The following is a 144,179-nucleotide window of genomic DNA, read 5'->3' as shown; positions in this document are numbered from 1 at the left end:
TGGTCTAACAAACTTTGTAGTTTTTTCACATGCTGTTGCAGCAACTAGTAACGTTAGAAAAACTACAACACCACTCCGGATGTAGCTAGACCGGAAACAAAACATCAGGCACGCTGCGGCTGCCCACACTTGTTTGGGCCATTAAAAGAGTAGACGTGGATGGCAAGCGTGAGACGCCGAAATGAGAAACGTATTATGCCATGGTTTAACTCAGGGGTCTTCAACTAAAAGTGCTTGTCTTGAGCGCTGCTTTCTGCTCTGATGGTGCATTCACACCGGACGCGAATGAAGCGTTTTGCGCGAGTGATTTAAGTCAATGCAAAGACGCAAATAGACATTCTGCGGCGCGAATTAAGCGGCGTGCATGTCGCGTCATTCGCGTCCGGTGTACCTGCATGCTTGACCGCGCGTCTGGGTCTGAACGCAACAGTGAGCATTGCAACGTTAACTGTTTCATTAGCCTACGTCAAAAGGCTTCGCGGTCCGGATTTGGACCGGAGTCCGCTAGTTGGCGACCCCTGGTTTAACTGCACTATAGGCGGAGTCCTAGTTTACCTTGCATGTGCACTTTGTAATTTTATTTTGTATCACCCTGTTTTGATCCCTTAGAAAGGGCTGTTGAAGGGGCTGTTTGTGCAACAAAGTATTTTTTTTCACCCTTTTATTGATGGACAGTGTTACATTGTGTGAGCGATTATTTGCTCCAAGTGTGAATGACTGCTTCAAGTGAGAATGTTGGTGTGAAATCGAACACTAAAGTATGCCAATGTTGTTTTCAATAAAACAAACATTTGAACAAAGCAAGCCGATCCACTTTTCTATGTTGATAAGAGCATTAAAATAAGAAAAAATAATGGGACAAAAAGAAATCAAGGGACATTTAGAATAAATAAAAATGTGCGATTAATTGTGAGTTAACTATGGCATTAATGCGATTAATCGCGATTAAATATTTTAATCGTTTGACAGCACTAATAAATAGTCCAAATATAATTCGCTGTAATACAACTACAAATGAGATCAACATGCAGCTTATATTGCAGCCAATCAGCTTTCGTGTTATTGGAGTCTCTTTCAGATTGTACCACAGACACAAAAAACAGATTTTATTCTTCAGCTAATAGTCCTCCAGTTTTTCGTGTTTCTGCGATTACTAAATATAATGAAAAATCAACATGCTTTTTTTTTGAGATCCTGCATTATTTGTAAACCAAAATGAACAAGATTTATGTATTTAGTTTTTTATTATATTGTCATGTGTGGCTGTTGTGCATTTTGCAGAATATGGTAAATGAGGTGTCCTAATTATGAAAAAAAATGCAAACGTCTGGAAATTACCACCACAAAATCATTAAATTCATTTTTATCTCAAATATCGCCAAAAAAAAGTCTCAAAATCTTGGTGGAATTGAGTTATGAGGAAGTGCAAGTTTATTGATTTGTTCAATTTGAATAAATTAATTTACTTTGCAAGTAAATTTGTGACTGCATTTCCTTTTATAGGTCTTAAATTTCATTCATAATGGTCTTAAAAAGGTCTCAAAAAGTCTTAAATTTGACTTGGTGAAACCTGCAGAAACCCTGTACGTCGTCTTCTGAACATCCGACTTTGAATGGAAGCAGCAAAAAGACAACAGCTCTGTTCCAAAGCCTACAGTTCACCCACACAGACTGCATCCTAACGGAAACCACCTCATCCGTGACGCATCTGGAGCTTTCCACATAGACATTAGACGAATGTGATTTCACCAAGATCCTGGAACAACATTCCAATCTGAGGGACAAGTTTACAGTTTATATAATCTCACAACCAGGGTCAGGTGCTTCTACATCAGAGTCATTCACCTCACTTCCCTCTGATTTTACGGATAAGGACAAGAATGTAGTTCCAGGATCAACAAAATATGTTGAATGTGTCTTGGCAAAGTCATGGTGACTGTAAACATGCACAGCCCTGGGTGGCTGAACGATTCGAGGGAAAATAAAAAATGCATAGAACACACACATTACAAAAAATAGTTATATTTAGAATCTCATCCACTGTCTTGGAAGATTTTTTTTTTTTTCATACAGTAGAGCTCATTCGCAATGCATTCTGGGAATGCAAAGGGGAACATGCTTTTATGTCCTTATGTTGCGTTCGAGTTATGATGGAAAGATCGTATTTACGAGTTGAGCGCACATGAGTGCATTCACAATGTCAAAGCGTCGCAGATACAGTCGTTTTGGTATCATGCCATCAAATTTGATGATCCGGTATATATGAAAACGGTTTTGTCTATTGAAACAAAATTCATAACTTTTTTGCCGGCATGGTCTGAAGATGATAGGATTCGATTTTAGTGACTTTTGACCACAAGGTGGTGCTGCCCTGAAACTTTGAGCACCTTCAGGTCATGGCGCCCGAGATACAAACTGATTTACGTAACGATACACCAATGTGTTCGTAAAATATAGCATTTTACGACAAAATTAAAAATGGCCGACGCCCAAAATGGCCAAAATGGGGTATCGTTTGACTCGGCATTCTGCACCGAATCTAAAAAGACCAGTTTTGTGATTCTATGGTGTGTTCAAGTTATGATGGAAAGATCGTTTTTTTTACGAGTTGTTTTGGTATCATGCCATCAAATTTGTTGATGCGGTATAAATGAAAATATTATATATGGAAAAAAAAAATTCTATTGACACAAAAAACAGAACTTTTTGCTGGCATGGTCTGAAGATTATTTGATTCGATTTTAGTGAAAATCGGACAATCTGTCTAGGAGGAGTTACAAAACAGTAGGTTTTCAAAGAACATTAAAATGGGGGACAGGAAGTTCGGCCGAAATTGGTATCTATGTTCTCGGCATGACCCAAGGAATCTATCAAGACCAGTTTTGTTTACAATAGACTAATATAATAAAAAGTTATTAACATTTTTTTAATTTCATTATAACTTTTGACCACAAGGTGGTGCTGCCCTGAAACTTTGAGCACCTTCAGGTCATGGCGCCGAAGACACATACTGGTTTTCCTAACGATATGCCAATGTGCTCATAAAATATAGCATTTTACGACTAAATTCAAAATGGCCGACGCCCAAAATTGGGTATCGTTTGACTCGGCATAGAGCACCGAATCTAAAATATAATATATGAAAAGGGTTTTGTCTATTGACAAAAAATCCGAACCTTTTTGCTGGCATGGTCTGAAGATTATTTGATTCGATTTTAGTGAAAATCTGACAAACTGTCTAGGAGGAGTTACAAAAAAGTAGGTTTTTAAAGAAATCACAATGGGGGACAGGAAGTGCGGCCAACTCTGGCTAAATTGGTATCTATGTTCTTGGCATGACCCAAGGAATCTATTAAGACCTTTACCTTTTGGTAGACCTTTTAGTTTCTTTACAATAGACTAATTTAATCAAAAGTTATTAGCATTTTTAAAATTTCATTATAACTTTTGATCACAAGGTGGTGCTGCCCTGAAACTTTGAGCGCATTCAGGTCATGGTGCCGAAGACACATACTGATTTTCGTAATGATACACCAATGCCCTCGTACAATATAGCATTTTACGACAAAATTCAAAATGGCCGACGCCCAAAATGGGGTATCGTTTGACTCGGCATACAGCACCGAATCTAAAAAGACCAGTTTTGTGATTCTATGATGTGTTCAAGTTATGACGGAAAGATCGGCCATCTTGCTCTGACGAAAGTGACTTGAACCTCCTGACATAGTAAACACGACTTCCCAGGAGGACTTGAACACACCACCGAGCGTGAAGTATATTCCCGTTTTACATTTGAGCACCGCCGAACGCACAACCTTTCAAAGTATACGCAACTAAAAACGTCCCTATTTCTCAAGGTTTTGACCAATGAAAATGTCCTTGTAATCGGTCTGTTGTCGTCATCTCCAGTAGTTTGTTCTTTTTATCCCTTTCTTTTTGACAGGGAAACAACGGGCCAGGTCAGTGTCGCCACTGTCCTTGTGGAAAAACTAATTAGTGCAAAGAAATTCAAGGAGCTTGTGTGCGTACAGTACGTATTTACAACGCTGTTATGACATCCATGTCATGTAAACTGTGCGTATGATCACTTTCAGGCTTTAACATTCTGTCTATGTAGGCATCTAACTAGGTTTTGGAACAAAGCTGACTGTTTTTCTACCTCAGTATGAAACAGAAGATGATTTTAATGGATCTATTTCCTTAAAACAATGGACAATAAGAAAGTCATCATTAAATAATTATATGGCTATATCAAGCATATGGCTAAGAACCCTTATTCTCTCTCTCTCTGACCTGGTGACAAATTCAGATAAAATCATCAATACCATAAGATAACATAAAAGTCCAACTCATCTCCACTGAAGGATCCTGCTCAGACAGGAAGCGTGAAACCTAAGGCAAGTGCTCTTCCTGCGGTTGAGTCAGTCAGAATTTAAAGTGACAACAAATCCTCAAAGTTACTGTCAGTCTGTAGATAGAGAATGATGGAAAACCGCCGACACTAGAAGGTCTATCAAAGCTGCTGTAATGTGAGTTGTGTGTGTTGGGGGGGTTATTGTATATTGCAGGAGGAGCAGCACGGGTCGTCTTTATCCGGCTGGGCCGCGTAGTCCATCTGCCGTACGATCTCTGCAAAGAGTTCGTCCACCATGGTCTTGCTCTTGGCGGAAGTCTCGATGAACGGACAGCCCCACTCCTCCGCCAGCGCCTGCCCTTCCCTCACGGACACCTCCCGCTCGCTCTCCAGATCCACCTTATTCCCCACCAGGATCACCGGGACCTTCTCATACCTGCACACACACACACACACACACACACACACAGCCTCATCAGACCCTCAGACAGCAAACAAGCGGACACAAACCCTGGGAAATTCAGCACAGAATAATTTCTCTAAAACATGACAAAAGTGATCTGAAATGTGCTTTAAAATGAAACTTTTAATTTGACAAAAGTGCACTTGAGTGTGTTAACTCGGCCATGCTGAAGTACACAATGTATTCCCAGCTATGACACAAAACCCTTGGGCTGCGTTTAACTCCGCTTTTAGACATACACTTGTGAACTTCCCTTGGCACTTCCCCTCGGGGGAATCCCCGCCGCTATTTTGAAGCTCGTTCAAGTTTATATGCACAGACCCTCGACTTTGACAGAGGGAGCGAGTCTACTTAATATGTACACATCAGGCAGATCCATAGACTACAACACAACACCATTGGGACGTCACAGCAGGTCACGCTTAATTAAAACTCTATTTTATGAAATTGAAGTTACTTTGACATTTAATCACAAAATACTTGTAGCCACCTTAAGCTGACTGTTATAGTTTATTGTAATGTTATCATTTTCGTTTGTGTACATTTATTTTTCCCAACAGCCCAAGCACACATACATAGCATAATATTTTCATTTAAATGTTTTCCTATAGATAAAGTATGTTTGCTGTATGCTGACAAAATTAATTCAAATTAAATCCATGAAATGATCCCATGATGGGAACCCATAAAATGTTCGTTATATGACAAGGTTCACTTGTTCCATTTATAAAAGTGTCACTCCCAGTCACAGGATATTTGTTATTAATTTGTTTTACTCACAAATAACAATTTCTACCTGGTAAAATATTATTGAGGTTGACAAAATTCATAAATTTGTGTCTTTTCGACAATGGGCAAGGCCAAAAAAATAAATGCCTTAGCCTTTTATTATTTTCCATGACTTTTCCAGACCTATAAAAAAAAAAAAAAAAAAACACTTGAAATATACAGCATATCCAGGTCATTCAAGATCACGGGAACCCTGGTTCTTAAATAGAATTGACAGTTGTTAAGGGAACAAATTAAATATGAAGATGTGTTTTGGTCGATCGGATCACAAGTAGACGAGAGAGACACATTCCCGTTTACAGCTGGTGTTTTAATCTGTCTCTTGTCCACTTTCAACCACTTCTGTCCTGATTTCTTCAAGGGGAGGGTCTATGGGCTTTTTCAGAAACAAGGAGAGCATTAGCTTTAGTTTCTGCTCTGACAGCCACAAGACCAGCCGAACGCTGTGAGTGTGTGTGTTGGAAATCAGGAATGGAGAGAGAACATTGTGCTTGGGACGTTTTTCATCCTCAAACCAAACTTGGGCCTCCAGCCAACAAAAGTTTAAATCCCGTCTGGCTAGCGCGCGTCCCATAATGTTAGTGCTAGGTCAGTAGACGGTCTTTTGAAAACAATTCGGTCAAATATGTGTTCAAATACCTCTAGAAGTGGTCGAAAGTGAACAAGCTCAAAACGCTTTACACCCCGTTTACACCTGTATTTAGCGTCGCCCACTACGATCAACAAAAATGCATCTTAATACCAGGTGTAAACAGGGCCTTAGCTGATTTTAAAACACGTTTTGCATTACTTTAAATCATTTTATGGAGGGATGGGCATTTACCAAAAATATCGTATTCAAATATTCAGCCTCATAAAAAAAACGAATATTCAATGATTAGTTTATTTAAATTAAGTTTAATGAGAAAGACGTTTGTTGTTTATCATACCATATTAAGTAGGGGTGCACCGATCCGACTTTTTCAGTCCCGATACCGATGCCTGGGCTTTGTGTATCTGTCGATACCCGATACCGATCCGATATATTGTTGAATTAATAATAAACTGTATATCTTCCACCTTATACCTTCCTTGAAGAGACTAAAGGCACCAGACTTTACTAACTAAACATAACTAAGACAAAATAACAGATGTATGTAAGGTGTTGAATTCTTATTTATTTAAAAAACAATTGTGCATTCAAATCTAAAATAGAATGTAATCTAACTTCTTTAAATAAATAAAATGTAGCAGTGGAAACAAAAAACAGTGTATTGGTCAAACATACAATAGTAATCTGACAGTTACCAAACATTTTTACACTACAGATAATTGTTTTGGTATATAATCATATCAATATTAAAAAGTAGCATTACAAATTAACAAATAGTCTAATTTTCAACCATATGCAATTTAATAAAAATGTTCAGCTAGCTAATAACAACTTTGTTCTGGTTTCACCTCAGTCCTGTCTAAATGATTGTAGGCTAGGCCTATTTATTTTACTACACATTGTCAACAGAAATAAGATGAAATACTGTTGATAATTAAAAATAATTCTTACTACCCACTCTTGCTAAAATGGGTAAGCACACTTGTGTTCTCATTTCAGATGCGTTCTGAGTAAATTAATAAACTGATTCGTGAGTTCAGTGTTGGACAGATCAGTTGTTCTGGCCAGTCGTTAAAATGATTCGGTTCAAAGGAGTCATTAGGTCACGAATCGGACATTAGCAGACGCGTTGTGTACGAATCCCGTCTGTTAGAACTAGGGCTGTAATCAACCAAAGAAAATCTTGGTCGACTGAAGTCCTGAAATTTTCGACTAAAAATCGACTAAAAATGACGTTAGGAAAAAAAAAGTTAAATTAATTAGCTGCGCACTGTGCGCAGTACTTGGTAGCCTTGTTGTCTGCATAAATGAATTATAAATAAACATAAAAAACTAGTAGGCTATTTGCAGTATATTAAATAGTTTTTGAGCTGATTATTTTGCACTGAAATGAGTCTGACACACGAGTCTGTCAGCTCTGACAGCGTTGCATCACATGCACCTGCGCAATATCATAGCCTATGATTTCCCAAAATATAGTACTATTGTCAACTAAATATCATCACAAGAACTTTTGAGGAATATGCAACATAATTTAGACAATTGTTTTTGTCATATGTATTATAATAACTGACAGACAGTATAATATCAGCCGCTCTGTGCAGCTCGAACAGGATCAGCTGAGCTCAGCTTCGCGGCTGAGAAACGAATAGACTATTAACTTAAAGCTTTTACTCTTAAACACAAAAGGCACGTCCACTTTAATAAAAAATGAATATTTATTAAACAAGCCAGATCAAGAGCAGAAAAAACGCTCTCACAATTAAATAAATAATATAAGTTACAGAAAACTAGCCTTCTTCAATCTGTCTCTTCTCCAGTGGGTTGGGCTAATCCAAAAGTGAAAACAATGGGGGTGTTTTGAAGACAGACTGATACCTGTGAAACAGGGGTGCTCTGAAAACACCCCCATTAGCAATTAGTGCTTTCCACCTGATGAAATGAACGCGGCGCGGCAAAACTGATGAAATGAACGCGGCAAAACTGATGAAATGAACGCGGCAAAACGGACAGTACAGATCCACTTTTGCGGCACGACTGAAGCGTGGTGTTGTGACGCTTCCCCTCATGTGTATGTTGATGGGCGTTCCTCAAGTTTACCGCTATGGGTGTGCGTTTGAGCCAGCGGGGAATGAAAAAAAAGGACCGGCGAGAGACTTCTCTTCGCCAGTTGGTTGGGCTAATCCAAAAGAAGTGAAAACAATGGGGGTGTTCTGAAGGCAGACTGAGACCTGTGAAACAGGGGTGCTCTGAAAACACCCCCATTAGCAATTAGTGCTTTCCACCTGATGAAATGAACGCGGCGCAGCAAAACTGATTAAATGAACGCGGCAAAAACTAATTAAATGAACGCTGCAAAAAATCGACCAATCAAAATTTTGGTCGAGCCAGAACGTATCGACCAATAATCGACTAATCGACTGGGAGATTACAGCCCTAGTTAGAACATCGCGAAAGATGTCAACACACAGAAAACACTTCATAACTGGATATAATTTGTCTCCCGCTTATTGAAAGTATGCTTTATGTCAGCTGGTCAGAGAAGAGTCAATGTTTTTTGAGCGCAATTCACACCCAGTGATGTGTCACGTGCAACATGGTTTCGGTCTTCCGAGCTTTTGATTTGGATTAATATGTGAAATATGAGAGCGAACACTGATTATTTTGAAGACCCAGAGAGCGCGCGCGGGGGAGGAGCTCTCAGATCGGTCTCTCTGTCACTCAGTCACAAGCGCAGCATCTGTTCTACATCACTCGTAAATCACAATAACTCATCAAATTAGGCTTTGGCCGTCAAAAAAATATAAATGCAGGAAAGACCCTGACTTTGCAGTAATACCCTCGAAACAGCGACGAACTAGTTGGCGTGGCAAGCGTGAAATATCTCCTCCACACAGCCGACTCTCTGGCTTGCTCAGTTCTAGCATGCGACACACGTGAAGCTGACGAATGACGTCGGTTCTGCTGCGACGGAAAAAAACACCTGGATCGGCTTGTGGATCTGTTAATTTTTCCGATCCCCGATCCAGCTATTTTGTCAGTATCGCGGCCGATATCCGATCCTAATATCGGATCGGTGCACCCCTAATATTAAGTTAATACAATCACACTCCACCCAATGCATTTAGATTTAATTTGCATGCTTTATCATGGATTCACTGCATTTATGGCCAGCAAAGTAGCTAGGACTGTGTATCGGCAAGAATCTGGCGATACGATACGCATCACGATACGATATATTGCGATACAGTAAGCAAGGCGATATATTGGGATATTTCTTATTTTAGTTATAGGATACACTTTTAGGAAAGCTGTCATAAAGAACACACCACCATATGCCAAAAAAATTTAATTGAAGCGGAACACGCATTTGTGTTAATTAGTCCCTGTAACATTCAATATGATTGAGACCCTTGTTTTGTGCACTGCAAAAAATGCTCATCTTACTAAGTAATTTAGTCTCGTTTCTAATCTACATATCAAAAAATTCTTAAATCAAGATGCATTTACTAGATAAGTAAAATGACATAAGATATTTTTTCTTGTTTTCTTGAAAATAAAATGAGTTTTTTTGCTTAAAACAAGCAAAATTATCTACCAGTGGGGGGAGAAAAATAATCTTGTTTCTGATTGAAATCTTGTTTCAGTCCCAATCAGAAAAAAGATATTGTTACCTGGAGGTAATGTTTCTCTGCATCAGTGCCTTATGACAAAGCATCTAAACGGTAACCGTTACAAAGAAATAACGGAGGCACTGCACCTTAATGTTAAGAGATAATTAAGTGTTCATTGTGATTTTAGACTTTTCCATGGTTGTGTTGACATTTCTGCCTTTATAACTGAGGGGATTGTAATCAGAGGAAGGTTATGTTTAAAATAAAAATGTTTAAATATAAAATATTTTTCTCCTGGTCCTTATTTTAAATGGGTCATAAAAATATCAATAATGATCGATATCGACCGATATGAAACAATTATTTCGTGATGCAGTTTTCAGCCATATCGCCCAGCCCTACATTCAACAACAACAACAACATCATTGCACAGTACTTTCCAGTTTTGGTTTGCAATCCAATCAAGTGTTTACATGTCCTATCAAACGGATTAGAAAAGGTTTAAACCATGCTTTACAATCCAAATTAAATTTCAATCAGATTGGGCCAATTCATTCTGACTGGCGTGGTTGCAGGTGACTTTTCTTCTGACTATGCTACTAGTCTGATTAAAAACAGATTATTAGGGTCCATGTAAACGCAGCTAATGACACTGCTTCATAAAATACTGTTTTAATGCAAATTTGTGTCTAATATTATTACAACATAGCCATCGTTTAATAGACGTGCAATGCCAAACTGTATATTAATTAGGGCTGTCAAAAGATTAATCGCGATTAATCGCATCCAAAATAAAAGTTTGTGTTTACATAATATATGTGTGTACTCTGTTAATTATTATTTATATATAAATACACACACATTCATGTATATATTTAAGAAATATTTGCATGTATATACTATATATACATTTATATAATCTATAATATATATAAATATAAATGTTTTATATATAAAAATAATATTTTTTTCTTAAATATATACATGCTTGTGTGTGTATTTATATATAAATAATAATTTACAGAGTACACACACATATATTATGTAAACACAAACTTTTATTTTGGATGCGATTAATCGCGATTAATCTTTTGACAGCCCTAATATTACTATATAGTACTTCTGCTTAGTTCTCAACTCTGAATCTATCATTATGATTATGCTGCGTTCACACCAAACGCAAATAGAGCGTCAGGAGCGAGTGATTTCAATGTTAAGTCAATGGAAAGGCGAGTTGATGCGCGTCTGGAGGTCCCGTGGCGCAATGGACGCGATTCCGCCTCGTTCGTGCGAATTGGATGCGCATTGAGCGTCTTACGCGAATGGTGCTTTTGGCCATTCACGCGGTTGAAGCGAATTCGCATCTGACGCCCGAGTTGAAAAATTTGAACTTTGGCGTCAATTCGCGGCGCATTAACCAATCAGGAGCCTGCTCACTGCTGTCACGTGGTAAATTGACATGATGAGAAACCCTGCATAATTTAAAAATACTACTATTGTGTCACAAAATGAGGTTTTACGACTTTTTCAGGTCAGAATGTAGTTGTTTAAAGCTCAAATCTGTGGTTTATTTATAAAGAGAGCGCCTATTTAAAAAAAAAAAAAAAGATCTTGTGTTTGTGGAGTTGTGAGATCCGGGCGATCAGCGGCGCTCAGCGCTCATTAACCCCAGCGAGAGCAGCCTTTCCTCAGCCAGTTCTTCTGCCGTCTGCCGCTGCTCTGATGGCCTGTAGTGGCTCATCTTGTGTGGATCTAACGGCCGATCTTTGCTCTCATGAATCTATCATTTGTTGTCTGCAAAATCGTTTTGACTGAGGGCAAAGAGAAGTTTCATAACTTTATTTTTTTTAGGATATTTAAATACACATGCAGTGAAGATAATGTAGGAGTTACCTGGACCACATTTGTGTTTAATACATATTTTTAATGAAAATGATTTATACGAGCGTCCAATTCGCTGTGGACGCGCGAATGGATTCAAAATGTTCAAGCGTCCAACTAGAGGCGGTAGACGCAATTTTGATGCTCCATTCTCATTTGGTGTGAACGCAGCATTAGGCTGTTTCTGCTCAGGGCAGACATTATGAAATAACTCCCTTTCAGACTCGCGTCCGAACTCTTGCAGTGCATTGTTCAGCTTTGCCCTCAAGGCAAAAGAATGTCTTTACCCACAACCACTAACCAGAGCTTGAGGAGGGTGGGGTTACTGAAGCCACACCCCTCACAAACCTGTTATTAGCAAACCACTAGTGATGTCACAGTTTAAAAGTGCTTCCAGAATGATAGCCTATACTGGCCTTATTCTCACCATTTGTGGGTCTTGACCAAAAAAAAAAAACTCTGTACGGATGGGCTAAACATGTTGAGAACCATTTTTACATTTTCTGATTGCGTGACTGTGCACATCCGTCCACCGCAACACTTGGGTATTGTGGGCGGTATATACAAGGACCAATCTCCACAATATTATGGTCTGTAGTCTTAGTATCATGCTGTTTTATCATCTAGCAAGCAAATTCAAGTTGCTTCTCGTCTACACGCTGCGTTATCTGAAGTTTGTGCGAGTCTGTGCTTGAGGTGTTCACCTCCACGTATGGGCAATAACATTTGCACTTGCTCTGTAGAATCATTTGTTCGAGTCGCTTATTTCTATATTTAAATGGCAGTAAAGCCTCTCGTTCTGTACTCTCACTCATCCTTGAAGAACAAGCAGCGCTGGGACAGACGTCTCTCACTCCCACCATCTCTCCCTCATTATGCATCGCTTTTACTGTGTGAAACATTTATGCCACTCAATTATTCAATGTTTTCTGAGCGGCGTCTGCGTGCGAGTGCAGATCTCTATTATTTGCGTGGGAATGTGTGCTGGAGATGATGATGTTTGCAGGTCTGTATAAATGTATTTCTGGATCAGGACTGTGAGACTGTGGGAGTGTGAGTTACAGGAGCGTTCTTCTCTTCACTGACTGTTCCTGAGTAATGTTGCTGTTGTTAATGGATTGCTTCTGGATTGTTTTAAATTGGGAAGCAAACCTAAAGAATACTAATAGAATAGATCAGGATGTAATAGGACAATTCCTGTTTCTTCAGTGGGATCTTAATTGTTCCTTATGGAATTCTTAAAAGAGTCCATTAATTTCAAATTATGACACAATTTCATTATCAATCCTTTAGCACATCTGGGCTCACGTGTGTGTGTTTGTAACAGTGTGCAGTTTGCTCTTATGTCTATACGCAGGGCCTAAAATGAACACTTGCAAGCGCCAAATGTGGGTAAAATTTGGTGTTGGCGAGTAAATGAAACCGTCACTCGCTATTTGGCTGGTAACATTTTTATTAGGGATGCACCGATAGGATTTTTTGGGGCCGATACAGATTTTAAACAATTATTGGCCGATTCCGATACTGATATTTGTCACTTGCCTTCTTATTTGAAATGTTGTCATTAAAATGAATAGTGTTTTGATAATGTTTTAAATCAGCACAGTTTTAAAAAAAAACATACATTAACTTATAGCCTGCTAGCTAGTTTATTGCTGCATTATCAAATCATTTTTAATGAACCTATGTAAAAGGACTGGATCCTTTTAACATTCAGCAGGCCAACATAAATACAACAGAACAAGATACATATGAAATGTGCTTTTTAAGTAGGTTTAATGTTAAATAATACTGCATATTCTTCACTGTATACATTAAATGCATATATTATTATTACATTAGCTAATTGTACATCATTAATCCTGTCAAAATTACTTTGTTAAACTGAACTTTTATTTTGACGGGTTGCCGTGAAGACCTTCAAGTTCCTGTGTGTGTGTTTCTGATATGACGATAGATTTTGTCGAATGAAACGGTGAAATGCTGAAATGCGGCAGAGGCTGAAAAACACTGAGTTTCAGTGCGTGTGTGTGTGTGTGTGTTAGTTAAATGAAACCGCGCGTCTGCGCCATTCATTCACACAGAAACATGCAGGATTCAGTCTTTTTGCGGCTTAATATTCACAGACACGAGTATATATCGCGCTTTGATTTAAGTGTAGCCTATTGACCTACGTTTTATTTACTCATCAAAACTTTGACAAATTTCGTGGCATTCTGCGTTATGAAGTAAATTCCGTTTTATGACTGGATTCCATCTGTGTTTTCCGCATTGTGGAAATTAATCCTTATGAAAGTTACAGAAGTTATTTAGTCACCAAGAGTAGTGAGTGATTTTCTTTGTTGGTCTTTTGTTGTCTGATGAACATTAAAACAGACAGTAGAGCAGCAGGAATATTACAGAATAATCTTGGATTATGCAGCAGACATTACACAGCTCAGTGCCTTCACGCAGTTCATTAATAAACCATTGGTTTGTTATATCTGCCTTTTTCATGCTATAGCCGATATGCCGATGGTTGTAAATTGATCAAAAATCGGCCTAATTTTTATGAATTCTAACAATGTATGAACATAAACAAGAACAAACTTGCACAATGCTCGGGACGGGCCAGCGCTGCATTGTCATGAAAGTATAAACCTTGACAATTTAAATAAGCACAAGACGACGCTAAATGAAGCTCATTTTGTGACGCGGGTTTCTTGGCGCGAGTAACAAAATGAGCTTCTTGTGCTTATTTAAATTGTCAAGGTTTAAACAAGGTCTAAAAGCTCTTTTATGTCTTCTACCACAGATTCACACAAAATTGTCCAAAAAATAGCGAGTATCCAAAACACCGGTTTTGTCTCTCGCCCAGACAGTCAAAGACAAACGCGTGTGTATCAGTATATTAGGTCTGTGCATTTGCTCTTAAAGTGACAGCAGCCTAATATTCCTGCTGCTGTCTGTTTTAATGTTAATCAAACACAGGACAAAGAAGAAAAAAAATCACTCACTGCTTAATAACTTTTGTAACTTGAATAAGTATTAAAAAAAGAGGTTTCATTTATACAGTGAAGACTATGTAGTGATATTTTACATTTGCTTTATTACATTTCTGTACCTGAAAACTACTGTTAGACCAACCTGAAAAACCTGAAAGGCACTGCATTTCATTTGTATCTTTGGTATTTGTCTATATACATGTACTTTTGCTTGTAATTTGATTATTAGTTAGACTAGTGGTTTTAGCTGTGATTTTGAAATTAGAATGGAGAATTGCAAAAATTCATTGCCGATAAAAAAAAATGTATGGCTGGTAAATGTACATTTAAATGTTAAATGTAAATGTCACTGGCCATAGGCAGGTGTGGTAAACAGTTAGTATTAAGCCCCGTCTGTATGCATGTATGTACCCCTGCTGCCACTCAATAGACTGAGAACTTGTTGTTTCTCACATTTTACTGCCTCTCACTGGCACCGAATGTCACCAACCAAACTGATCAAGCCCTTATTGTTTGTGTAGTCACATATTCTGCATTTACTCAAGAGATCTTGAATAACAATTGTTTTTCAGAAGTAGTTACAACTGCTGCAATACATCCCAACCAGGGTTTGACATTAACACCCGCCAACCTGCCAAATGTGTGCATTTCAGCAGTGGTGTGTGTGTCACAGTCACTCCTATCAGACACTCTGGCAGGTTGAATTTCATATATTTATACATGTTGTATGCTGTTACAGGGCTGGAATTTTGTGCATAATTTGACTCATATCTGCATATTTTGTGCTCAGGCCCAAAGTGCGGCACATAAAGCTGCCTCTCAGCACTAAAATTTGTTGTTTTTCACTGCTTATTGCGCTTAAACAGTCAAATACACACAATATAATGCCAAAACGCCGGTCTTAGTGAGTATTCCCCTGAACACAGTCAGTTCTGGTTTAAGTGAATGTAAACAGTTGAGAAAGAAAACGCAAGTGTAACAGTGTAATGATCCGTCAGCTCTTAAAGTGACAGCAGCCTAATAAACCTGCTGACAAATTATGAGATAATATTACAAATATCTACATTCACTATGGTCCGGGACGTGCTCGAGCTGCCGGACTGATCTGAAGCGCGCACACGCCTTTCTCTCAGACAGATCACGACGCCAGTTTCGCGGATTATTGGGTTTGAATGGTAAAAAATATATGTAAAAATGCGAGTGTTCAGGTAAACACAGTCGGATGTCTTTAGTGAACGTATACAGAGTTGAATGAGAAATCAGGTGTTACAATGAGTTTGGTCCGTGCAGCTCTTAAAGGGTAACTAAACCCTAAACCAACTTTTTTTAGTTGATGATCTGTAATACTGGGGCTTTATTAATGCTGTTCATTGATTCGAGTAAATGTTTTGACATTTGAGTATAAAGTGTTTTAATTCTATAAAATATGGTGTAAAACCGCCAAAGTGCTGCCCTCTTAAGGTTGAACGGTGTCTACTGCAGTTGAGTTTTCCTATTGGACGTTGTGGGTCATCGTGATGTAGGATGGTACCTCCAACGGCTCACTATCCGCGCCCCTAGCACGAGCTCACCACGCCCTCAGAAATGTTTCCCCCAATCACATGAGGAGAACGGCTTCACTCCAGTATGAACTGTCATGTTACATGAAGTGGAAACATTATGAATGAAACTGACTTGACACTTGCTTTAACATTGTATTGAAGAAAATACGGTTAAATAATGCAGTTGTCAGTACACGTCAGGCTTTTCTTGCGATATTATTGCCGCCCGTCATGTGTACAGATCATGTTCATACATGAGACGCGCTTTCAAACCCTGACACGCAAGTGGTTGCCTCGGTAACGGACATCAATACCGTAACGCACTGTCTAACTTATTTGAGGAAATCTGTTTCTAATAGGCTTTTAGGTCTTAACTTATTGGTCCTGCGCTGCTTATTGATTCAGTTCATTTGAATGAAAATCGTATGTATATCAGATATCTGATCTATTTTTAGTGGCATTCAGTGTAAGGATTTGACTGTTCATAGATTAGGTCAGTTCTCTTGCGCGGCTGCTTCACTAGCATCGTCTGCATCGGGAGTTAACGCAGTTTGAGCAGCGGCTCGCATTGATAAGGCTCTGGGTCTGTGTCTACAGACAATCCACCCTCCTCCACTTCAGGTGAAGGTAGGAGAAATGACCGCTCTGTTGCAAAGCTACTGGCGTCACTCCAGTCTTTCTCCATCTCTGCGACTCGCGAGTCAGACAGCTGTCAATCAATCCGTCACTGCGGGTCTCAGGTGCACGCCCTCCGCTCAGCTCCGCCCTCGGTTCATCCCCTCTGTCTCCGCTGGGCTCTGCCCACTTTTCCAGCATTTTTTTTTAATTACCAGTGGGTGGAGTTAAGCTCTGAGCAGGGGTTTAGTTACCCTTTAAAAGGCCAGACCTCATATTCTGTGTGAAGCAGGGCAGGAACAAGCCGGACAAGGGAGTTTTTAGGGTTTTTTGACCCTAAAACAATGATAAAACAATGAATAGTAAGGTCTGTCATATTATTCATTACTTTTACAGTTGTTTGCCATGGTATGGATTCAGTATCGGTATTGAGGAATTTTAGTCTGGCATCGTATCGAAGTCATAATTTTCGTATTGTGACAACACTGTTCTAGAGGCTATAAAATGTATTTGCTGATATTCTCTTTTTTTGTTATGTTGGTTTACAAATTTGCACCTTTTTTACATTTTTACTCTTTTAGTTTTCAAGGGCTTGTTTACATTTATACTTATAGTGCACTACTGAAGGCCAACGTTGCAAGTCAAATTAAATGTTTTTAAGTAAAATTGTTGAAAATTGTGATAAATTAGTCGATAGATTAATCGATTAACCAATAAATTAATCGATATAAAAATAGTCGTTAGTGGCAGCCCTAGTTGCAATTATGTCTAAATTATGTTGCATATTCCTCAAAAGTTCTTGTGATGATATCACTAGTTGACAACATAGTACTATATTTTGGGAAATCACAGGCTATGATATTGCGCAGGTGCACGTGATGCAACGCTGTCAGAGCTGACAGACTCGTGTGTCAGACTCATTTCAGTCCAAAATAATCAGCTCAAAAACTATTTAATATACTGCAAATAGCCTACTAGTTTATTATGTTTATTTATAATTAACTTAGGCAGACAACAAGGCTACCAAGTACTGCGCACAGTGTGCAACTAATTCATTTAACGTTTTTTTCCTAACGTAATTTTTAGTAGATTTTTAGATTCTTATTTTTATTCTTAGAGTTGATTTATGATACTTTGCTGTGCCACAAATAGGATTTTGGATGATGTCATAGGCATGAACCAATCACTGAATAGATGTCCTTATTTAGGAAAATATTCTCAGATAAATTCATATTGAATGGTGGAATTAAGGGGAGTTTGCATTCAACACACAATACATTTTTTTCAAGAGAATACATTATGATATTCACATTGGAAATGAAAGATAAACACTTTTTCCACCATGTCTTACAAATTACATTTTTTTAAACCAATGTGCTGTTAACTCACCCGCCTATATATAGGCTAGATTTTATGATATAATCCAAAATAATACAGAATTGGTGGGAGGAAGAAGCGCTACTTTTTGCCGATTCATTCGAACAGCGGAATCTTTTTTTTTTATATAAATGGCAACATTAACCAGCGCTGAAAAAGATGATGCTTGCTCAGTCCAAACCGCTCGTCGTCAAATATTTCAACAACATTTTTCCTTCCTCTCCTGAAAGATTTGCACACGTCTGTCTCCTCAGTGCCATCACAAACTCCTACTGGCAACTCCTAACCACTTGAGAGACCTCTCAATCGGTCTTAAATAACTGGGAGAGTAAGAGTGATTCTTAGCTTTAAGAAATTTGATAACTTGCTTTTATACTTAAATTTGAAAGTAGGAGTACATTTCATGAATTCTCAGCACTTAAGACTAAAATAGCACTTTGAGAAGCTTGATAAATACGGGACATTAAGCCAGTTCACGTGCTTGTCCTTCGTTTGTATTAGTGTCATGTTCAGTCGTGATGGTATTCAGGAAAACAGCACTCTTGTTTGTGTGATGTTGCTTAACTGTATCATATGTTATAAATGTAAAAACACAATTTGTAATTTTAACCGTGTGTGTTAACTGAGTTTCTCTGTGTGAGAGGCGCTCATTTGTTTTCGATTTTCTCCTCGAGAGGCTGCATGAGCCTCAACAGCTCAGTACATTATACATTATATCCAACATCGATCGCCACTTACACTACTGAATGCAGAATCATTTAGGTGATTGCCTAGTTATTTTTTGTTATTGACGTTTTAATCAGGATACTAGTCTGTCGGGCAAGTAAAATTCTTTCACTTGTCCCTTCAAAAACTTCACTTGCCCACTTCATGTGCACTTTCGGTCTTGTGGATTTACAATGGCCGCTGTGTGCGTGTGTCCGTTAAGTCCACGAGACCGCAGGGCGTCCCGTTTATCATTTTAGGTCTCAGAAGTGTGCTCGCGAGCGCCCCCTTTGAGGTCGATATGCGCCCTCGATTCGCACTTCTGCCGGTTACACAGCGGACTTCTTCCCGGGAGTCAAAGCGGCATTACATCATCAAAAGTACGGACTCAGAGGAAGACCGCAAGGGTTTAGGGTAGGGCTGTAACCATTTGACCAAAAATAAAAACCTCGATTAATTGAACATTTGACCTCGATTACGATTAATGAACAAATTTTTTTTTTTTTTGCCCTCATAAGGTTTTTGAGTAAGTTCACTGATAAATATTTTCTACTATTCAAGGTGAATTTTTTTTTCTAATGAAAAAGTGCATTTCTTTGTGATTTTAAAATACTTGAAGGAAACTTTCAGCAGTTATTGTCAATGGGGCAGATTTCGGTTTGTTGTACATCAGATACATTAACACATAGGCCTACATTACATTTATCTGAATGCATTAATGAGAGAGTGATTGTGTGTGAATTACTCATACCGTCTCTATTCATTATTAAGCTGTGGTTTGTACTTCCTTCAAAGGTATTAAAATGTATGACTATAACGGTTGAGTTTCTAAGCTACTTTAGTGACTTTAGTCGCAGGATGGCGTTGACACTGCGTTTCTGCTGCTCTCTGTGCGCGATCTTCACGTGATGTGCGAGATTCTGTCTGAGTGTTCGTTTGTCACAATATATCAGGCATTAGTTCAACATAATACACTTTAATGTTCAAACTGGCAGGGGTTCAAACGCATACAAATGACAAGCTTTGTGAGGACGCAGGTGAAAGAATCTGCCTTCCGGGTGTGTGTTGCCAGAGACGCGACACGGCTCTCTGTGTCACAGAAAGAAGCACTGAACGGATACATTGTCCATATTGTTGTTTTTGAATAGTTCACAATCGCTTTAAATGTTGAAACTGGCAAGCCTTTAAACGCATACTTGACAAACTTTATGAGCACGAAAGTGGCTTCTGGGCTTGCGCGCGCCGTGTGTGTGTGTGTGTGTGTGCGCGCGCATGCGTCAGCGGTAGGCTATATGAAGAACGGCAATTAACTGACCTGTATAAACTGTGTAAAACATGCCATTACCATAGTAATTCTGAGCATCTATAAACACAGATAACCGCTCCTGCATCTCTGTGTGTGCCTGCAAACTGCACTTGATGTGACTGACGGGGCGGAGTCACGTGAAAACCGAAATAACCGACATGGGAAAAATACGGTGGTTAGAGGTTCTGAATGTCGGTTTCGGTTATTTTTCGATTAATCGTACAGCCCTAGTTTAGGGTGCCATCTGGGACAGGGCCTTCATCTCACCAGTTATCTTGAAGCCCTTAATATAAAGTGTGCGTCATGTTTTGGACAAATTGGATTGTGCACTCTGCGTCCTCCACTATTTTTCATATGCGCTCGTATAAAACTACTGTATATCGATATAAATGGTATTGCCTCAATCCATACCGTCTCGAAAAAATATATCGTACAAACTCGATATACCGCCCACCACATTAAACTTTCCCTACACAGGCCAATGACAAAAGCAAGATGAATGCATTTGATCTTTTATCTTTATGCATTTGTATTATTAGTTATTAGATAACATTCCATGAATAAAACAACATTTGGCGTTTTTTAATATACCCACAGCAATGTCTACTTTCAGTCAAATATACATTTATTCTGACTCATGCAAGTTCGGTGTGATTAGAGGAGGGGTTTTCTCACTGTAGAAGGCGTCTGATTGGGCAAACAAAGACTCCGCCCCTGAGTGCAAGATGAGTCATCAGTATTTTAGCCTGTTTTCCCAGAAGTGAAAGACCTAATATTGTCAACTCTGAGCACACGTGCATTCCTCGAACACTTTCTAAAGCCTCATAAACTCTGATTTGTTTGCGTATTCATCACTAAATCACTCTAATGTGTGTTAAACACTCATGCTCCTCTAGTGCATCACTTCTGCATGAATCTTTCATGCTGACAGATCCAACACTTGGATGCGGCACATCAAGGCTCGAGCAACAGGCCTGTAAAGGCCCAACAACACTACACACACACACACACACACACACACACACCATTACACATGCATGCAACCGTTTTAATATGACATGCAGTTTGTGGCATGTGTGGGAAAGCACAGGTCTGAGATCTGACCTCTTGACTCGGATGATCTGGTCCCTCATGGGCTTGATGTCCTGGAAGCTCTGCTGGTTGACCAGACTGTAGACCAGGATGAAGCCCTGGCCGTTTTTGATGTACAGGTCCCGCATGGACGCGAACTGCTCCGTGCCCGCCGTGTCCAGGATCTCCAGCACCGACGGCGACGAGTCCACCTCGATCTCCTTACGGTAGAAATCCTCGATGGTCGGGTCGTACTTCTCAATAAACGTCCCGGTGACGAACTGCACGGTGAGGGCGGATTTACCGACCCCGCCGCTCCCGAGGACCACCACTTTATACTCACGCATCTCTCCGGTCTGAACGGGTCGAACAATCAAAATAAACTCACACGGCGGCACTGGTGTTCATGTTTCGGGCGTTTAAACGAGGCTGTCCGCGGACAAAGACAAGCTTCCAGCAGCAGCAGCGCTTCATGACCACGGAGCACCGGCGGCCCGCCCGCGCCTATAATTCACAACGGGAGACGGTTGAATAGAGGCGGTCAGCAATAACTTGTGCTTTTCATCTGCTCAGCTCACCATCCTATAGAAGTAAACGAAGACTGCGTGGAGAAACCCAGCGGACGGCCTCCGGTATCGGCGGATAGAAACACAGTCCGTTAAAATCGGATCATTTGGGGCGCATATTCGTGTTTCCCGTCTGTGTCTGCTCTCTCCGGTCTTCATTAATACTCTAACACACCGCCATGCTCACGGGTGGGGATCCTCCGCTCTTGTGAAGTCCGACTCGTTTCGGCGAACCGGTTATTTAGAACAGTTCGTTCGAAGGAACCGGTTAAAGAACGACTCATTGATTCTTTTACACAAAAAAAATGCGCATTTTTAATTCACAACAATACATTTCTCAACACTATGCCTAGATTTGATGTACATAAGAAATAAATAATAACGCATAACTTATATTAGTTAAATATTTTAGCTATATTATTTAAATATTAGTTATTATAATTACCCATACATTTTAAGAATTACCTCATTTCTTAAAATCTATGATTTTATCGTTCTCTTAGATTTAGGGTTTCTTTGTTTACCTCTTTGTACTTTTCTTTGCATTATAAATGCAGTGATGCTTCTTCTTTGCAATATATATATATATATATATATATATATATATATATATATATATATATATATATATATATATATATATATATATATATATATATATATATATATATATATATTAGCCACTGCATAATATTGCTAGTTTCCATATATCTTAATTGTATATATTATTGTAAAACATTTTTTTTGACAATATACACTGGAAAAGACCATGGTTGCTCCCTGAAATATGATATCTACATTTTAAAGGTGCAGTGTGTAATATTTATTTATTATCTATTGACAGAAATGCAATATAATATGCATATTTCCAGTGTTGTATAAAGACCTTACATGATGAACCGTTATGTTTTTATTACCTTAGAATGAGCCGTTTCTATCTACACACACCGCGGGTCCCTTACAGTGAAGCCGCTGCCATGTTTCTACAGTGGCCCTAAAGGGACAAACTTCTCAACAGAGCGCTAGTCACTCTCTGCTGTCTCAGACGACCACATCTTTGTCCTGTGTGGGCCACCGTAGCTTCGCCAAAATTCCCACACTGCACCTTTAAGATATTTATCCAACAATCTTCCAAATGGCTACTTTTGCTACTCAGTGCAAACTTATCAATGCGATCAAATCTATATCCTTTCATAAAATATAATTTAAAGTTTTCTCTGTTGGCTATTTATCTTTCTGACAGTAATGCTGTTGAACTTATTGCTAATAATGTCTTTGTTTTGCATCGCCATTTTTATTTACAATTACTCAACACTTTGACTAGATTTTATGTATTTCTTGCTGAAAATTCCCATACTGTAAATCTCTTAAACTAATAAATAGGAAAAATAACGCATTTCTTAAGGACTATGACCTTAGTTTACTGATTGCGGTTTCCTTTTTACCTTAATATAGCCTAGCCACTTTATACCTTCCCTTTTCTTTTTTTGTATATTAAATGCAGTGCTGTTTTTTATTTGCAGCAAAGAATGAAAGAAACTCTCACACACACACACACACACACACACACGCACACACGCACACACACACACACACACACACAATTTGTGAAGGATTCTTCAGACCGGTTGTGAATCGGTTTAAATGATTCATTTAAATGATCCGACTCAATAAGACTATTCGCTCACGAAGCAGGCATTTTTACGCCTCTTCCAGCTCGGCTTCCGTACAGACGGCGCAGCCAGACCCTCTCGTCGGTTAACGGATCCGTGAGGTGCCCAATAGCCGCGCGGCTGCCTGAAACCGCGCCCACAACACCGCACAGACCAAAGCTGAGTTTCCGCTTGAGTCAAAACTAACCGGTTGTCACTGACGTAAGGAAAAACTGGGCGAAGTAGACCCAAAAAAGTGCCGGCTGCGCGCGCACTCTACCAATAGTTGGGAGAGAGTTGTTGCTATGGAAACTCGCAGTATACAATCATGTACTCGTAGGTGTTTATTAAACCGTTTATATATGGGTTAAACTCGCTAACAACAGGTTTCACTGACAGCGGCTGGTAGTAAATGATTATGTAATCTGATGGATTCTGTAATCAGATTACAAATTAAGTACTTGTAATTAGATTATATTAAATTTTAAATGCTCATAATCAGATTACAGTTACTTTTTATTAATTACATACTTACATATTATTCACACAATGGCAGGTAATTAGTCGTGAATCATTGAATCTCCCTAATTCTAATTTTCCTGTGAGTTGTTTGTGCTCTACAAATGTACACTAATGTACTTGTGATGTTGTGATAAAATGAGAAATAACAACCCCAAATATTGTGTTTTATTTATCTTTGTACTTTTTAATCACAAAATAATCATATTCAAGTCTGTGTGATAAATGAGTTAGGACAAAAGTGATCTAAAGGTAACAGGCTACATTACTCAAAATGTGTAATCGAATAGATTACGTTACTAACTACAATTTTCCTCGAGTAATTTGTTATCAGTAGCGGACTCCAATTTTAAAGCAGCACAGCTAATATAGTGACTCGGCTAGTGCTGTAGTTTTTTTTCAGGACATATGATAGATTTATCTTTATATAAAATAGAAATGTCATTATGTGCAGCATTGTGAACCATTTCAGGGTTTTTTTATTGAGTGAGTCACATTATACATCCTAGAAAATAAAACGAACAGGGTATTCAAACTGACAGAGCAAACACATTCACACAGAACGGGTTTTTCCATCCCAATGCGCTACTTTTCCATTATTTTTCTATGTAAACCCGCGTTAGACGGAAGTGTATAACCGTGACGTCATGGTGTACAGCTGTGATTGACAGCTTCTCTGAGCGAAGTAGTCACAAATGTAGTTAAAAGTAGTTTATGGTTTTATTTGATGGCTTAGGACCATAGACTGTAAAAAATATGGATGACACCCCCTTCACTATCTTCTGTTGTAGAAAAGTGAAGCCACCAATGTCTGAATGCTGACATCTTGCGCTGTAGAAATTAAAGCTAAAGCTCCAATCTCCTCCAGAAAATCCCCAAAAATGACTAGTTCGCTCAGAAAAGCTGTCAATCATGACGTCATAGCATCAAATAACTACAACCAAACTAACTTGGTTAAAAAACGAACACTTGAACTAACGTCAGCGTGACTTCTCAAAATTCTCAAAATAACAGAAACCATCTTTGGAAAAAAATATTTGAAGTGCAATTTGATTGTTTAGTTTGTCTCCCGTCCCATTTGAATACATGGAGAGGGCGGGGTTTATGAGCTATACTGGGACGATCGAGACGCTTTGGCTTCACTTTTCTTAACTTGTAGTTCTCTGAGCAGCGGCACAGTTTTTATCAGTGCGATTATTTTCTTTTTCCAATGTCAAAAATAATAGCTATGTATTCTGCTGTTTGGCTATTTTTGTTATTTCCGTTATTGCATCATGTCTCAAAAGCGCATCTCGAGACATTTTAGATGTAAAGACGCGTTCTGTGTGAACAGCCTTTTGCACAGAATGTGTTTTTCCATTCCACTGGCTACTTTTTCCATTGTTTTTCAATGTAAACACAAGCGAGACGGCCGTTTTTAGTGCTCGTTCACACAGAATGTGCTTTTGCTCTGAAAAGCGCGAGACGCAGACAGTGGAATGGATGACAGCCGCTTCCAGCGCTACTTGAGGATGACGGGTGCCCAGTTTGATAACCTGTCAAACCGGACGTGTCAATAAGCTCTTCACTGATTGGCTTGCGCGGCAACGCGTCATGTGAATTTTCCACTCAAGTTAAAATTTTCCAACTTGCGCGGAAGACGCGTTTGTAATAATAATAATAATAATAAACTTTCTTTTCTATAGCGCCTTTAAAGTTACATCTCAAAGCGCTTCACATAAACATTATGGACAGTATAGAATACAATAAAACAATATAAAATACATTAAAAAATATACACTTAAACAAGGCCTTATAGGTGAGCATAATAATTTTAAAATTGATACGAAACCTGACAGGAAGCCAGTGCAAGGACTCCAAGATAGGAGTGATGTGCTCACTTGTCCTGGACCGTGTCAGGATGCGGGCTGCTGAATTTTGTACATACTGTAGTTTGTTTAATGTAGATTTCGACACTCCCGCAAGTAGCGCATTACAATAATCAATGCGAGAGAAAACAAACGAATTGATCAGTTTTTCAGCAACTGAAAATGATAGCATGGGGCGCAATCGTGCAATATTTCTCAGGTGAAAAAATGAAATTTTGACCATATTCTGGACACGGGGATCGAAAGTTACATTTTCATCAATTATCACACCCAAATGTTTTTATTTAGTCCGCTTTAAGGCGGTATCCTCCACCATGAATGTGTCTGTGTTTACTTTGCCAAGTTGTTGGGGTGAGCTAATAAGCATTATCTCAGTCTTATTGCTATTTAGGCAAAGACAATTTTGAGACATCCAGATTTTTATCTCCGAGATACAATGTTCAAGGAATGCAACAGCTGTATTATCACCTGGTTTAGAATGAATGTAGATTTGGGTGTCATCTGTGTAAAAATGATATTTAAGACCCAATGATCTAAGAAGTTGTCCCAGGGGAAAAATGTACATACTAAAAAGTAATGGACTCAACGATATTCGTTTGTGGCGAATATCACACGTTCACGGCAAACGCGTCACCCTGTGCAAATTTGCGTCTTTTTATTGACTTTGTATGCAATCTACTCGCGTAAATAAATACATTTACGTTAGGTGTGAACACACCATTAGTCCCCGTACACACGGATTTTGTATCGTATCGCTGTTTCGTCCAGACGGATCTGCCGTTCTAGGAGCCTGAAACTGCAATTTTTTGAAAGCGGGTCCCAGAGTGGATAAATCTGAAAACGACACCCTTGCGTTTTCGTGTGTACATTTTGTGAAATGATGTCGTCACCCCATGTCTCATGCATGCTCCGCTTTTAGTGTATCTCTGTGGCAGAATTACAGCGCCACATGCTGGTCTGGCATGTATACTACATCTTTTTGTATGTCGGCTTCAATGTGTACGCAGATATTTCTTGAGACGATTTGATAGGGAAAGCTCTGGTATCTGTGTGGATGTGGCCTAAAAACGCAGCGCTCAAGTTAAAACGTGTCTCGAGATCTTGAGTTTGTTCGTTCCACTGTCTTGTGTTTTTAACAGCAATGCAGCAATGCAACTAATTTGTTTATGATTGTAAAATATTTCGATTGTTTTGCACTTTTTAATAAGAAAATGTTAAATAAATAGAAACTAATAAGAACTAGTAAACTCCCCACATATTTTTTAAGCCTGGCATCCTGATTATTCTAAGCAAAACATGAACTCAGTGATGTCTCACCATAGGTCAATTCTCCAAGAGAAATCTGAATTATTCTCAAATTACTGGCAATAATGTAAGGACAAAACATTGACTTAAACAACCAGACTGGAGAAAGAATAGGATAAAATTCTACACACCCACTCAAAGATACTTTAAAGCAGTCTAGAGTCACTGTTGTAGTTAGATTCCCGGTTGAATGATCAGCTGTGCCACGCTTCTGTTCGGTCTGTCCAGCGGGTGGCGCTGTTGGAGTGAGACCAAGCGTCCATGAAACACTGCAGGGATCCTGCATCACATTCAGCAGAGAGGCTGAAGCCTGAGGAGCAGGACCATCAAATAATAAAACAGCACATATAGGAGAGATTCATTATTAAAGACCCCTGTGGTGAAAATAGTTTTAATGTTGTTTATATGTTTCTAATATGCTTTAAGACAAACCATGGGTAAATTCACCAGTCAACACCATTGCTGTGTATTTTCTCCTTAAAACTCCTGTGAACCAAAGACACAAAAACAAAAACACAGTTTGAAATCGCTGGTCTTTCTGATGTCACAAACTTGTATCCAATCACGTCATGAGGAGGGCGGGCTTTAGCATATCATTATTCTCTGAAGCTGGGGCGTCTTGAGAGAAGCAGGTTATACTGATATATTTTACTGTTGATATGAAAAATCAGGTACACTTAGCAATATAGCAGATTAATTATGTATATAATGTATATTACAATGTTATGACGAGCTATAGGGTAGAGTGGGGGGAAACGCCCCCATGGGGTAAAATGCCCCCCCTGCTTTGTTTTCCTAAAATAACCTATAGAGAAAATCAAGATACGTTTTTTTGTTTTTTTGCTATGTACTACATTGAGCGATGTAGAAGTTCTCACTGTGAAGCTTTACACTGGTGACACTGGTACCTGAGAGAAAACACGATTTCACGTTAAGTGATATCATTTTTACCAGTAAGAAAAAAAGTGTTTTAAAGCTTGTCGTTTTGCAGAACATCACATTTTTATGATATGAGAAGAGCAAGGCCTGTAGGGATTACTTGTTATTTAAGAAAAATATAATTATATTTTCAGAATGACATTTTTTTTTTCAAACCTAGTCAGTGGGGTAAAATGCCCCAGGAAGCATCGCTTCCCACTATCATAAATACTGTAGTTACATCACATTCTTTGTTTTTCTATCAAATATAATCTAACTAGGTGGATGAATAAAAATATTTGGACTTTATATTTAAAAATGACCTCACATTAGCATCAGCTTGCTAGTTAGCATGCCAGGATCAGCTAACAATATTTTTCAAAAAGGTTGATTTTCTAAAAGGTTCATTATTAATATTCATATTTATCTACTGTTATTTTGGCTTGTCTTTTTAATTTTAAGGTAAAACATGCGTAAAAAAAAAATCAACCGTTATGTGTCGGCCTTGTAAATAGCTATACCTTTGTGCAGAGTTTACTACAGTAAAGTTGACCTGACTGATGAATATTCAAATGAGCCCCGCCTCCACTCATGAGTCCGCATATACTAAATGAAGCAAGGGTGTAGAGATAGGCCCTGTCCCAAATGGCAAACTTCATGTGCACTTTCGGTCTTGTGGATTTACAATGGCTGCTGTGTGCGCAGGGCGTCCCGTTTGTCATTTTAGGTCTCAGAAGTGTGCTCGCGAGCGCCCCCTTTGAGGTCGATATGCGCCCTCGATGCGCACTTCTGCCGAGCCTGCACTGGTGTGGGCGGACTTCTTCCCATCAGTCAAAGCGGCATTACGTCGTGAAAGTGCAGACTCAGAGGAAGAATTTTAGGGTGCCATCTGGGACAGGGCCTTATATTCAAGCCTTATACTGTCAATTTCGTCACGCCCCTTTTTTTAGTGGGAAATAAACTAGACTTCCCAAAGACTTCAATACAAAATAGCGCCACAAAACAACGTCCGTGCACAGTCGGCAGGCTTGAATAACTCAAGAAATCACTCAGATTAAACATGACAAGTAATTATATGTCCAGCTGTCCTGCCAAGAGCGTGACAGAGACAGCCACAAACTCCATTTGGTCCATTTAAAAACATGTCTCCTCATTCTCCCAGGGTCAAATTGGTGTAACAAGTGAATGATTTTACTTCGTTTTTGTCTTTATATTTAGAGTACTGAGTGCACTTTTCTGTCCAGCCACACAACTAGCCTGACTTAGCTTCCGATAGCATCATCCATACTTCATGATTCAAAAACGATGTAAAATCATTCACTGGCTTACCGGGTGACTCGATGAGGTACGAGTTAATGTAAGACACCTCTGGCCACTGGGTGGGGTTGTTACACCAATTTGACGCTGGGAGTGTGAGGGGACATGTTTTTAAATGGACCAAATGAAGTTTGTGGCTGTATCTTTCACTCGTATGGCAGGCAGGCTGGACATATAATTACTTGACATGTTTAATTTGAGTGATTTCTTAAGCTCTGGGACCCTTTTTAGGATTTCCGCCTGGATTTGGCCGACCCAAATTGAAAAGCTTCCCATAGCCACATACAGTGGTCTAAATACACAATTCTGGTGTCAATTTAAAGGAATTTTGTTTTGTGCTGCTATTTTGTATCGAAGTCTATGGGAAGTCTAGTTTACTCCCCTAAAAAGGGGCGGTGACGAAATGGACAGTTAAATTCCAGGATGTGCCGGTAAGTCCGTATTTTAAGGCACAAGAATTGTTTTCACAGGGAAAAAAAACTTTTAAATATGTCATTTTGGGATCAAAGATGAGTTTTAAGTGATACAATTATTGACTACTTTATATAACTGCAGTTTGTCTTTTCAAGCTTTTTAATAAAATGTATAGGTGAGGTCTAAAAGTCTGAGAAGTCTGACCCCCCTCATTTAAACCTGGAAATATACCGTTTTAGTATTTTGGAGAAAAAAATGCAAGGAAAGGGAATATTTAAATGCTGAAAGATTCTGCACATTTCTGAAAGATCATATACAGTGAGGAAAATAAGTATTTGAACACCCTGCTATTTTGCAAGTTCTCGCACTTGGAAATCATAGAGGGGTCTGAAAATGTCATCGTAGGTGCATGTCCACTGTGAGAGACATAATGTAAAAAAAAATCCAGAATCACAATATATGATTTTTTAACTATTTATTTGTATGATCCAGCTGCAAATAAGTATTTGAACACCTGTCTATCAGCTAGAATTCTGACCCTCAAAGACCTGTTAGTCTGCCTTTAAAATGTCCACCTCCACTCCATTTATTATCCTAAATTAGATGTTTGAGGTGGTTAGCTGCATAAAGACACCTGTCCACCCCATACAATCAGTAAGAATCCAACTACTAACATGGCCAAGACCAAAGAGCTGTCCAAAGACACTAGAGACAAAATTGTACACCTCCACAAGGCTGGAAAGGGCTACGGGGAAATTGCTAAGCAGCTTGGTGAAAAAAGGTCCACTGTTGGAGCAATCATTAGAAAATGGAAGAAGCTAAACATGACTGTCAATCTCCCTCGGACTGGGGCTCCATGCGAGATCTCACCTTGTGGGGTCTCAATGATCCTAAGAAAGGTGAGAAATCAGCCCAGAACTACACAGGAGGAGCTGGTCAATGACCTGAAAAGAGCTGGACCACCGTTTCCAAGGTTACTGTTGGTAATACACTAAGACGTCATGGTTTGAAATCATGCATGGCACGGAAGCTTCCCCTGCTTAAACCAGCACATGTCCAGGCCCGTCTTAAGTTTGACAATTACCATTTGGATGATCCAGAGGAGTCATGGGAGAAAGTCATGTGGTCAGATGAGACCAAAATAGAACTTTTTGGTCATAATTCCACTAAACGTGTTTGGAGGAAGAAGAATGATGAGTACCATCCCAAGAACACCATCCCTACTGTGAAGCATGGGGGTGGCAGCATCATGCTGTGGGGGTGTTTTCCTGCACATGGGACAGGGCGACTGCACTGTATTAAGGAGAGGATGACCGGGGCCATGTATTGCGAGATTTTGGGGAACAACCTCCTTCCCTCAGTTAGAGCATTGAAGATGGGTCGAGGCTGGGTCAATGACCCGAAGCACACAGCCAGGATAACCAAGGAGTGGCTCTGTAAGAAGCATATCAAGGTTCTGCCGTGGCCTAGCCAGTCTCCAGACCTAAACCCAATAGATAATCTTTGGAGGAGCTCAAACTCCGTGTTTCTCAGCGACAGGCCAGAAACCTGACTGATCTAGAGAAGATCTGTGTGGAGGAGTGGGCCAAAATCCCTCCTGCAGTGCAAACCTGCTGAAAAACTACAGGAAACGTTTGACCTCTGTAATTGCAAACAAAGGCTACTGTACCAAATATTAACATTGATTTTCTCAGGTGTTCAAATATTTATTTGCAGCTGTATCATACAAATAAATAGTTAAAAAATCATATATTATGATTCTGGATTTTTTTTTTAGATTATGTCTCTCACAGTGGACATGCACCTACGAGGACAATTTCAGACTCCTCGATGATTTCTAAGTGGGAGAACTTGCAAAATAGCAGGGTGTTCAAATACTTATTTTACTCACTGTATAAGTAAATGTGTGACATTGATGATATGACTCAAATCATGATCATCAGCATCAATTCCTCATAAGAGAATGATTTCTGGAGGATCATGTGACACTGAAGACTGGAGTAATGATGATAAATTCAACTTTGATCACAGGAATAAATTACCCTTTAACATATTCACATAGAAAATGTAATAATAAAAAATTGACTCCAAACTTTTATATTTTCATGCCATTTATATAATTCTGTATGAAATTAGAAAATAATGCAAAACAGAAGTATTTTGTTATTTAGAACCACATCATTGTTTATATCATTGAACCACATTGGATATGCCATAGAGGAAACATTGATACTGAATATTTTTGTGTATATGTATGAAATTAGCACTGTGTCCGAATTCTGTGCTTTACTTCAGGATGATCTGATAAAGAAAACAGGAAGAGAAAGATCATTTGCATAATGACATCTTCCCCCGATGCTTTAATAAAACATATTAATGATCAAAGCTAATGCATCTTCTGGAAACACAAACAAAGAGACAGGATGGGAAAATTGATTTAGACAGACTGAGAACCAATTAACTTCAAATTACAAATAATATTTGCTATTAAATCTTGTTATGTGAGATTAAAGGAACCGTGTGTGAATATGAACCGTGATCATCACATGTTTTGAGGTAAAAGAGCTTATGAAAACATATTGTAACTTTCAGAACTCAAACTATTGAGTGTCCAGTCTTCACAGCTTTTTTAGACAATTTTTGATGCAATTACAGAAATCAAGAAATTGTGTCTGAGAGGGAAACATGTTCGGACAGAACACGAACGGGGGTTTTAGGGGGGAAGTGCTTAAATGGACCGACCTGATTGGCAGCAGCAAAATAAGGGTGCTGAGCATCATGGGAACTTTATCTGCAGCAATGAACAAGCATAATGTATGGCAAAATGTGGACATGTGCATGTATGTCAATTTATTTCACTTATGTCCTCTACATGCCCACATAATTAGTGCCATTAGTCATGTAAATGCAAATGTATAAATGGACAATGGCTGACAGCGAGTGGTAATATTTTCAGCCCGGGGCTGTATGTAGTTTGTGAACAGGGTTTTGAACTGAATTGCTGCACGCTGAAGTGGTACACCGGTGAATCCGCCTCTGATGGACTGCAGCCATTAAAGGCCAAGTGCTCCAGTGCTTCAGCTCTGGACTGATTGTGCAAACAGAAACCGCGTGTAGCCACACAACATGACACCAGCAGGCCAAGAGTTTAACCTACAGCAGGTGCATCATGGGAAAAAAAGAAAAGTATTTGAGCAAAATGACACAAAATATTTAACTGAGCTTCAACATCCAATGAAAGTGTAATAAGAAACAACATATTATACTGTCATTATAATCATTTATCCATTATAACTTCTGGAGAAAAATAGCACAGACACTGGACAAATGGAGTATACTTTGAATGGCTACGCGTTCGACTGTGTGTGCTGATATACGGTAATACCAGGGCCGGCCCTGACCAATTTGCTGCCCTAGGCAAGATTTTACTTGGTGCCCCTTGTATCAAGGTTTAGCACTACATGTTTTCAGTCTAAACTTCCACTAATATGCACATTCATGTACTTGTACCATGAATTAAAGTTTGGGGAAATTTAGATATTTTAATGTGAAATTTACATAAAATGTAGCTATTTTAAATAAACCTGTATATAAATATCATTACTAATTTCGGCAAATACATTTTAAAATGTCCATATGTCCCCTTAAAACTGCACAACTGTAGAGTAAAAACATTAGGCTATTAAAAAAAGTGATATTACATGCGTTTAAAAAAAACAGATATGATTTTTTTTTTGTCTGTGGCCACTGGGGAACCCAGAACAGCTGCTTGCATATGGTTTAAGGTAAAACTGGAATTAATTAGCGTACATTAGTATTTTACTACTATGCAATTAAATAAACTGTTCATTCATTACATCACTTTACCTCTGTCTTTACACTGCAAAAAATGCTCTTCTTATTTAGTAATTTTTTGTTGTGTCCAGTCCAAACATCAACAAATTCTTAAATCAAGATGTATTTACTAGTAAAATGACATTAGATAATTTTTCCTTGTTTTCTGGGGGAAAAAATCTAAATGAAGTGAGTTCTAGCTTAAAACTAGCACAATTATCTGCCAAATGGGGTGAGAAAAATTATCTTATTTCTGTTTGGGACTGAAACAAGAAACAAGATTTCAATCAGAAACAAGATTATTTTTCTCACCCCATTGGCAGATAATTTAGCTTGTTTTAAGCATAAACTCACTTAAGAAAAAATATTATTTTACTTATCTAGTAAATGCATCTTGGTTTAAGAATTTTTAGATATTTAGACTAGAAACAAGACAAAAATACTAAATAAGAAGAGCATTTTTGCAGTGTTTCCCTTGCAGTGCCTGCATCAGAGGGCTTCTGTTTTTTAAGAAACTACAATTCGGCCATCCGTCATAAATAATCAGGCAACTTTCACCGGGTCTACACCTGGCGCGAGCGGCCAAGCACCCTAAAAAAATGAAAGCAATCCTGTCTACATTAGATGCGGCGAGAGGCGACGCGACACAACAAATTCCCAACATTAAACTGATCACGCCTTATATTGCTGACGCACTTCAGGTAGCTCGGCGGGGGAGATTGATGAGGCGGACCGGGAAGATAAGGGGGACTTAGTTACGTTTTTTTGCGCTTTATTTGGTAATATTTCAAATTAATATTAATAAAATAGTATCAGTAATACATTTTGGCGCCCCTATGGATGAGTGGCGCCCCTAGCATTTGCCTATTCCGCCTATGCCACGGGCCGGCCCTGGGTAACAATATATCACGATAATGCACATGTACTGTTATCGTGGACACTTTAAAAGTGCACATTCACTCTCTGGCTGCGTCCGAAATCGCATACTATGGGCCTCATTCATGAAACTTTCGTAAATATATGAGAAAATTGTAATTTTGAATGAGTAATTTGCACGTAAAATTGACTTTTTTACGAAAACTCTCCTCCAGATTCACAAACGCTTCGTATACCATGGATTTGGTAGTTAAACGTGTGTATGAATTCCAAACATTCGTAAATAGGACGGGCGTGCACGCTCATTCACAATTAGCATAATCCCGCCCATGAGTCACAACTGCAAATGACGTGTGCAGGAACGCTGTGGAATCTTCTGGACGTCTTTCTCAGGTTCGGCTCTAGTATTTTGCATGATTGCTAAAGAGACTAATTGGCCATATGCCTAGCAATAAATATTAAATTATCATGTGTCCCTCAAAGCATTTTAGCCAGCTAAATGCCTGGTGCTCTTCTGAAAACGGCCAGCTGGTGGCACTGAAAGTGCTTTGCAAGGACAGCGTTTTTCCATCTGATATACTTTGATTGCTATGAATATGATACAGAATATCCATGGCAGTAATGTGTTACTAGTATCTCATTTTGACGAATATTACTGAATATAAAAAATGCAGTAAAATGCAGTATTAACTTCTCCATTATTGTTGCTCAGTCGGTGTACAAGTGGGATGTTTGGTCTGTGTAGTTTTTGTCCCGCCCCTCCTCCACTGTGATTGGACAGCCGGGTAAAAAGTGACAGTGACGAGCGCTGCCTATAGTCCAAACATTGAACAGTAAAAAAAAAAAAAGACGGGGAAAATCAACTCTTGAAATATTATTAGGGTATATATCGCATCAAAATGCAATGTCGTCAGTTTGCCTAAATTAGAACACAGAACGTTCAAATGTTTTACGGACCATTTACACCGGGATAGGGAACAGGTGTAAATTTCTTTCGTACCAACTAACATTTAGAAAATACGAACATTTTCGTAAATCCGAAAATTTACATCAGAGCAGCTTTACGAACGATTCACACGCTAATTCGTTCTGCTCGAACTTTGCGGACGTTAAAAAAAGTATGTTCTATATAGTATGAATGTAAACCAGACGTACTACATTCGCCATGTTGTCATTACTCTGTTATTCGATTTCGGACGCAGCTTCTGAATGCAAATGGCCCTGGTGGAACAGCAGAAATGTAGCCGTTACCCCGGTAACCTTGTAAACAAAGCAGCTGTGCTACTTTCTGTTTCTGAACAGTATTTGAATGTTTTAAACAGCCATTCAGATTTATGTATTTCGCAATGGTGTTCATCTCAGCACCAAATAATTACATAGTTGATGCAGTAACTAACGTTAACTAATGATACCTTATTGTAAATTGTTCTTTATAGTTCTCTTGGACTTTAATCTGTTTGAAACACTTGTTTGCAATTTCATGATAATACCGTATACCACAATAAAAGCTTCAGTAATTATTGCAACATTAAAATTTGATACGTCACATGCCTAACGCAGTATACGAAGTATACTTTGGGCTTAATTTGCCAAAGCATAAAATATAAATTGCCATGAGATTGTATTTAAAGAACCAAAACCGACAAAGTCTACATCATAACTGTAAGAGCCATATTTCATATTTCATAATTTATATTTTCATATTTTTACTATGCAAATTTGATATAATAATTATTTGTGTTAATTAGTCATTTACTGTTGAATATAGTTCTTTGGTTTGTATTTGTTCTTTCCACGCATGCTCAGCGACGTCTTTTGGTAGCACATGTAAAGAGTTGGACGCACATGCAATAAGTGCAGACGCATAGTGGGAGAACACAAAGCTTTTGACCGTTTATTATAATACAGCATAAATTGGCTCACAAGTAAAGTATCTCTGCAAATAAGTTGTTGAGAAGACAGCGTTGCACAAGGATTATATGCTGTATGTAAGAAATGTGACTCTTTATCTACTTGGAGGAATAAACAGTGTTAAAGGAACTATGGACTTCGAGTTGTGAATACAAGACAAGAAAATACGCGTCAAAACTTGTGGAATAGCTAAAAGACATTCACATGTGCCTTACAATAACTTGCTCCACCCTCCCTCCGGCTCCACCTCAGCCCTCCGGGAACCTGGTTCCACCACGGGGGATGTTGCTACGGCTCCGTCGCATCCTCCGAAGCCTGTGGTGTCATTCTAGTCCAGGGGTGTCCAAAGTCCGGCCCGCGGGCCAAATGCGGCCCGGGGATGAATTTCAAACGGCCCGCAGCACGTCTATTAAAATATATTATATGTGGCCCGTCACGGATAATTTACAAATCATGCAGTTTCACGATGTCAACGCAAGGTGGCAGTACTAGATTTTAGGCCAGGGAAACAGCGCCCAAAGCGGAACGAAACAGCAATACTTGTGCTCTGCGCATCTCGCGCGAGCTCTGACTCTAAGCAAATGTGTTTACCTGCCGAGTGTCTCGATCACGCGCCCACTAAACAGCCAATGAGAAGCGTTCGAGTTCGGCACAGAGGTCTCCGGTACGAGCTGCAAATCTCTCTGTGATTGGATTTAAAGCCAGTTAAACAGCACAGCACTGACTTAACCAACAACACTAACGTGCAAATCAGGAGAAACACTGAGCCGATCCAGTTAAAATACTTTTCAAACAACAATTCACCATCATTTATCATGGGTTTACTGTGGCAACACGACCTGTAGCCGTGGTAATTTGTCAGAAATGTAGGTTAATATCTAATTTTATTTAATTTGTAATGTAGACATGTATTAAATGAGTAATAATAAAGGCCACATTTTGTCATAAACTTGCAGTTTTGTGCATTTGTATTTATATGTTTATAAACGAAATACCTTAAAGCCATTCTAGATATAGAAATATATATATTTTTACTTTTTACCTTGTGTGCACTGCAAAAAATGCTGTCATTTAGTATTTTTGTCTTGTTTCTAGTCTAAATATATCTAAAAATTCTTAAATCAAGATGTATTTACAAGAAAAGTTAAATTACATTAGATATTTTTTCATGTTTTCTGGAAAATAAAATGAAATTGAAGCAAATATATCTGCCAATGGGGTAAGAAAAATAATGTTTCTGTTTGGAATCTTGTTTCTGTCCCAAACAGAAACAAGATTATTTTTCTAATCCATTGGCAGATAATTTAGTTTGTTTCAAGCAAAAACTCAATTCATTTTGATTTTTTCCCCAGGAATCAAGAAAAAATATCTAATTTTCCTTAGTAAAAGCATCTTGATTTAAGAATTTTTAGATATTTGGACTGGAAAAAAGACAGAAATACCAAGGAAGAAAAGTATTTTTTGCAGTGTGATTTTACCTAAACAAAGCACTTATTTCAAATAGAGCACTTATTAAATTTAAATAAGAAAAGAGTTGTAACTCAGTAATAATATTTAAATGTGTATATATATATATATATATATATATATATATATATATATATATATATATATATATATATATATATATATATATATATATATACACTATATAATAGAAAAGGGACCGGCCCCCGGGTATGTCCACAACATCGAATCTGGCCCCCTTTAAAAAAAGTTTGGACACCCCTGTTCTAGTCCATCTGCTGTCTGTGCTCTGGGCTCCCTATCCATCGGTTCAGTCTCCATCTGTTTGTCCCCATGGCTTCGTTGAGGAGATCTCCACCATGGCTTCGTTGAGGAGATCTCCACCATGGCTTCGTTGAGGAGATCTCCACCATGGCTTCGTTGAGGAGATCTCCACCATGGCTTCGCTGAGGAGATCTCCACCATGGCTTCGTTGAGCAGATTTCCACCATGGCTTCGTTGAGGAGATCTCCACCATGGCTTCGCTGAGGAGATCTCCTCCACCATGGCTTCGTTGAGGAGATCTCCACCATGGCTTCGTTGAGGAGATCTCCACCATGGCTTCGCTGAGGAGATCTCCTCCACCATGGCTTCGTTGAGGAGATCTCCACCATGGCTTCGTTGAGGAGATCTCCACCATGGCTTCGTTGAGGAGATCTCCACCATGGCTTCGTTGAGCAGATCTCCACCATGGCTTCGCTGAGGAGATCTCCTCCACCATGGCTTCGTTGAGGAGATCTCCACCATGGCTTCGTTGAGGAGATCTCCACCATGGCTTCGCTGAGGAGATCTCCACCATGGCTTCGTTGAGGAGATCTCCACCATGGCTTCGCTGAGGAGATCTCCACCATGGCTTCGCTGAGGAGATCTCCTCCACCATGGCTTCGTTGAGGAGATCTCCACCATGGCTTCGTTGAGGAGATCTCCACCATGGCTTCGCTGAGGAGATCTCCACCATGGCTTCGTTGAGGAGATCTCCACCATGGCTTCGTTGAGGAGATCTCCACCATGGCTTCGCTGAGGAGATCTCCTCCACCATGGCTTCGTTGAGGAGATCTCCACCATGGCTTCGTTGAGGAGATCTCCACCATGGCTTCGCTGAGGAGATCTCCTCCACCATGGCTTCGTTGAGGAGATCTCCACCATGGCTTCGTTGAGGAGATCTCCACCATGGCTTCGTTGAGGAGATCTCCACCATGGCTTCGTTGAGCAGATCTCCACCATGGCTTCGCTGAGGAGATCTCCTCCACCATGGCTTCGTTGAGGAGATCTCCACCATGGCTTCGTTGAGGAGATCTCCACCATGGCTTCGCTGAGGAGATCTCCACCATGGCTTCGTTGAGGAGATCTCCACCATGGCTTCGCTGAGGAGATCTCCACCATGGCTTCGCTGAGGAGATCTCCACCATGGCTTCGTTGAGGAGATCTCCACCATGGCTTCGTTGAGGAGATCTCCACCATGGCTTCGTTGAGGAGATCTCCACCATGGCTTTGTTGAGGAGATCTCCACCATGGCTTCGTTGAGGAGATCTCCACCATGGCTTCGTTGAGGAGATCTCCACCATGGCTTTGTTGAGGAGATCTCCACCATGGCTCTCCACCATGGCTTCGTTGAGGAGATCTCCACCATGGCTTTGTTGAGGAGATCTCCACCATGGCTTCGTTGAGGAGATCTCCACCATGGCTTCGTTGAGGAGATCTCCACTATGGCTTCGTTGAGCAGATCTCCACCATGGCTTCGTTGAGGAGATCTCCACCATGGCTTCGTTGAGAAGATCTCCACTATGGCTTCGTTGAGCAGATCTCCACCATGGCTTCGCTGAGGAGATCTCCACCATGGCTTCGTTGAGGAGATCTCCACCATGGCTTCGTTGAGGAGATCTCCACCATGGCTTTGTTGAGGAGATCTCCACCATGGCTTCGTTGAGGAGATCTCCACCATGGCTTCGTTGAGGAGATCTCCACCATGGCTTCGTTGAGGAGATCTCCACCATGGCTTCGTTGAGCAGATCTCCACCATGGCTTCGCTGAGGAGATCTCCACCATGGCTTCGTTGAGCAGATCTCCACCATGGCTTCGTTGAGGAGATCTCCACCATGGCTTCGTTGAGCAGATCTCCACCATGGCTTCGTTGAGGAGATCTCCACCATGGCTTCGTTGAGGAGATCTCCACCATGGCTTCGTTGAGGAGATCTCCACCATGGCTTCGTTGAGGAGATCTCCACCATGGCTTCGTTGAGGAGATCTCCACCATGGCTTCGTTGAGCAGATCTCCACCATGGCTTCGCTGAGGAGATCTCCACCATGGCTTTGTTGAGGAGATCTCCACCATGGCTTCGTTGAGGAGATCTCCACCATGGCTTCGTTGAGGAGATCTCCACCATGGCTTCGTTGAGGAGATCTCCACCATGGCTTCGTTGAGGAGATCTCCACCATGGCTTCGTTGAGCAGATCTCCACCATGGCTTCGTTGAGCAGATCTCCACCATGGCTTCGTTGAGGAGATCTCCACCATGGCTTCGTTGAGCAGATCTCCACCATGGCTTCGCTGAGGAGATCTCCACCATGGCTTCGTTGAGGAGATCTCCACCATGGCTTCGCTGAGGAGATCTCCACCATGGCTTCGTTGAGGAGATCTCCACCATGGCTTCGTTGAGGAGATCTCCACCATGGCTTCGTTGAGGAGATCTCCACCATGGCTTCGTTGAGGAGATCTCCACCATGGCTTCGTTGAGCAGATCTCCACCATGGCTTCGCTGAGGAGATCTCCACCATGGCTTCGTTGAGGAGATCTCCACCATGGCTTCGCTGAGGAGATCTCCACCATGGCTTCATTGAGGAGATCTCCACCATGGCTTCATTGAGGAGATCTCCACCATGGCTTCGTTGAGCAGATCTCCACCATCGCTTCGTTGAGGAGATCTCCACCATGGCTTCGTTGAGGAGATCTCCACCATGGCTTCGTTGAGCAGATCTCCACCATGGCTTCGCTGAGGAGATCTCCACCATGGCTTCGTTGAGGAGATCTCCACCATGGCTTCGTTGAGGAGATCTCCACCATGGCTGCGCTGAGGAGATCTCCACCATGGCTTTGCTGAGGAGATCTCCACCATGGCTTCGTTGAGCAGATCTCCACCATGGCTCCTCCCTCTCTTGACTCCGCCATGGGGGATCATCCTGGCTGGACTCTGGGTTTCCACTGCACCATGGCTTCATTGAGGAGATCTCCACCATGGCTTCGTTGAGGAGATCTCCACCATGGCTTCGTTGAGGAGATCTCCACCATGGCTTCGTTGAGGAGATCTCCACCATGGCTTCGTTGAGCAGATCTCCACCATGGCTTCGCTGAGGAGATCTCCACCATGGCTTCGTTGAGCAGATCTCCACCATGGCTTCGTTGAGGAGATCTCCACCATGGCTTCGTTGAGGAGATCTCCACCATGGCTTCGTTGAGCAGATCTCCACTATGGCTTCGTTGAGGAGATCTCCACCATGGCTTCGTTGAGGAGATCTCCACCATGGCTTCGTTGAGGAGATCTCCACCATGGCTTCGTTGAGGAGATCTCCACCATGGCTTCGTTGAGCAGATCTCCACCATGGCTTCGTTGAGGAGATCTCCACCATGGCTTCGTTGAGGAGATCTCCACCATGGCTTCGTTGAGCAGATCTCCACCATGGCTTCGTTGAGGAGATCTCCACCATGGCTTCGTTGAGCAGATCTCCACCATGGCTTCGTTGAGGAGATCTCCACCATGGCTTTGTTGAGGAGATCTCCACCATGGCTTCGTTGAGGAGATCTCCACCATGGCTTCGTTGAGGAGATCTCCACCATGGCTTTGTTGAGGAGATCTCCACCATGGCTTCGTTGAGGAGATCTCCACCATGGCTTCGCTGAGGAGATCTCCACCATGGCTTCGCTGAGGAGATCTCCACCATGGCTTCGCTGAGGAGATCTCCACCATGGCTTCGTTGAGGGGATCTCCACCATGGCTTCGCTGAGGAGATCTCCACCATGGCTTCGTTGAGGAGATCTCCACCATGGCTTCGTTGAGGAGATCTCCACCATGGCTTCGTTGAGGAGATCTCCACCATGGCTCCTCCCTCTCTTGACTCCGATGCCTCAGAAACCACAGTAAGCTTTTTACGTAAATAGTCACTGATGGTGATTGTCGAGAAGATGTCAGTATAACAGATGGGACTGTCAACCCAACATATTCAACAGTGCGGATACTGCAGGGTATCAAGGAGAGTATGGAGGAAAATGTGTGTTTGTTGAAAGAATGAGGAAAAAAGCCTTGGAAACAGAAGAGCTTCTGAGCTTTAGAGCAATTATTCAAAGATAATCTGTAGGGGGAAACACAGAAGACACATCTAATCAGCTTATCGCTCGCAAAATATGAGCTTGCTGTCAACGGAGGGTCATTTCCTGTTTATACCAACCAGAAACAATTACATATTCACTTAGTAGAGACTTTGATGCAAAGTGACTTACAAATTAAGATAAGCACAAGCAGTTTATCATACAGGAGCCAACAATATTACCAGTACTGTAATATTGAATTACAAGTAAACTAATTGAAAATGAATAACATAGACATATACAGTACATGTATCACATACACACAGATATCAGTAAGCTGCTATTCTTCATGAACAGACGGCATGCCTGCACACTAGTGTATTTGGTGTTTTATTTCTTAAGCTTGACCTGTTAAGTTCACCAAACCAGCCTGGATGTCTCAGCATGGAGAGTCATTCTAGTGTAAGCACAAACCATTGAAAGCTCACCGTACTCTCTATCCTATTGTGTTGTGTATTTGTTTACTGACCTTTATGGATTTCATGGCTCATGATGCTGGTCGTTGTACCGTATGTGTGTGAATGGTGTATTTGAGAGTATATCGTTTTTGGGTTCTAATTTTCATATAAATTGTGTTATATAGCGTGTATCAACAGGTCCTTAATCCCATTAAAAACCTATATCCTCCTCATCTCACAACGCACACATTCATTTGGTGACTTTGTAGACAACTCACTAAAGTCATATCTTTTTAGAATGTAAATTTATAATAAAGTAATGCCAGTACTTCATGTATTTATTTGCATAATGTACAAATCAAATCTGATATGTTTATCACAGTCATGAATTTGCACTGCCAGATGGCTGAGGAATAACAGCCCAGTGTTTATCAGAATATTATATTACAGTATAATACAGTATATTACATTATATTATATTATATTATATTATATTATATTATACAGGACAAATATAAGTGGCACTAGACCTTAAACATCAATTATATTACGTTTATGTTAAAGGCCATAATACTGTCAAGACACTAAGGAATTACTGAGACATTAACAGAAAGGATTAATAACTAGTACTCATCCATTTAAAAAGAAAGAAAGAAAACATGTAAAACGGTTTACTTTTACATCCTTAAAATGTCACCTCTTGGCAAACGAAAGGCACTGTGTAAACCATTTTTATTGTTGTTTTTATAATTGTATTGTGCAGTAATACCAGCTACAGCCACTAGAGAGAGGCAGCTGATCACTTCATGTCACTGGACTGTTGCTCTTAAAAGACAGAAATCACTAACATATAGGTTTATTGGGATTAAAGGTAGGGTAGGCAATCATTTTCATAAACACTTTTTGTTATACTGGTTGAAACGCTCTTCAGATCCTGATAGCAATCAATAATAGACGTGGTCTAAATATTAAAACATGTACATATAGTCATGATTTATGTGTTTTATGTGTTATGGATTTATGTGTTTCTAGGGCCACATTTATTGGGTCACTTGAACTATGCAGCGTTTTGAAGGAGGCGTGGCTTTGGAGACACTCTGATGGAGGGTGGGATCTCAGGCTTTCAAAGCTAGCATGCTATTGCTAGCCACTCCAAAATTGCCTACCCTACCTATAAGCTTTAAAATTGTGTTTATGACATAATCCCTTAACTGACACCCCCCTTTTTGTGAATGCACATGAAAATGCACTATCCAAAAGGGCTGTAATTAAAGAATGCTTGAAAATATGAAAGTATGAAAAAGTTATGGAAGTTTAAATTTACTGGGAATAAAAAATACTGTACTAAATATATTTTTTATTTTTATTTAAAATATATATTTTACAAAAATGTTTTAATCTAAAAGTACTATAAAATCAAAGCCATATGTCTTTGCCAAGTTGTGTTCCAAATTTGAAGTTGATATCACAAAAATTGAAGTTCCCATGAGATTTTTGTTTAGGCGCAATACCGAAAATAGCCACCGGGTGTCATTTAAATTCCATTGATTGTTTTTTTTTTAATGCATTTTCCTGTAATTTTCTGTCCAAATGTCATTTCCATCACATAACGGTCACCAAATATGGAACCTTGAGACTCAGACCTTTCCAACGATATGTGTTTTGTCAAGATTAGAAAAGATTTTGATTATAAAGTAGTTCAAATAAATGTTGTAATATGAAACATGACACCGCCCACTAGGGGAGGAGCCTGCTAAAAGAATTTAAAGTACCATTTCCATGGTAACGCAACATCCAATTTCAAAACGGTTTTCACCGGATGAATTTTGAGTTTGTAAGCTTTCGAATGATACCTACTTTATGATAATTACTAAAATATATGATACGAAAAAAAGGCGATCAATAAAAGAGTGCCAGGTGTCCCGCCAGCAGGACAGTGACAGTTAAGAGGATGAAGAGCGATGTATTGAATGATTGCCATTTATGTGTTAAGATTAAAGTGTGTGTGTGTGTGTGTATATACACTATATTGCCAAAAGTATTGGAACACCCCTTCAAATCACTCACAGCAAATTTCAGGAGTTGAAAAATCATGAGTTAGACAAAAAAGTGTGAATGAGTTAAATTTGTTGAGTTATTTTTTTAATTTTGACTACCGTGTGTGTTATTGGATACTCCCTGGCTGTGTTGTATTTTGGCGTTCATTCATTGGTGTTCAGGAGCGTGTTTTAACACTATATCTGGAGTTACATTTTGAGAAGTGCGTCACGACACGACCCTGGTTCTGCAGCACAAATAATGGACTTTCGGCTTCGTCGTGACTGAGGTAGGTAAAAGTGTATATATACAACAACAAAAAAACTTATTTCAACATGTTCTATATTTTCTGACAAACACGTTTTGTCATAGCTGTTACGTTATATACTGTGTACTAACGTCAACGACCATGGCAACGTATGAACGTAGCCGATAACTTGTTTCAAAATTTGAATTGCCTATTTGCGCGGACTTTTTGTCGATGTAAACCAGCTAACCGTCTTTCCATTTGCTTTGCAGAGAAACCGGATAGAATGGCTTCAGCCAAGTGCAAGCAAAACTCAAGTAGGCAGGCTATCAGACGTTTCACATGGGGTTTATTATCAGCGCCATTCCCATGCACACATGGGGTAACGTTAGTTTGCAACACTTTATGGCGTTACTGAACGGAAAAATAAACCATAAAGAGCAACAGAAATATATAAAGCATACATGCAGCTCACAGCTCGTGCTCCATCTAAGGACTGCACTCAGCGAGTGAGTAAAATAAGTGCCTTCCCCATTAAAGGAGCAGCACCGAATTGTACTTGTTACACATTCACCGTGTTTCTGAAAATGAGTGTTTTGCCGTCAAATTGAAGTGGCGACTCAGCTCAAGAAACCTGTTCAGCTTCCACACTAACTTTAATGCCGACGAGGTAACGTAATTCACTCTGTTAGCTGCCATTGTGTACGGAACATGGTTAGTCTACGTTATATGTTTTGCTGTTAGATTTTACAGTATGACAGCAATTGTTTTCAAAGTGTGTCCATGCAATGAATTTCTGAACCAAATGTATGAATTTGCTCAAATAAAGGCAGTAAATCAAGAGTATGGTGTTCAGTGTAGTCATTTCCACATAAAACATATTGTGTTAAATAAATGTTAACTCTAAGAAGTGTTAAATAAAATGTGTTTCAAGTGTTAATTTCTAACACTGGTAAGGAGTTTATATTATAATCAACTACATTTCAGAGTTACAGTTACTCTCCGTAGGATTAGTATTTTAACTCCAGAAAGAGTTACATTTTAACTCTGAAAAAGTGTTAAAAATTCAACTCCCAGAGCAGAGTTATTTTAACTCTGCGCTGGAGTTTATTTGATGGTCACGCATGTACACTCAGATTGAGTTGATTTTAACTAACAGGGAGTTTATTCCAAAAACCAGAATTTGCTGTGCTGAATTCAGGTGTTCAATCACTTCAAATCAAGCTCTAGGCCTGCAGACGCTTCTACACATTAGTGAGAGAATGGGCCGCTCTCAGGACCGCGTGTGTGTGTGTGTGTGTGTGTGTGTGTGTGTTCGCTTCTACACACATCAGTGAGAGAATGGGCCGCTCTCAGGAGCTCAGAGAACTCAAGCGTGATCGGCTGACACCTGTGCAATAAGTCCATTCAGGACATTTCCTCACTACTAAATATTCCACTCTCGACTGTTAGTGGTGTTATAGCAAAGTGGAAGCGATTGGGAACAACAGCAACTCAGCCACGAAGTGAAATCACAGAGCGGGGTCAGCGCATGCTGAGGGTCACAGAGCGGGGTCAGCGCATGCTGAGGGTCACAGAGCGGGGTCAGCGCATGCTGAGGGTCACAGAGCGGGGTCAGCGCATGCTGAGGGTCACAGAGCGGGGTCAGCACATGCTGAGGGTCACAGAGCGGGGTCAGCGCATGCTGAGGGTCACAGAGCGGGGTCAGCGCATGCTGAGGGTCACAGAAGTTGACATCTTTCTGCAGAGTCAACAGCTCCAGACCTCCAAACTTCTGTGTCCTTCAGATGAGCTCAAGAACAGTGTGTAGAGCTTCATGGAATGGGTTTCCATGGCCGAGCAGCTCATCCAAGCCTTACATCACCAAGAACAATGCAAAGCGTGGGATGCAGTGGGGTAAAGTGCGCCGCCACTGGACTCTAGAGCACTGGAGACGTGTTTTCTGAGTGACCAATCACGCTTCTCTGTCTGACAATCCCATGGACGAGTCTGGGTTTGGCGGGTGCCAGGAGAGCGGGACTTGCCTGACTGCATTGTGCCAAGTGTAAAGTTTGGTGGGGGGGGAGTTATGGTGTGGGGTTGTTTTTCAGGGGTTGGGCTTGGCCCCTTAGTTCCAGTGAAAGGAACTCTTAATGCTTCACCAAGACATTTTAGACAATTTCATGCTCCCAACTTTGTGGGAACAGTTTGGGGACGGCCCCTTCCTGTCCCATCATGACTGACCAGAGCACAAAGCGTCTCCATAAAGACATGATGAGTGAGTTTGGTGTGGAGGAACTGGACTGGCCTGCACAGAGTCCTGACCTCAACCCGATAGAACAGCTTTGGGATGAATTAGAGCGGAGACTGAGAGCCAGGCCTTCTCGTCCAACATCAGTGCCTGACCTCACAAATGCGCTTCTAGAAGATTCCCCATAAACACACTCCTAAACCTTGAGGAAGATTCCCCATAAACACACTCCTAAACCTTGAGGAAGAATCCCCATAAACACACTCCTAAACCTGGAGGAAGAATCCCCATAAACACACTCCTAAACCTGGAGGAAGAATCCCCATAAACACACTCCTAAACCTTGAGGAAGATTCCCCATAAACACACTCCTAAACCTTGAGGAAAGCCTTCCCAGAAGAGCTGAAGCTGTTAGAGCTGCAGAGGGCTGACTCCATATTAAACCCTACGGATTAAGAATGGGATGTCATTAAAGTTCATGTGCATGTAAAGGCAGGCGTCCCAAAACTTTTGGCAATATAGTGTATATATATACACACATATGTCACAATCCTGGTTTTGTGTGTTGTGTTTTGTAAGGACCTGTGTTTGGTTTCCATTTCTGTGTTGTTATATTAGTTAACATAGTCACCACCATCATTAGTTCCAGCTGCTGTTAATTATCTACTCATTGCTCAGTGTATTTAAGCCCTTGGTTGTCAGTCATGCTTGGTTGAGAATATATGTTTAGGGTTTTCAGGTCTCGATGGATGTGTTTGGATATTCTTGGTTTCACCGTGCACCTTGGATTATGTTCCCATGTCACTCTTGTCTGGACTATTCACCTGCTCAAGGTTTGGATTATCTGTGACTTTTCCTTTCGTTAATAAACTGTGTGCGCATTTGGATTCACCCTTATCTCATCCTTCTACATCTGTAACTATGTATATTATACACTCACGTTATTAGATATACCTGTTCAACTGCTCGTAAACGCAAATAACTAATCAGCCAATCACATGGCAGCAATTCAATGCATTTAGGCATGTAGAAATTATCAAGATGACCTGTTGAAGTTCAAACTGAGCATCAGAATGGGGAAGAAAGTAGATGTAAATGACTTTAAACAAGGCGTTGGTATTTCAGAAACTGCTAATCTACTGGGATTTTCACACACAACCATCTCTAGGGTTTACAGAGAATGGTCCGAAAAAGAGATGATATCCAGTATGCGGCAGTTCGGTGGGAGAAAATGCCTTGAGGTCAGAGAAGAATGATCAGATTGGTTAAGATTATAGAAAGGCAACAGTAACTCAAATAACCTCTCATCTAAACCGAGGTCTGCAGAAGAGCATCTCTGAACACACAACACGTCGAAGCTTGAAGCAGATCATGAGCCACAGCAGCAGAAGACAATAAACACACGCTCACAAAAACTGGACAACAGAAGATTGGAAAAACGGTGGCTGGTCTGATGAGTCTCGATTACTGCATTCAGATGGTAGGGTTAGAATTTGGCAAAAAACAACTTGAAAACATGGATCCTTCCTGTCTTTTATTAGTTGTTCAGGCTGCTGGAGCTGTAACGGTGTGTTATATATTATTATGAACCCCTTAGTACCAATTGGGCATCTTTTAATCGCCACAGCCGACCTGAGTATTGTTGCTGGCCACATCCACCCCTCTATGCCCACAGTGGACCATCTTCTGATGGCTAATCCAACAGGATAATGTGTGGGCACAAAGCTCAAATCATCTCAAACTGGTTTCTTGAACATGACAGTGAGTTCACTAAACTCAAACGTAGGGCTGTTTTTTTTTTTGGTACCGACCGAATTTCCTCGATACTATCGAGTATCGTAAAAGGTCTTGTCGTTCGATACCAAATTTTCGATACCTAAGGGGTTAATCTCGTCAACGGCAGTGAGCCAATAAGCATGCAGCACGATTGGCTGTAGTGGAAAAACATTAGTTTACGGCGGTTACACCCAGGGACGCGGCTCGCATGTGAGGCTGTAGTGTGTAACCCGTCTGTGGCAGATTACAGATTACGACCACAGATGCAAATTAGCTATTTAGCTAACTCTGGCACAACATTTCTGTTGTGCATGGTCCCTGTTAAATAAAAAAATTACATCTCCGACACGGCCACCAGAGCTGATCGTGTCCACTCCAGCCTACTGTTTAAACCAGGGAGACAGATGAGTGGCGGGAATCTGAACAAAGAAACACGTGACAAATGAAAACTGAAAGTCCATGAACTAAACTAAACATAATGGTGACAATGCTATTGTATTGTTGTTCTGAATAAGACTTACAACAGGACAACTTTGTCCATCTTGTCGTTTTGTTAAACAGACTTGAACTACAGCCGATGGAGGATGTGCATGAAAACTTAACGCTATAAACACCAAAGCTAAAATTATTATCGGAGTGCAAGTGCAAATAGCGTGCCTTGTTGGCAAGTGCTATTCACACTAGCTCCGCCTAACAATGCCTGGTTGGACCAAACAAGATTTAAAAAAGACGCGCATATTTTAGCGTCTTTAGTGGCGTAGTCAGTAGAGCGTAAAGGCCCGGACACGTAACGGAAAAGCGAAGCGGAAAAGCAAATATTTTGAGTGCGAATAGTACGCGTCAAAACCATTCACATCAACCGTGACGCAAATTTCCGCGTCGACAGCAGAGAAAACATGGACACTTCATTATCCAGTGAAGACTAGCTTCTCATTTTCTTTAAAATGACCGAAAAGAAGGTTTTGGGTGCACCTTGTCTTAAAGAACAGAGAGTCTGAAGGGGAGTATGCTAATACAGGAGCTAAAACTTTATCATGGCCGGTTCCGCACTTACTTCCGAATGTCTGTGGGACAATTTGAGGAGCTCCTCCAGAGACAGTAGCAGCGCATCTGACGAGACAAACACACACTTCAGGAGCGGCTCGATCCGGAGCAGCTGTTTCCAATCGAGTCACAATGTAAACATTTAAGTACCACAGTCGTACTGACAGAAACACATTAACTTTCCGAAGGCATGGACACAATTAGGTTTAGAAAAAAATCAACTTTCAAGTTTTAACTCTAAAGGTGATGTTATCGTTGTCTGTAGTCTACAGCGACTTGCATGTACTCCACAGGAGCTGTAATCTCGTGAGAAATGAGATACATGGCAAATGTTAATGTTGATTGAATAGCTAGTGACATCTACTGGACATTTTGTCACCTTTGTGTCCTTGTATGCGATTGGTTGAAGCCTTTTCTGTCGCTGCGAAAGTAAAAAAAAAATCGACATCGAAGAAAAAAAGTGTGTTCGGTGTGGAAGCACTCATTACACAAACAGCTGATCAAAAAATTTATTCGCACATCAAAATCGTGTAGTGTGAAAGGACCTAAGGCTCATGGAACAAGGTTTTTGACGCGATCAGCCCAGGTTCAAATCCGCCTTTTGCAGAGCTCACTCTTCTCCCTTTTCCCATCACAAATGACGTTTACTTTCAATAAAAATTAAGAACATTTTCTAAAAGTGGAAATAAAGTACCTAATGACTGTTTAATAATAAAAAAAAACATTTATTGGGTAGGGTTAGGGGTCGGTGCAGGGAGGGCTTTTATCGTCCCATCAAGGCGGCATCCATTCAATAATTTGAACAAATATAATCATTTACACTCTATGTTATTATTGCATCCTGTTAATGTACAACAATACTGAGGTGCAAATAGTGTGTATCTGTCAAAATAAAGTATAAATAGCATCTAATTAGGCTACTATTTACACATATTGCAAAGAACTGCTACTTTTACATGGTGTAAATAGAACATATCACTATTTCACTTAGTAAATATCATCTATCGCTAAGAAAACATTATTTTCAAAGCCAATTATTATTTAAACAGCTTCACAACTGAAATAATACCCAATGTTAAACAGAATAATATAAATGGTCTTCACATTTCTGGGTTTAAATTTGACAAAATTGGTCCTGATATCGTCTATTGTAAGTGCCTCACAGTGTTTGATTTTCTAAAGAAAATGAGGGCTGAGTCTAGTCATTTACACCACAAATGCTCCCCTTTGAGCTTAACTTGTGTCGAACCCGGAATATTCTTTTAAATAAGCGTGAATTAACAAATTCAAGTGTTAACCAGGAGTACACAACCGAATTAGTTAATAAATAGCAGACAGTGGTGCCATAAACTTAAAATACTGAAAATTACAAAGTGCATAATAAACAGAGCAGTTCCCATCAGGTCTGAATAAGCAGTTTAACCTCTTAAATGTGTCAGAATTGTGTAATTTATGTGTGGTAACTGATCAAATGTAAGTGAGTCATGCTGAGTTTTTCCTGAACTGTGTACAGTAGTTATGTTGCTGCACGCAAAGTTGAGTTGTTGCAGACCCTAGTAAACCACACAAAGCTTTCAACCATGCTGTGAATCACTGCAGAGAGAAGTGTGTGTGTTTGAGGTGCATTGACAGAATGTTTCTGCACTGTGGACACTGGTTGTAATTTCTTTTGGTTTGCTGGTGAATTATGCCCAGCGTTCACTAGCAACATGTCAGTTTTTCCTTTGATGTCTGCTTGGCTATATATAGGGCTGAATTCAGGATGATTGGGACCTCTCTATATTCACCCCAGATACTTTTTTAGTTATGATGAAGGCATGACAGTTATGACCACCACATCAACTATGTTTGCAGTGAGAGCTCATCTTGTCTGTGGAAATTACCGCACCATAAAATGAATTCTCCAACGTGATAACATCATGTTGTTTGGGTTTGTCAGCTTTGTGCGAATATAAAAAGCTTTTGGACATTCTAGTTCATTGTATTAGAAAACAAGTCATGTCTCAATTCATTATCTTACATTCTGTGCCAACTTTTAATCCAAATGGTGTTTTGGTGACTTTTAGTGGATGTATAAAGTTGGTTCTCTTGCTGCTTTACACATCAATATGGATATGAATTAATTTTCTGTTCTCACCTCCTGTCATTCCAAACCTTGTAAGTCTTTCTTTCTCCTGCAGAACATAAAATAAGAAAATTGGAAGACTGTTTTTGTCCATAAATGAAAGGCGGTGGTATAAAAAACAACACTTTGACTTCACTTAATGGACACAGATACATTTTTCAAAATATCATCTTTTGTGTTCCACAGAAGAAAGAAAGTTTGGAACGACTTGAGGGTGGGTAAATGATGACAGGATTTTCATATTTAGGTAAACTTTCCCCCCTATAAACCCAATAACACAACAGTTTTGTAATATTTTTGTCCTCATTTTGAGGTAGAATGTCCAATCATTGCATTATAAATATACATGTTTTAATATTTAGACCACTTTATTGATCGCTATCAGGATGTGAAGAGAGTTTTAACCAGAATAACAAAAAGTGGTCATAAAAAAATTGCCTACCCTACGTTTAAGTGCACTTAAAGAGAGACACTTTCATGACTATTTTTCTTAACACACTTAAGTACTCTTCTAAAGAAGTGCATTTTGTAATTATTAGGGATAATTTGAGTTTGAGTGTTGAGATTGTGTTTTGTGTTTCAGTTCTGTGCCTCAGGTTTCTCTCGTTTCTCTGTGTTTTATTGTACGTTTACATGACAATGATGTGCTAAAACAGAAACGTTTTTTTCTTAAACGTAACTTCTTTGTACAGATGACAACGTTATCAAAACGACCCCTGTTCTCACAGATCTGCAAAAACAACTAATAACGCTGTATTAAAGGATTAATGCTCTGGGGTTCTTCATTTATGGGTCACACTCAGGACGGGATTAAGATAAAAAAGATTTGAGTAAAATCAATGAAATATATTTTTGTTCAAAAATGTTTTTTCTTTTCTTTTTTGGCATTTTGAGATAATTTTATGATTTGTAATTTATATTTATGCAATAATTATGACCCATTTTTTCCCATTGAATAAAATTCTAATAAAAAAATTATATCCGGTGCCATCCGGTGGACATATTGAGCATTTTTATCACGCAATAGCACATTTTTACCACTATAGTGGATCTTGCGTTTTATAAAAAAATTTTTAAAAATCGTAGCTTCATCAGAATGGTCAGAAACTTGGTGACTTTATTGGTACTTGGTATATGAACACCCAAAAAAATGAGGGTCTAAGTGGTTGTAAAAAAAAAAATAGTCACACTCAGGACCTTCGGGTCAAAAATGACCCCCATAGGAAATGAATGGGAAACTGGCAGAAATATGAAAATACTGAGTTTTTTTGTGCATGCAATCTACAAATCAGCCAGGATGCAGAAAAAAAGGACTCAACAGTGAAGGGGTGAATCTCTAAAACATCAAGAGTGCAAAACAGACAAAAACACACACACAAAAACACAAAAACACACGCACACACAAATTAACGCGTGCCATTCCAAAAGCTAATTGTGTTTTTGTGTGTGTGTGTGTGTGTGTGTGAGTTTTTTTGTCTGTTTTGCACTCTTGATGTTTTACCTCACCTCTTCACTGTTGAGTCCTTTTTTTCTGCATCCTGGCTGATTTGTAGATTGTATGCACAAAAAAAACATTTTTTTTTCTTAAAAATTAAACATTTATATATTTTTTAATAGGTGTGTGATGGTACACGTATTCGTGCCGAACCGTTTCGGTACAGGGCTTTCGTTTCGGTGCACGCGTCAATCTTTAACAGTTAACAGTCGGCTTGTTTTAAGAGCGGAAAACACTTCAATCCGAGTTCCCACACGAACATATTAAATATTCAGTCCATTTTATCACGAAATTCAAACGATAAATGCCGTTTTGACGCTATTTAATGTGGCGTCACTGATCACAGATCACAGTTCAAGCCGCGGCGCGCGCGTGAACGCGGTCGATCATCTCTTCCTAAAGAATAAACATGAATGAACATCTGAAAGTATGTTGAGGAAACATTAACTTTTGTCATGTATCATATGTGGTGTAATCGCTCAATCAGTGTTTCAATGGTGGAAAGACGTCAATATAACTGCTGTAAACTAAACAATGTCATGTAGCATCACATTTACCTCAGGCAGTCATTCAGTGTCCACAGAATTTCATTATTATTTGAATTATTCATTAGAGAAATCAACTCTTTCACTAAATATATGCACTATATTATATTCATTATATTCTACTTAACCTGTTAATGATGTACGTCTTGATTATTTCATGTATGTTTAAATAAACCTGTCCTGAAAATGACAGACACTGTATAAATTATTATATTTCAACAACGAATTGGAGAAAAAACTATTTTATAATTAGATTTAGAAGTTATTGCAAAAACTGCCTTATGTTAAGTTTACATGTTTGCGTACTAGGCTATGTTATTTGAGTGTTGATTATTAAATCGAAAAATAAATAGCAACTGAATTTGGGCTATTTTGGGCTCTGTTGTTAACCTTTAATATTATAGCAATGTGCAAGTAAGGGCTCCCTATATAGTTTACAGCATTATCTTTAAGAAACCGTTAGTTATAATTTAATTCGTTTAAGGAAAGACACATTTTTTTCTTCAGTAAACCACTGTTTAATAAAAATAAATAAAAAGCAATTTTGTAAAACTGCTGTACCGAACCCATACCGAACCATGACTTCAAAACCGCGGTCCGTACTGAACCATCAGTTTTGTGTACCGTTACACCCCTACTTTTTAACCTTAATTGCTCATCTTGCCCTCGTCTGGGATCATGCAGAGCCTCTGAAGCCCTTCCTTTGAAACTACATTGATTTGGACTTTCATGGGTTAAAGTTTTACTATAAAGTACATTTAAATCCCTACGTTTTAATAATCCTTTCTTGTGTTTTAAATAAGTGCACTTATTTCTGATCTGTTTACTAACACACTAAAGCACATGTAAAGTACTGGATTATAATTAACTGTAGTGTGTGCTTTATATGACATTTAAAGTTAATATATTATATGTACTAAATTGAATCTTTTAGTTGATGATAAAGTCTTCTCAGTACACTGTAACATTTAAATGTCTGAATACTTTTAGTGAACACTAAACCTGTGTTTTGAAGAATTCAAAGGAGGCAATGAACCCATAGCTTTACAAATGCTGTTTGATTGCATACCCGTGTAGACGGACAAATTATCATAGGAAAGTATAGGACCTGATCACTTTTGTTTTCTCTCTCTCACACACACACACACACACACACACACACACACACACACACACACACACACACACACACACACACACACACACACACACACACACACACACACACACACACACACACACACACACACACACACACACACACACACACACACACACACACACACACACACACACACACACACACACACACACACACACACACACACACACACACACACTCTTTTGTCTGGTGAGAATAATCTTATCAAGTCAATAAAAAAGCACCTCATTGATCAAAGAGAGACAGCACACGTCAGTTTGCAGAAGCGTCAGCACACATTAATCTACAGACTTCCGCATACTGCAGGCCTGTGTAAGTGTGTGTGTGTGTGTGTGTGTGTGTGTGTGTGTGTGTGTGTGTGTGTGTGTGTGTGTGTGTGTGTGTGTGTGTGTGTGTGTGTGTGTGTGTGTGGGAGCTGGGAAGCGTGTATGAGACTGAAAAAGGTTTGACAGGTACATTTCTGTCCACCAAAACGCTTGTTACTTGCTCAAGAACATCCTGTTGTCCTACATTTTAGAGTCGGAGCGGTACTTATTGAGAGCTTACATAAACATCTTTATATCATAATATGCTCCAAATGTGTCTGTATTTCCAAATATGGCGAGTGGAACATCAACTCAGCAATACAGCACACATCTGTCAGCGAGATCCACTGCGCGCTGTTTCTGAATATTGGAAAGCTGTGCTTTTTATTAAAGGCTGTAAAGAGCCATAAGGGTTCGTTTAAATCTGCTTGAATGGGTGATATAAGTAACTCATCTCTTCTTGAACAGAGAGAGAGTGAAGAATGTTTAATCATTAATTAAATGGTTGTTTAAGCTCTCACCATATAAGTTATTGCATACAGTTATTGAACAGCACTTGGTGTGGACACTACATGTTTTCAGTGAAACTCAGCACATCCTGTAGCACAGGAAATGTGCTGAACCACAGAACTGGAACAAAACCTCATGATATACTGATATTCAGAGCAAAAGCATGATTATGATATTTTTATATAACAGCCTGATACAAAGAATAAATTAAAATTAAGTAAAGTTGTCTGTTTTTGCAAAGGCACAAAGAGGAATCAACCATGCAACATTCGTGCGTTTCATTCCTGCATGAATCAGTGTTTTTAAACGAACAGGGCTGCGTTTCCCAAAACCATCGTAAGCTTAAGTTGATCGTAGAACAATTGCCACCAATGGTCTCTACGATCAACTTAGGCTTACGATGGTTTTGGGAAATGCAGCCCTGGTTGAGTGAATGATTCAATGATTCACTCATAAAGACAGTCACTATCTACTGGCGTACTAATGTACCTTTAGTCTCACTGAAACATTACTACTAAAGCTCCTAAAGAATCAGTCTGACTGGATACTTACAGTGAGCTGCATTTTTCCATCTTAAAAATATATCTAATTTACGGCACATGCTTTCAAAGCCAAATGCTGAACAGTTAGTTCATGCGTTCATGACCTCAAGGCTAGATTATTGTAATGCTCTACTGGGTGGTTGCCCTGCTCGCTTAATAAATAAACTCCAGCTGGTCCAAAACGCAGCAGCTCGAGTTCTTACTAGAACCAGGAAGTGTGATCATATAAGCCCAGTTCTGTCAACACTGCACTGGCTGCCTATTAAACATCGCATACATTTTAAAATCTTGCTTATTACTTACAAAGCACTAAATGGTTTAGCTCCCCTGAACTTGAGCGAGCTCTTAACACATTATACTCCATCACGTCTACTGCGGTCTCAAAATTCTGGCCAGCTGATAATACAGAGAATATCCAAATCAACTGCAGGCGGTCGATCCTTTTCCTATTTAGCTCCTAAACTCTGGAACAGTCTTCCTAGCATTGTTCGGGAAGCAGACACACTCTGTCAGTTTAAATCTAGACTTTAATGTGGCATACACATAGAATATTATCAATTTATATTATTAAAATCAGTTAAATGATTGTTAAGGCCTGTTCACATGGGATGATTTCCACGTACGTTTATCGAAATGTTTAACGCCTCGTGACTAAACAAAGGGCGCCAATTTGAGTGTGCTCACCGACGCGCAAAATGGCAGATGTAAAAGCATAATTTTTTTTAAAAAAGCCTTGGGTTCGTTTTTTTTTTTTTTTGACGCGATGTGTTAAAAACTGGCCGACCAATGAGATCGGCGCTTTAGTTCACGTGCCTGGAGCTGCTGTAGTGACAGTAAAATACCACTTGATGGCGCTCAAGCACAAAACGGTCTTGTCGATCACACACTGATACGACGGAGAGGAAGTAAGTAGACAAAGAAGAAGAGGAGCTGCTAATGCTGCTTGCCAGTTAGAAAAAATGTTGTGTGTGAATGGTAACACTTCCCATAACACCTGATGTACTCGTTACATCATCAGAAGAATGGCATCTATGCTATTGATAGTCTCTCTGTTTATCCCGAAGTTTACTGTAGTCAGCCGGATCCAGATCAGATGGTGGACCTGCGCCTAGACACGACCAACGCAGCCCTGAAGTGTCTGCAGAGACTGTGTCAACTGTGTCATTCACTTGTCCGAGTAAATTTTTTTTTTTTAATATAATCTATTCTGAAGCAATATTCTCACCAGTGTTCAATCAGCTTTGACATATTTAAATCTGCAAATTTGTGATATTTTTACCTTTTTATAAAGGGCATTTTTCCATAATCTTGTTTTGTTAAAAATGTTGGAAAGAGGAAACTAAACCAGCAGTAGGTGGCAGCAGGTGACCGTCTTAATGAGCGAGTCATTGAGTCGATTTGTTCAAATGGCTGATTCATTCAAGAATTACACCGCATACTACCGCGTTCGAAACCGCACACTTCCCTACTATATAGTATGTAAAAAGCAGTAGGCGAGAGAATAGTATGTCTGAATCCATATTATTCATAAAAGAGTAGGCGAGAACTACCAGGGTTTTGGACTATTTCTCGCGAGATTCGGACGTGCGTATACTGATGTTGCGTTCGAATATGCCTACTTACCTACTATATAGTAGGCGAAAGCAGTACGTGAAAGGAGTAGTATGTTCGAAACCTCAGTAATCATAAAAGAGTAGGCGAAAAGTTCCCGGATGGCTTACTGATTCCGCCCAGATTGTGAAGCACCCATCGTCGGATACTTTTCTATCCCTGCCTTCCCATGAGGCCACAGGAAAGGATACGCCAGGCGGAGAAAAGCCAATCAAATGTGAGTATTACAAACCAAAATCACGGTTCCTTGTGTTAAAATCGCATTTGTTGGACTACTGTAGAGTAAACTGTTGAATTGTTGAAAGTGTAAAGACGACAGACAGTATAGTGTAGTTGTGATTGGGCTGTAAAAACACGTTTTATTATGTATGAGCTCCAGTAACACACACATATTGACTTGATAAGATTATTCTCACCAGACAAAAGTGTGTGTGTGTGTGTGTGCTACAATGTAGAGTTCACTGTTGTCAACACTGTTAACTTTACATGAACATCAGTAATGCTAATAAATCTACATAAAGTAAATAAACATAAGTTATCTTTTTTATTTGTCCATTATACTGTTGATGAATTGAGGAACATTAACACATCAGCAACTACCTCAACATTTAAAGGGTTAGTTCACCCAAAAATGAAAATTCTGTCATTAATGACTTCCCCTCATGTCGTTCGACACCCGTCAGACCTCCGTTCATCTTCAGACACAAATGAAGATATTTTAGTGTAAATCTGATGCCTCTGAAAGGCCTCCATTGGCACAATGCACTTTACACTCTCAAGACCCTTAAAAGACACTAAAGACGTCATTACAAAGTCCATCTCACTACAGTGGTTCTACAATAACTTTATGAATCGGCGAGAATAGTTTTTGTGCGCAAAAAAACCCTAAATAACGACTTACATAGTGATGACGATTTTTGACAACACGGCCTCATGAAGCTTCGAAGCGTTATGAATCAGTGAGTCGAATCATGATTCGGATCACGTGTCAAACTGCTGAAATTTGGCGATTCAAACCGCTGATTAGACTCACTGATTCATAACGCTTCAAAGCTTCATGAGGCCGTGTTTTGAAATCGTCATCACTATGTAAGTCGTTATTTAGGTTTTTTTTGCGCACAAAAACTATTCTCGCCGATTCATAAAGTTATTTAAGCCCTCGTCAGTGCTCCAAATAGCAATTAAACATCTAAAGTATCTTTCATTTGTCCATGAAAACTCACTTGCGCTGACTGACAGATCCGTCGCTTGTGCACAAAGACGCCTCACAGCGCACGATACAGATATACACAGAATTATAGTATTTCGAAATATCTGTCTTGGCAAGTACTCATGCAAACATTATCTGTTATGTCTTAAGTGAACGTTTGGTTAACTGTCGGGGGAAAACATCTAAAGTGTAACACTATATTAGATCCGTGCGGTGCAGTTGGTCTTAATATTTAGGCTGTTTGTTTCATTAATTTTAATCAAACAATTGTAGTATCATGGAAAAAAGTTTAAAGGTCCCGTTTTTCCTGTTTTTTTTAATCTTTGATTGTGTTTACAGTGTGCAATATAACATGTGTTCATGTTTCGCGTGTAAAAAAACACAGTATTTTTCACACAATTTACTTATCTGTATACCGCTGTTTTCACTGTCCTCAAAACGGCTTGAAAGATTTCCCTGTTCTATGAAGTCCCTCCTTCAGAAATACGTAACGAGTTCTGATTGTGCCAGCGGTTCCCGTTTTGTGATTGGCCAGCAGCTTAGCGCACGCAGAGCGCACCTTACCGGAAAGGTCACGCCTCTACCATAACGGGGAGATGTGCTCAAAGTACAGCCCCTGAAGGCCAAACAAAGGTGATTTGACTCCGGGATGAAAATAACAGCATCTGGACGACATGGTGACAAACTCACTACAAACGCAACCGAACGCAACACTTCCTCTTCTCCACGTGGGAGAGCAACAAGACCACGCCCCCTTTTTTGCGTATTCTTGTGGGCGGAGGTTAGTCAACAAACGGTTCTACTGACGTCATTAAAGCAGGATGTACAGGGATGTAGTCCAAACCAGCCGTTCGCTGTAGGCTTTGAAAGGGAACTTCTGTTAAATAAAATATCTCGCTTGGCATTGAACTTTGAGCTTTATAATTGTACAGGTATTATTTATGCTCTAACAGCAACATTACACACTAACTAAAGTTTGAAAAATGGGATCACGAAGAACAGGACCTTTAAAATATTTTTCGTAACACCCCCAAAGCTTCTCAGTCCTATAGCTCGTCCTGGGTCGACATATCATTCAGTAACATTAGGCAGTTTTGATTGATATGTTGTTTAATGTTGGTGATTGTGTTTTACATTAGCATGCGGTTACATATCGCTTGTTTCTGCGTCTTCTTCGTCTGTGTTTTGATCAGGAGATTCTGTACTCTTTCAGAAGATGTGTCATATCGCCCCCTACCGTATAACAGTGAAAACAAGGAAAGCGTTAAAAAGAGTTTAAGTGGTCATGAATTGAGAAATATTTGTTTAATCCGTTGACATATAAGAGGTCATTGTACTATAAAACTATCCTGTAAGTTTCAGAACTCAACTTCGATATTAGTCCAAAAACAGCTTTTGCTGTTTAGCCCAGAGAATGACTCGTTTTGGATTTTGTCACTTTATTACGTCACAGTGCAACGAAAGACCGCCTCTGCAAAAGAAGATCAATGCCTACTTCTACATCATTACCTCTGTAGCCACGGCCACCGATTCGCTCATGTCATGTAGTAGTAAATACGAGGGAGACGCAAACAGGGGATCGTTTTGACAATGGTGTCGCCTGTAGGCGAGAGTAGGGTAAGATGAGCCTTTTTTTACTTATGTGGTCAAGATAAGAGAAAATAAGGCGGATGTACAATGGATGTATCTAAAGTAATTTCAGTATGTTTGCCATCATTTTAAATGATCAGAATACATCTCTGACAACGGGTTTTAAAAATATGGCTTCTTATAAAAAAAAAGTGTTCCTGTGGCTCAATTTGCCCCAGATTAGGGGTAAGTTGAACCGAGTCAGTGGGTAAGTTGCTCCATCTGGGTGTAAACGGATCATCTAATTGAATCTGAATCAAACCCAGGTGAAATTGTACTGATACTTTACGGCTTCTAAACACACCTTCAATTATCAAATTTCCTTTTACAAATGGTCATATTTCTTTTCTTAAAGCTAACTTAAACAACATAAAACCAACCAAATGAAGTTGACATTTCAATATATTTAATTGTTTGCATTTCTGAAACAATATGTTGAACACCATACACCATGTTGAACAGAGATTTAACTACAGTGCCTTATGGTGGGGTTAGTTAAAACGCTGGCTCAATTTACCCCACTCTCCCCGACTTACCCACTGGCTCATCTCACCCCACTCTCCCCAACGTGAAAAAATAAAAGAAAAAACATATCCGTTTTAAGCATGCGTGACCCGTGCTGGCAAAAATAAGTCGCAATGAGCATATTTTCAAAAATGTAAAATTATTTTCACACTATTAAAAACCCTTCAAAATGATGTATGATTTGTTTTAATCTGACAAAACGTGACTGAGCTACACCTGTTTGAAGTCGAAAGAGTCAGCAAATTCAATTATGAGAGAAATCAAAATTCAAAAATGTTCTCAATCTACTCCATCTGTGTTTGATCATCGTTCTGAATCAGATCTGGATGTAGTCTTCGACAAAAACATGATTTTCTCAGCCTTTTGCTCAAAATGTTGCTTTTTTAAAATAAAAATGACCCACATTCAACAAGTGTTGATAAAGAAAGAATAAATGAATGTAGATTAAAACGTAATATTTTAGTTTGAAAGCAGAGGCTCAGCTCTTTCTTTTGATATACTGCATGTTCAGATATTCATACAACAAAATATTCTGGGGGCTGTGACATTTTTGGTGAAAATGATCAAAAACACTGTCAGGGAAAGAGTTAATTATGGTTAAGAATAATAGTTAAGAATACATTATGCATTAAAAATGTAAATAAAACAAAGATTATTGGAGTGTTTTACAAGAAAATAATATTTCAGCATTTCCACTTAAAAAGGTGAAGTTTAACCAGTGTGTTACTTCTTGTTTCTTTATAATTGTTTGTGAAATGTAAAGCAAAAAATGCTAATTTAATTCCATATATGCATTTCTTTCATGGAACACAAAAGTAATATGTCTCAGTTTTTTCCATGCAGAAGTGGGGTACAATGTTGCTGTTACGAATTGCTCTGAGAAGCGAAGGCTGAGGACCCAAACGCAGCTTTAATGAAAGGGTAATCCACAATCATAGTCAACAGTACAGGCAAGGTCAAAACACAGGTAGGCAGTCCAAACAGACAACTGAAGCAGGGGATGGAGCCAAAAGGGTTATCCGGGAAACAGGCAAGCAGGGGCGATTCTAGGATTTTTATTTTAGGGGGGCTCAGCCCCCAGTGAGGGTATGAAAAAAAAGGTAACACTTTAGTTTAGGGTCCATTTCTCACTATTAACTAGTAGCTTATTAGAATGCATATTAGGATATTGGCTGTTTATTATTACTTATAAAGCAAATATTATTGCCTTATTCTGCATGACCCTATTATACATCCCATAATCATACAATGTAGGCAGGTTTATAGTCACTGAGATCCCAAATACGAGGTAGTTAGGGGGGTTCGGGGGCTCCCCGAAAAATGTTGATCTCCATGATCTACGTATGTGCATTTTACAGTTTTTTCCAATTGCTAACACACAATTTTTCAAACTAGTCTGGTTTTATCAACATACTTAACACAATTCACAAAACCACACACCCAACAATCAAACTTTTGCACGAAATGGCACACACTTAATTCATATTACCAGATTTTTGTCTAACCAACTACACACTGTTGGGCATAATGAAAAGCACCCTCATCTTTAGTATGCTTTGCCATAAACATTTTTATCAAATTGTTCACATGCATATTTGCAGATACACACACATGCTGTTGAAACATTTTATTTTCTTTATTTTTCACTACGGTAAACAAGTCAGTGCAACATATGCACAATAGATATATTAGCATATATGCATATTCTCACAAAAAAACGTAAACTGAAAAAAGAATTCAGAAAAAATATATTACAGTAAAAAAAAAAGAGGCAAGAAAAATAATTAGGCAGCATCTTGCATCTCTCTGCAACATCTTCCATTGTTGTTGTAAAAAAAAGGTGCTCACCTGTGGTCTTTTTATAGTGCTTACATCCTGCTTACATCCTGATTGAAGTGTTAACAATTAACCATTGAGGTGTTTGGCCAGTGGCTCATGTATTGGCCAATCAGCTCATGTAGTGTCATTTTGAATGCCAGTGTTTTGAAATGGCAAACATGTGACTTTATGTCAGATTGTTGTGTCTTATGCAAAGAACCGTGTTCAGTGCATTTAAAAAGTGCCATTTTGAATTGCAAAATGTGTGTAAAGCAGAAAATGTGTTTAGACTTTTGAAGACTTGAGAAGAGGTTTTGCTCTCTGTGTGGCAGTTTAAATAATTGTGCTGTCCATGTCATTTTAGTGTGTTAGCAATTGGAAAAAACTGTAAGATGTTCTGAACGCCAAAAAATTAGATAACAACAGCTTGAAAACCCTGTCAGTGGGCACATATGACTGATACGTTTTTCCATTCTCGTCAGTGAAGACCGTAAACATATGTTTAACTGATATTTATATGTGTTATGAATCTTTTTTGTTGATATGTTAATTTACTGAAGTTTACCAGGAAAGCTAGGTTACTAAATGTATTAAATTAATTCACAATATGCACACATTCATTACTAATCGTATGCCCAGTACAGGCTGAAAAAAGCGGAGCTTTTTATTTACTGAGAGCTATACATGGAATTATTCATTTACAATAAACTCACATTCATCATTATTAATCTTATGCCTAATCTGAAGAAAACGGCTTTGTTAATATTTCTTGTTTGTGAATTATATTATAAATGACATTACATAGGCCTATTTCAAATCTAAATGGCGAAATTAGACAAAAGTTTATTAAATTGCCTGAATATTTTTGTCATTTGTTTAACATTTCTGACTTAAAGAAGCAGCTGTCAAATATAAAAAAAGTTTAGTTTAGCTACTTACATATAACTCACTTCACGTTGAGTCGCACTGCTAAAATTCGTGCTCAGCCTCAGCAGCTTCTGTGTGAGCATAAAGCCCACCTACTCTGATTTGATTGGTTTTCATAAATATGTTGACATTGATGAGCGGTGACAGACCAATGAGGCTCAGATGAACACACACACCTCTGCTTCTGACGTGTGCTCTATTCGACGCCGCTGCGGATTGAAGAACACGCTGACTAAAAGACAGGACGAAGCCGAAGCCTCCCGCAAGTATCATATGTTATAAAGGTTAACCACACATTTTTTTAGGGGGGCTGGACAGAAGTTTGGAGGGGGCTGAAGCCCCCCTCAAAAGGGCCTAGTGATGCCCATGCAGGCAAGAAATCCAACAAACCTAGAGACATAAAACCGTGGAAACCGCTCAGAAATGCAGTGTAACACTAAACAAGACTTCGCAAAGAATGACTGAGATAACCAGGCTTACATAGGGTGAGGTAAACAGGGTAATGAGACACAGGTTTAAACAATGAGTGCTGATGAGTCCGGGAAAAGGATTATGGGTAATGTAGTCTTTGAATGAATGACAGTCCAGGATGGAGTGCCCTCAGGTGGTGATCACGGGCACTCACTGGTCAATCGTGACACTTACTCTGGAAAACAGAAAATATCCCATAATTACATTTATGGAGAGACCCTAACAACCAAATACTCGTGTGTGCCTCAGAACACCATAGCAATTGCATTATGGATGGTAACAGAAAATTACCCATGGAAAACTGGAATATTTCTTGCTTTGCATTTCACAGTTGTGATCATATCCTCCTGGGACTCAGGCTTTAGTCCTCTGTAGTGGACATTATATTTGAGTGAATGTCTCTGACACACCACACGTCACAGTTTTGAGTCTGGATGTCCTGCAGAGCACATTCAGAGATTTACAGAGATAACACATGTTTTGAGGTTTCACCAGGACAACAGCTTCTGCCTGGACGTCTGATATTAATGTTTAGCACTCTTATGGAAATATGATAATATTTTGTAATTCAAATTTAAATCTGATTAATATCTCAGGAAAATGTTATGGGGTTTCTATTGAAAATATGACTATGTTACAGAACAGGGCATTGATTTCATACACATGTTTATCAGGCATTTTGGGAGACACAACAAATGAATAGGGAAATAAATTACATATCAATATTCCTATGAAATATTAGATATTATTATGAAAATGTTGCTAATTACTATTCCCATTGTTACACTTCTATTTTCATTACATGCTGCACCTAGAGCACAGTGTATAGATACATTGCATTGAATGGGAAAACCTATGTATGGCTATTTTACCCACATTTTGCATAAAGTAAAATTATATATCAAACCATTCTGTTATTCAGAATCATCTTTAAACAAAGTTTGCTTAAAGAAAAAAAAATTGAAACCTAAAAATTGATTGATGAATTAAAAACAAATCCCATTGTTTACATGTAATTTCATGTCATTTGAACTATAGAGGACATATATGAATAAAATATACTTTTTTCCCCCTTCAATTGTTTCTTAAGCTCCAAACAATGTAATGACATGAAAAAACTACATTGAAAAAAAACGTGTTTCTTCTGGGTCAACATGTTCTTTGAGTGCAGCAGATGGATAGGAGTGCGTAGTTTATAGTCAGATGTCAGCAAAGCAAAGTGTCTGGATCATCAGTCGCTCGCGCGCCGAGTCTGACCGCACGCGTCGCGCGCACATTCGTGTCCGTTCACTGCGCTCGAGCGTCAAGGAATGCGCGAGAGGAGATGCAACTTTCCTTCAGAGGGACCGCGCGCCTGGAGATCTTTCCATCTGAAGACGGGAATTATTGGGGTTTTATCGAGTCCTGCCCTCAGAAGATTTGTAAATGAAGATTTCTGCCGTTTTACACCTGGTTGCTCTCGCGGCTTTACTTCACGTCTATTCTCACGTGAGTTCAGACTATGTTTATACAGGTTTATACAGGTGATGTATGAAACATGTACTGCAGAAACTTATCTTTTATATGTAGGGGTGACCAATCGTCCTGTTTTCCGAGGACATGTCCTGTTTTCAAGTCCTGTCCTGGCCCTAATATAACACTTTTCTATCCATACTGAGGGGCCATAATTTAAATGTATTGACATAAGGAATCTTTGAGTAAACTTCGAGTATCATTTGAGCATCTTATTGCCGGGCCGAGTGTCCTGGTTTTCGGTAATCAAAATATGGTCACCCTATGGTATATTTCATATTATTTTATAGTTACTAAAGAGGGGTATGTTAGGTTATATGGGGTACGCTTGCTTATTGATTCAAAGCTATAAACGCAAAACAGGTCATGAATCAACAACAAATTACATAAATACCAAACTATTGTAATCAAAAAGAGATATTTGATTACATTTGATCAAATTACAACATACAAAATGTGAGACAGCTTGTCCCGAAATGACAAAATCCCCTTGTCCTGAGAAGAGGTTCATATTTGTATTGTATTATAGCCTATTTAATTTCTTTATTTGAAGCCTTACTTTCTGAGTTGTTTGTTTGATAACACTTTGTTAACAGGTAATGCATTAACTAACATGAACTAACTATTAACATTAAGCATTTTATTACGCTTTGTTAATGTTAGTTAATTAAAATGTTCATGTTGATTTTTAGTTCACAGTGCATTCGTGTACTTAAAAATGTATAAATGTTGAGATTAACATTAACTAAGATTGATAAATCTGTAGACGTATTGTTCTTTGCTAGTTCATGTTAAATAATGTAGTAATGTTTTTGGTTTGTGTTTGATACCAATGTGTGTGTGTGTGTGTGTGTGTGTGTGTGTGTGTGTGTGTGTGTGTGTGAGTGAAGGTGTGTGCCATTCCTCCAGAATGTGATTTAAACTTAGTGCTACTCAGAGAGGAGGAAAACTGCTACAACATCATCTATCAAGAGAACCTGACAGAGACCGGGTCCACACACACAGGCGAGCCATTTCATTCACTCTCTCTCTCTTACACACACACACACCTAATGAGAAGATTGAGTTCATATAGAGGGCAGCTATTTTCGATATGCCCAGAGTGTTTTCCACAAGCCTGCTCCTTACACATCAATACACCTAATGCCTTTTATACTTGTCGTTTATGTGGACAAACAAAATGATAAGTGTGTTCCTAAAAGGTGTAATGTGATATCTGGGGGGAAGTTTAGAGAATGGCTCCTATAATCCATATTCCATAAATCACGCCCTTATCAGATTAGCTGTATGACGTCCTCCAGCGCAGTGAGTACACGCTCAATTGCTGATCTAATGCAGGCATGACTATTGCCTCCTCAGGATCCATTTTCCGTTGAGAGATGGTCTGTGTTTAAGTGACAGCATCATAAAGTCTAATACTCCGTTTACAGTGATTTGTAGCAACAAAGCAATCGGAAGTCAATGAGAATCAATGTGAGTTGTTGATTTACTGTGACTTAAGCAACAGCGATCGACGGTTTTGCACTGTGGGTGTGTCCGACATGTTCAGGTTGAGAAAGGTTTAACTTCATGCAAATGAGGTTGATTGTCTACCAATAGGAGTGAAGAACGTGGAGCTCGCGTGATTCCTCTCCTGTAAGAGATGTGGTTGAGTGTAGGTAAGAGGGAGAAGAATTCATCACACTGTGAGCAAGTGTCAGGAATTGTCAGCTTCATAACACAGTTGTGACTGTCGCCGATGCCGCAACTTTCTGAAAATGAGCAATGACAATCTGCAAACGGCAAATGAGCAATCCGCTGCCTGATATAGATTAGATTAGATTAGATTCAACTTTATTGTCATTACACAAGTACAAGTACAAGGCAACGAAATGCAGTTTAGGTCTAACCAGAAGTGCAATAGCAGCAAGTGCAGGATATATACAATGGTTGCGTAAGTGCAGGACATAAAAATGTTCTGAATATATATAAATATGTATAAGTAGAGAGATGGTTATTACTATAAGTAGAACTGAATTTACAGATGAATATATACAGTGAATAAATATACAGATGGCTATTACTATAAACAGAATTTACAGGTGAATATGTACTATGAATAAATATACAGATGGCTATTACTATAGACAGAATTTACAGGTGACTATGTACTATGAATAAATATACAGACGGTTATTACTTGAACAGAATTTTACAGTTAGAGGTATACAATAATATGTTAGGCTAATATGAGGAATATAGCAGTGGATTAAGTTAGTACAATAAATTATGGACAGAGCTATCCGAAAGAAAGTGTAAAAGTGCAGTGGAAAGTGGTTGCATATTCCAGTTAGAAGTACGGTGCAAAATGCAAATGTAAACATTGTTACTGTAAATACAGTCGGCAGTGCAAATGAGCATAATCCAGTTACGGTATGGTGGTGCAGAATGCATAAGTAAACAGTTGTTACTGTAATAAACAGTCAGTAGTGCAAATAACAAAGTGAAGGCAGATGTGAGGTAGGAGAGTTATCAGTTTATGAGGGAAGTGGATCAACGGGGGTTTGAGTTCAATAAAGAGACAGCTCTGGGGAAAAAACTGTTCTTTAGTCTGCTGGTCCTGGTCCGGAGGATCCTGAAACGCCTGCCGGAGGGCAGGAGAGAAAACAGTCTGTGGGCTGGGTGAGAGGAGTCCTTGAGGATGCTGCGAGCTCGATGCAGGCAGCGTTTCCTCTGGATGTGCTCGATGGCAGGCAGTGGAGTCCCTGTGATGCGCTGGGCAGTTTTCACCACCCGCTGCAGTGCCTTGCGCTCCGCAACAGAGCAGCTCCCATACCACACTGCCACACAGTTGGTCAGGATGCTTTCTATTGCGCAGCGGTAGAAGTTCACCAGGATAGCCGAGGAGAGCTGATTCTTCCTCAGTGTCCTCAGGAAGAAGAGGCGCTGGTGAGCCTTCTTGACCAGGCTGGAGGTGTTGGTCGTCCACGACATGTCCGCCGAGATGTGGATCCCCAGGAACTTGAAACTGGAGACACGTTCAACAGCCATTCCATTGATGTGGATGGTGTCGTGTGTGCCTCTTGACTCCTTCCTGAAGTCCACGATGAGCTCCTTCGTTTTGGTGGTGTTGAGGAGCAGGTTATTATCAGCGCACCATGTGGCCAGGTGCTGGATCTCCTCCCTGTAGGCAGTCTCATCGTTGTTGCTGATGAGACCAATCACCGTAGTGTCGTCCGCAAACTTGACGATGGAATTAGTTCCATACACAGGCTTGCAGTCGGAGGTGAAGAGGGAGTAGAGAAACGGACTTAGCACACAGCCCTGTGGTACACCAGTGTTGAGTGTGATGGATGTGGAGCAGGTGGATCCTGATCGAACATTCTGGGGTCTGTCAGTTAGGAAGTCCAAAATCCAGTTACACATTGAAGTGTTGATGCCCAGGTCTCCAAGTTTGGCAATTAACTTGGATGGGATGACAGTGTTGAATGCTGAGCTGAAGTCAACAAACAGCATGCGTGCATAAGTGTTTTTACTGTCCAGATGGGTGAGCACAGAGTGCAGTGCCATGGAAACGGCATCCTCTGTGCTCCTATTGCTGCGGTAGGCAAACTGGTGTGAGTCCAATGTGGATGGTATAGAGTCTTTTAGGTGTTCCAGGACCAGCCGCTCAAAGCACTTCATAATGATGGGTGTGAGTGCTACAGGGCGGTAGTCATTAGGGCACCTCGGGCTGGAGTGTTTCGGCACTGGCACAATGGAAGTGCGTTTAAAGCATGATGGTACAGCTGCTTGGGCGAGAGACAGGTTGAAAATGTCTGTAAAAACCCCAGCGAGCTGCTCCGCACATGCCCTGAGCACACGTCCAGGGATGTTGTCTGGTCCAGCAGCCTTGTGCGCGCTGATCCGGCTCAGTGCCTTGCAGACATCTGTGGTGGAGAGTGTGATTGGTGGGTGGTCAGCTGAGGGTTTGAGCTTGGTGGCAGTTTCTCTGTTGTCTCTTTCAAAACGAGCATAAAAGTAATTTAGCTCATTCAGGAAGTTGACATCAGTGGCTGCGGGGGTGGAGTGGGGGGGTTTGTAGTCACTGATGGCCTGGATGCCCTGCCACATGCGTCGAGGGTCAGAGTTGGAAAAGTGACCCTCAATCTTAAGCTTGTAGCAGTGCTTGGCCTTTTTGATGCCCCTCTTCAGGTTTGCCCTGGATGCGCTGTAGGCTTGTGCATCTCCTGATCTGAAGGCAGTATTGCGTGACTTCAGCAGGAGTCGTACTTCCCTGTTCATCCAAGGCTTCTGATTTGGGTATGTGGTGATCTGTTTCTGGGTTGTAACACTGTCGATGGTGGTATTGATATGATCCAATACTGAGGAGGTGTAGGAGTCAATGTCCGTGTGAGCGCCACTGGTGGCTTGAGAAGCAAACATACTCCAGTCTGTGTTTAGAAACCTTTCCTGGAGTGTGGAGTCTGCCCCCGCAGGCCACACCTTGATGGTCTTTACTGATGGCTTCACGCGGTTGATGAGGGGTGAATATTTGGGTCTGAGAAACAAAGAGAGGTGGTCTGACTGTCCCAGGTGGGGGAGGGGTGTCGCAACGTAAGCTCCGGCCATGTTTGTGTAGACATGGTCTAAGGTTTTGTTTCCTCTGGTGTGGCAGGAAACATGCTGGTGAAACTTGGGTAGCACTGACTTTAAGTTTGAGTGATTAAAGTCACCTGCAACAATAAACGCAGCTTCCGGGTGATCAGTCTGTTGTTTACTGATGGCTGCGTGAAGTTCTTTCATAGCAAGCTTGGCATCAGCATCGGGTGGAATATAAGCTGCTGTGATAATAGTGGAGGTGAACTCCCGCGGTAGATAAAACGGTCTACATTTAACCATGAGAAACTCCAGGTTAGCTGAACAATGACTCCCAACAATAGCAGAGTTTGTGCACCAAGCTTTGTTAATATAAATGCACAATCCACCCCCTCTGCTCTTCCCGGAGCCATCTAATGTTCTATCCGCCCGGAGTGTGTGGCGTCCCGCTAGCTCGATAGCGGTGTCCGGTATTCCGCTGTTTAACCAGGTTTCCGTGAATATTAGGACGTTACAGTTCAAAAGTTTCTTACTGTGTGTGATGCTGAGTCGAATCTCCTCCATTTTGTTCACTAGCGACCGTACATTGGCAAGGAAAATGCTGGGTAAAGAGAGCCGATGAGGAGTAAGCGTTAGCTTAGCACGCGTTCCTCCACGTCTCCCTCGCCTTTGTTTACGATCACGCCGCCGTCTGCGTGCACTTCCGCCCGGCCGGGTAGAGTGCAGAGTCACCGGTGTCTTAGCGATCTCAGGAAGGAGTTGTAGATTGTCCATAAAACTGTCGGAAATTCGCAAACCAATATCCAAAAGCTCAGCGCGGGTGTACGATGTAAAGGCACAACTGTTCTGTGCGAACAGACCCGAGAAGAACAGGAAAAATACCGCAAAATTGCAGAATCTGGAGAGACGCTGAGCCTCGCGATCTACTCGCGCCGCCATCTTGGTCATATAGTTGTATATAGTTGGAACATCTATTGGCAACGGACTCCCCGACTTCCAGCGAATTAAACATTGCTTATATGAATTTTAATTCATGCATTGACAATCATTTAAACATTCATATGAACAGCATTATTATTATTATTACTACACTGTGAACTTTAAAAGTTGTGACAGTAATTCTCACAGTGTCTGATATGGTTTGATATAGGAATCAGTCTCTCTAAACCCCGCCTTTCCGAGAGCCTACTCTGCTCTTATTGGTTAGTAGGGGTGTAAATCGGAGGGTTCATCACGATTCAATACGATATAGATTCTCATAGCCAGCAATACAATATTTTCCGATACCTCAAAAAGTTCTACAATACGATTCGATTCAGGGGTATATCAATGAATATTTCGATATTATGTGCCTATTTTACACAACCAGTTCAATTTTTATTAACTCACAACTGCAACCAAAATATATAAAATAAACATTTATTTAAAAATTTCACATCCTGCACCCTGATTGGGACATCCGCAAATAAAATATTCACACAGTAATCTAATGACAGCTTATGTCAACTGATAAACAAGGGGGGGAAATTAATATAAATAATATCAAATTAAAATGCATTTCTTTTAAATATATTGCGCAGATTTTTAATGAAGCAACAACATATTATAGGTAGGACAGAACATGTGCTATTATGCTGCGTTCACACCAAATGCGAATAGACCATCTGGACTGAGTCAATTGCTGCGTCCCAATTCGCCTACTTATACTATGACCTAAAAGTATATACTTTTTTTGTGAAGAGAAAGTACATACTTTTGAGTGTGTAGCAGAAGAGTATGCAAGCTTTGGGACATACAACTTCATCGTCTATAACGGACTCTGTTGCTTAGTTACATGCATCCCGTCACCATTTAAACTGCCCTGTCAATCATCTTCACAGTTCAAATCCTCCACATTCAGTTTAATTTCCTACCGTATCGGAGAGAAGAGTAGTCGCCCATTGATCTGCCGTCTGTGGGTCTTTAATGCAGAGACTCCCCTCATGTGTTAATATGGATAACATTGAATAAATATCTTTCCGTCAGGTTAAATACTGATAATTGATCACTCAAACCCCTTTTTCTAAACCTCTCTACTTAACCGTCGGACTCGCATAACCGTCATGTTTGTAGTTTTTTAACACTTTTTATCCGCGTTTGTAGTTCTAATCAAATCCTCGTCCATCTTGCAATGGGCAATATCAGCCGTTAGAGTGTGCGCGTCGATCCGCACTTCGAATTCTGACTGGAAATAGTAAACCATCCGGGAATCTTTGGAATACTCTTTTTAACAAACTACGATTTGGGACATACTAATTCTTTTTTCGAGTTCTATTTAGTACGGATAGTATGCGAATTGGGACGCAGCGAATGTAAAGACACGTTGACGCACGTCTGGAGGTCCTGTGGCACCGTCTAACGCACCACAGGACCTCCAGACGCGCGCAGAGTGTCTTGCGCGATACGCGCGAGTGATTTTATTTGGTGCTTTCACGTATTTGAAGCGAATTCGTGTCTGATGCCTGAGTTGAAAAATCCGAACTTTGGCGTCTGTTTGCGGCGCGTTAACCAATCAGGAGCCTGCTTGCTGCTGTCACATGGTGAAGTGACGTGATAAACAGGGGCAGGCCAGCCCGGAGTAACTCATTCAACATGGAGGAACGACTGATATTGGCAGCGAGCAGTCATACCGAGCTGTTTATACGTCACGACCAAACGTTAGCGATTGGCTATGGCAGATCCAATAGTTTTAAACTTCAACAGAGTTTCCGCCTTCAAGGAAGTTAACGCTTGTCAATGGAGAGTGGCCAGACTCTCTGTACAAATGAAATGTACGGGAATCTGGTAGGATCAGGCTACTTATGCGCATCCTGTGTGCAGAATGATGCGCTTAAAGCAACACAGTCACAGCGAGCAACGCTCCTATGCAGCAGTTTATTCAGTAAATTTCAGTTACTGTGTGTGAAGAACGATTCATAGCGCTCTATTCTCCTTATACGCAAAACCATAGACCTTTATCTACTGAAGCATAAGTAAAAATAAGTAAAAGAAGACTCAATGCAATGGCCTATGAGTGCGCGATGCTTTTTGCAAGGCTTTAAACATAGTAAATTATAAACTTTCGTGAAGATTCAGCCTGATCGGTAGCCTGACAAGCCAGACCCACATCAAGATGTTGGGTCTGGAAACTCCCCATTAGCAGGGCTCAATCCGAGGGGCGGGATAAACGGTTGTCTTTCAAATTCCCTCTGCATGCAATTGGATAGCGCCATGACTGCCACAACCAACCAGAGCAAAGAAGAAGGTGAAGCCGAGCTAACGTTAGTTGATAGACTTTCGCCGTATCCGGTCGGCAAAACTTTGAACACATCTTCTTTTCTTAAGAATGACTTCAGTGCCGTTATTTGCTCTTTTCTCAAATAAAAGCTTAACTCCAAGTCTTCCAGAGTCGCGGCCAAAGCCGTTTCGATAGACCGCTGTTCGCCAGCTTCTATGTTTACGAGTAGCACGCAGAACCTCCGCAACTCTGCCGTGAATAAAAAAATAAAAAAATTAATTCTGCCGCTAGGGTGCGTCTAGATTTCTAGGCTACCTGATCGGGACACTGATCAGTTCCATAGACTGGCCTGAGCGTCTTTCACAAGCTCTGAAAGGTAATTTAAACGAGAATGCACACGTTGACTGACATTGTGTGAAAATGTGGAGAGTATTAAAACAAATGTGCCTCTTAAATATATAAATAGCCTACAGGTATCAATTTTTAGATAGATGTATTGATCTATATCGATGTATTGTTACACCCCTATTGGTTAGATGGCCTAGTCTGTTGTGATTGGTCAACCGCTTACAGCAAGTTTTGGAAACAAAACAGCCATTAGCATGTCTGAATTTCAGCTCCAGATCTTCCTCAGCACTTTATAAACAGTTATACGAAGAGTAACGATGCCTTTGGTTTTACTGGATCCATTCCAAGTGCTCATCCTTTGAAAGCGCAGAAAACGTCTCGGTGCGGAGAGCCAGATCTGTGGCCAGGTGGAGTTCTTTCACCACCTCCAGCCCAATTCCCTTGCCTTCATTCAGGTATTTTAGCAGGTGTGCAGACATGCACCATCCTGACCTGCAGTGGCGTACACTTTGCCCACAAACCCCGATTTCTCTCTGAAGGGTTTGGTGGGCAGTGTCAGAGCCTTCAATGACGATGCTGATTCAGGCGAAGCATTCATCTAATTAGCTTTTTCTATGACACTCTTGCTCTTCATCTGGCCTGGCAAGACTCAGTTTCTCTACGGCTTGAGTCACAACCTCCAATAATTCCTCATAAGTGGGGGAGAGGGATGGCGTTTCCTCTAATTCCCAATGTTGGCCACACCCCACCCCTTAGAGCCACACATAGCCAACTCCATGCCTTCGTTCAGATCGGAAGAAAACGGTAGGCAAACTGGGTTGGCAGGTGAGAACTGAGAAAGGTCAGGGCCCATCTCAAGTTCCTCTGCCAACTCCATACGTGGCCCGCCATGCTGCCTCGGCAACAGCAGGACCTGAACCACAGGGAGCATGAGCTTGGCCTTCCTCCTCTGAGAAAAGAGCCAAGAGGGAGTGGAGAACTCTCATAGAGAGATGAACTCCCCCTCAAGAGCTGACAGTGCATGCTTCACTCCCAAACAGATAATGCAAAAGGTGTGTAGACACAGACATGGAGACACACAACTTCTGAACTGTTTGCTAGCCTTCTTATACATATATTTCTTTCCTAACCTTTTCAGACAAACAAACAACAAATAAGTCGGACAGTTTCACATATAGCGCTTCCTGAAGACAAAGAAGCTGATGACGTTTCACATGTGCTTTAGAGACCGGTCACAAGGAAGCGTTCCCATAGCGTCAACAATCAGAGGCAGCGTTGAGCTCCCTCAAAAGGGAACAGCGTCTTCTCATCATGTCGACAACACGAAACAAACATCCAGTAGATTAGGGCTGGGCGATATATCGCATGACATTGTTAAGCGCATCTTGTCAGTAAAGCCGGTTCCTTGATTAGTAGTATATTTCCATCACCTGCTTTCAGATGGAGCGGCATTTTCTACACAGAGCCGTAGTTCACTGACAAGCTGAGCCATATCGCATTAATTATCACGGATGTATCGCCTGCGATAATTAATGCGATATGGCTCCGCTTGTCAGTGAACTACGGCTCTGTGTAGGAAATGCTGCTCCATCTGAAAGCAGGTGATGGAAATATACTACTAATCAAGGAACCGGCTTTACTGACAAGATGCGCTTAACAATGTCATGCGATATATCGCCCAGCCCTACAGTAGATGTTGTTTGCGTGCAGCCAATGAAGAACATATGCTGGTAATAGGTAAATTGTTGACTTTACCTAGAAAACTCATGGAAACCTTAGAATTTGGAAGTAAAGTACTTCATTATTTTTGTAAAGCTTAATACAACTTTGTGTTTGTGTTGGTAACCAGAAAATGTGAGTATTGGTTACTCAATTTGACAAGATAAAATTAGTCCAGCCATCTTGAAGATTTAAAGGGTTAGTTCACCCAAAAATGGAAATTCTGTCATTAATTACTCACCCTCATGTCGTTCGACACCCGTCAGACCTCCGTTCATCTTCGGAACACAAATGAAGATATTTTTGTTGAAAGCTGATGGCTGAGAAAGGCTTCAGATAGGCCTCCATTGGCATTCAGTACATTTATAATCCCAAGACGCATAAAAGGCACTTAAAACTAGTGGTGTCAACAATAATCGATTCGGCAATGCATCGCAATGCGGGGCATGCACGATTCAGCATCGATGCGGCTAAGTGCCATAATCGATTATGTCATCGTTTATTTTCTGGCCTTGAGTTGGACAATAAAGTTGTGAAGTTTCAATTACTTCCGGGGTCAAAACAACAACAACAATCAAGATGGCTGAGGCGGAGGGAGATGACTGATTAATTAAAACACTTATGTTCACTGCTGGAAAAAGTTGGCTGTTATTATTGCTCTATTTAATTTCAAATGGTTCTAAAGCAGAGAAGAGAAACATTTCTCATTCAAAGCACTGAAAGCAGTGATTTATGTTTTCTTTTTCAGGTTTGAAAATGCCATATCCAATACCCTGTACCATTCAATTTTATTTTATTTAATGACATTTATGTCAAAGATACAGGAGAGTGATAATACACACATAGCAGCCAATAAAATCTGTTGTTCAATATCTGACTGCTTGTATTGCCTCGTGACTGATTAAAAATTTGCCTTGTTGTGTGCAGTAGAATTTTGATGCATCGCAATGCATCGTAGAATCGAATTGAATCGAATCGTTACCTGGTGAATCGTAATCAAATCGAATTGTGAGGGCAGTCCCAATGCACACCCCTACTTAAAACGTTGTTACAAAGTCCATCTCACCACAGTGACTCTACAATAATTTTACGATGCGACGACAATAGTTTTTGTGCGCAAAAAAAAAATCAAAATAACACCTTTATCCAACTTGTTCTTGTCTTCCGTGTGTGCCTCCACGACGCATGCGCGAGAATATGACGCAGATCCGGCGTTCGGACACATGACCCAGAAGCGATTTGTTTACAAGCAGAGGAAGACGCGCGTGTCTAAGCGGTTGGATTCTACATTGATCGTGCTTTAGGTCTCGGCGTAGTTCTCAAAATGGGGCTTAAGTGTGCATTTCATGGATTCCCGAACGCCGCCGCTACGTCATATTCTCGCGCATGCGTCGTGGAGGCACACACGGAAGACAAGAACAAGCTGGATAAAGGTGTTATTTAGATTTTTTTTTGCGCACAAAAACTATTGTCGTCGCATCGTAAAATTATTGTAGAGCCACTGTGGTGAGATGGACTTTGTAACGACGTTTTAAGAGCCTTTTATGGGTCTTGGGAGTGTAAATGTACTGAATGCCAATGGAGGCCTATCTGAAGCCTTTCTCAGCATCAGCTTTACACTAAAATATCTTCATTTCTGTTCCGAATATGAACGGAGGTCTTACGGGTGTCGAACGACATGAGGGTGAGTAATTAATGACAGAATTTTCATTTTTGGGTGAACTAACCCTTTAAGTGCATTTCACTAAGTATATCAAGACTCAGTTAGCTAAAAACGTTGTGTTCTAAATTAATTATTCTACTACTACTCAACTATCCACAAACTAACCCAGGTATGTAGCATAACATGCTTTCTTGAATACTCATCCATCAGTAGAAACATCCAACACACGGCCACTCTCAGACCTCCAACAATAAAACTGTCAGTGTGAACAGGGCTTAAGGTTTCTCACTCTATAAGCAGAAATCCTTTCTCAAAATATTGTGCGTCCTTTACACACACAGGAAGCAGTCAATACAGGCCTGTCAACACAGACACATCACAATAACAGTAAAACGCTGCACAGATCTCCTTTGGTCCTCACAAACTCTCATCTCTGTATTTTATTGGGGAAGGTACCAAGAGAAACATTTACAACCCTGCACAACTTTTCCTGCCATTCATCAGACAGAGAGCGAGAGACAGTAAAAGGGGCTAAAGGAGAGACTGTGCCATTCAGAAAGAGAGAGAGAGAGAGAGAGAGAAACAAGTGCAAGAATGCAAATAGATTGCATTGGATTACAAATGATAAAGAGTAATCCTCATACACTCGTTCTTATCTAATTAGCAAGGCTCGGGGGTAAATGAACGATCTGAAAGGCTACTACACAAAGTTTCTAGCATATAAATATTAATTTGGTGATTTATTCTAACAGTACTAATGAATCTGCTGAGATGCAAGTACACCATATGGCTAAAAGTATGGACATTGGTCACCCCTAACAGCTTCCACACATTTGGCAAAATTTCCACCTTCCACAACAATATTCAAAGCCCCCACACCCAATTGGATAGTCCTTGAACCAATCAGACCCCAAGAGGCGTGATCAATGGGCATAGTTCAAATTACTCTGTACGCAATTGACCTATCGGTAAGCCCCTCCCCTCGAACGCAGATGAGCCAATAGCAGTTGAGTATCAGTTGCGCTGGGACCGGAACTCGGACATCTCTAGGTTTCAGCGCCATAGAGAAACATTGGAAATCGGAAGCTCTCATCGGTTTGATGGTGTTTATGATACAAAAATGCTAAAACGTCATGCCTGAGGTACTGTAACACTGACTCCAGGTGTCCTGAGAGGATTTTCTGTTTGTCAAACTCTCGTTAATTTACGATTAAAGTCCCTGCTAACATACAAACCGAAATAACTAACTGTTCTCACGTCATGTAACACTGTAGGTCAAAAACACGAAGGTCTTCATTTCAGTGCCTCTCCATATTAAACTGGTTATATGTAAATTAATTTAATTTTAGATATGTTTAAGGTCTACATTATCTGTCCTACTAAGGAGGACTCATATTTTGATGGGTATTATAGTCTATGGGTAACGTAGTGAAAGGAAGAGCTCGCAAGCAGTTTATCGGAGTTGTTTTGCAGATACAAAGTTTACCAGTTATTAACTGCACCCTCGAAAAGGCATACGGTCTGTGTATATGTTTGTTTACTGTTAGTCGTATGAGTGTTTTTGTGTAATTTGCTGTGTATGTTAATGGTAATGCAACGGAGAGTTTGTGAATGAGACGTTAATGCGCACTTCTTATGCTTTGTTTGTTCAGCTTTTACGATGATTTTTCGTAAAAGTGAAAAAGGACATAATAAACTTGATAAACCATCAGTAAAGTTTGTCCATCATTCGGACGGGGTATACGCTACATTCTGTGTCCAAAAACATCTTGGGAAAAGGTTTTCACACTGACAGCTGTCACTGTAAGATATAGCAACTCCGTTTGTTTGTCCGAGTTAGCAACAGTAACTAAGGGGGGCGGGGCTTACCGATAGGTCAATTGGATAGTCCTTCAACCAATCAGACCAACGATCCATCACTTCTCTATCCGTCATTGTGTTAAACCCGTCAATAACGCGCCAGGTGGATAAGCCGGTTTGTGATTGGTCCCCGCAAATTTGTAACAGAAGCAGGATATAAATATGTACAGGTTTCCAACCTGAGCTGCAGGGCGCCGGAAGATCGGGCTGGGTTTACCCAGTCTAGCGTACGCCACTTCCGATTAATGTTTTAATGACAGCAAGGATTAAAAATAGGCTAATTTCAATCATTCCTCTTTAAACTAAACTGCTGATCTCATGTTATGACAAAATATTTTTAGTGTGAACACGATGATCAGTGATGCACACTTACTTCGATATCACAGACACTGCAGGATTCTGTGGTTCATTCATTGTCCGGTTTGAATGGGTCCAATAATAAGAGCTCACTGTACAACCACAGCTACATTGGTGTTGATTTCGTGTAAAGGCATCTTCACAAAATTATGAAAAATACCACTGTATTTGAAGGATATAAAATGAAGAAAACGTTAAGATGTGCACATTTCCTTTTCAATATACTTTGTCAGTGACGCAGACAATTGTATTTACACTGCAATAAATAAGTAGGCCTATTTATTTCCTTTAAAAATAGCCTATACATCCTAAAAGATATGTTCACATTACCAACAAAACTGCATGAATTTGTTTAATGTGCATGAATGTGTTTAAAATGAATTTGGCCGGTGGAAATGAATGAATCAACTTTATTCTAAAAACTTAATCTGAGAAATATTTTATACAATTTTGTTTTTATGGATATTTGATTTATTCTAAAACATAAAAAGGATATTGGATGATTTTCAGCAATGCAATGTGATGGCACAAATGGCATTTGTAGTCTGTATCTAATTTTTTTATTTTAATGTCTTATACCTTTGAAGATGGAATTGATAGCAGATGAGGTTATCCATAGTAAAAGGAGACGCTGTAAGCTCATATATGGTGATTTCGGGGAGGAGACGGGGTGGAGATGCACGCACAATCTTCTGCTGACTGGGATTTATAAAGGGATTTTTGCACAGGTTCTGCCGTACACATGATTTTATAAATCTGAAAATAGATTTTATGCGTATGTACACTTTTAGGATGAAATCTACAGAAAGTTTTATAAATGAGGCCCTTGATGTAATGACAACTTCTAACTATTTTAATATCTGAAAACTCCTAATTTTCTGTACATAAAATTTCAGGATTGCATAAGTTTTAATAGCTGAATGTTCTTTAGCGCTTTCACTCTTCTTTAACCAACGATTTTGCATGACTTTTCGATCATTTCACAAGTACAGTAGTCTTCCGCAATCCACTGCGAACTAGCATTTAGGTCTGCTCCTTTATGGTTAGAAACAGTGTTGCCAAGTCTGCGTTTTTCCTGTGGTATTGGGCTACTTTAACACTGTTTTTCATGTGCGCGGATTGAAGCGACCCCAATAATGTGATATTTAGCCCCAGGAATGCGAATTTTAGTAGAGGAACCCCGCCAAAAAAATGCAGATTCATCCCCCAGAACGCGACTGTTACCGGGGAACCCCCCTGAAACACGTTTGGGCGTAGCAATTGGACAGGTTTTGTTGTAAAAACTTGGGAATCCTGGTTAGGAACGCTGTATTTGGTAGACATTCAGATATAGATTTACCTGGTGGCGATGCAATGTTGAGAAATGAGACAAAAAGGCCATCGTGTAACCAAAAATTTTTGGATTTTTACATTTTAGAATCATAGTAGAACAATAATTAGAAACGCGGAGTGTTTCAGATTTGCTCCTAATTCTGTTTTACTCCACCTCCATCCCCTCTGAACAGGTTGCAATGCTTTATGGGATGACCTGAACTGTTGGCCTCATGCTGAAGTGGGAGAGACCGTGTCTCGGCCGTGCCCCAATTTCCTTCGGGTCAAAGGTCAGGTGCATTCTAGGTTTTCACAGACAAGCCTTCCTGAATGTTATATCTTTAACCCTGATTAAGAGGCCCAAACTGAGCAGAAATATGCTTTTTGGTGCAGATGCTGATATTTATATGGATGAAATTCTGTTGCTTGTAATATAAATTTGATCTTTATAACAGTAGAGCGACTACTTACATAAATGCATATAAATATCACTCTATATCTGCCAATAATATGCCTTAGTAAGATGATATTTAATGCTTAGTTTTATGATCAAAGCTCTGTAGTTTTAACACATATAATGCAATACAATGATTGAGAGATGAACAAATAAACCTTCTTCTTCTTCTTCTGGAGGAGATTATGTGCAACAGGTTTTTCAGCAAAGTTTTTTTTATCATGTTAGAAATTATTACATCAAATATGATACAGTAGGCTTTATAGGGTTAATAAAACAATGACTCATTATGGGAGACGTATGTGATTTATTGGCTTATATATTGTATAAAATCTTGACAACAATCAAGAGTAATCTGGGTGACCCTCCGGGTTAAGCTGTTGTACAGGGTTGTAATTGTGTTGCTTGTTGTTTGTTCCTTGTCTCTTGTCTGCAGGAGCTGTGATAAAAAACTGCACTGAAAATGGCTGGTCTGAAATGTTCCCGCCGTACGAGCTCGCCTGTGGCCATGGGCTTAATGACAACTTTCATATTCCCAACAACTCTGTAATATCAAAAAACTTTTTATTTCTGTGCTCATGTTCTTTCATAAACATCAACAAACAAGAAATTTCACTTTAGGACAGATTAAAAATGAAAGAAAGAAAGACAGTAAATGCATGTATAACAGTAAAACCATCCCGTTTTCATTTCAATGAACCAGTAACACAGAAGAACATTCACTTTCATTCACTGAAACACAAATATATGACAGTGTAAATGTTACATAATGCGAATCGACTCTTCTCTCGTATCTCTTCTCACAGGTGCTGGTCTCACACGAGTACTTCTTTTACGTGAAGATCATGTATTCTGTGGGATACGCCGTCTCTCTTGTCTCACTCAGCATTGCTCTCACAGTATTGTGTGTGTTCAGGTAAAAAACTGTGTGTGTGTGTGTGTGTGTGTTTACATGTGTTTTCTGAGCATATCAAGTGTACTAATAGGTTAGCCACCAATGGTCGCAAGTTCCTAACAGTAAAAACACGATTCCATTAAAATACGATACTACCTAATCATAAATAACATAATGGACATTTTCATATATAAATAAAATGCACAACACAGACTGACACAGAGACGCAGGACAGGTTTGTGTTGAAGAGCCTCTAACAAAGTAATTAATTCACATAAGGTTCTCTCTCTTAAAATGTAAGCGAGTGAAAATGTCAACATTATCATATACTATATATCTGAAGGACTGAAGTCTGTCAGGGAAAATTCGAGCTCAATTTGCGATTTTATTCCAACTGTTACTCCTGCTCGGATACTTCCGTAAATATTACAGTTACGCTAAATATTACAGTTATAAACTGTAAATATTACAGTTACACTTCAACTAATTTTAATGGTGCAACTTGAGATGCTCTAGTGACTGAAGTTAGAGGTTGCAGCCTTTAGCCTCCATCTTACAGGGTCCGACTCTCATGCCGGCGGACCCGAGTTCGAGTCCCGCTTGGGGCGGGCGGGTCGAACAGGAGGGGTGACATTGGTGCCGTGACCCGGATGGGAGTGAGTTTTAGGGGGGTGAGTGTAACAGAGGCCAGCTAGTAGTTGCTGTGTGAGTAAACCTCACTCCTCTGATCTCAAGAGACGCTCTAGAGACGGACACTAGGGGTTGCAGCCTTTAGCCTCCTTGTTAAAGGGTCCGACTCTCATGCTGGCGGACATGAGTTCGAGTCCCGCTTGGAGTTGGCGGGTCGAACAGGAGGGGTTACACTAGTGCAACCGGCACCTGGTCTTTAAATATGGCTCGAGTCTCTCCTAAGTCTATATGAATATTTGGCCTGTTTTATTGCTGAAAAACTAAAATTGTTAGTACAATAAAAATAACAACCTGCATGATTTCAGGTATCATATATGTCCATAGCACAAACGGACGAGTTATGCACTGAAGGGATAGTGGAGTACCTCTAAGTATAAGTATACTCGCCTTAACAAACACTACAATAAATTCTCGAGGAGGAAAAAACACATCCGTTTTATTCAGAGGTTTTATTCAAAAACATGCGATTTGGTGAAGCTGCTACAGTGGCATGAAAAAGTATGTGAATCGCTTGCAGAATCTGTGAAAATGGGAATAATTTTAACTAAATAAGAGAGATCATACAAAATGCATGTTATTTTTTATTTAGTACTGTCCTGAATAAGATATTTTACATACATTTTTTTTACATATAGTCCACAAGACAAAAAAATAGCTGAATTTATTAAAATAACCCTGATAAGACGTTTCTGAACCATTGATTCTCAGAGCTGTGTGTCGTTCCCTGGATGATCCACGGCTGTGTGTCTGTGTGTGTGTGTGTGTGTGTGTGTGTGTTCTCTGGATGATCCACGGCTGTTTTTTTTGTTTTGTGATGTTTGTTCTTGAGTCTCTTGTTTGTCCTGAGCCGTTAAACTGCCCAATGTTCTTCAGAAAAATCCTCCAGGTCCTGCACATTCTTCAGTTTTCCAGCCTCTTTTTCTTATTTGAACCCTCTCCAGCAATGACTGTATGATTTTAAGATCCATCTTTTCACACTGAGGACAATTGAGAGACTCAAACACAACTACTAAAAAAGGTTCAAACATTCACTGAAGCTCCAGAAGGAAACACAACGCATTAAGAGCTTGATTTGAAAATCAAGGTAAATTTTACTTAATTTGTCTTCCGGGAAACATGCAAGTATCTTCTGTTGCTTCTGAAGGGCAGTACTAAATGAATTTTTTTTTTTTTTTTTAACAAAATAAGAAAAATGTGGACATCTTCATCCTGTTCAAAAGTTTTCACCCCCGGCTCTTAATGCGTTGTGTTTCCTTCTGGAGCTTCAGTGAATGATTGAACCTTTTTTAGTAGTTGTGTTTGAGTCCCTCAATTGTCCTCAGTGTGAAAAGATGGATCTTAAAATCATACAGTCATTGCTGGAGAGGGTCAAATATGAAAAAGAGGCTGGAAAACTGAAGAATGTGCAGGACCTGGAGGATTTTCCTGAAGAACATTGGGCAGTTTAACGGCTCAGGACAAACAAGAGACTCATGAACATCATCACAAAACAAAGCCGTGGATCATCCAGAGAACACACACACACACACACACACACACACACACACACACACACACACACACACACACACACACACACACACACATGTTTGGTTTTCATCTTTTATGGGGACTTTCCATAGGCGTAATGGTTTTTATACCGTACATACCGTATATTATATCCCCCTACACTGCCCCTGCCCCTAAACCTAACCCTCACAGGAGACATTCTGCAATTTTACATTTTCAAAAAACATCACTTAGTCTGATTTATAAGATGTTTTCCTCATGGGGACCTAAAAATGTCCCCACAAGGATGAGGATTTCGGATATTGCTATCTTTGTGGGGACATTTTGTCCCCATAACGTGATGATTACCAGTCCACACACACACACACACACACACACACACACACACACACACACACACACACACACACACACACACACACACACACACACACACACACACACACACACACAGACAGCCAGCCGTGGATCATCCAGGGAACGACACACAGCTCTGAGAATCAATGGTTCAGAAACTTTTTATCAGGGTTATTTTAATAAATTCAGCTATTTTTTTTGTCTTGTGGACTATATGTAAAAAAACAATATGTAAAATATCTCATTCAGGACAGTACTAAATAAAAAATAACATGCATTTTATATGATCCCTCTTATTTAGTTAAAATTATTCCCATTTTCACAGATTCTGCAAGAGGTTCATATACTTTTTCATGCCACTGTATTTGTGTGGCCACTTACTCAAACGTTCACATACACAAATGTTCATACCAACAAAACCTAGGAAGTTACAGTTCATGTTAAACACGCACAAACCGTTCTATTCCTTTTTAAAAGCAGCACACAATCTACTCTCAGTTAGTGTGCATGTCCTCAAGTGCAGAGAAACTCTCCTCCAGTCCTTGTTCTGTTAGTGATAACAATCGTAAATCCTCCAAAAAGAAGTTAATATGAAAATAGGTGTCATTCTGAGTGAGAACATGGAAGATGGGAAGTGTCCCAACACTGTAGCGAATTTGTCTAAGCCTAAGCCGTCGCTCTGCTAAACTCTGTGAGCCAAAGAATTCAGCCATTCGTGTTCCAAGTTTTTTGTACAGGCTGGCGTCGTGATGATATAGAGGTTTAACGCTTTGACGTTTACATTTGGGTTTAGGAAAACGTCTAGTTCCGCATGCCAGACGGAATTAAACACATTTTTATTTACATGATGTGTTGCATGTTTTATTGACTTTATAGGCCCTGTCTTCTCTTTAAATCTCTCTCCATCTCAACCCCCCTCCAGGAAGCTGCACTGCACTCGTAACTTGATCCACATGCAGCTTTTTTTGTCCTTCATCCTGAGAGCATTCTTCATCTTCATCAGAGATGCTGCGCTGCATTACTCACAGGAGTACTACCACTGCAACTCTCATCCGGTAAACACACGCACATGCACATAAATGCATTACACTGTACATATACAATGTAAATAAATGCACAGATAAGCTCTAAGAGATGATGTGTTTCCGGGGTTTCCCTCAGCCTGGCTGCAAAGTGGCACTGTTCCTGTCTAATTACTGCATCCTGGCAAATTACAGCTGGCTCCTGGTGGAAGGTCATTATCTCCACAGCCTCATTAACCTCTCCCTGCGGTCACAGAAGAGACGCCTGCACTGGTACATCCTGCTCGGCTGGGGTAGGTTCCTTTCTCCAGAGAGAATTGACACTTTTCTGTCAGTGGATGTTGCAAGTTAATGTGATTGTCTACACCTAGGATTCCTGTGTGAACTTGAAGAGAACTGATTTCATACAGGCATGAAAAATCACTAAAACACCAGCTGATTAAAACTCATTGAGTTCTGAGAAAAGCTCTTGTAATATTTGTGCACACTTGCCGTATTTTGTTATGTAATTCAGTGACAAGAGGGTCTTTGGTTGAATATTATTGTGTTTAGGGGAGGTCTTTAAGGGATAGTTCACCCAAAAATGTAATCCTGTCATCATTTACTCACCAAATGTGATTCCAAACCTTATGACTTTCATTTTTCTCCAGAACAAATATTTTTTGAAATTTTATTAACCAAACAGTTTTGGTTCCTATTGATTTGTTCCCCCATACATTAGAAGTCAATGGCAGACACAATTGAGAGTAATTGACACAGACGAGAGACACAACCAAAACGTTTTGGTTAATAACATTTCTCAAATATCATCTTTTATGTTCTGGAGAAAAATTTAAGTCATATTGTTTGGAATCACATTTGGTGAGTAAATGATGACAGGATTACATCAGGGGGGGTGGCAGGCAGACCCAGGGGGACAATAAACCGAGACAGAGCTGATGGAGGTGGAGACCCAGGTGGAGAGCCGATGAGATCAAGCGACACCAATGGATCTGAAGGCTGTGGTGGAGCCAGGGTACCAGCGGACTGAGGCAGAGCTGGAGGAAAGACAGAGCCCGACAGAGCTGAAGGGGTGGAGCGATGAAGCTCAGCTGAAGGCCTAGAAGTCTGTGGCACAGGCAGAGTAACGACTGACCAAGGTGGACCCGGAAGGATGAGGGAGTCTGGTGAAGCCGTAAGGATGACAGCCCCAGGTGGAGCCCAGGGAGGGAGGAGCCAAGGTGAAGTTGAGCCGAGGTGGAGTGATGGACTCGGTGGCTGGAGGCGGAGCCAGGGAGGCTGGAGCGGAGCTGGAGACTGGAAGATCTGAGGCAGATACACGCAGCAGAGTGGAGTCAACAGAGACGAAGGAGACTTGAAGCTGGGTGGGACCAGCAGAGACACAGGAGACTTGAAGCTGGGTGGGACCAGCAGAGACACAGGATACTTGGAGCTGGGTGGGACCAGCAGAGACACAGGAGACTTGAAGCTGGGTTGGACCAGCAGAGACGCAGGAGACTTGAAGCTGGGTGGGACCAGCAGAGACACAGGAGAATTGAAGCTGGGTGGGACCAGCAGACACGCAGGAGAATTGAAGCTGGGTGGGACCAGCAGAGACACAGGATACTTGGAGCTGGGTGGGACCAGCAGAGACACAGGATACTTGGAGCTGGGTGGGACCAGCAGAGACACAGGATACTTGGAGCTGGGTGGGACCAGCAGACACGCAGGAGAATTGAAGCTGGGTGGGACCAGCAGAGACACAGGATACTTGGAGCTGGGTGGGACCAGCAGAGACACAGGATACTTGAAGCTGGGTGGGACCAGCAGAGACGCAGGAGACTTGAAGCTGGGTGGGACCAGCAGAGACACAGGAGACTTGAAGCTGGGTGGGACCAGCAGAGACACAGGAGACTTGAAGCTGGGTGGGACCAGCAGAGACACAGGAGACTTGAAGCTGGGTTGGACCAGCAGAGACACAGGAGACTTGAAGCTGGGTGGGACCAGCAGAGACACAGGAGACTTGAAGCTGGGTTGGACCAGCAGAGACACAGGAGACTTGAAGCTGGGTTGGACCAGCAGAGACACAGGAGACTTGAAGCTGGGTTGGACCAGCAGAGACACAGGAGACTTGAAGCTGGGTGGGACCAGCAGAGACACAGGAGACTTGAAGCTGGGTGGGACCAGCAGAGCTGCATGAGACTTGAAGCTGGGTGGGACCAGCAGAGACACAGGAGACTTGAAGCTGGGTGGGACCAGCAGAGACACAGGAGACTTGAAGCTGGGTTGGACCAGCAGAGACGCAGGAGACTTGAAGCTGGGTGGGACCAGCAGAGACACAGGAGACTTGAAGCTGGGTGGGACCAGCAGAGCTGCATGAGACTTGGAGTTAAGCATGTCCAGTAGAGACACAGGAGACTTGGAAGTGGGCGGCACCAGCAGAGATGCAGGAAACTTGGAGCTGAACGGGACCAGTGGAGACGGGATACTCAGGGGAAAATCTTCATAATATTTTCCAGAGGCTATATGCAGCTCACCCTCAGTGGCGGAAGTGTGGGCAATTCCATGCCCTCGTACTCCACGAGCATACCCACTGGGTGTTGCCGGCTCACATATCTGGTCATACTTTCACTCGGGCTTGGGCTCCAGGGGGATGATTGGCACAGGCATTCTCTCTGGCATCACAGCAGGCTCTGGCTGTGTGTTTGGGGTGGCATTTCGTTTGTAAAGGGGTGGGAGGCAGGTGGCTGGGCTCTGGGTCCAGAGTGAGGCTGGTGATGTCCTCCTCAGCAGGGAGATGGTGAACGGAATGCAGAAAAATTCCCCCAAGGACCATCCACAGTCTAAAGTTTTCCTTGTGTGGTCCTCAAGAGTTGCAGAGCAATCGAACTGCTGGTAAGTCCATTATTTAAATCCTTTTGTGGTTTGGTCTTCTGTAACAGTTTGTGGGGTTGCAATGAAGCGCACAGTGACGGAGAATACAATCACACAGTCTTTAATCTAACACGTAGGAGAAACACAGGAGAAACAAAACACAATCACATCCCACATAAGCGAGACTGAACAACTAACCAAGGGAACTAAGGGCTTAAATACACATCTAATTAACTGGAACTAAAACAGGCGTGTAACTAATCAGAATTCCTGGAAACAAACAAGCAAAGGGAAAACTGGAACAGATCTGAACTATACCAGAACAGAATCAAACATAACCCTGACAATGATGAAAGGATTTTAATTTGTGGATCTATCCCTTTAAACAGGCATATTTATTTAATTCATGGCATGGATGTGAGCAACAGGATATGGTGTCATACTCCAGGGCTTCTGCTTTGATTAATTAAATAAACATAAATTATAAACAATACATAATAATTTATACAAAAACTTCTTCTCCTTTTAAACTTCTTGTCAACAACCAAAATGATGATTTCTGCTGTTTGATATTCAGCTGAGAGGTCAATATGCAATTTCACAGGTCATGCAAACTCATGCAAACTTGAACAGCAAAAGATGAAAGCAGTGAATGATCGGCGCATATGTTTCCTGTATTTGCATACGCATGAATGGGAAGTCAATGGAATGCAAAGTCTAGTGCGATTGCCCCTGATTTAGGTCTCATGCTGGCAATATTACATATACAATTAAAGCTTAAATTTTAAAGCAATTACGTTTTGTTCCCACAGGGATCCCAATGCTCATTATTATCAGCTGGAGTTTGGCCAAATACCTGCACCAGGATGAAGGGTACGTACAAGTTCACAAATCAGTTTCAGAGTCATAGTCGTTTAAGCTCAGTCTGACCTCTCAAGGGAATTTCTTTATTTATATCAGCCTCCACTGGACAACAACAAAAGTTAATTTATTATATTTGTATTATATAAGAGTGGCTATTTTAAACCAGCATGGTTGTGCATGAGAACACACACAGTGTGTGTGTGTGTGTGTGTGTGTGTGTGTGTGTGTGCGTGTGCATGCATTTGTGTGTGTGTTCCTGGTAAACCTTAGGTTATGAGGACAAAATGTCCCTACAAAGATGGCAATATATCCAAAATCCTTGGTCCACAGTTTTGGTCCCCATAAGGAAAACCGCTTATAAATCACTATGTGATGTTTTTTGAAAATGTAAAAATGCATAAAGTTTTCTGTGATTTTAGGGGGGTTTAGTGGTAGAGTTAGGGGATATAATATACATTTTTTACAGTATACAAATAATTATTTCTATGGAAAGTGCCCATAAAACATGGAAACCCAACTTGTGTGTGTGTGTGCGTGTGTGTGTTGTCAGATGCTGGGAGACGAGAGATCATGGCTGGATATGGTGGATATTGCGAGTTCCAGTCATCATTTTTATCACAGTAAGCAAACATTCCAGTAAATGTTTCTGGCCTATTCTCTCAGATTTAAACAGTGTTTTAACTTTCAAATGGCTCTGCTTACAATATCTTTCTCTGCTTATATTGTTTTAAAGAATTAGTTATAATACTGTCCTGCCATGCTTATAATATTTTTGAAATATCAAACACGTTATGCAACAAAGAACAGTCATTTTAATTACCTCAAGGGAAATTGTTTTTCAGGTAAACATGCTGTTTTTTCTGAGTATTATTCGGACATTAGTGGCAAAACTGAAAGCTCCTGACATGCATGGAAATGAAATTAATCATCACAGGTGAGAGAAAATAGCCCATTCAGCGATTAAAGGTGCGTCACTAGTGGTACCAAACAGAATGGCTAAAATAATGACTGTAATTACTGGGACAGAAAAGGCAAATGCACAATTTTGTTTGGCACTGCTAGGGTCACAGAAATCACACACTCCAGTTAAAAAACAGCTTTATATGATTTAAATATAAATGAGGATACTGTATATAAAAGGAGAATTTTAATCATCATCATTATCTTTTTTTATTGTGTAGGAAGCTGGCAAAATCAACATTTCTCTTAGTGTCCCTGTTTGGGCTGCAGTATGTGCTCTTTGCCTTTTTCCCGGATCGAGTGAGCGCGCTAACCTTCAAAATCTGGAACGTCATTGAGCTAGCATTAGCATCCACACAGGTGATGTACAACTCAACCTCACTCTCTCTCCTACACACAGGAACTGTCAAGTCAAAAGCATTTAATAATACACCTTGTTTCAAAGCAGAAAATCTCTGCTGCCTTCATGCCTTATATTCACATATAGCAGATTAGAGCTGGGCAATACATTTGGCGATGATGCATGACTTTACTCTCTGGCTTTAAGAAATGATCCACCGTTATGTTTTGGTTCTGCTTCATGTTGTGTTTGCTATTACAGGGCTTTATTGTGGCACTGCTGTACTGCTTTTTGAATGGAGAGGTGAGTGAATTAAAAACGATTGATATTTTAATCAAATTACCTGAGGCTTTCCAGCGATGGACTGGGTTTAATACATCACACATTTTAGACACATTTGTCATTATCAGATCCCACTCTAGGCATAGGAAGCAAGACCGTCTGTTTTATGCTTCACTGGTTAAGTCTTAACAACTATCGACCTTTAACATTTGGCAGGTACAATATGAAGTCCAAAGGCGGTGGAGGCGGTGGCGCCTGAAGCAACGTTTCCACGGTGATCCCAGGGTGCAACACGGTTCCCTGAGTAACAGTGGCCTGCCTCTGACACAGGTCTCACTGCTGACACGCCCCAGCACACAGATCACCTGACCACAACCATCAGATCTCCTGACCACAACCATCAGATCACCTGACCACAACCATCAGATCACCTGACCCCAACCATCTGATCTCCTGACCCCAACCATCTGATCACCTGACCCCAACCATCAGATCACCTGACCCCAACCATCTGATCTCCTGACCCCAACCATCTGATCTCCTGACCCCAACCATCAGATCACCTGACCCCAACCATCAGATCTCCTGACCACAACCATCTGATCTCCTGACCCCAACCATCTGATCACCTGACCACAACCATCTGATCTCCTGACCCCAACCATCAGATCACCTGACCACAACCATCAGATCACCTGACCCCAACCATCTGATCTCCTGACCCCAACCATCTGATCACCTGACCCCAACCATCTGATCTCCTGACCCCAACCATCTGATCACCTGACCACAACCATCTGATCTCCTGACCCCAACCATCTGATCACCTGATCACAACCATCTGATCACCTACCCACAACCATCAGATCTCCTGACCACAACCATCAGATCACCTGACCACAACCATCAGATCACCTGACCACAACCATCAGATCACCTGACCACAACCATCTGATCACCTACCCACAACCATCAGATCACCTGACCACAACCATCAGATCACCTGACCACAACCATCTGATCACCTGACCACGACCATCTGATCACCTGACCACAACCATCAATCACCTGACCACAACCATCTGATCTCCTGACCCCAACCATCTGATCTCCTGACCACAACCATCTGATCACCTGACCACAACCATCAGATCACCTGACCACAACCATCTGATCTCCTGACCCCAACCATCTGATCTCCTGACCCCAACCATCAGATCACCTGACCACAACCATCAGATCACCTGACCACAACCATCTGATCACCTGACCACGACCATCTGATCACCTGACCACAACCATCAATCACCTGACCACAACCATCTGATCTCCTGACCCCAACCATCTGATCTCCTGACCACAACCATCTGATCACCTGACCACAACCATCAGATCACCTGACCACAACCATCTGATCTCCTGACCCCAACCATCTGATCTCCTGACCCCAACCATCTGATCACCTGACCACGACCATCAGATCACCTGACCACAACCATCAGATCACCTGACCACAACCATCTGATTTCCTGACCCCAACCATCAGATCACCTGACCCCGACCATCAGATCACCTGACCACAACCATCAGATCACCTGACCACAACCATCAGATCACCTGACCACAACCTTCAGATCTCCTGACCACAACCATCAGATCACCTAACCACAACCATCAGATCACCTGACCACAACCATCAGATCACCTGACCACAACCATCAGATCACCTGACCACAACCATCTGATCTCCTGACCACAACCATCAGATCACCTGACCACAACCATCAGATCACCTGACCACATCACCTGACCACAACCATCAGATCACCTGACCACAACCATCAGATCACCTGACCACAACCATCAGATCACCTGACCACAACCATCAGATCACCTGACCACAACCATCAGATCATCTGACCACAACCATCTGATCTCCTGACCACAACCATCAGATCTCCTGACCACAACCATCAGATCACCTGACCATGACCACAACCATCAGATCACCTGACCACAACCATCAGATCACCTGACCACAACCTTCAGATCTCCTGACCACAACCATCAGATCACCTGACCACAACCATCAGATCACCTGACCACAACCATGAGATCACCTGACCACAACCATCTGATCTCCTGACCCCAACCATCTGATCTCCTGACCACAACCATCTGATCACCTGACCACAACCATCTGATCACCTGACCCCAACCATCTGATCTCCTGACCCCAACCATCAGATCACCTGACCACAACCATCTGATCACCTGACCACAACCATCAGATCACCTGACCACAACCATCAGATCACCTGACCACAACCATCTGATCTCCTGACCCCAACCATCAGATCACCTGACCACAACCATCTGATCACCTGACCCCAACCATCAGATCTCCTGACCCCAACCATCATATCTCCTGACCCCAACCATCAGATCTCCTGACCCCAACCATCAGATCCCCTGACCACAACCATCAGATCTCCTGACCCCAACCATCAGATCACCTGACCACAACCATAAGATCTCCTGACCACAACCATCAGATCTCCTGACTACAACCATCAGATCTCCTGACCCCAACCATCTGACCACAACCATAAGATCTCCTGACCACAACCATCAGACCACAACCATAAGATCTCCTGACCACAACCATCAGATCTCCTGACCACAACCATCTGACCACAACCATCAGATCTCCTGACCACAACCATCTGACCACAACCATAAGATCTCCTGACCACAACCATCTGACCACAACCATCAGATCTCCTGACCCCAACCATCTGACCACAACCATAAGATCTCCTGACCCCAACCATCAGATCTCCTGACCACAACCATCTGACCACAACCATCAGATCTCCTGACCACAACCATCTGACCACAACCATAAGATCTCCTGACCACAACCATCTGACCACAACCATCAGATCTCCTGACCCCAACCATCTGACCACAACCATCAGATCTCCCGACCACAACCATCAGATCTCCTGACCACAACCATCTGACCACAACCATCAGATCTCCTGACCACAACCATCTGACCACAACCATCAGATCTCCTGACCCCAACCATCTGACCACAACCATAAGATCTCCTGACCCCAACCATCAGATCTCCTGACCCCAACCATCAGATCTCCCGACCACAACCATCTGACCCCAACCATCAGATCTCCTGACCACAACCATCAGATCTCCTGACCACAACCATCAGATCTCCTGACCCCAACCATCAGATCTCCTGACCACAACCATCAGATCTCCTGACCCCAACCATCAGATCTCCTGACCCCAACCATCTGACCACAACCATCAGATCTCCCGACCACAACCATCTGACCACAACCATCAGATCTCCTGACCCCAACCATCAGATCTCCTGACCACAACCATCAGATCTCCCGACCACAACCATCTGACCCCAACCATCAGATCTCCTGACCACAACCATCAGATCTCCCGACCACAACCATCTGACCCCAACCATCAGATCTCCTGACCCCAACCATCAGATCTCCTGACCCCAACCATCAGATCTCCCGACCACAGCCATCTGACCCCAACCATCAGATCTCCTGACCCCAACCATCAGATCTCCTGACCACAACCATCAGATCTCCTGACCCCAACCATCAGATCTCCTGACCCCAACCATCAGATCACCTGACCACAACCATCAGATCTCCTGACCCCAACCATCAGATCTCCTGACCCCAACCATCAGATCTCCTGACCACGACCATCAGATCTCCTGACCCCAACCATCTGATCTCCTGACCCCAACCATCAGATCTCCTGACCCCAACCATCAGATCACCTGACCACGACCATCAGATCTCCTGACCACAACCATCAGATCTCCTGACCCCAACCATCAGATCTCCTGACCACAACCATCAGATCTCCTGACCCCAACCATCTGATCTCCTGACCCCAACCATCAGATCTCCTGACCCCAACCATCAGATCTCCTGACCACAACCATCAGATCTCCTGACCACAACCATCAGATCTCCTGACCACAACCATCAGATCACCTGACCACGACCATCAGATCTCCTGACCCCAACCATCAGATCTCCTGACCACAACCATCAGATCTCCTGACCACAACCATCAGATCACCTGACCACAACCATCTGATCTCCTGACCCCAACCATGTAACGCCGACCCACAGCTGAAGCACAACACTCGTCCGTCAGCCCCACTCTCAGAGAAAAGGTTCATTAGGGTTCTATATAGAACTCTAGGGTTCAGCTCAATTTTACCCTTTTTTTACCCTCCAAAAATGAACAAAGAACCCTTTATTCCAAAAAGGTTTAAATAAGATTACATAATACTTTCATTTTTAATGGGTTATTTTTTTTATATATATAGATAATGTTTATGAGCTGCTTGATTCATTTTATTTGAACTAACACTTGGGCCTCAGAGAGTTGTTCTAGTTTATTTGATGATTTTGGCTGTTAATGGAAACAGCATAAATTTAGCCAAACGTGTGTATTTTTATTGGATTTTTTTTATATTTTACCCTCCTTTCATAAATCTATTTTAAACTAGGTGCACAAAACAGTTACACTGAGGACCTTAAAGGAAAGAATTTAAATTCATTAAAGCGGCAAAATATATTCCCAGTGCCATTTAAGAATAAAATCATGCCGTCTTGAGGCTGTCATTCTGTTGGCTTCAAAATGTTTTATTTGACTATTTTCCACTGGATGGTGCCATTTCTCAGATTTGGCCTATGGAGCAAATCCTTGCTTTTTCCTGTTTTCTGCTGAATTATAGAACCAATTGAGTGTGTGTGTAAATCTGACAATGCACAAAAAATTATAATGCATGAATATTAATGTTGTTGCTAATCATAGACCAATCATATCCAAAAGTCACGTTTCCACTGTTGGGCCAAAAGCGGGCGTGCTTGCCAGAGCCAGTCGCGTTTCCACTGTCCCTTCCGGGGCTTGATCAGGCCTCGTCGGGGCTTCCTCGGGGCCAACGGCCAAAGGTTTTTGGCCCGCCGGATACCTTGGTCCAAAGCGAGTCAGCTCGGGCTAGAGGAGTGTTCATGAACAGAGGCGGAGTTTATCTGAGTCCAGGGACGGACTGGGGCTAAAAAAAGGCCCTGGACTTTCTCCCAAATAGGCCCATCATCCGGCCATTCGCCCCTAGCCTTGCGCAACTGACACTAGCCAGGATGTACTAAGCCACAATACTGTCACACTATCAGACAAGGTATTCATAACAAGTAACATCTCAAAACCAACGATGATAATAAAGTTGTGTTTATTAATGAAGCCTCAGCCTTCAAATAAAAAGAAAAAAATGTACGATGCCATTACATCTGCATTGAAAATAAAAAAAATGTCACTGGCTACAAAAACCCCACTTGTAATTATAAAACATATAGTTACTATAACTTATAACTATTCAAATATAATGAAAGCAAATTTAAAAGTGCAGTAGGAAAGCCTTATAAAACTAACTTTGTCATATTTGCTGAAACTGACCCTTTGTTCAAGTAGAACTACATGAAGCAGGTAGTTAAAAAAAATCTGGCTCCTCTGGTACGAACTACAGCCTGTAGTAGGATTTGCAAAAATCCACATCTCCCTCTTCAGTCAGGTGCACCCATCAGGGCTGTGGAAGGGGCGGGGGGGGGTTCTAAGTATCTAACTGCGTGTCAATCACTGCTCATGCACACACATTCATTCTCCCCTGTGGGCGGAGGGGCTTAGGAGACCGTTTTGGGCTTTAGCGGATAGGGGGGAGGGACTGAGAAGTTGCCGATGTTCAAGTTTTTTGGCTAAGTCCTGGATCTTCACAATCCTATCTACAGCACCTTTAATGTTGGGGAAGTAAAAATGTCTTGAGAAGGGCACTATTCTCAGCAACTCTGTCTATTATGAGGTCATTGTCAAGGGACATGAGGATGTCCTTCTCTGTGGCCATTAACATGAATGTTTCCAGGTGTTCCTGAGAAGTTCTGCTCCTTAAGCGATTCTTAATGTACTTCAACACAGAGAAACTTCTCTCACAAGCTACCTGTGTCACAGGCAGAGTGAGAAGAAATTTGTAGCCTAAGCCAAGGATGTGATAGGCATCTGTCAGGAGGTTGTACCGTGTAAGAAGTTGGTAGCAACACACTGGGCATTCTTTGCAAGATTTGCAGGTGCTGTTTTTTATTTCTGCCTCTTCCCAAACATCTGGGTCATCAACTGCTACCCTGACTTGGTACTCCCCAAGAACAGATTGTTTAAGACGTGGCCATTGGGCTGCCAGACACTTGAGCTCACTTTGCAAATTAGCAGGAGTTGCCCTGCTATCAAACCTGAGCAAGCATTTGCTCATCTCCTGAAATGCAGTATCAGGCAAGCCTGTTGAAGACACTTCTGTAAAGTTTCTTGGATCAAGGAGAGCCAAGTCCGCATATAGGGAACCATGGGTTAAAAAGCGCCTATGGATGCTCTCTGTGACTGTGTCCATCACCTGGTGATGAACTTGTGCTTCGTAGCCACTGTTGGCATTTGTGAAGCTCTCATCACTTGCCTTCTCACCAGCCATCATCTTCATTTTTCTCCTCCTTTTCTCTGGAAACATTTCCTCCAGTTCAAGGTCACAATCCTCTTCAGACAGTGTTGTATTTGCCCACAGAACAAAAACATCAGCAGCTTTCTTCACTGACTCAAAATCTCTTGACATTTTCTTCAGAGCATCTTCAGTGGTCAGAACCATTCGGTGAGCAGACAAGATGTCTACACCATGTGTCTGCAGGTATTTTGAGAGTGGTGTTGTGACTTCAAAAATCCTAAGGAAAAGCTGAGCAGTTAGAACTGTTTCATATCTCCTTAAACCCTCCAAGTACCCTTTTGCTTTGACACGCGCTGTTGTTTTCAGGTTTTCCTGGCTCTGACACCTGTCCAGTGTCCTGAGGACGTCAATGTAGACACACTGGTCTGGCTTTCCAAAGGACCCAAAAATCCTCTTCAAAGCAACATCCTTGGCCCACCACCTTGTTTCTCCGATAATGGAAAGGCGCTTGTGTCGACTGTCCTGGCTTCCTTGCTCCCAAATATTCATCCTTTGGTGTGACTCACGAAAAAAGACAGCGATATCATTCAATAGTGAGAACAAAGATCCACTGGAGAGGGACACTTCAGTTGTGTCAGCCAGAACCAAGTTAAGCACATGTGCATAACACCATACATGCACTTGGTTTGGCGCTTTAGAGGACAACAGTGTGGAAAAACCTCTGTATTTTCCTTGCATATTTGATGCACCATCAGTGCCATTACTGACGCAGTTGCTGATTTCCAAGTTACATTTTTCAATCACATCTGCAAGCATCTGAACAAAATATTGTCCAGTAGATGCTTCACATTTCACCACTGCAAAAAGCCTTTCCTGTACTGTGTCTTTGACATACCTCAGAACTATTGAGCACTGATCTTGGGATGTGATGTCTTGTGTTGTGTCAATCTGCACTGAAAACATCCCAGCTTCAGTAACCTCTTTTGCAATAGTCTCTTGAATTAACTGCTGCACTGTAGATATGACTTTCATTACAGTTGTTTTTGACAGAAATGTCACAACAGAACCTCGACCTTTAGCCTGGGTTTGATGCATCTTTCTGCTTTTTTCTATGCACTCTGTGAGATGTTCCTTCATGCATACATCATATTTCCCAAGAAGAATGATAAGCTCTAAAAAATTCCCATGATCAATGCTCATGTCATCCAGAGTGTAAGCTGCTTCAGACTGTGTCCCTCTGTAGCTAAGTCCTCTCTTGCCAATGACCTTAACTATGTCTACAATACGTTCCAACACCTGCCGTCTCTTCCGCACTTGATCTCTGTGGGCCACTACTTGGGGACCATGAAGCAGACTGGCTATATCAGCTTTTGATGCCCATAAAAAATAAGCTTCAGCACACAGCCTGTGCATGTTGCTCCTTTCATGCTCCTCTACTCGTTGACTGACATGCTTCCAGTCCTGCATTCCACTAATGAAGGGATTTGTTTCACCTGGCTTGGCAAATGCTAAACAAACTGTACAATATAACGTGTGATTCTCCTCACAGTATGTGAGCCATTTGCGGTTGGTACCATCTTTACAACTGAACAGTCTCTGTAGAGACAGGTTTTTAGGCTTTTGCTGAGGGTGGTTTGCAAAAAATTGTTTCAGGCTGTGACTATCTGACTTGGGCCGTTTGAAATATTGTGATGTAGAGCATCCTGGGACGTCCTCACACTTCCCTGCACTCTCCCTGTCATCTTTTGTACAGCAACTATCTTCAACCTGAATAAAAAAATGATTTTAAAGATAGTTTATTCGCTTTTATTGATGCTATGTGCTGCTTTGTGTTAAAGAATTAGCATTGAATAACCTATTTAATATTTTGTCAATGTCATATTACACGTTGATTTATATTAAGGCTGTGAAATGATGAAAATGGCTAGAGCCTATTAATTTTGTCTGTGAAGCTTTCACAAACAACCAGAGGTGGACAAAGTACACAACTCCATTGCTTGAGTAAAAGTAAAAGTACTATTGGTTAAATATTACTCCATTACAAGTGAAAGTTGGAAAGATTTTTACTTATGTAAAAGTACAGAAGTACTTGCTTTTAAAAGTACTTAAGTATCAAAAGTAAAAGTAAATGCAATATTTTATTATTGTTGCATTGTTGTATGAATGCATGCTGTTCCATCATGGTGGTTTAAGCCAGTTCTGCTCCATCTGACATGCTAGCATACCTTGAACTCATTTAAATACTTGCTTAAAAGTTACAAAGCTCTTATCAAAGTCAAAATCATGCTACAAAAGAAAGGTTTCAACATTGTGTTTATTTGATAGGATTATGTAAAAAAAACATTTCTGAAAGGACTTCAGTTAACATTATTAGCCCAACTACGTTTTCGCATGCTAACTAACATCATTGTCAAACGTTATGCGTTAGCGCTCTATCCACAAGGCTATGTAGCAACTTGGGTAAATCTATAAAAATCATTTGACCAACCATATTTCATACCAATGTTAATTTTGACAGTAAATTGTTATTTAGTTTTAGTCATAGTCTTTTGACTATAACATTTTAGGCATCTGAATTGTTTTAGTTTTAGTCTATAATAAGATTTTAGTAGAATTAGTAGAAATAAAATTCAGTTCTTGTGGTCTGGCATCAGAGAGGCAGCTTTCTGTGTGCACTTTCGTGTCGTCGCACTTTTTCAGACTTATCCACGTCTGCTCTTCTTAATTTTAACTTTTAAGTATGACCATGTTTGCGGCAGTTCCCACTGCGTCCGGCTGCCTTCTATTTTGCCATCAATTGACAGGTGTTCAAAAAATACTTGGAAATCATTGAACTTCATGTGATCCTACAAGAGTGATTACTGATTACTTAAAAAAACACGAATCATCCACTGACTTTCAAAGCGGCTACGACTTTCTAATTCGAGGGCCTTGATAGAAATGTAGTGGAGTAAAAAGTAAGATATTTGTCTTTCAAATGTAGTGTAAGTAAAAGTCATAAGTTTCCAGAAAAAATACTACTCAAGGAAAGTACAGAAACTCAAAAAGTGTACTTAAGTACAGTACTCAAGTAAATGTGCTTAGTTACTGTCCACCTCTGCAAACAACCACCAGGTCTTTGCCAATTCCACAATAATAAACACAAATATGAAAGACAAGGAAAAACTGCACTATGATGGAAGACAGACAGAAAGTGCAAGCTAGGATTTTTTGGTTAAACAAATTTAGTTTGATTATTTAGCCTACTACTGGCACTTACCAGGACCTCTTGCTGGTGTGAAGTTAACTCTGTCTCTGTCTGTCCCTCCTCATCATGACCAGGCTGTGGAAGCTCAGGCTCATCTTCCACTAGCTGGTCCTCTACAGTTTCACTCTGGCTAAGTGGTGTAGTACTGCTGGCAGCACTGCAACCAAAAAGCTCTGTGAGCTTTTTACACTTTCCTGCTTCAGTCTCAAGAGACTTGGCCCTCTTTTCTTTCACCTTTTCCCATCCACCTTTCTCCTTACGTTTTTTGGTAGCCATTCTGCCGGCGAAATCCGGGGTCACAAACTGTTTTTTTTTTGCACGTAGCAGCAGCGATCGTATAAGTGCCCCCTGCTGTTGGCTGTTCATATTGCGTTATTAGACTTTTTTTTTTTTTTTTTTGCCGCCGGCCGGCCGACGGCCCTCGGTTGGACGGCCGTTCTGGACTTTTCCAGAACGCACAGATTGTCAATCCGTCCCTGTCTGAGTCTGGAGACGGCAGTGCACACTGTGCGGTTTATAATAGTCCTTTACGAGTGTTGCTTGTCAGACTGTAGGAGCATGATCGCGCTGTACGCCATGTCACACTGTAAGATCTGTAAGGTCATTCATGTCAGACTGTACGATAGTCAAGGCCAGTGTTGGGGTAACGCATTACAAGTAACTTGAGTTACAATTCGTAATAATATTACTTTTTCCTAGTAACTAGTAAAGTAACGCATTACTTTTAAAATGAACAAAAAAATATCTGAGTTACTTTTTCACATTAATTTGACTGACAGCTCTCCTGTCCTCATGTTGAGATAAATAAGTGCAGAGGTGTGTGTGTGTGAACATGAGGGTTATTGTAGTTCTAGACTAAATGTGAGCATTTATTTATCTCACTTGCACAATAAAGATTCTCTACTCCTCAAAATGATTAAAATCAGTCAAATGCAAAATCAGAATACTATGCAAACCTCCAATAATTAAATGTTAAATAAAACAACTATTTTTATGCATTTAATCTACCTTTATATTTCATTTACCAATGTCTTGCTGCTGACCTTTGATGATGAAAATTACTAGATTTTTAGTTTTTATTGGTAAAACTTTTTCTCCTGCGTCCTATTCTCCATTATCCAGAGCTGCGCCCTCTACTGTTCATGTGTGAATCTGCATTTTTACCTCAGCATGGGCCTTATTATTTACATTTTGGTATAAGAGGTCTTTACCGTTGCACAAAAATATAACTTTTTTGTTATAAACAAAAACAAAAACAAGCCCAGCCCAGGTGAGACAAAGTAACGCAAAAGTAATGTAACACATTACTTTTCTTAAAAAGTAACTAAGTAACTCAATTAGTTACTTTTTAAGTGAGTAACACAATATTGTAATGCATTACTTTTCAAAGGAACTTTCCCCAACACTGGTCAAGGTGCGTTAAAAACGGACACACGCAAGAAAACGGGTCCGGAGTTTTATATCATCAATCGATGTCGCGTTCGCTGACAGTGAGCTGCGTTACACGCCGGACCGACAATTTGCATACAAAGAAACCTCTAGCGCTCATTTTGGTCATGGTCAAGATACTTTGACAGTTGTCGTAGGAGAAGTCACACTGCAGGATTGCGTGCCAAATCTTCTGACTCTGACAGAATTTCGTCTGAGGTCAAATTTGACCGCAGTGGTCATTAATCGGCTGCTGGTGAACATGTCAAACTAACGATCAGAGGAATCTTTTAGGATTTGCTAAATTTGTCTCAGACTGCCAAAATCACAGTGTGCACCCGGCTTGTGCAGAAATAGTGCTGCAAAAGACTATCAGCGCAAACCATTACCATAGCAAACACGGTAAATACGACCGCTTGAAGAAACCAGACAAATCTATAGCCTAGGCAACAATCGTGCATTTATTTAATCTGTCAGTAGGTCTCGTCTCTTTATACTGGACTGTCTGATATCCATATTTAGCACTGGATACTATGTCATAAAATAAAGCAAATCCGGTTTTTCGGGAGCTTCCGCTGTTTCTCTGACTGAAAATATAACTACTGGGGAGAAAGTGTTAAAGCTCCTCAGGTCATATTTTGTTGGAAAATTTGTAGAAATGATCATTCTTTCTAAATGTGATGTAAACACGTTTGTCCTCTAGGACCTCTTTGTACCTTTTGTTTCACACTTATGCATAAGGGTTAAAATTGAGGATGAATTAAAACCTTTTCTTCTGAGCGTGGCAGTGGCGAATCAGAAATGTTAAAACTGAGACAGAAGCTGTCGGACGACTGACACGCACTGAGAGAAACGCTTCATGGCCAGAACAAACTGACCATTTATGGAAATGATTGTATTTGTCTTGTACATGCCTGTTCTTTATGGTGTTGTGTGCAATGAAAGAAAATGATTATATATGAGAAAACCATAATATTAGGTAAAGACAGCACAATATGTGATATTATTTAAAGGGGTTATAAGATGAGGAATACAATTTTCTTTGACATTTTGACATAAAAGCTCATCTTGCTGTATAAAAATACAGTTTAAGACTATAAACTTTCCTCCTCGCTTTCCACGGTCACATTTTGAGACATTTGCATCTTTTCGCTTCCACAACAACACAACACCCATCATAACTGATCGTTTCCGAGTCACGAGGTGACGGCTGCTTCCCATTTCCTATTGTTTCCATATTTCCTCACAGCTTAAGAAAAGAGAAGCACCCAGAGAAGCAGATGCCATGACGTTAGCCAATCATAACAGCGACCGTTTACTGAAGAGTCATGATGTTTTGCAAATAAATGACTATTTTGTGTGCAAAAAACTGTTAAATTTAAGTGAACCTCAAGAAACATTGTAAAAAAAAAAGGCATATTAAATATATAAAAGACTTTAATGTTTTTTTTTTTTTGGCTGTGTAAATATTTAGATGATGCATCGAACACTTCATATCATGTGTTGTCTTGTGAAGTAGTGCTGTGAAATACATACAAATGTAAAAACAAGAACATTATTTTTATTAAATGAACTGTATGAGATCTCCTCATGAAATGAGATGTATAGATAAGAATCACAAATACTGTAAAGAATCATTAAACATGCTATAAGGACTAACTGTGAAGAGTCATTTATTCACAGAGTCAACTGATGGTCATCATTAACAATATCATTACATTAAATGGAAATAAAAATATAAATTATAGAATGCAACAATCATTTATAAAACTACCAAACAGAGACTAGTAAAAACATTCAGGCCTGTGGCAAATGTGAGTTCTTCTACTATCTACACTGGAGGAAAACTGGAAACCGGTCATTTTCTGCCGATTTTCTGAACGCTTTCCGTTAAAGGGTTAGTTCACCCAAAAATGAAAATCCTGTCATTAATTACTGACCCTCATGTCGTTCCAAACCTGTAAGACCTTCGTTCATCTTCAGAACACAAATGAAGATATTTTAGTGTAAATCTGATGGCTCAGAAAGGCCTCCATTGGCTCAATGCACTTTATACTCTCAAGACCCTTAAAAGACACTAAAGACGTCGTTACAAAGTCCATCTCACTACAGTGGTTCTGCAATAACTTTATAAAGCGACGAGAATAGTTTCTGTGCGCAAAAAAACCCTAAATAACGACTTATATAGTGATGACCGATTTCAAAACACAGCATCATGAAGCTTTGAAGCGTTATGAATCAGTGAGTCAATTCAGCGGTTTGGATCGCCAAAGTCACGCGGAGCCTTTGCAATGGGTCCTAAGCCCTTCACTTGAATCCACTAGTTCAGGGGTGTCCAATCCTGCTCCTGGAGGGCCACTGTCCTGCAGAGTTCAGCTCCAACCCCACTGAAACACCCCTGAACCCGCTAATCAAGGTCTTACTAGGCGTACTAGAAACATCCAGACAGGAAAGCTGGAGCTAAACTCTACAGGACAGTGGCCTTCCAGGACCGAGTTTGGACACCCCTGCACTATGGATTTGATTTATTATCTTTTTTTTCTGTTGCGAAATTGTTTAATGCAGCATTCCATATGTAAATGTGTGTTTGGGTTGTTTTATTTCATAGAGTTGTTTGTAGTGGAGTAAATTAAACGCGAAATGCAGTGACGTCACATTCGTGTTGCATTGTGGTATATGGACAAAAACTCGAGCATTGTGGTATATGGTCTAAACTTCCCTCGTCCACTTCACGAAGTGGAACACACTTCAAAATGGCGGCAGGGATTCCACGAGGGGAAGTGCTTAGGGAAGTTTGCAAGTGCGTGTCTAAAAGTGGAACGCAGCCTAGGTGCTCACGTGAACAGCGTCAGCCAATGGGGAGCCGGCGTTCTGCCGTAGAACCTGGAAGTGCTGCACTGTGTTTACTACGTCAACCTATCTGGGCATTGAAAGCGGTCGTTGTGTTGCTGCCTATTATGGGGTCAGAAACCTCTCAGATTTCATCAAAAATATCTGTTTATCCTTTGTGTTTTGATGAACAAAGGTCTTACGGGTTTGGAACGACATGAGGGTCAGTAATTTTCAATTTTGGGTGAACTAACCCTTGAAGTTTCCCTTTAACCTGATAAGCTTCATGAGCACGTGCACGGGTTGAAGCGCTATTTTTAGCACGAGTGTAATGTTTGTTAATAGATTTAACGTAAAAAAACATCATTAATCTTGACAAACTATATATCATTCTAAAGGTCTAAACCTCAAGCATCGAGGACAGACCACTGTTTTTCATTGAAAAGCTTATAACGGCTGTATTTTTGCATCAATGTAAGCAATACACATCAACGATTTTATAAATAAAAACAGAGTACATACCTTTAGTGTCCTAATTACGAGCCACACACGCATCCATTGCAAACAATTCCAGAACGAATGGAAAGGTGAGGGTCCACTGAATAACATCCCATAGAGCATTTTAATCCAACGAAACAATAACGGTGTAATATTGATGGTTAATCCTTTGTTTACATTGCATTTCTGCGGAGCGAAGTATCATACTAGACTGTTATGCAATAAAATAATGCACCAAAAACAGTCTCCCGGTAGAATAAAGTGGCATGGGTTTAAAGCTTAGAATGTTACGAACAAAATCCAACTAACCCCACTCAAAAACATGCAAAGATAGCCGCGATATAGTCAAAAATATCCAACCATAGCGATCGTTTTATCTGATGTCATGACGTGCTCATCCAATGATAATGTCTGTTTATCTGGAGCCAATAAAAGCATTGAATCGTCATGACTGACAGAAAATGTAGCCAATGAGCACACGATTCCAACGAGACCTTGCATGTGTATGTTTGTCACATGGGCGTGAATATTTATTCATCTGAATGTGCCAATGTGGCGCTATCTCCGACGAGATGCAGCGAGCCTGACACCCCCCATCTGACAGCTAAAAGCTAACGCGCTAGTAAACAAACAGAGGTCTCTTTGTAGTAACTGTTTGCTAATCTTACTAACTGGACGGAATGTATTATCCAATGGATCGTCAAAAGAAGTTTTTATTGTGCTGAAATGCTTTATTTGAGCTCACTCGAAGCAGCGATGTGAAAAAGGAGAGTGAACACAGCGGTGACGGTGCTTGTTGACAGAGAAGTTGATCCAATAATATACCGGTGAGTTGCTATGTGTAGTTGTTTATGTATATTGAGAATGTGTGTGAGAATGTATGTATTTTATTGTTTCTGTGTGCTAGAAAAAATGCAATATACCAGTATGCATTATACATATGCTGATATTTTGCATTTTTCCTAGCACACATGGGGAAAAAGTATATAATTTTTCCCCATGTGTGTGTAAATAAAACATATATATATATATATATATATATATAACACATGTAATTGTTTATATATATATATATATATATATATATATATATATATATATATATATATATATATATATATATATATATATTGAGACTGTATTTATTTTATGTTTTTCCTGTGTGCTAGAAAAATTACAATATACCAGTATGCATTATACATATGCTGATATTTTGCATTTTTCCTAGCACACATGGGGAAAAAGTATATATAATTTTTCCCCATGTGTGTGTAAATAAAACATATATATATATATAACACATGTAATTGTTTATATATATATATATATATATATATATATATATATATATATATATATATATATATATATATATATATATATATATATATTGAGACTGTATTTATTTTATGTTTTTCCTGTGTGCTAGAAAAATTACAATATACCAGTATAGATTATACATATACTGATATTTAGCATTTTTTCTAGCACACACAGAAAAAAAAAATATATATATATATAATATATAAAATGCATTTTTTTCCCCTGTGCTACAAAAACAAATTGACGAAAAAAGAAAAGTTCTGGACGGCCGACCATCTGTGTGATTGTTGAATGCTCACTGTATCACAGGCCATTATATTGATTGTAGGACTGTGTGAGAATGTATGGGTCGCCGTCAATATGAATGCTCACTGTATAGCCGGCCGTTAGATTGATGCTTGGGCTGTGTGAGAATGTATGGGCCGCCGTCAATATGAATGCTGTCTAACCGACTGCCCATCAGTTTCATTGTTCATGGGATGGCCTGTAATTAGAGTGAATGATGACAGTGTGATTGTTGATTGAATGGGCAAACTATACAGAAATAGGACATGCAGTGCTAATTCTCATTCCTTTCCTTGCCATTCTACAGGCATCAGGTTGAGTCTTCAGATGAGCTATGGCATCCAAGCACCAGCCAACCAGCAGAAAAGAGAAGAACGCTTTCAGATTCTTCAAGATCTGCACTTGCTGTTGTAGACCTGAATCCGCCAGTAAAAGGCCAGTAAATGTTTTTTTTTTTTACATTTGCAAATTGTGTGTGTTTTTATAGCTATATATTTATATTATATTGTTATTTATATTACTAGTTATATTTATAGTTATTATACTTATATTACTTGTTGTATTTTCAGTTGCAAAGAAGTTTAGCTCTTTTTTATTAATATTTCATTTTTATTATATTTTTATAAGTTCTGTTGTACAAATAAATCACTAATACAAAGTCTTATGGTTCTGCCTATTATTTTATAGTTGAAAAAGCATTCAAGCATCATATATGATGGCTAAAACAGCTTGCAGTACACTTCATAACATTAGGTTATCAAGTCTCCTGTAGGTTTCTTGGCACCTGGACATATTCTTAGAAAAAAGCATGCAGGAACCCCATTTTTCATGATATCTTCGTCAAATTTTAAATATAAACTGATGAGACTTTTGCCTTTCAATTCATTAACTAACTGGATTCCTCCAGGCTTATTTTCATATATTTTTACATCAAATAATAAAGTGTTCATTGTAGCACAAATCATCTTCAAGACACTTCAACTTCTATAACTGTTTGTCTTTCTAAGTTTTTTTCTACTTTAATGTTTGGGTAATAAACTGTAAAGTGTCTTCTTTTTAAAGATGTCTAAATTGTGCATGTAGTGCAAATTGTTTAGCAACTGCAATTGTTTTAGTTGGGAGATGTCATTTCTGGGGATGTGCCTCAAGCAGGCGGAGGGAGAAATGGAACAGACATAGTCTTGGAAAAAAGCTTGCAGGAACCACATTTTTCATTATATCTTCCTCAAACTTGAAATATAAACTGATAAGTCGTGTGGCTTTCAATCCATAACTGAACTGGATTCCTCCAGGTCTATTTTCATATATTTTTACATGAAATAATACAACATTCTGTGTAGTGCAAATAATTTTTGAGGCATTTCAACTATTATAATTTTTTATCTGTTTGAGAATTATCAACTCTGATTGCTTTTTAGTAGAGTCCCAAGTGTCTTCTTTCCAAAGATACCTTAATTGTGCCTGTAGCACACTGTTCTCAGGAGCTATAATTGTTTTAATTCAGGTAGGTCGTTTTCAGCTGTGAGCCCCAAAGTGGGGTTGCAGTTTAACAGGTTAACCCTAAAAGACAACACAATGGCAGTGATGGTTTCATGAAGAACCTGACATTCATAAAACCTTTCTATTCCACAAAAGTTCCTTTATAGTGGAAAACGGTTCTTTAGATTATTAAAATATTCTTCACACTAAGAAGTTCTTTTAAGAACTGATCACAAGGGTTCTTTGGGTAACCAAAAATGGTTCTTCCATGGCATTGCTGCGAAAACCCCCTTCTGGAACCTTTAAGAGTGCATATGGAAAATGCCTTCATATTGTCCCGCTACATTGGGCCCTGCTTTAAAGGATCTGGTTTTAGCATAGCTTAGCATAGATCATTGAATCTGATTAGACTGTTAGCATCTCGCTCAAAAATGACCAAAGAGTTTTGATATTTTTCCTATTTAAAACTGGACTCTTCTGTCGTTCCATCGTGTACTAAGACCGACGGAAAATGAAAAGTTGTGATTTTCTCGGCTGATATGGCAGGAACTATACTCTCATTCCTGCGTAATAATCAAGAGCTTTTAGCCGTCCCATGAGTGCAGCGGCGCAATGATATTACACTGCGCCTGAAAATATAGTCCCCAGCGCAACTTTCCATTTTCCGTTGGTCTTAGTACACAATGTAACTACAGAAGAGTCAAGTTTTAAATAGGAAAAATATCAAAACTCTTTGGTCATTTTTGAGCGAGATGCTAACGGTCTAATCAGATTCAATGATCTATGCTAAGCTATGCTAAAAGTGCTACCGCCAGACCCGGAGATCGGCTGAATGGATTCAAAAATGGTAAAACTCAACTGTTTAATTCTAGGGGAGACGGAAAATGAGCCTATTTTCAAAAATAGTGGCGTGTTCCTTTAAAGAGTGTACCTAATTATTGACAACCCATCGAAATCCCTCAGCTTGGATCCAAAGGAATGCAGACACAGAGCAGAGCTTCTGTTAGAGAAAGCCTGATTTCTGCAGTTTGTCAGGATGTCCACTAAAGTGCAGCAGCGGTTCGATATGCTGGATGTGCCGCGCTGCCAATCCATTGAGGGAGAACAGGACGGTGGCCGTGAACTGGCACCAGAAGGTGAGCGTGAACCCAAGAAGCGTTGCAAATGTCCCAAACAGGATTACAAACAGTGCGACCCCCCCGGCGGCCATCAGCCCCGCCAGCAGCACCAGCCGTGTCCCGAGAGTCCAGCGCCGCCTGGAGTCCCTCCCTTCGCTCGCCTGCGACATCACCAGCAGCTCCAGTCCGAATATGGCACTGACCACAGCCAGCGTGATCACAGAGCGACACGCCGCCAAGCCCACAGCGAGACCATCCACCCCTGCCTCCTCCAGGTGTGTGGTGCAGTTAGAGGACGCTTTAAAGCTCTGGGTGCCCAACACTGAGCTCTGCTGCTGCTCCACCGAGCAGAAATACCACAGGCCGAACATGTGTCCGCCGGCGAGCAGCCAGTGACCGTCACACACCGCGACAGACGAGAGGACGACGGACAGAGCTGTACACAGGATGATGAGACTGCGGCAAAACACGTCTAGAAATAGAGGAGCGGACTTCCCATGTGGGACAGACCCGACCTAGAGAGAAACAGAAGAAATCTGGTCAGCATCTGTATCAACATATGATACTTATGTTTCACACGTCACTTTCAGAAAAAAGTACACAAGCCAGGCACACATAGACCCCAAGTGTTGCTCAAGCACCTGTTGCATAAAGCACCTTAAGTTTTTCCCTCAAGTATGATACTTAAGGGGCGATTTCCCCTTACCTAAGAGAATAGCTCAAGGGTGTTGCATATAATCTCTTAGGTAAGGGAAACATTTAAGTGTTTCACGACAGCGATCCTGAATTCACGTTATAAAAGTCTTGTTGCCATAGATATGCAAAACACTAATGCTGTGTTCACACCAAACGTGAAATTCAAATTCAAGAGCGTCAAATTCGCGTCTAGTTTGACGCTTGAACTTTGAATGCATTCGCGCGTCCAAAGCGATATGGACACGCATAAAACACAAGCGTTTGAAGCGAAATTGACGCGCGTCCTTTAGCACTTTTCATAGTGGTTGTGTGCGGCCGCGAAATTGAAAAATACTACTGTTATTGTGTCACGAAATGTATTTTTAACAGTTGTTCAGTCGAGAATGTAGTTGTTTAAAGCTCAAATCTGTGGTTTATTTGTAAAGATAGCGCCTATTTAAAAATGTTGTGAGATACTGGCGATCACCTTGTGCTCATGTAACCCGCCTGGAACAGCCATCAGGCATAACATTATGACAGGTGAGGTGAATAACACTGATCATCTCTTCATCACCTGTTAGTGGTTGGGATATATTAGGCAGCAAGTGAACATTTCGTCCTCAGAGTTGATGTGTTAGAAGCAGAAAAAAGGGCAAGCGTAAGGATTTGAGCGAGTTTGACAAGGGCCAGATTGTGACGGCTAGACGACTGGATCAGAGCATCTCCAAAACTGCAGCTCTTGTGGGATGTTCCCGGCCTGCAGTGGCCAGTCTCTATCAAAAGTGCTCCTAGGAAGGACCAGTGGAGAACCGGCCACAGGGTCATGAAGAACCAGTGGAGAACCGGCCACAGGGTCATGAAGAACCAGTGGAGAACCAGCCACAGGGTCATGGAGGACCAGTGGAGAACCGGCCACAGGGTCATGAAGGACCAGTGGAGAACCGGCCACAGGGTCATGGAGGACCAGTGGAGAACCGGCCACAGGGTCATGGAGGACCAGTGGAGAACCGGCCACAGGGTCATGGAGGACCAGTGGAGAACCGGCCACAGGGTCATGGAGGACCAGTGGAGAACCGGCCACAGGGTCATGAAGAACCAGTGGAGAACCGGCCACAGGGTCATGAAGAACCAGTGGAGAACCGGCTACAGGGTCATGAAGCACCAATGGAGAACCGGCCACAGGGTCATGTAGGACCAGTGGAGAATCGGCCACAGGGTCATGAAGGACCAGTGGAGAACCGGCCACAGGGTCATGAAGGACCAGTGGAGAACCGGCCACAGGGTCATGAAGGACCAGTGGAGAACCGGCCACAGGGTCATGGAGGACCAGTGGAGAACCGGCCACAGGGTCATGGAGGACCAGTGGAGAACCGGCCACAGGGTCATGAAGAACCAGTGGAGAACCGGCCACAGGGTCATGAAGAACCAGTGGAGAACCGGCCACAGGGTCATGAAGAACCAGTGGAGAACCGGCTACAGGGTCATGAAGGACCAGTGGAGAACCGGCCACAGGGTCATGAAGGACCAGTGGAGAACCGGCCACAGGGTCATGAAGGACCAGTGGAGAACCGGCCACAGGGTCATGAAGGACCAGTGGAGAACCGGCCACAGGGTCATGAAGGACCAGTGGAGAACCGGCCACAGGGTCATGGAGGACCAGTGGAGAACCGGCCACAGGGTCATGAAGAACCAGTGGAGAACCGGCCACAGGGTCATGAAGAACCAGTGGAGAACCGGCCACAGGGTCATGAAGAACCAGTGGAGAACCGGCCACAGGGTCATGGAGGACCAGTGGAGAACCGGCCACAGGGTCATGAAGGACCAGTGGAGAACCGGCCACAGGGTCATGAAGAACCAGTGGAGAACCGGCCACAGGGTCATGAAGGACCAGTGGAGAACCGGCCACAGGGTCATGGAGGACCAGTGGAGAACCGGCCACAGGGTCATGAAGAACCATTGGAGAACCGGCCACAGGGTCATGAAGAACCAGTGGAGAACCGGCCACAGGGTCATGGAGGACCAGTGGAGAACCGGCCACAGGGTCATGAAGGACCAGTGGAGAACCGGCCACAGGGTCATGAAGAACCAGTGGAGAACCGGCCACAGGGTCATGAAGGACCAGTGGAGAACCGGCCACAGGGTCATGAAGGACCAGTGGAGAACCGGCCACAGGGTCATGGGCGGCCGAGGCTCATTGATGCCCGTGTGGTCCGATCAAACAGACGAGCTACTGGAGCTCAAACTGCTCAAGAAGTTAATGCTGGTTCTGATAGAAAAGTGTCAGAATACACAGAGCATCTCAGTTTGTTGTGTATGGGGCGGCACAGCCACTGACCAGTGCCCATGCTGACCCCTGACCCCGCCCAAAGCACCAACAGTGGCACGTGAGCATCAGAACTGGACCACGGAGCAATGGAAGAAGGAGGCCTGGTCTGATGATCATGTGTTCTTCTACATCACGTGGATGGCCTGGTGGCTGTGGCTCTTTCAGCAGATAATTTGCTGCCACAAAGCACAAATGCTTCAGGAATGGTTTGAGGAGCACAACAACGAGTTTGAGGTGTTGACTTGGCCTCCAAATTCCCCAGATCTCAATCCAATCGAGCATCTGTGGGATGTGCAGAAAAAACAAGTCCCATCCACGGAGGCCCCACCTCACAACTTACAGGACTTAAAGGATCTGCTGCTAACATCTTGGTGCCAGATACCACTGCACACCTTCAGGTTATTTATTTAGGCAATGATAACTGCAGTGTAAATGGATTTTGATAAATGGTAATATGGATTTTGTTGATACAGCTTAATAGTGTTAAACAGTGCAATTAATTAAAATATAGTCAATAATTATGTAACTTTACTTTTTATAAATAATTAAAAGAGGGGTGCATTTTTTTCTTCACTTGAGCACCTCCCCCCCAAAATGTCACTGGGACATTGACCAATAAGTGTCCAAAGGTACTATAAGGGTCATTCCTGGGATTCTGTATTATTTCAACTTGGAATTAACTATATACACTCACCTAAAGGATTATTAGGAACACACACTAATACTGTGTTTGACCCCCTTTCGCCTTCAGAACTGCCTTAATTCTGCGTGGCATTGATTCAACAAGGTGCTGAAAGCATTCTTTAGAAATGTTGGCCCATATTGATAGGATAGCATCTTGCAGTTGATGGAGATTTGTGGGATGCACATCCAGGGCACGAAGCTCCCGTTCCACCACATCCCAAAGATGCTCTATTGGGTTGAGATCTGGTGACTGTGGGGCCATTTTAGTTCAGTGAACTCATTGTCATGTTCAAGAAACCAATTTGAAATGATTCGAGCTTTGTGACGGTGCATTATCCTGCTGGAAGTAGCCATCAGAGGATGGGGACATGGTGGTCATAAAGAGATGGACATGGTCAGAAACAATGCTCAGGTCGGCCGTGGCATTTAAACCATGCCCAATTGGCACTAAGGGGCCTAAAGTGTGCCAAGAAAACATCCCCCACACCATTACACCACCACCACCAGCCTGCACAGTGGTAACAAGGCATGATGGATCCATGTTCTCATTCTGTTTACACCAAATTTTGACTCTACCATCTGAATGTCTCAACAGAAATCCAGACTCATCAGACCAGGCAACATTTTTCCAGTCTTCAACTGTCCAATTTTGGTGAGCTTGTGCAAATTGTCGCCTCTTTTTCCTATTTGTAGTGGAGATGAGTGGTACCCGGTGGGGTCTTCTGCTGTTGTAGCCCATCCGCCTCAAGGTTGTGTGTGTTGTGGCTTCACAAATGCTTTGCTGCAGACCTCGGTTGTAACGAGTGGTTATTTCAGTCAAAGTTGCTCTTCTATCAGCTTGAATCAGTCGGCCCATTCTCCTCTGACCTCGAGCATCAACAAGGCATTTTCTCCCACAGGACTGCCGCATACTGGATGCTTTTCCCTTTTCACACCATTCTTTGTAAACCCTAGAAATGGTTGTGTGTGAAAATCCCAGTAACTGAGCAGATTGTGAAATACTCAGACCGGCCCGTCTGGCACCAACAACCATGCCACGCTCAAAATTGCTTAAATCCCCTTTCTTTCCCATTCTGACATTCAGTGTGGAGTTCAGGAGATTGTCTTGACCAGGACCACACCCCTAAATGCATTGAAGCAACTGCCATGTGATTGGTTGATTAGATAATTGCATTAATGACAAATTGAACAGGTGTTCCTAATAATCCTTTAGGTGAGTGTATAATTAATTTTCTAAACACCCCACATCATTAGGCACATATCAAACCTCCCAAAAAAAAAATATTTTCCCACTCAGGCATTAAAGACCAGGGCCCGTATTCATAAAGATTCTAAGAGTCCTCTCAGAAAACGTCTCGGGTTATGACTATAACCCTTGTTCCCCGAGAAGGGAACGAGACACTGCGTCGTCGAGTGACAACACTCTGGGAACGCCCACAGCGTTACGCATCTGAAGTATGAATGAAATCAAGCCAATCTGATTGGTGGTGCGTCGTGACGTAGTAGATGACGGCATACCCGGAAGATACAAAAAGGAAGCTGATGCAAACACACACTAGCTCTTTTGCGATGAAGCAAGCGCTCTAATCGTGATAGGTGTGGCGACGAGACGCAGTGTCTCGTTCCCTTCTCGGGGAACAAGGGTTATAGTCATAACCCGAGACGTTCCCCTTCGAGGGAACTCGAACTGCGTCGTCGAGTGACAACACTCTGGGAACGTTAATACCCACTAGGCCACACCGAAATCACCCCACGTCCCAGTGTGAAGCTGGAGACCCAGGCACACTCAGGACGCAAGAACTCGAGCACCAGGCGTCACCGGGAGGTGCAGACTGTAAAAACGTATGAAGGTGTGCGGGGTGGCCCACCCGGCCGCCTCGCATACCTCTTGAAGCGAGACGCCAGAAAGGAGGGCCACTGAGGAAGCCATGCTCCTGGTGGAATGGGCCCTCTCGGCCATGGGGGAAGGCAAATTGCGCACCCCATAAGCCGTGGCTATAGCCTGGACGATCCAGTTACTGATCGTCTGAGTTGACGCAGGCAGCCCCTTCTTGGGTGAGCCAAAGCACACCAACAACTGGTCTGACCTCCTCCAATCGGAAGACTTCTCTAGATGAATACCCAGAGCTCTGACCGGGCAGAGCAGATGAAGTCTCCCCTCTTCCGCCGTCAGGTGGGGAGGGGGATGGAAAGCCTGAAGAACCAGAGACCGGGCTCCCTGAGATGGAACTTTGGGAATGTAACCCGGTCTAGGGTGAAGAATGGCCCTTACTCTGCCAGGGGCAAACTCCAGGCAGGTTGGCGTGACCGCCAAAGCCTGGAGATCTCCCACTCTCCTCAGAGAGGTAATGGCGAGTAGAAAGGCCACCTTCAAGGTCAGGTTCTTAGGCTCAGCCAGCTCCAGTGGCTCGAAGGGGGCCTCAGCCAGCCCTTCCAGAACCACCGCCAGGTCCCAGGTTGGGACTCTGGAGCGAGCTACCGGCCTCATCCTCCGAGCCCCACGGAGGAACTGTACAACCAGGTGGTGCTTCCCCAAAGGTCCATCACCTAAAGGTGCGTGGAAAGCCCCAAGGGCAGCCACGTACACCTTCAGGGTGGACGGGGTAAGACCAGCGGAGAAGCGATCTTGGAGGAACTCCAGCACTGAAGCCACTGGGCAGTTAACTGGATCCACCTCACGCTCTCTACACCAAGTGGAAAATACGTTCCACTTGAGGCTGTACAGTCTCCTGGTAGAAGGAGCCCTGGAGCTGAGTAAGGTCTCGACTACCTCTGCTGACAGGCCTGCCTCTAGGTACCGAGCCCCCTCAGGGGCCAGACCCAGAGGCTCCACAACTCCGGCCGGGGGTGAAATATTGTGCCCCCTGCCTGAGAGAGCAGATCCCTCCTCAGAGGAACCTGCCACGGAGAGCCGTCTAGCAGAGCTATGATGTCCGAGAACCATACTCGAGTGGGCCACCGGGGTGCTACTAAGAGCAGGCTGATGCCCTCCCGGCGGACCCGCTCCAGAACTCCCGGGAGCAGAGTGATCGGGGGAAATGCGTACAGACGCAGCCTCGGCCACGTCTGCATCATGGCGTCCAGTCCCAACGGGGCTGGATGCCTGAGAGAGAACCACAGTGGACAGTGGGACGTCTCTCGAGACGCGAACAAGTCCACTTCCACTGGGCCGAATCTCTCGCACATGGCCTCCACCACCTCTGGGTGGAGTCGCCACTCCCCGGGCCTCAGCCCCTGCCTCGACAGGATGTCTGCTCCCTGGTTTTGGTCCCCGGGAATGTATATCGCCCTGAGGGACGATAACTTCCCCTGGGACCACAGGAGGATTTGATGCGCCAGTCTGCATAGAGGGCGCGACCTCAAACCCCCCTGGTGATTGAGATACGCGACAACCGAAGTGTTGTCTGAGCGTATCAGGACATGGTGGCCACGGAGGTCCGGGTAAAAGCTCCTCAGAGCCTTGTAGACCGCCAGCATCTCCAGGCAGTTGATGTGCCATGAAGAATGCCGGGTCTCCCACAGACCTCTCGCAAAGCGGCCTTCCATGACCGCGCCCCAACCAGTGAGGGAGGCATCTGTTGAAACGGCCTTCCGGCAACATGATGCTCCCAGCACTGGCCCCTGGGACAGGAACCAAGGTTTCCGCCATATGACGAGGGAACGAAGGCATCTGCGCGTTACCCTGATCATACGAAACGGATTTCCCCTCGGGGAAAACCCCTTGGCCCTCAGCCACCACTGTAGGGGTCTCATATGCAGCAGGCCAAAAGGTATCACGTTGGACGCTGCTGCCATGAGCCCCAGCAGTCTCTGGAACTGCTTCACAGTGAGGCTGCGGCCTGACTTCACTCTGGAGACGTTCGCCAGTATGGATTCCACGCGTGCGGGAGACATACGTGCCCGCATCGACGTGGAATCCCATACGACTCCCAGGAACGTGGTCCTCTGGGAGGGCGTCAACACGCTTTTCTTCGTGTTGAGTCTCAGCCCCAAGCACCTTATGTGGGCCAGAACGACATCTCGATGCCGAACCGCCATCTCGCGCGATCTGGCCAATATGAGCCAGTCGTCGATGTAATTTAGTATACGGATGCCCTGGAGTCTCAGCGGAGCCAGTGCTGCATCCATACACTTGGTGAAGGTGCGAGGGGAGAGTGCCAGGCCGAAGGGAAGAACCCGATATTGGTACGCTTCGCCCCCGAAAGCGAACCTCAGGAACCTCCTGTGTGTTGGAAGGATGGAAATATGGAAGTATGCGTCCTTTAGATCTATCGTGACGAACCAGTCCTCGGACTGGATCTGACTCACGATGGCTGGAATTGTGAGCATCCTGAACCTGAATCTCCTCAGAGACCGATTCAGAAGCCTGAGATCTATTATCGGACGCAACCCACCATCCTTCTTGGGAACTATGAAGTACCGGCTGTAGAACCCGGATTCCCTGTTCGCCAACGGAACCCGCTCTATGGCTTCCTTGGCTAACAGGGCCTGTACTTCTTGTTCCATAACCCGAACCTGCTCTGGGCCGACCACAGTCCGGACCACCCCGTTGAACTTCGGGGGAGGAGAACCGAACTGCAGTCTGTAACCCAGCTCTACAGTCTGCAGGACCCATGTAGATACACTCGGAAGGCATGTCCATGCGCCAAGATAATCTACTAAGGGAACCAGCCTCTCGAGGCTGGCCACGGGTGTCAACCGAGCCTCGTTCCCCTGAAGCGGCTGACCGGCAGGGAGAAGTCGGGAACGATTTTCGGTGGGTGCACACGTTTGCTGTCCAGCCGCAAGTCCTGTTGGAGGCAGCGAAGACAGCACGCGTGTGCGGGAGATCAGTGAGGCCCGAAGCGTCTGTGACGGCGGGAACACAGCACTGATCTCCCGAGAGCTCCGGGGGGAAGACGACCTTGGTCGTTCCAACCCGGGGGGGGGCAGCTCTGAGCGATCCAGCCGCAGCTAGGACCGCTTAGTGGCAGCCTTCTTCGCCTGAAGGACGGTCCTCAGATCGACCTTAGGCTCTGAAGGCTTGCCACGAGAGCGCCGCCTCTTTTGCCAAGCTCCCTCAGGAGGGGCGCGAGAAGCAACGCTCTCCTTCTGCACCTGCCGGTGCGAGGAGCTAGCAGACGGCCGAGGCTGTCCCTTTGAGACAGCCTTCCCCGAAGAGCTGGATCGACGAGGGAGATACTGCTGGAAGGCCGCCGCCTGTTTTCTCACCTCCTGGAACCTCTCGACGACGGTGTTAACCGCACCGCCGAAAAGCCCAGAAGGCGAGACCGGGGAATCCAGGAGAAAGTGTTTCTCTCTCTCCTTCATCCCCGACAGGTTTAACCAAAGATGCCTCTCCACACACACCATACCTGCCATGGAGCGGCCGATGAAACGGGCCGTCTCCTTGGCGATGCGGAGAGACAAATCGGTGGCCTTCCTGAGTTCGAGGATATCGTCCGGAGACGGGCCCCCGCCCTCGTCGAGCTCCTTGAGGAGGTCGGCCTGGTAGGCCTGCAACACCGCCATAGTGTGCAGGCAACTACCAGCCCGCCCAGCCGCCATATATGCCCTCCCAACCAGCGCTGATGTATCGCGCGCTGGTTTGGCGGGCAATACCGGGGTCTTCAGGGACGAAGCGGCCTCGGGAGAAAGGTAGCTCGCGAGAGCCTCCTCTACCCTAGGCAGTGTCCCATAACCCTGTTCGGCCGCCCCCAGCACGTTACCGAAGTCGAGTACTGGAGGGCTGGTTAATCTGGCCGAATAGGGTTTATCCCAAGACCTACACAACTCATTGTGTAGGTCCGGGAAAAAAGGCAGACCCCGGCGTGGAGGTTGAGGCTTGCGCCTGAAGAACCGTTCATCCAGCTTACTGGGCGGCTGGATTTCCGGTTCTTCCTGTGGCCAATGGATGTTTAACTTGGCCACGGCGCGGGACAAAACCTCCACTAGCTCCTCTGGAGCGGGTGCGTGAAGCGATGGCTCAGGCTCCACTGTACCCGCCTCGACGCTCAGCACATCCGACTCCTCAGAGCCAGATAGCTGAAGCATCGGGTTCTCCACCCCGCGGGAAGAAGCCGCATCGCGGGCTTCCGCACGGGGCGGGAGAACATCGGAATCCTCGGACGAGGATAGGGAAGGTGCCTCAGCAGTCCCATATCCCGTCACGAGGTCCCGCTGCGAGCCCCATGATCTACGGCGCCGCCGTGCCTCAGCAACAGCGGGCCCAGAACCCTGGGGCTCGCAGGCTTGGCCGGTCTCGCCGAACACAGCCAGCCGTGAGCGCAACACCCTGAGCGGCAGCTTCTCACACTCGCTACAGGCGGCTCCCTCGAGAGCCGCCTTAGCGTGCTGCACGCCCAGGCATTGTACACACAAAAGGTGTGTGTCCGTGCCCGAAAGGAATCGCGGACACGGGTGCACACACCTTGTGAACTGTTGCTCACTAGCCATCTTGTACTTGGATATATGTGACAAACAACACCAAATAGACAGACAATTTTTACATATAGCGCTTCGCTGAAGAGCAAAAAAGCTAGTGTGTGTTTGCATCAGCTTCCTTTTTGTATCTTCCGGGTATGCCGTCATCTACTACGTCACGACGCACCACCAATCAGATTGGCTTGATTTCATTCATACTTCAGATGCGTAACGCTGTGGGCGTTCCCAGAGTGTTGTCACTCGACGACGCAGTTCGAGTTCCCTCGAAGGGGAACTCCTAATTTAGCTTAAAAACTTTTACGTAGGAGTCTTAGCTTAAGAGCTATTCGGGACCGATCTAAGAGCAACTCTGAGCAAGGAAAATACAAAAACTTTTATCTTAGTGAAGAGGCGGGGCTGACCCCGTTGCTACGTATGACACAGTCTTTTGAAGACTGTGATTGGTTGGTTGTCCAAAAAGGGGAAAAAAGGAGCGCTTTTAAGTATAGGATCTATTCTAAGCCTTCACTTTGAAATTACAAGCGCAAATTGTCCAATTTTACCGTTCTCTCTCACTCACACACACACACACACACACACATTATATATATGTACACTGAAAAAAATTATTATGGCCCGATTAAATTAAGCATAATTAATTTGTGCTCGTTTAAATAATTTAAATGTAGTTTTTTGATTTTAATTTGAAAAAAATAATTCGTTTTATGGGAATTGCATGTGTTTTTGTTTAAATTGAGATAATTTTTTTGTATATTCAACAAAAAAAAAATTTCAGTGTATATAAATCCTTTTATTATTTACCATGCTGTTAATTTCCTATAAGGTATTTGATTGGCTTAGAATTATAAACATTGTTCCACTCTTTCCAATTACACTGATTGCTGGCATGTCTATTTATTTGGTGGTTTGAAAGTTGGATTTAATGCAACAAACATGATCCCTGCACCATCTAATCTATAGTGTCTTATTAAGTCACTGTCAGTGTCATCCATCGTCTGCAACACATTTCTTCTCCCTCTTCGTCTTTCTGCATTTTCTCCGCTGCTAAAGAAACTCTTAAGCCTCTTAAAAGTCCTCGTCCGTGCTCTTAACAAATTTGACCTTAAGACCTCTTTTAAGGGTTAAGATGCTTTCTGAATTACTTTTTTCTTTACTAGGATTTTTTAGTTAATTTTAAGAGTAAACGCCCACATTTCTAAAAATTTTCTTAGAATTTTGTCACTAGGAGCTACTCTTTGCATTAAGAATCTTTATGAATACGGGCCCAGATTTAAACACCTTTTATTCTCAACCCTGTAACGTTTCAAAAGGATTTTACCCAAAACAAGCTATAAAACAAACATCTACCTACTGCTTATGTGTCCCTCATAACAACTGCAAATGTAACATTTATGATAATTTCACATTTTTATGGGCCTGAAGTTAAAAATAAACAAATTGTCTGTCTGTTGTCTTTATTTTTGTAATAAAAAACATGTTCAATTTAGATGTTTAACTAAAACCACAACTTTATTGTGTTAGTCCTTTACAAGTCAGGAGGTGGTAATCAGCAGGAAATGCTTTCATTTTTAATTGTCTTCCCTATTTTCTTAAAAAATATTAATGTGACAAGGTTGAGAATAGTGTGATGGGGTTGAAGAAGGGAGGCTTTGTCTTCAATTTTATATTTATTTCTCTTTCTCATATTGTGCCCTTCTTTCTGGACCAACACATGTGCATTCACAACACTGTGTTTCTGCTGCTGATGTGGCTGCCATCTCTGCCATCTTGACAGCACCCTCCCTGACAATAATACGCTCAAAAATATGAATAAATATTATGATACTACTTACCATCTTCTGCACCAGAGACCTGAATGATGTCATTTCTGGTAAATGATGTCACTGGGTGGAGACTTAGAAATGATTATGGGTGGAGAATGGTTGGCGTGATGGGGTTGAGTTCAGACTGAGGGACATTACTTTATAGTCTGTGTTTTTTTAAATAAAATATCTTATTTTTCATTTTTTTCTTTTCATTTTTTCACAAGAAACACATATCACTTACAACATTGCCAAAAATGCAAGAAACTGCACATTTTGTTAAATATTTTCTAAGTACAAATTCAGTGAAGTGCCTCAGGGACATGACAAAATGCTAAGTGTACACTAGAAATGAATATTATTTTATAAGACATTATTTGAATGCAGTAATTATTATATTGTTATTGATTAAAATAACATACCAAAGTATTGTGAAAAGCGTTTAATATTTCATTTTGGTGAACCACCATTTTAAAAAGTCTGGGGGACTGAAATATTACCGAATATCCCAGGAATGACCCATAAATATGTATAATTTAGGTACTAATATGCACCCTTTATGGGTAAATACGGTGAGATGTACCTACCGTCTCAGTGACAGCTTTAGCAGGTTACTTATATCCCTGAGATTTTCTGATTGAAAGCTGCCAGACGGCTGCAAAATTCAGTGTTTTAAATCTGCATATTTACCTGCTAAATATGCTGTTTAGTATTAAAAAAACAGTAGGCCAATTTTTTGCAAATAATAAAAGTACATTTCCCCGATCACGAACATCTATAATAAGCCTCCATTGTTGTTCTGAAATACCACAGTCGATTGTGAGCTTGCGTTAAATAGTCTATATATTGCCCTTTAATCCATATGTAAAATTGAATCCCAAACGTAAAATAAACATTTTAAAGGCATTACCCTGATTTGTATTGCCGTCATATTGATGTCAACAGACCAGGAGAAGCGAGACGAAGAAGCCAAGTCAGCTCCAGTCGAAAGTACAGTATATTTGAGTGTAACATTAACTGAAGTAGTTCAGTCTTTGCTCCTTACACACGCAGCTCACGGGTGCTCGTGCTCGTTAGTGTTCCGGTCACGGAAGCTATTCGGTAAAGGAATCAGATATTATGCGAGAGGTAGAATCAGTCCAAGAGTTTCTCCAACTTCACACATTTTTTGTCTTACAGGATTTTTATAAAACGAAACGACTTATTTTTCTTTATTTTAGCTATAAAGACCACAACGTCTTGGAAACGTTTTAACATTATACAAATCCTAAAAGTTGGCCTATATTAAGTACATTAAAATAATTAATAAAAAAATAAAAATAAATAATAATAATAATAATAATAATATATATATATATATATATATATATATATATATATATATATTTAGGCTATATACGCACACGCATAGTGTGTTGCCTAAACCTTTCACAAATTTTAGTGTGTGGAAAGCGCCTTTTACCTGCATAAGGTAAAATGTTTGAACATTTATTCCTAAAAAAGATTTATGGTAACTAGCAGTTATACATTTTTAATAATATTGACAGTAGTATATCCATGTTCTGTTCATATTAAACTTTTTTTCCAGTTTTAGGTTGCTAGAACTATTTTAACATTATCACCAATATATTTTTCTCTAGACACTATAGTAAAATGGCTTATTTTAAGTAGTTAAAATGTAATTGTCACTAGTAGTAGGCCTATAAGTAGTAATTAGTCAAATTGACTTAGTTGTTGTTATCAGGAGTGCGTTAGGCGTTAAAGGACTCAGGCAATCTCCGGGTCTGACGGTAGCACTTTTAGCATAGCTTAGCATAGATCATTGAATCTGATTAGACCGTTAGCATCTGATATTACAATGATATTACACAGCGCCTGAAAATAGGCTAACTTCTGTCAAGATAACCAACATGACAACCTGCTTACACAGAGAGTGCTGGGGACTATTTTCAGGCGCTGTGTAATATCATTGTAATATCAGATGCTAACGGTCTAATCAGATTCAATGATCTATGCTAAGCTATGCTAAAAGTGCTACCGCCAGACCTGGAGATCGGCTGAATGGATTCAAAAACGGTAAAACTCAAATGTTTAACTCTAGGGGAGTTGGAAAATGAACTATTTTCAAAAATAGTGGCGTGTTCCTTTAAACTCAGAATATTATCTTTGGATAATACCGGCCAGGACTTTGGCCAGTCAATAATGATAATCAGTAGTTTAATCTGTGAGCATTGTTAGCAAATTTGCTAACAATGCTCACAGATTAAACTACTGATTATCATTATTGACCGGCCAAAGTCCTGTTGAGGTGACCCAAAACATAATGAAATCTATTCTCTCTAGCAAAGAGATCCCGCTTCAGACTGAGGAAAAGACATTAGTTGGGATTAAAATGAATAAATAAAAACTCTGAAAGGGGCACATAGTTCAATTCAACATGTTCCTCTGTTTTTACACCATCCACCACATGATCCCAGTGGATGGAGAGGATATTTTAACGCCCTCATGTGTTTGTGAATGTCTGGTCGGGTGATGTGACCCTCGAATGACTGATAATATCAAGCACTGGCTACATTACTAACTCTAGTCTTGTGTAATGGGAACGACGATAAATAACATCTCAGCAAAACGATTCATTATTAATGCACATTAAATTCAACACACACAGTAAATGCATTTGATTATTTGATCAGGTCATTTTTTAATCACAAAATCTTCCAAAGGGGTCTCGCTTAAAAAAGAACGGAAATCCAACATGTTTTTCTTCATCAGTGCTTGTCAGAAAACACAGGGTTTTTGAAAAAGTGATTTTATGGCATTGCATTCATTAGGGCTTTTCACTACACATGGTTGCTGGTGATAGATTTCTCTTGGCCTGCGAGGAATGTGCTTATTCTCTCACACAGAACAGAGTCTGCGTGCTACAGCGTAACCGTAATGCCCTCCTGCACGGGACACGCTGAGGCCTGAAGGCGCTTTATATGACAGCAGTACAGGTAAAGGCAGGCTGGCTGTGACGGGCTCCGTCTGTTAGATCCCGTATTTCCCTTTCAGCTCCTCTACCTTAGCGATGTACGCTTTCACAGCATCATCCTTACTCATACCTGAAATGTGCAAGAGAAGAAAAGCAGATGGAGAGGGAGACACACACACATAGTGAGCTGCAGTAATTGCATAGCAAAGTTCAAACTTTTATTTTGAAATCGCGAAACTGAAAGGAGAAACTGACCTTTCTTTGCCTCCCAGGCATCCCATTTGGCCTTGCCGGTGAAGTCCAACATGCCCGGTCGAGCTGAAAGGAAACACACACACTTTTTAAACAGCTGCAATTTATTTTTATAGACAAACTTAAGCCACGTTTATGGGTTTGAGGAAAAGCTCACCTGTGTTAACATCTCCTACGGTGGCCTGTTTGTACAGACTGTAAATTTCCAGCATCTCAGCGTCCGCTGGTTTCGCTTTCAGCTGTTTGACCTCCTCTGCTGCTTTCTGGAACTCGGCCTGTGAAACACCAACAGCATGACCATGCGTCATGTGGACAATCAGTCAGCAATCCTGAGATTGAGATCACTTTAAGTTAGGGTAACTTTCTAAGGACTGGCCTACTGGCTATGTTTCCATCCAAAGTTACGAATTCAACTTGCAAAATTGGAATATGGCATAAAACATTTGTGAATAAAGCACCGTTTCCATCCCATGTGCAAAACATTGTGAACAAAACTGTCCCTTCTTGGGAAATTGGTGCAAAATATCAGGAATAAAAATGGAAGTTGCTGCAGTCGGGCTTATAAATGCGTCTCAGAGCGGCAGACGAAACACGATAAACGCGCTCATGTTCGACGCTTCTAAGGGAATTAAACCAAATCATTCTGATCACAGACTTCAACTCGGGCCTCCAAACTAACATTTGAGATGCTGCGATGCCATTGGTCTGCTGCAGTGTTCATTTCCTTGACGACAACTAAATAAAAAACATTTTTGGATGAAAAAAACGGACGAAAATCTACTGTCATTTTTGTCAACAAATAAAAACGAGACGACAATGTTAGGGAGGAGATCCAGTCAGATGTCCTGTGTAACAGATGAGCTCATTTGATGTTTACTTTCCCATGTTTATATAGTAATACCATGCGTTCAAGTCCTCCTGGGATGTTGGTATTTACGAGGTGAGAATTCGTGTTTCAAGTCTCTTTGGTCGGAGCAAGATGGCGGTGTACCCTCTTTTAATGAATTTCACGAAAACAGGCCTACAGCAATGTTTGTTAACTCTGCTTACAGAAAATGAAGAACAAAGACTGCACATCAGGTGAGTTTTCATCTTTTACTTTTTTAACAAGACCCACCCACTTTTTACGACCAATGATATTGGTCCCACTCACTTTTATCATCTCTAATTCAGCACATGTCTGTTACCCCTAACTGATAAATACTGATTATTAAACACGTTAGACGCTTTATTTCCACTTCTCTAATATTTTCTTCATTTTTATTGAAAAGAAATGCCTTTCCAATCTGATATGTGATGGGAAAAGGGAGTAGAGTGAGTTCAGCAAAAGGCGGATTCGAACCGCGGGTTGATTTGAGTCAAAACTTGATGCCATGCGTCTCACCCCTACACTATTGCTGCTCTCAATGATGACGTGATTTCCGTAATCTTGTCTTGTCCAACCAGACGTTTAGCAAACAAGGTGTACTTAATGTAAATGGCATCTACTCCAGTAAAAAAATTCAAATTTTTATTTGCTTCTGACAGCCATGCCCGTTATATTCAACTACAGACGTTGCATCCATTGATTCCACCATGTTTCTCACTGACACGCCCCCAACTCGTACAGATCGGGGCTTAAAGAAAATCCCCAACTTCCCACTGGTATTTACGACTTCGTGGTCAACTCATAAATTAAATTGCGTCCAACTCAAAATATGTCTGCAGGCGCATCCATTTCAAAATAAGAGTCCCGGTGTATTTCCAGCTTGTTTATAATTAAAAGTCACACATTATTTATACGTTTTGGTTACACAATAAACTATCTAATGTCATTCCCATTTAATTCATAGTCAGGAGGAAAGACTAAGAACAGTATTTGACACATTATTCAATAAAGTATCAGGGTTATAATAGTTCACTAAAACCATTAAAAAATCATTAGTACTTGAAATCAATGTTAACTGAAATTAAAAATAGAAAAGACTTAAATAACCTGATATACTAACTATAGCAAATGCAAAATTATAAAAACTACAGATGTTTTTAAAAAACAAACAAAAAAAGTCAATTGAGCTCTTTCATGTATTTTTTATGTCAAAAACACAATTATGATGTATTCAGTAACAGTTGGTTATGAGATGCTTAAATGCTCAATTAATGCATTACAATTGAACTAAACTCATTAGATTGTATTCGACTAAAACTAAAAATTATTCAGGTGACTAAAATATGACTAAAACTAAATGGCATTTTAGTCAAAAGACTATGACTGAAACTAAATCTAAATTTGCTGTCAAAATGAACACTGGTCCGCTGGTTAGTCCAGTTATCCAATCACAGCCTCTGCTGAGGCAAAGTCACCTGAGGTTTGTGTTTTATTCTGCAAATGTGTTTCCATCGTAGTTTATGCGCATGTCTTCTTATCAGATAAAAACAATGATCTGCCTCAAATGAGCGCATCATTTTTGTGTGCAATATTCCAAAATTTGCATAAAAATAGGTGGTTAGAAACATATCTCACCAAATTCACAACTCTGGTGTAATGACGTATTTTGTGGTGCAACAGAATCTACAGCGACGGATAAGATTTGTTTGTGATATTAATGTGACTGCATGAGAGAATATTATTCCCCCAAGCCTCATTAAATCTGGACCCTGCTCTAAAACTCCTCTACATCCATATCTGCATTCAGCTCTCGTTCTTACTTCTCACAAAACAGACTGAAAAGAGTTTAGTCATGGCCATTTCACATTAGTCTTGCTTCACAGTGCTGGTGGGAGACATGAAGCGATTACGTAACCACACAATAATGAAGGCTTTTAGCAGCTCTCTAATCACGGGTCAAACTCTGTTCCTCTTACACACACTTTACTGTGCCTGCGATTCTTTGCCCTGATTACGTGACATGCACACCAATGCTCCTCAACTTCTGTGGGTCCATCTTCCTGTTACAGTAAACCTCAGTGTTACCATGGCAACCCCATATCAGATTTCAGTCTGCATTAGGACTACAAGCTGGTTAAAAGACGTTTCGCACAACTTTAACTGACAAGTATTTTTGGAGAAGAACGTTAACGTATTTAACGCATTACTTTTCATGTGTAAAAAAATGCTCTAATGCTAAAGTAACTCTCCTTCCAACTTAACCAATGCAGTCGGCATTTTATAAAAGCTCTAAGATCATGGAGTTAAAGTACATTTTAGTTGATTTGAAAACTTCCCAACACGTCCGGCTGTTGAGCAATGAATGACACTGTGGCGAGAGAGGGCGCTTACACACACACGGTTCACGGGTCAGAATAGCAACAACCTGCCGCAGTTTCCACATTCCTCAGTGTTAAATTATTATGAAGGTTTAGTTCATCCCGAAAGTAACTTCCTGGCATCATCGATCATGTCCTTCCAAACTTTTAAGAAGTTTTTCAGAGAAAACAACAGAATGCGATGACAAGTATAACGTATGGAAGCTTGTTTCTGTCATGGAATAAAACAATTTGAAAGATAATTCTGACTTTTTATCTCGCAATTCTGACTTTTTATCTCGCAATTCTGACTTTTTATCTCGCAATTCTGACTTTTTTATCTCGCAATTCTGACTTTTTCTTGCAATTGAGAGTTTACATCTAGCAATTCTAAATGTGTTTATTGCATTTGGGACTTTATATCTCGTAATTCTGACTTTATATCATGCAATTATAACTTTTTTCTCGCAATTGTGACTATATCACGCAACTCTAAATTTATAACTTGAAATTGTGGAAAACAGAGTTACGTGATATAAAGTCGAAATTAGCAATTTTGAATGTATCACAATTGAGACTTTATATCACGTAATTCTGATGTTATTTTAGGGCTGTTTAGCGATTAATCGTGACTAATCGCATCCAAAATAAAAGTTTGTGTGTACATAATATATATGTGTGCTGTGTATAATTATTATGTATAAATACACACACACACACACACACATATGCATGTGTATATTTAAGAAAAAAAATATATATTTATACATACAATATTTTATATATAATATAAATATAAATTATATATATATATATACATACATTATATACATACAACTATTTGTAAAATTTATACATATATGTGTGTGTATTCAAATATACATAATAATTATACACAGCACACACAGATATATTATGTAAACACAAACTTTTATTTTGGATGCGATTAGTCATGCTTAATCATTAAACCGCCCTACTTTATATCATGCAATTATTACCTTTTTTCCGCAATTGCGAGTTTACATCTAGCAATTATAAATGTATAACTCGCAATTGTGAGGAAAAAAGTTACGTGAGTTACTTGATATAAAGTCGCAATTAGCAATTCTGAATGTATTTATCACAATTGCGACTTTATAATCACATAATTCTGATGTTATTTTAGGGCTGTTTAACGATTAATCGCGACTAATCGCATCCAAAATAAAAGTTTGTGTTTACATAATATATCTGTGTGTGCTGTGTATAATTATTATGTTTATATAAATACACACACACACACACACACACACACACACACACACACACACACACACACACACACACACACACACACACACACACACACACACACACACACATGCATAGGTATATTTAAGAAAAATATATATCTATACATAAAATATTTATATATAATATAAATGATATAAATATATATATACAGTATATACATGCAACTTTTTCTAAAATATACAAATGTATGCGTGTGTATTCAAATATACATAATTATACACAGCACACAGATATATTATGTAAACACAAACTTATTTTGGATGCGATTAGTCGTGATTAATCGTTAAACCGCCCTACTTTATATCATGCAATAATTACTTTTTTCCCCTCGCAATTGCGAGTTTACATCTTGCAATACTATATTTATAGCAACTGCGACTTTATATCACGCAATTCTAACTTTTTTTTCTCGTAATTGCAAATTTACATCTAGCAATTATAAATTTATAACTGGCAATTGTGAGGAAAAAAGTCAGAATTGCATGATATAAAGTCCCAATTAGCAATTCTAAATGTATTTATCACAATTGGGACTTTATATCATGCAATTCTAACTTAAAAAAAAGTCAGAATTGTGAGGTAACATTTTGCAATGCATTTTTTTGGTTAATTCTGTGGTGGAGACAAGCTGTAATAATTTCACCTTCCACTTTTTATTGCGTATTTTCTCCCATACAATGAAAACGAATGGTGACTGAGGCTATCACCATCTCTAACACCATTTGTGAAGGCCATTCGAGTCACACTGCAAGATATCGGGGGTAAACCATCTCTAGGTGTTGTATAAAAAATAAAAAATAAATAAAAAAAAACTAGCGGAACAAAAGCGCTCGCTCTGTATTATTATAGCGCAGTTACGGTCACGCGCCACACCCTCGTACACGGCGCGCGCTCTCGAGGGCTGCACGCGTACAGTATTTCATGCCCTCCAGTGTCATTTACTACATTAATTGTGAAATGCGCTTTTTGCCCCTCTCGATCGAGGTCAATCACTAATATTCTTTATAACCTATAACATGCTAACCAATTCACGTGGGCCCAATACTAACAGCGCCATGTCGTCTTCTTTACCAGCAATAGTTATAAATACAGCTCACTGCAAGGCTCAAATACCCTCGAGTCAAACAAAAGCGTCGAGTTAGTTCATACTGACCTCAGACATGGTTGCAGATGTTACAAAGATGCGCTTCAAACCCGCTGTGTGTGAATGGCTGGCCGATTCCTGTAGTGTCGGCTGGCTGTCATGCGCGTGGACACGCCCCCTTCACGCCATTGGCTGCCGGAGCATGTACCGAGCTAACCGTCCAATCGAATCCACGGAATTGTAGGTTCTCCTATCTGGGCCACAGGGTCACGCCAGGGATGCCAGATTGAGAGAGCTGTGCAAATATAGAGATGGCCTTTATTCAAACAGACAGCACACATTGCAACAGACGCTCTTTTTTTACACTGACGTGTCTTCTGATTTTTATCAGTGGCTTTGCATTTGGGTGTTTAAACAAAAAACGGATCCTTTGGTTTGCATCCAGACATTTTCTGCAATGGCCTACTTTTAATGTATTTCTATGCAAACCACACATATTCAAATTTCCAGTTAAATTTAGGCTATATAAAGGTTTGTGGTACCTGATGTTTTTTTAAACAACTGTAAATCTACATATGCAGATTACTTTCCACACTGTGCATGAGGGCCCAGTCCCATATATGTAGACTTATTTATTATTATGTTATACGCAGTTATACAGCATGTTTTGGATAGTCACAAAACTTAACTCCTTACTAACAGTTTATATCACCAAAGTGTAGATCACAAGGGCCTGTTTGAAATAGATCCAATCTGATTTGCTTGCTGCTTCTCAGCTTTCTGTCAGTCCTTGGGCTGGGAATTGAAAATCGATTCCACTTCTGGAATTGGATAGCCTACTTAAGGTCAGGAATCGGATACTTGTTATCAAATTAAAAGTTCCTCTTATGGATTCCTTTGTTTGAAGTTTATTATGACTTGAACCATTCAAGAGCAAGAAGACTTGCGCGCTGTTTTCTGTGCTACACACACACACATCCAAAGCGTACGCACAGAAAGCCGCGTCTCATACTCAATAGTGTGTGACTATTTTCTTTTGTCTTTTTGCACTTGAACGGACAAATACACACAAAAATATGTAAAAAATATTCTCGTAAACACAGTCAGTTATGGTGCGTTCACACCAGAGGCGAATGAAGTGTATCGCGCGAGTGATTTACATGGTAAGTCAAGGCAAAGATGCGAATAGATTCACACGAATGAGGCGAATCACGCAAGTTGAAAAATCTGAACTTTGGTGGATATTCGCGCCACGTTAACCAATCAGGACCTTGCTCTAGTAGTGACAACAATGAGGACAAAATCAGTTCAGGTTCAGGCTTTATTAAGTTTATTTGCAGAGGACGAAATCCAGTGGGCTCTGGAAAGTTGATCTTCACGGTACTTTAGATCGCAATGGAAACGCAGACAGCAGCAGGTCTGAGGGAAAAAAAGTTTCCGGGAAAAAAGTTCCTGGGACAAATTGTTCCGGGTAATTTTACGTCAGCCATTTCACGATGAGCCGGCTGGCAGAAGTCCCTTCAATCACGCGTATTTGCATCTGTTGTTAAGCGAATGTCACCCGCGAATGAAAGAGTAAACTCACAATTTTCAAGCGTCCAACTACGAATAGCGTGATCTATTCACGCAAGTCGCGTCTGGTGTGAACGCACCATTAAAGGTGCAGTGTGTAGTATTTATGAGGATCTATTGACAGAAATGCAGTATAATATACATAACGATGTTTTCAGTGTTGTATAAAGACCTTATATAATGAGCCGTTACGTTTTTATTACCTTAGAATGAGCCGTTTCTATCTACACACACCGCGGGTCCCTTACAGTGAAGCCGCTGCCATGTTTCTACAGTGGCTCTAAAGGGACAAACTTCTCTACAGAGCGCTAGTCACTCTCTGCTGTCTCAGACGACCACATCTTTGTCCTGTGTCAGCCACCGTAGCTTCTCTATGTGCTCTGAAAGGGAGGAGTGAGCGGTGGACTGAGCAGTTGAGAAAGAAAACACATGTGTATATTGGATCCATGCAGCTCTTAGTTTAGTTTATTTTGTTTACAGGGGCTGTACACATTAATAAACACGAATGTAAATGTGCCAGAGTTAGCCCAAAGGGCTAATTTTATTCTGCTGACCCTTGACAGAAATGTTAAAAAGTCAACCTAAAAACAAGAAAAGAGCATCAAATATAACAAACACAAAAAACTAAAATGAAAGAGAGAGAAAAAAGAAACAGAAAAAATAGGAATAAAAATATTAAATAAAAGCACAGGTATATAATCCCACGTAAAAAACAAACAAAAACAAAACATTAACAGAAATATTTTGTCTAAACATAAAGTGGGGAGAACAAGTATTTGATACACTGCTGATTTTGCCCACTTACAAAGCATGTAAGTCTGTAATTTGTATCATAGGTACTCTTCAACTGTGAGAGACGGAATCTAAAACAAAAATACAGAAAATCACATTGTATGATTAAGTAATTAATTTGCATTTTATTTCATGACAAGTATTTGATACATCAGAAAAGCAGAACTTAATATTTGGTACAGAAACCTTTGTTTGCAGTTACAGAGATCATACGTTTCCTGTAGTTCTTGAGCAGGTTTGCACACACTCTCACACACACACACACACACAGACACACACTCTCACACACTGCAGCAGGGAATTGGGCCCACACCTCCATACAGACCTTCTCCAGATTCTTCAGGTTTCGGGGCTGTCGCTGGGCAATACAGACTTTCAGCTCCCTAGAAAAAAATGTTCTATTGGGTTCAGGTCTGGAGACTGGCTAGGCCACTCCAGGACCTTAATAATAATAATAATTAATAATTTGTTACATTTATATAGCGCTTTTCTAGGCACTCAAAGCGCTTTACATAGAAGGGGGGAATCTCCTCATCCACCACCAATGTGCAGCACCACCTGATGATGCGACGGCAGCCATTTTGTGCCCGAACGCCCACCACACACTCCAGCTGATTGGTGGAGAGGAGACAGAATGAGAAGCCAATTGTATATGCATATATATGGGGATGAATAGGAGGCCATGATGGACAGGGGCCAATGGGCAAATTTGACCAGAATGCCGGGGTTACACCCCTACTCTTTATCAAAGTACATCCTGGGAATTTTAATGACCACAGAGAGTCAGGACCTCGGGTTAACGTCTTATCCAAAGGACGGTGCTTGTTACAGTATCGTGTCCCCATCACTATACTGGGGTGTTAAGGCCAATTTATACTTCTGCGTCGAGTGCACACAGGAGGTACGGCGTACCATACGCATAGACGCGTTGGATACGCCGTACCCTGACGCGCACCTTTCCAAAAATGTAACAACGCGTCAATTCTACGCGGACCGCAAGCGCTGTGATTGGTCTGCCAGAACCCTTCCCTCAGGTCAATAAATAAATAAATAATCTGCGATAGGAGTGTGTGTGTGTGTGTCCAGAAATGGGATGATAGTTCCTTACGTCTGCTATAACACAATATTTTGTAGTCCAGCGATTCTTTATGCTAGTAAATAAATACATAGATCCGCTGAGTATAGTTTATTTATTTTCTCATTAAAACCCAAGATGTTAATCAGTAATTGTATATCAAGAACAGGGACAAATTAGGGTACATTTCGTGAATGAAGTCCCCGCAACAGCAATCGATTGCTCGAGCCACTGCTAGTGAAAATAGCTGCCACGAGCACTCTGCATGATTTCACAAACGCATTCCAGCGCCAGATCACCTTATTTAACTTTACTAATCAACTAGAGATGCTAAATTTGTATTAGATACAACAACTCAAGCTGCAAGAAAAGCCGCTCTCTCACTCCTGCTGATATTCCGACATTAATGTACAGATTCTACACACAACAAGCTGCTTCTTCTTCGGCTGTTGTCTTGATTACACCAACATGCCCGAGGACACTGCCTACTAGCGTCTGCATGTGTAATTGCACATTGACGCGGACAACAGCGCAGAAGTATAAATGCTCACGACGGCGTACACTCGACGCAGAAGTATAAATTAGCCTTTAGGACCCACACAGATCACAGGGTGAGCGCCCCCTGCTGGCCTCACTAACACCTCTTCCAGCAGAAGCCTAGTTTCCAGTTGGTCTCCCATCCAGGTACTGACCAGGCTCAGCCCTGCTTAGCTTCAGTGGGAAACCAGTCTTGGGCTACAGGGTGATATGGCTGCTGGTACCTTGAGATGCTTCTTACGGAGCCACTCCTTAGTTGCCCTGGCTGTGTGTTTCGGGTCGTTGTCATGCTGGAAGACCCAGCCACGACCATCTTCAATGCTCTTACTGAGGGAAGGAGGTTGTTGGCCAAGATCTCGCGTGTGAAGACTAATACAAACGGCCTTTACCAAAAACACTACATTTTCAACTTCAAAATCGTCCGACATTGTTGCTTTACCTTTTTTTTGCTAAAGGACGTTTGTATTAGTCTTCACACGAGCGCTTTGTAAACACTTCTGCCTATGTCGCGTGACCTTTCCCACGTGATTACGTCATCCTTAGCACCTCACAGATCTGCACAAGATGAATAATATAGGTTAAAAAGTATATTCATTTAAAAAAAAATTAGAAATGGCTGATCGATTCGCTAGTGTCACAGGGTGTTTTGGTGTTGGTTCATGTTTCATGTGTTTAGTTCATCAAGTTTACTGTCATGTTTCTAGTTTGTCTTGTCCTTTCAGTTTCCTGGTTTTGTCATGTTTCATTGTCATGTGACTCCCATGCCCTCATGTGATCTTGTGTCTTGTCCTGTCATTGGTTCATTGTTTAATCACTGTTCACAGGTGTCACTTGTCTTGTCATTAGTGTGTGTATTTAAGCCCTCATGTTTGCCATGTGTCTTTGTCTGTTATTAATGTTGTTACCCGCTGTAGGTGAGTGGTTCTAAGTCAAGTCAAGTCTTTGTTTGATGTTTGTAAATAAAATAACTGCACATGGGTCCTTGAACTTGCCTCCAGTGGATAAACCGTTACAGAATAACAGACCTCCAAAATGGACCCAGCAGTTGTTTCTCTGCTCAAGCTCTGCCAAGGTGATCAAGCCATAGAGAACTACGTGGAGGAATTTTGTGGACTCTGTCACTTAGTTGAGTTTAATGACGTGGCGCTTAAAGACATTTTTCGTTTTGGTTTAAATAAGCCTATTAGCTCCAGACTTCCTGGAGGCAAGATCCACTGGTCATTGGCAGAGTATATTGACTTTGCACTTCAGCTGAGTGGCTCATCTTTTACTGTGGGAACGGTGGATGAGGAGCTCCACGTTCCCACAGTACTCTCCACCCCAGTGAGTCCAGCCCAAGTCCACGTCCAGGCTCCAGCCCAAGTCCACGTCCAGGCTCCAGCCCAAGTCCACGTCCAGGCTCCAGCCCAAGTCCACGTCCAGGCTCCAGCCCAAGTCCACGTCCAGGCTCCAGCCCAAGTCCACGTCCAGGCTCCAGCCCAAGTCCACGTCCAGGCTCCAGCCCACGGCCACGTCCAGGCTCCAGCCCACGGCCACGTCCAGGCTCCAGCCCACGGCCACGTCCAGGCTCCAGCCCACGGCCACGTCCAGGCTCCAGCCCACGGCCACGTCCAGGCTCCAGCCCACGGCCACGTCCAGGCTCCAGCCCACGGCCACGTCCAGGCTCCAGCCCACGGCCACGTCCAGGCTCCAGCCCACGGCCACGTCCAGGCTCCAGCCCACGTCCAGGCTCCAGCCCACGGCCACGTCCAGGCTCCAGCCCACGGCCCCGTCCAGGCTCCAGCCCACGGCCCCGTCCAGGCTCCAGCCCACGGCCCCGTCCAGGCTCCAGCCCACGGCCCCGTCCAGGCTCCAGCCCAAGGCCCCGTCCAGGCTCCAGCCCAAGGCCCCGTCCAGGCTCCAGCCCAAGGCCCCGTCCAGGCTCCAGCCCAAGGCCCCGTCCAGGCTCCAGCCCAAGGCCCCGTCCAGGCTCCAGCCCAAGGCCCCGTCCAGGCTCCAGCCCAAGGCCCCGTCCAGGCTCCAGCCCAAGGCCCCGTCCAGGCTCCAGCCCAAGGCCCCGTCCAGGCTCCAGCCCAAGGCCCCGTCCAGGCTCCAGCCCACGGCCCCGCTGTCCCGCCCAAGAAAATTTTGGGGGGGGGCAAGGGGTACATGGAGGCCATGAAGGCCCCGCCTCTGTGGCCTGATGAACTCCCGTTACCGCCATGGCCTGATGAACTCCCGTTACCGCCATGGCCTGATGAACTCCCGTTACCGCCATGGCCTGATGAACTCCCGTTGCCGCCATGGCCCGGTGAACTGCCGTTGCCGCCATGGTCACCCACGCCTGAGGGTCCAGGTCCTCCCACGCCTGAGGGTCCAGGTCCTCCCACGCCTGAGGGTCCAGGTCCTCCCACGCCTGAGGGTCCAGGTCCTCCCACGCCTGAGGGTCCAGGTCCTCCCACGCCTGAGGGTCCAGGTCCTCCCACGCCTGAGGGTCCAGGTCCTCCCACGCCTGAGGGTCCAGGTCCTCCCACGCCACAGGGTCCAGGTCCGCCCACGCCACAGGGTCCAGGTCCGCCCACGCCACAGGGTCCAGGTCCGCCCACGCCACAGGTTCCAGGTCCGCCCACGCCACAGGGTCCAGGTCCGCCCACGCCACAGGGTCCAGGTCCGCCCACGCTCCCAGGCCCGGCCATGTCATGTCTGGGTCCGGTGCCCCTGCACAGGCCTGGCCCACCATCCCTCCCCCAAGACCGCCCCCCAAGACTTTTTGTAGACTCTTTGTTAGGCTATTGATGTGTTCTGGTATTGTTTGGGCGTCAGGGGCCGCCCATAGAGGGGGGGATCTGTCACAGGGTGTTTTGGTGTTGGTTCATGTTTCATGTGTTTAGTTCATCAAGTTTACTGTCATGTTTCTAGTTTGTCTTGTCCTTTCAGTTTCCTGGTTTTGTCATGTTTCATTGTCATGTGACTCCCATGCCCTCATGTGATCTTGTGTCTTGTCCTGTCATTGGTTCATTGTTTAATCACTGTTCACAGGTGTCACTTGTCTTGTCATTAGTGTGTGTATTTAAGCCCTCATGTTTGCCATGTGTCTTTGTCTGTTATTAATGTTGTTACCCGCTGTAGGTGAGTGGTTCTAAGTCAAGTCAAGTCTTTGTTTGATGTTTGTAAATAAAATAACTGCACATGGGTCCTTGAACTTGCCTCCAGTGGATAAACCGTTACAGCTAGATTCCTCATCTGGGATCAAACCTCTGGAGCCCATCGAAGCGCTTTGAAACTGCATTGATTTGGACCTTCAACATTTTGGTTGCAATTGAAAAGCATTATATGATGAACAATCCTGGAATGTTTTCTTCCGAAAACTTAATTTCTTTTCGACTGAAGAAAGAAAGACATGCATTTGGATGGCACTGGGGTGAGTAAATGATCAGGAAATTTTCATTTTGGGATGAACTAATCCTTTATTGTGTAACAGTATATGGGATCCAGCTCTTTTAAAGTGACAGCAGCCTAATATTCCTGCTGCCGTCTCTATAATAACGTTAATCAAACAACAAAAGACAAAGATGTTCTAGACTGAATAACTTTTGTAGTTATATTTGTAATGTATATTTTATTTATAAATTAAGTATCTTTCAGGTGTATTTATTTGTGTGATTGCTCAATTCTCTTTGTTCTTTTTAAATTACTGAGTGTTTACTTGTCTTTAATAATGCTTGAAATGTACATTAGTTCGGCTAGTTGTTTTTGCGCTGGTATTTTTAAACTATAGGCAGAAGTTCCTTGTGTAAGTGTTCATAAGCCTGTTGATTTTTATCCATGGTATTCAGCTACAATAAAATGTTTTGTGATAAGACTTGGAATAAATGTGAATATCTAAGTTTTTTTTTTTACCTTATTGGAATTGATAAGAATTGGAATCAGTTCCCAAATGATACCCAACCCTAGTCATTCCACTAATAAACTTCTTAGAAATTCATATGTATAAGCCACCAGGCTCAGAAACATGGAGCTAAGCCATATTCTGCTATGTTCCCCAACATCATGAATTTTACATTTTATTTGATTCTTAGAGATTTTTTTTATTTTATGGAAGCTTGTTTCCACCACAGAATAAAACATTTATTAAATAAAAAAATTGTGAGATATAAAGTCAGAATTGAGATATAAAGTCAAAATTGTGAGATATAAAGTCAGAATTGTGAGATATAAAGTCAGAATTGAGATATAAAGTCAGAATTGAGAGATATAAAGTCAGAATTGAGAGATATAAAGTCAGAATTGTGAGATATAAAGTCAGAATTGAGATATAAAGTCAGAATTGAGATATAAAGTCAGAATTGAGAGATATAAAGTCAGAATTGTGAGATATAAAGTCAAAATTATGAGATATAAAGTCAGAATTGTGAGATATAAAGTCAGAATTGTGTGATATAAAGTCAGAATTGTGAGATATAAAGTCAGAATTGAGATATAAAGTCAGAATTATGAGATATAAAGTCAGAATTGTGAGATATACAGTCAGAATTGAGATATAAAGTCAGAATTATGAGATATAAAGTCAGAATTGTGAGATATAAAGTCAGAATTGAGATATAAAGTCAGAATTATGAGATATAAAGTCAAATTTGTGTGATATAAAGTCAGAATTGAGATATAAAGTCAGAATTGAGATATAAAGTCAGAATTATGAGATATAAAGTCAGAATTGTGAGATATAAAGTCAGAATTGAGATATAAAGTCAGAATTGTGAGATATAATAAAGTCAGAATTGAGATATAGTCAGAATTGTGAGATATAAAGTCAGAATTGTGTGATATAAAGTCAGAATTGTGAGATATAAAGTCTGAATTATGAGATATAAAGTCAGAATTGTGAGATATAAAGTCAGAATTGAGATATAAAGTCAAAATTATGAGATATAAAGTCAGAATTGTGAGATATAAAGTCAGAATTGAGATATAAAGTCAGAATTATGAGATATAAAGTCAGAATTGTGAGATATAAAGTCAGAATTTAGAGATATAAAGTCAGAATTGAGATATAAAGTCAGAATTATGAGATATAAAGTCAGAATTGAGAGATATAAAGTCAGAATTGTGAGATATAAAGTCAAAATTATGAGATATAAAGTCAGAATTGTGAGATATAAAGTCAGAATTGAGATATAAAGTCAGAATTGTGTGATATAAAGTCAGAATTGTGAGATATAAAGTCAGAATTGAGATATAAAGTCAGAATTATGAGATATAAAGTCAGAATTGAGAGATATAAAGTCAGAATTGTGAGATATAAAGTCAGAATTGAGATATAAAGTCAGAATTATGAGATATAAAGTCAAAATTGTGAGATATAAAGTCAGAATTGAGATATAGTCAGAATTGTGAGATATAAAGTCAGAATTGTGTGATATAAAGTCAGAATTGTGAGATATAAAGTCAGAATTGAGATATAAAGTCAGAATTATGAGATATAAAGTCAGAATTGAGATATAAAGTCAGAATTATGAGATATAAAGTCAGAATTGTGATATAAAGTCAGAATTATGAGATATAAAGTCAGAATTGAGATATAAAGTCAGAATTGAGATATAAAGTCTGAATTATGAGATATAAAGTCAGAATTGTGAGATATAAAGTCAGAATTGTGATATAAAGTCAGAATTATGAGATATAAAGTCAGAATTGTGTGATATAAAGTCAGAATTGTGATATAAAGTCAGAATTATGAGATATAAAGTCAGAATTGTGTGATATAAAGTTAGAATTGAGATATAAAGTCAGAATTGTGAGATATAAAGTCAGAATTGTGTGATATAAAGTCAGAATTGAGATATAAAGTCAGAATTGTGTGATATAAAGTCAAAATTGTGATATAAAGTCAGAATTATGAGATATAAAGTCAGAATTGTGATATAAAGTCAGAATTGTGTGATATAAAGTCAAAATTGTGATATAAAGTCAGAATTATGAGATATAAAGTCAGAATTGAGATATAAAGGCAGAATTGTGTGATATAAAGTCAGAATTGAGATATAAAGTCAGAATTGTGTGATATAAAGTAGGAATTGAGATAATAGTCAGAATTGTGAGATAAAGTCAGAATTGAGATATAGTCAGAATTGTGTGATATAAAGTCAGAATTGAGATATTAAGTCAGAATTGAGATATAAAGTCAGAATTGTGAGATATAAAGTCAGAATTGTGATATAAAGTCAGAATTATGAGATATAAAGTCAGAATTGTGATATAAAGTCAGAATTGAGATATAAAGTCAGAATTGAGATATAAAGTCAGAATTATGAGATATAAAGTCAGAATTGTGATATAAAGTCAGAATTATGAGATATAAAGTCAAAATTATGAGATATAAAGTCAGAATTGAGATATAAAGTCAAAATTGTGAGATATAAAGTCAGAATTGTGAGATATAAAGTCAGAATTGAGATATAAAGTCAGAATTGAGAGATATAAAGTCAGAATTGTGAGATATAAAGTCAGAATTGAGATATAAAGTCAGAATTGTGAGATATAAAGTCAGAATTGAGATATAAAGTCAGAATTGTGAGATATAAAGTCAGAATTGAGATATAAAGTCAGAATTGAGATATAAAGTCAGAATTGAGAGATATAAAGTCAGAATTGTGAGATATAAATTCAAAATTATGAGATATAAAGTCAGAATTGTGAGATATAAAGTCAGAATTGTGTGATATAAAGTCAGAATTGTGAGATATAAAGTCAGAATTGAGATATAAAGTCAGAATTATGAGATATAAAGTCAGAATTGTGAGATATACAGTCAGAATTGAGATATAAAGTCAGAATTATGAGATATAAAGTCAGAATTGTGAGATATAAAGTCAGAATTGAGATATAAAGTCAGAATTATGAGATATAAAGTCAAATTTGTGTGATATAAAGTCAGAATTGAGATATAAAGTCAGAATTGAGATATAAAGTCAGAATTATGAGATATAAAGTCAGAATTGAGATATAAAGTCAGAATTGAGATATAAAGTCAGAATTGTGAGATATAATAAAGTCAGAATTGAGATATAGTCAGAATTGTGAGATATAAAGTCTGAATTGTGTGATATAAAGTCAGAATTGTGAGATATAAAGTCAGAATTGAGATATAAAGTCAAAATTATGAGATATAAAGTCAGAATTGAGATATAAAGTCAAAATTATGAGATATAAAGTCAGAATTGTGAGATATGAAGTCAGAATTGAGATATAAAGTCAGAATTATGAGATATAAAGTCAGAATTGTGAGATATAAAGTCAGAATTTAGAGATATAAAGTCAGAATTGAGATATAAAGTAAGAATTATGAGATATAAAGTCAGAATTGAGAGATATAAAGTCAGAATTGTGAGATATAAAGTCAAAATTATGAGATATAAAGTCAGAATTGTGAGATATAAAGTCAGAATTGAGATATAAAGTCAGAATTGTGTGATATAATGTCAGAATTGTGAGATATAAAGTCAGAATTGAGATATAAAGTCAGAATTATGAGATATAAAGTCAGAATTGAGAGATATAAAGTCAGAATTGTGAGATATAAAGTCAAAATTGTGAGATATACAGTCAGAATTGAGATATAGTCAGAATTGAGATATAAAGTCAGAATTATGAGATATAAAGTCAAAATTGTGAGATATAAAGTCAGAATTGAGATATAGTCAGAATTGTGAGATATAAAGTCAGAATTGTGTGATATAAAGTCAGAATTGTGAGATATAAAGTCAGAATTGAGATATAAAGTCAGAATTATGAGATATAAAGTCAGAATTGAGATATAAAGTCAGAATTATGAGATATAAAGTCAGAATTGTGATATAAAGTCAGAATTATGAGATATAAAGTCAGAATTGAGATATAAAGTCAGAATTGAGATATAAAGTCTGAATTATGAGATATAAAGTCAGAATTGTGAGATATAAAGTCAGAATTGTGATATAAAGTCAGAATTATGAGATATAAAGTCAGAATTGTGTGATATAAAGTCAGAATTGTGATATAAAGTCAGAATTATGAGATATAAAGTCAGAATTGTGTGATATAAAGTCAGAATTGAGATATAAAGTCAGAATTGTGAGATATAAAGTCAGAATTGTGTGATATAAAGTCAGAATTGAGATATAAAGTCAGAATTGTGTGATATAAAGTCAAAATTGTGATATAAAGTCAGAATTATGAGATATAAAGTCAGAATTGTGATATAAAGTCAGAATTGTGTGATATAAAGTCAAAATTGTGATATAAAGTCAGAATTATGAGATATAAAGTCAGAATTGAGATATAAAGGCAGAATTGTGTGATATAAAGTCAGAATTGAGATATAAAGTCAGAATTGAGAGATATAAAGTAGGAATTGAGATAATAGTCAGAATTGTGAGATAAAGTAGGAATTGAGATATAAAGTCAGAATTGTGTGATATAAAGTCAGAATTGAGATATAAAGTCAGAATTGAGATATAAAGTCAGAATTATGAGATATAAAGTCAGAATTGTGATATAAAGTCAGAATTATGAGATATAAAGTCAGAATTGTGATATAAAGTCAGAATTGAGATATAAAGTCAGAATTGAGATATAAAGTCAGAATTATGAGATATAAAGTCAGAATTATGAGATATAAAGTCAGAATTGTGATATAAAGTCAGAATTATGAGATATAAAGTCAGAATTGTGATATAAAGTCAGAATTGTGTGATATAAAGTCAGAATTGAGATATAAAGTCAGAATTGTGTGATATAAAGTCAAAATTGTGATATAAAGTCAGAATTATGAGATATAAAGTCAGAATTGAGATATAAAGTCAGAATTGTGTGATATAAAGTCAGAATTGAGATATAAAGTCAGAATTGTGTGATATAAAGTAGGAATTGAGATAATAGTCAGAATTGTGAGATAAAGTCAGAATTGAGATATAAAGTCAGAATTGTGAGATATAGTCA

At 40.9% G+C, this 144,179-nt stretch overlaps 4 protein-coding genes across 5 annotated transcripts in view; 1 reads left to right on the top strand and 3 right to left on the bottom strand.

The window, feature by feature from the left end:
• rap2aa (RAP2A, member of RAS oncogene family a) overlaps positions 1 to 22,075 on the bottom strand; it is a 22,166-nt gene extending 91 nt beyond the window's left edge. The window contains exons 1-3 of one of the 2 annotated variants that reach the window (XM_079822269.1): positions 21,871 to 22,051; positions 21,326 to 21,796; positions 1 to 4,790 (exon numbers count right to left, since the gene is read on the bottom strand). The exon at positions 1 to 4,790 is cut by the window's left edge and continues 91 nt beyond it. In XM_079822269.1, coding sequence (XP_079678395.1) covers positions 4,553 to 4,790; positions 21,326 to 21,639 — 552 coding nt within the window. In that variant the 5' untranslated portion in view covers positions 21,640 to 21,796; positions 21,871 to 22,051 and the 3' untranslated portion in view covers positions 1 to 4,552. Of the gene's footprint in view, positions 4,791 to 21,325 lie in introns of both variants that reach the window. The other variant, XM_079822268.1, reaches the window with a different exon arrangement.
• Positions 22,076 to 64,833: 42,758 nt separating this feature from the next.
• sctr (secretin receptor) lies at positions 64,834 to 92,122 on the top strand (the record flags this gene model as incomplete). The annotated part of the gene is made up of 13 exons (XM_079820634.1): positions 64,834 to 64,845; positions 67,347 to 67,461; positions 81,722 to 81,817; positions 82,418 to 82,527; positions 82,788 to 82,897; positions 86,355 to 86,487; positions 86,594 to 86,747; positions 90,120 to 90,180; positions 90,722 to 90,791; positions 91,014 to 91,105; positions 91,353 to 91,491; positions 91,733 to 91,774; positions 91,970 to 92,122. The coding sequence occupies 13 exons, from the start codon at positions 64,834 to 64,836 to the stop codon at positions 92,120 to 92,122; spliced, it is 1,287 nt and encodes a 428-aa protein (XP_079676760.1).
• Positions 92,123 to 110,395: 18,273 nt separating this feature from the next.
• Positions 110,396 to 122,483, bottom strand: tmem37 (transmembrane protein 37; the record flags this gene model as incomplete). Its single annotated transcript, XM_079820633.1, has 2 exons — positions 110,396 to 111,025; positions 122,451 to 122,483. 2 exons carry the CDS (start codon positions 122,481 to 122,483, stop codon positions 110,396 to 110,398), a joined length of 663 nt encoding a protein of 220 aa, XP_079676759.1.
• A 2,616-nt stretch (positions 122,484 to 125,099) lies between these two features.
• On the bottom strand, positions 125,100 to 131,435 carry dbi (diazepam binding inhibitor (GABA receptor modulator, acyl-CoA binding protein)). Its single transcript, XM_079821104.1, has 4 exons — positions 131,318 to 131,435; positions 125,804 to 125,921; positions 125,650 to 125,712; positions 125,100 to 125,524 (listed from the first exon to the last, which is right to left on the bottom strand). The coding sequence occupies exons 1-4, from the start codon at positions 131,324 to 131,326 to the stop codon at positions 125,451 to 125,453; spliced, it is 264 nt and encodes an 87-aa protein (XP_079677230.1). The 5' UTR covers positions 131,327 to 131,435; the 3' UTR covers positions 125,100 to 125,450.
• Between the last annotated feature and the right edge of the window lie 12,744 nt (positions 131,436 to 144,179).

Source organism: Gobio gobio (genome assembly GCF_949357685.1).
Source record: "Gobio gobio genome assembly, chromosome: 7".
NCBI lineage: Eukaryota > Metazoa > Chordata > Actinopteri > Cypriniformes > Gobionidae > Gobio > Gobio gobio.
Note: the sequence above shows the minus strand (reverse complement) of the source record. Positions and strands in the feature narration are given on the sequence as shown.

What these genes read in the sequence shown, in the direction of transcription:
- dbi (XM_079821104.1), bottom strand. An exon ending in CGTAGGAGATGTTAACACAG is followed by an intron (nt 125,713 to 125,803) that starts GTGAGCTTTTCC and finishes GTTTCCTTTCAG; the next exon opens with CTCGACCGGGCATGTTGGAC. An exon ending in TGCCTGGGAGGCAAAGAAAG is followed by an intron (nt 125,525 to 125,649) that starts GTCAGTTTCTCC and finishes TGCACATTTCAG; the next exon opens with GTATGAGTAAGGATGATGCT.